Source organism: Hemitrygon akajei, chromosome 2, assembly GCF_048418815.1.
Source record: "Hemitrygon akajei chromosome 2, sHemAka1.3, whole genome shotgun sequence".
In the NCBI taxonomy this organism is placed as follows: Eukaryota; Metazoa; Chordata; class Chondrichthyes; order Myliobatiformes; family Dasyatidae; genus Hemitrygon; species Hemitrygon akajei.
Genome location: NC_133125.1, coordinates 195,882,461 through 196,003,249, shown reverse-complemented (window position 1 = coordinate 196,003,249; position 120,789 = coordinate 195,882,461). Strand labels below are relative to the sequence as shown.

Below are 120,789 nucleotides of genomic sequence, written 5' to 3'. Positions count from 1 at the left end.
TGATCATGAAATAACAACATAAAGAATTTGTAAAATGAGACAATTGGCTGTGGGAACACCGGAAGCAGAATGAGTGTATTTATCCCCTTTTGTGAAAGAAACTGATGGTTGAGGGGTAGGAGCTGTTTTGAATGTGGTGGAGTGGCCAGTCGTGACACTTGTACCTTCTGCCTGATGGCAACAGCGAGAAAAGGGTTAAATGTGATGACATAGAAACACTATAAACTACAAAGGTAAATACAGTGTAATAAAAAGGAATAAAGAAGAAAATACAGAGGTCCGATGGGTTAGATTGTCCGGAGTCAGAGGTCTATTGTCTGCGAGTCTGAGCCAGGATGTGAGTTTGTAGTCAAGGACTGAAGGCCTAGAGGCGGCCTGTCCTGTGGCAGGCCCAGAGGCAGCCTGTCCAACACCAAGGACCAAAGGCCTAGAGGGAGCCTGACAGAGCCAAGGACTGAAGGCCTAGAGGCAGCCTGTCCAACGCCAAGGACCGAAGGCCCAGAGGAAGCCTGTCCAACACCAAGGACCAAAGGCCTAGAGAGAGCCTGACAGAGCCAAGGACTGAAGGCCTAGAGGTGCCCTGTCCTGTGGTTGGAAGTGTGTGTGTGAGAGAGAGGGTGGGAAAGAGGTTTGTTCTGTTGTTGTGGTCTTGTTTTTGTTGTGTTGTTGTTCTGACCGTTCTGGGCACCCTATGGCGGAATGTGTGGTGATACTTTCGAGCTGTCTCAACAAATCCTCGGTTGTGTTGGTCTTTAAACAAAGGACACACATCTCTGTAAGTTTTGATGTAGGTGTGATAAAAAGAATCGGAATCTGAATCGTTCATGGGCTCACGGACATTGTGTTCATATAGGACCGTTCAAAGATCTGATGGAGGAGGGGAAGAAGCTGTTTCTGAATCATTGAGTGTGGATCCTCAGGGTTCTGATAGATAGATAGATAGATAGATAGATAGATAGATAGATAGATAGATAGATAGATAGATAGATAGATAGATAGATAGATAGATAGATAGATAGATAGATAGATAGATAGATAGATACTTTATTCATCCCCATGGGGAAATTCAACTTTTTTCCAATGTCCCATGCACTTGTTGTAGCAAAACTAATTACATACAATACTTAACTCAGTAAAAAAATATGATATACATCTAAATCACTATCTCAAAAAGCATTAATAATAGCTTTTAAAAAAGTTCTTAAGTCCTGGCGGTAGAATTGTAAAGCCTAATGGCATTGGGGAGTATTGACCTCTTCATCCTGTCTGAGGAGCATTGCATCGATAGTAACCTGTCGCTGAAACTGCTTCTCTGTCTCTGGATGGTGCTATGTAGAGGATGTTCAGAGTTATCCATAATTGACCGTAGCCTACTCAGCGCCCTTCGCTCAGCTACCGATGTTAAACTCTCCAGTACTTTGCCCACGACAGAGCCCGCCTTCCTTACCAGCTTATTAAGACGTGAGACGTCCCTCTTCTTAATGCTTCCTCCCCAACACGCCACCACAAAGAAGAGGGCACTCTCCACAACTGACCTATAGAACATCTTCAGCATCTCACTACAGACATTGAATGACGCCAACCTTCTTAGGAAGTACAGTCGACTCTGTGCCTTCCTGCACAAGGCATCTGTGTTGGCAGTCCAGTCTAGCTTCTCGTCTAACTGTACTCCCAGATACTTGTAGGTCTTAACCTGCTCCACACATTCTCCATTAATGATCACTGGCTCCATATGAGGCCTAGATCTCCTAAAGTCCACCACCATCTCCTTGTTCTTGGTGATATTGAGACGCAGGTAGTTTGAGTTGCACCATATCACAAAGTCCTGTATCAGTTTCCTATACTCCTCCTCCTGTCCATTCCTGACACACCCCACTATGGCCGTGTCATCAGCGAACTTCTGCACATGGCAGGACTCCGAGCCTCTTCTCCAAGAGGTCTTGGGCAATCAGTGACACAAGAGATTCTGGAGACACTGGGAATTCAGAACAACTCACACACAAAATACTACAACAGAAATTTTATTGTTTTCTTTATTTTTCTGTAAATGCCGGCATTAAATTGAATTTCAAGGTGGTATACGGTAACATACAGGTACTTTGACAATGAATGTTACTGAACTTTGAGTGCTGGTACTGAGAGCAACACAGAGCCAACCCCAACACCCTGGCCAATGTTAATCACACAAACAACACCAAACTAAAGAGCCATTCTGGATGTTTTCAGCTTGTTATGCATGAACACACAAGTTTCTGCAGATACTGGAAATCCAGAGTAACACTCACAAAATGGAGTGTTCTGTGTGATGAGAAAACCAGATGGAGATAGGGTCCAGAGCTGACCCCCTCCCCTATGAACTATGCTGTTAAAGAGAGAGAGAGATGAAGAACAGAGGGAGAGGCATCTGATACAGATAAGAGAGAGAGAGAGAGAGAGAGAGAGACATGATTTAGTATTATGGCTTCTTCACTGATTATTTACCTTTTGCTGCAAGGACACTGCTTTGCTCGTTAACATCCCTGCGGAGACAGCAGGGACTGGCCAGTTGGATGGTCATGGATGGCTGGTACCCCGTCAGGGGAGATAAAAGACGGGTCTGCTGAGACACCGGCAGACACGCCACGAGACACTGCAAGAGTGTTGTGCACCCACAGGAAGGTGGGGGCTTGGAGGACCGAATCGGGAGATCAGTCACAAAGCTCACAGTGTGACGGCAGGACCGGTGGGGACTTGTGTGTGTGTCCACTCATGCCAGAGTGACGAGTCCACCACAGAAGAACGGTCTGACCGAGAACGGAGGGGTCATAACCAAATGACCACAACGATACAACGGAACAAGAAGACAACAGAAGGTTTGTCTGCTGCATCTGCTCACATCTCTCTCTCTCTCTCTATCTCTTTCTCTCTCGCTCTCTCTCTCTCTCTCTATCTCTCTCTCTCTCTATCTCTCTCTCGCTCTCTCTATATCTCTCTCTCTATCTCTCTCTTTCTCTCTCGCTCTCTCTCTCTCCCTCTCTCTCTATCTCTCTCTCTCGCTCTCTCTATCTCTCTCTCTCCCTCTCTCTTTCTCGCTCTCTCTCTCTCTCCCTCTCTCTCTATCTCTCTTTCTCGCTCGCTCTATCTCTCTCTCTCGCTCTATCTCTCTCTCTCTCTCTCTCTCTCTCTCTCTCTCTCTCTCTCTCTCTCTCTCTCTCTCTCTCTCTCTCTCTCACGTCACAACAGCAACTACCTCAACCCAAACTGAACTGAAATGAACTCTGCATTAGTTTAAGACTATTCATTTACCCCTAGACTACGATAGAGCTTGGTTTTGATTCTTATTCCTACACTTCTGTTTTTATTATTGCTAACCTGTTTTATATGTATATTTGCATTTTTGATACTGTATTACTTAGTTTACTAATAAACACCTTTAGTTACAGTACCACCAGACTCCAACATACCATTCCATTTCTGCAGGTTTGTTAGCCCAGTGACGGGGTACGTAACAGGAGGAACTCAGCAGGTCGGGCAGCATCTTTGGAGTCAAATTAAGACTCGGCTTTTCAGGTCGAGACCATTCATCAGTGTGCGATGATTTGAGATACTGATGAAGGGTCTCGGCCCAAAATATCGACTATTTATTTCTCTCCATAAATACAGCACAGTACAGGTGCTTCACCTAATGATGGAGTGCTGACATTTTAGCCTGCTCTACCATAAACATAACCCTTCCTTCCACATAGCTCTCCACTTTTCCTTCATCCTCGTGCTTGTCTGAGCATCTTAAATGCCCCGAATGTATCTGCCTCCCCCACCACCCTTGCAGAGCGTTCCACGCACCCACCACTCTCTGTGTAAAAATCTACCGCTGACAACCCCCCCAGACCTTCCTCCATTCTTCTTAAAATGATGCCCCCTCGTATTAGCCATTGCTGACCTGGGAAATACGTCCTATGGTTTATGCTGACTGCCCTCCAGGTGAAAACACTGTCCCTCAGATTCCTGTTAACTCTTACCCATCTCACAAGAGTTCGAACCTTATCACTATTGACTAAGGATGTAATATCAACTAAATCTTGCCTTAAGTAAACACTAGCATCGGCGACAGTGACATTTTTACAGGATTGTTGTAAAAATCCACCCAATTCGGGTGTCACGGTAGCCCAGTCGTTAACGTAACACTATTTCAGAGCCTGTGCCCGGGGTCAATTCCTGCTGCTGTCTGTAAGGAGTTTGTAGATTCTTCCTGTGACCGTGTGTGTTTCCTCCGGATGCTCCGGTTTCCTCCCTCATTCCAACGATGTATAGGTTGGGGTCGGTAAGTTGTGGACGTGCTGTGTTGAGGCCAGAAGAGTGGTGACTCTCGCCGGGAGCACAGCCTCAGAATGTGTTGGTGACCGACACAAACGACCCATTTCACTGTATGTTTCAGTGTGACAGGCAAAGCCAATTTAAATTCACAAATGCTGTTCAGGGAGGACAGCTGCCTTCCTTACCCCCTCTGGACTGGACGAGACTTCAGATTCTTGGCAATATCACCGTCCCAGAGTTTCCCCCGCTACGCTGATCGTCAAGCCACCCGACCCAGGAGTGAAGGATGAGGGACAAAATGGGCCAGGGAAGGGAACCGATCGTCCCTGGAGTACAACAGTAAGACACTTTGAAAAGCAGCTGACTGGAAACTGGCTGTCAAAGAGTGAAGAGCAAATTTAGGTCAACAGGTTTTGAAGGAAGTCAAGTTTCAGAATGAGAAGGCAACGGGATAGAATGACAGTCGTGTGTTACCAGACTTAACCCACACAAGGCGCTGTAATGATTAACAAATGGAATGCCAGGTTATTGGGTGAGACAGGGGACAAGAGAAAAATATATCAGCACTATGCGTGGGGGTGGGGGAGACTGGTGAATCATATCTCTTCCGAAAGAGATGACAGGTGAGCAAGGCAGGAAAGCTGAGAGCAAAAGCTGTGAACAGAAACTCTGGCAGGGAAATGACAAACAATGGGAACGTCTCCGCAGCTGAGCGATAGAGACTTGGTTCCAATTCTGCTCACTGCACTTTAGGAAGACAGGATTTCCCAGTGTGGGTCAAGAACTAGAATCAGAATCAGGTTTATTATCGCTGACATATGTTGTGAAATTTATTGGTCTGCAGCAGCAGGAGAGCGCAGTAAATAATTTAACTGTACGTTACAATAAGAAATAAATCCGTGGTGCAGAGTAGTGAGACTGCTGATGGTCCATTCAGAAATGTGATGGTGGAAAGAACAAAGTGTCCCGAAAACATCAAATGTGTCTTCAGGCTCCTGTACCTTCCCCTGATGGCATCGGAGAACTTGTCCTGGATGGCGAGGATTTTAATGATGGACTCCACACTCTGGAGGCAGCCTCATTTGAAGATCTCCATAATGGTGGGGAGGCTAGTGCCACGATGGAGCCGGCTGAGTTTTCAAACCTCTGTGATGGTTTCCGATCCCGTGCAATGGTACCTCACACTGTGGGTATGTGACTGGAATGAATGCTCCCTACAGGACATGTGTGGAGTGAGGGATTTTGATTGTGCGAAAAGACTGGGGAGGAGGGAAGAGGGCTGTCCTCCAAGCAAAGAGAGATCAGGTGAAGTCCTGCCGAATTTATTGTGGTGTGTACAAGGCATCGTTACAGTCTGGAGGCACGACAGGCTGCAGATGCTGGAATCCAGAGCAACACACAAAATGCTGGAGGAATGTCAGTGGGCCAGGCGGTATCTGTGGAGGGAAACAGGCAGTCCAGTTCTGTTCAGAGGAAGGGTTTTGAGGGGAAATAATGACTGTCCATCTCCCTTCATAGATGCTGCCTGACCCCTAACCCTGCTGAGGAATCAGACACCCCACCATCTCCAGCAGCTCATGTGTTGCAATGAAACACTTTCAGCAGCAATACAGGCACAGACAATGGCAGAAAACTTAAATTCTGCATCAGGTTTACAAAGCAGTGAAGGAAGTGTGCTAGAAAGGACGAGGGGAGAGTGAACGGAGGAGTTTCACACCATGAACGGTTTAACAGAGGATAGTTAACAGAAGACCAGGCAGTAAACAGTTTAATGGGGGTGGGGGGAATGGTGGAAGTGAAGGAAATGAATTCTGTGCTAAACACGAAACAGCAGAACCTCACTTCGGGAAGTCTGATCACCTGTCTGTACTTCTACTCCCTGAGTACAGGCCGAGACTGAAGACTGCAGCACCAGCAGTGAGGACCAAGAAGGTTTGGACAAGGGAAGCACAGGTGCGTCTACAGGACTGCTTTGAATTGGTGGACTGGACTGTATTCAGGGATCCATCTTCGAATCCAGATGAGTCTGCCGCAGTTGTTTAATGCCGGCTTCATTAAAACCTGTGTGGATGAGTGTGTGCCTATTAAAATTTGCCGTACATTTCCAAACCAAAAGCCGTGGACGAACCAGGAGGTATGTCGTCTGCTGAGGGCTAGATCTGTGGAATGAGTCTTGGCAACCCAGGTCTGAACCAGAAAGCCAGTCTGACTTGTGGAGGGCTGTTTCAAGAGTGACGAAACAATTCCGAGCAAAGTTGTAGGCAACATCGGATGCATGGCAACTCTGGCAGGGTTCGCAGGACATTACTTCCTACAAAGTGAAACCCCATTGTATGACTGGCATCGATGCTTCACTACCAGATGAGCTCAACGCCTTCTATGCCCGCTTTGAAAGGTGCACCTGGTGACTCTGTGATCTCTGTCTCGGAGGCCGATGTCAGGCTGGCTTTCCGGAGGGAGAACCCTCGCCAGGCAGCAGGCCCTGTTGGACTACCTGGTCATGCTCTGAAAACTTGTGCCAACCAACTGGCAGGTACATTTTCAACCTCTCATTGCTATGGTGCGAAGTTTCCACCTGCTTCAAAAGGGCAACAATTATACCAGTGCCCAAGAAGAGTAGTGTGAGCTGCCTTAATGACTATCGTCCAGTAGCACTCACATCGACAGTGACTGAGTGGTTGGCCGTGGCTAGATTCAACTCCTGCCACAGCAAGGACCTGGACCTGCTGTAATTTGCCTATCGCCACAATAGGTCTACAGCACCCACAATCTCAATGGCTCTCCACATGGCCTTGGATCACCCGGACAATACAAATACCTCCGTCAGGATGCTGTTCATTCACTGTAGCTCAGCGTTTAACACCATCATTCCTACAGTCCTGATCAATAAGCTACGGAACCTGAGTCTCTGTATCTCCCTCTGCATCTGGATCATTGACTTCCAAACTGGAAGACAACAATATGTGCGGATTGGTAATAATATCTCCACCTCGCTGACGATCAACGCTGGCACACAACAGGGACGTGTGCTCACCCACAGCTCTACTTTCTCTGTGTGGCTGGGTAAAGCTCAAATGCCATCTATGAATTTGCTGATGATAGAACCATTGTTGGTAGGATCTCAGGTGGTGACGAGAAGGAGTACAGGAGTGAGATATTCCAGCTAGTTGAGTGGAGTTATAGCAACAACCTTGCACTCAACGTCAGTAAGACCAAAGAACTGATTGTGGACTTCAGAAAGGGTAGGACGAGGGAACATGAACCAATCCTCATAGAGGGATCAGAAGCGGAGAGAGTGAGCAATTGGCTCCTGGGTGTCAGCTCTCTGAAGATCTAATCTGGTCTAACCAGAACAGGAGCTATTTTTCATTGGGATTTTGAGGAGATTTGGTTTGTCACCTAAACCAGTTGAAAACTTCTATAGATGTACCATGGAGAGCATTTTGACGGGCTGCATCACTGTCTGGATTGGGGACGGTGTGACTGCATGGGATCAAAAGCAGCTACATAAAGTTGTAGAATTAGTCAGCTCCATCTTGGCTACTAGCCTCCATGGTATTCAAAACATTTTCAAGGAGCGGTGCCTCAGAAAGGCAGCGTCCATCATTATGGACCCCCATCACCCAGGACATGTCCTCTTCTCCTCGTTACCATCAGGAGGGAGGTACGGAAGCATGAGGGCACACACTCAGTGATTCAGGAACAGTTTCTGCCCCTCTCCCATTCGATTCCTAAATGGACACTGACCCTGTGAACACTACCTCAACTTTTTAATAGAATTGCTTTTGCACAATTTTTAATCTAGTCAATATTATCTGGATAGACAGGGTCTGATTAGGAATAGTCAGCATGGATTTGTGTGTGGAAGGTCATGTTTGACTAATCTTATTGAATTTTTTGAAGAGGTTACGAAGAAAGTTGACGAGGGTAAAGTAATGGATGTTGTCTATATGGACTTCAGTAAAGCCTTTGACAAGGTTATTTAGGAAGTTTCAATCGTTAGGTATTAATATTGAAGTAGTAAAATGGATTCAACAGTGGCTGGATGGGAGATGCCACAGAGTAGTGGTGGATAACTGTTTGTCAGGTTGGAGGCTGGTGACTAGTGGTGTGCCTCAGGGATCTGTACTGGGTCCAATGTTGTTTGTCATATACATTAATGATCTGGATGATGGGGTGGTAAATTGGATTAGTAAGTATGCAGATGATACTAAGGTAGGTGGTGTTGTGGATAATGAAGCAGGTTTTCAAAGCTTGCAGAGAGATTTAGGCCTTTTGAAGAGTGGGCTGAACGATGGCAAATGGAGTTTAATGCTGATAAGTGTGAGGTCCTACATTTTGGTAGGAATAATCCAAATAGGACATACATTGTAAATGGTAGGGCATTGAAGAATGCAGTAGAACAGAGTGATCTAGGAATAATGGTGCATAGTTCCCTGAAGGTGGAATCTCATGTGGATAGGGTGGTGACGAAAGCTTTTGGTATGCTGGCCTTTATGAATCAGTGCATTGAGTATAGGAGTTGGGATGTAATGTTAAAATTGTACAAGGCAGTGGTAAGGCCGAATTTGGAGTGTTGTGTACAGTTCTGGTCACCAAATTATAGGAAAGATATCAACACAATAGAGAGAGTACAGAGAAGATTTACTAGAATGTTACCTGGGTTTCAGCACCTAAGTTACAGGGAAAGGCTGAACAAGTTAGTTCTTTATTCTTTGGAGTGTAGAAGGTTGAGGGGGGACTTGATAGAGGAATTTAAAATTATGAGGGGGTTAGATAGAGTTGATGTGGTTAGGCATTTTCCACTGAGAGTAGGGGAGATTGAAACAAGAGGACATGATCTGAGAATTAGGGGGCAAAAGTTTAAGGGTAACACGAGAGGGAATTTCTTTACTCAGAGAGTGGTAGCTGTGTGGAGTACTGAGCTTCCAGTAGAAATGGTAGAGGCAGGTTCGGTATTGTCATTTAAAGTAAAATTGGATAGGAATATGGACAGGAAAGGAATGGAGGGTTATGGGATGAGTGAGGTCGGTGGGATTAGGTGAAAGTAAGCGTTCAGCGTGGACTAGAAGGGCCGAGATGACCTGTTCCCGTGCTATAATTGTTATACGGTTTTTTGGTTATACGTATACTGTAATTGATTTACTTATTTATTTACTTATTAGCTTTTGTTCTTCTGTATGATCTATTGCATTGAACTGCTGCTGCTAAGTTAACAATTTCACAACACATGCCGATGATAATAAACCTGATTTGATTCTGATTCCTTCCTCGGTTTAGCGATCTGTCTGTGTATGAGTGGGCCACAAGTACCTCATTTCGACTTTCTTCTGGGCAGTCGGTGGGCAGTTAATGTTGGCCCAGCTACCAATGCCCACATTCCAGCCGAGTTACAGCATTGTGTTCTGCTCTTCCTGCAGTACCGGTTCCCAGCAGCAGGTGGGGGTCCTGCACCGTGAAACGAGAAACAAGGGAAAATCCGCAGTGCTGGAAATTGTTAACCTCTCTCTCTCCCAGTGTGGAGCACCTTCCTGCTTCAAATTATCCTCCATCGTCCCTGTACCAAACAAGACCAAGGTAACAAGCCCGAACGACTAACGTCCTGTTGCACTCACCTCAATGATAAGCAAATGCTTTGAGAGTTTGCTCAAGGACTACATCTACAGCTTGCTACCACCCACCGGACCCCCTACAATTCACAACCGATCAACAGATGATGCAATAGCCACTGCTCGACATACCGTCCTTACGTATCTGGAGAAGAATGATGCTTATGTGAGAATGCTGTTCTTGGACTACAGCATTCAACACAATTCCCTCCAGGCTCGACAGGCAGCTCAGAAACCTCTGCCTTGTGCATCTGGATCCTGGACTTCCTGTCAGATCGCCAGCAGCTCCCTCACCTCCACCCCTCCGACTCTCAACACACGAGCTCCTCAGGGCTGTGTCGACACCCACAGCTCCAATCTGCTGATTAAATTTGCTGACGACACGACATTGATTGGCCTAATCTCAAACAATAGCGAGGTGACCTACAGGGTAGGAGTCATCTCTCTGATACAGTGGTGTCAAGAAAACAACCTCTCCCTTAATGTCACAAAAACAAAGGAGCTGGTTGTGGATTACAGGAGGGATGGAGACGGGCTAACCCCTATTGAATCACTGGATCTGGGGTTGAGAGGGTAAACAGCTTCAAGTTCTTCAGCATCCACGTCACCGAGGAACTCACGTGGTCTGTACACAACAGCACCTCTTTCACCTCAGACGGTTGAGGAAGTTCGGTAGGGGTCCCCAAATCCTAAGAACTTTCTGCAGGGGCACAATTGAGAGAATCCTGACTGGTATATGGGAACTGTACCTCTCTTAATCGCAGGATTCGGCAGAGAGAGGTGCCGACAGCCCAGCACATCCGTACGTGTGAACTTCCCATGATTCAGGACATTTACAAGGACAGGTGTGTAAAAAGGGCCCGTAGGATCACTGGGGACACAAGTCACCCTGATCACAATCTAATCCAGCTGCCACCATCCGGGAAACGGTACCACAGCATAAACCCCAGGACCAACAGGCTCCAGTGCAGCTTCTCCCATCGGGCCATCAAACATCACACTGACTGTTCTGTTCATTATAAATTACTATGATTGCACATTGAGACGGAGATTTTTACTCCACATGTATGTGAAGGATGTCAGAAATAAAGTCATTTCAATTCAATCCGAGCAACACACACAAAATGCTGGAGAAACTCAGCAGGGCAGGCAGCATCTACGAAAAAAAGTACAGTCGACATTTCGGGCCGAGACTCTTCAGCAGGACTGGAGAAAAAAACATGAGGAATCAGTCAAAAGGTGGTGGGGGGTCGGGGGGAGAGAAACACGAGGTGATGGGTGAAACTATGTTCCCAATCTATGTCGGGTCTCACCGATGTACAGGCCACACCAGAGGCACCAAACACAGTGTATGACCCCACCTGACACACAGGTGAAGTGTCGCCCCACCTGGAAGTGCCAGGAGGGAGTTCAGTGGGAAGGGACGAATGGATGTGAGTCGTGTAGGGAGTGATCCCTGCTGAAAGCAGAAAGTGGGGGAGAGGGAAAGATGTGCTTGGTGGTGGGATCCTGTTGGAGACGGTGGAAATTACAGAAATTATTAAGAGTGAGGACAAGTTCCGCTAGACGGAGGAGAGTGGTGGTGGAAGGGAACTGGTTGGGACGGGTGTCCAGAAAGAAAGAGAGAGCTCTGAGACCTTCCTGCTGGTGGATGAAGGTGTACAAGGACTGGACATCCACAGTGAAAATAAGATGCTCGGGGCCAGGGAACGTGAAATCATTGAAAGATCCAGAGTCTGCGAAGTCACTGAGGGTTCACTCCATCCTGTGACAGTGACCCCTGACCCTCAACTCCTCCGACAGGGGAAACATCCTCCCTGCATCCTGTCTGTTGAGCCCTGAACGATTTTGCGCTTCCCCGAGATCTCCTCTCATTCTTCTAAACAGGAGAATGTTATGTTCTCTGAGAACATACAACAGTACAGCACAGGAACAGGCACAGAAACTGAAATTTCTGATGTGGACTGTGAAGTTTGTCTAAAGTTACAACAGGACCTCAATCAACTGGGAATATGGGCAAAGGAATGGCAGAAAGAATTCAAAATAGAAATGGGCAAAGTGACAACAGTACATTACAGCACAGGAACAGGCACAGAAACTGAAATTTTCGGAATATACACAGTGAATGTCAGGGCCCTGGGGAGTGTTGTAGAATAGAAACACCCAGGGGAACAAGTACATAGTTCCTGAGAGTAGAGACACAGGTAGATGGTGTAGTGAAGAAGGGGTCTGGTACACTGGCCTTCATCGATCGGGGATTAAGTACATGAGATGGTTTGTCGTGTTACAGCTGTACAAGACATTGGGGAGACCACACTCAGAGTACTGGGTGCAGTTCTGGTCACCGAGCTGTAGAAAGGATGACATTCAGCTGGAATGTGTGCAGACAAGATTCACAGGAATGTTACCGGGGCTCAAGGGCTTCAGGAGAATCTGGATCGACTTGGACTGTTTTCCTGAAGCAAAGGAGACTGAGGGTGGACATTATTGCGATTGATGAAATTCTGCAGGACTGTGATGAGGTCGATGGTCACAGTCTTTCCTCAGGAGAGGGGAGTTTAAAACTAGAGGATATAGAGTTAAGCTCAGAGGGTAAAGATTAGCAGGGGACCTGAGTGGCAAATTTTCCACACAGACGGTGGTCGGTAAATGGGATGAGCTGCCGGAGGAAATGGTAGAGGCCGATAGAATTGAAACATTTTTAGGACATTTGGATTGAAAACGTTTAGAGGAATGCTGGCCAAATGCTGTCAAATGGGACGTGCTGAGGAAGCCACCTTGGTTGTCAGGGACATGTTACGTCAAAGGGCCGGTGTGTGTGCTGTCACCTCCATTAGTCTCATTAGGAAGAGTGGGACCTCACATCAGAGCAGGGCTGTACAGGGGGGAAGTCAGGAAGTTTTCCTGCATCCGTGTTTGAGTAATCCCAGTGTATCCAACACCTCACAATCTTCTGCTGCATCAAGATCCCCCATTTCAGTGTCGAAGATATTTGCCTGACAATTTAAATAATCGATATTTAATCACCTTTCCACCCTCCTGCTTTACACCTCTATTTATTCCCCGGACCCTTCTATCCTCCCTCTGGTCAGTCTGTACACTGCTCTGAAGAACATCAGAAACAGAAGCAAGGAGGCCATTCAGCCCCTCACACCTGCTCTCCCATTAGACATGATCAATACCACTTCCCTGTGCTCATGCTGTTTCTACTGATTCACGTTGTATCCAAAACTCTATCCACGTCTCTCCTCAACATAGTTAATGTGTAAATGTGCAGAGCCCTGTTAGATTGTGAGCTGTGTAAATACATTTATTCACCTCTGAATGGTCGTCCCCTCACTGTGTCTCCTCCTCCTGACACCGCCGTTACCAGAAACATCATCCCTGCATCAACCTGGGGAGCCTGGAGTAAATCTCAGACTCTCTCTCGGTCTCCACCATACACAAATACACACAGGGGCTTCACCATTTACATTTCTCCATTGCGTCAATGACCAACACAGTCTGCCCGAGGATTGTGCTGGGATCAGCCTGCATGTGTTGCCACACTTCCGGCTCCAAAATATCATGTCCACGTCTCTCTCACCTTCACCGTATCTCTCCGGGTAGTTCCAACCTGAGCATCGATGTCTCTAATGGTCCACTCCCCTCTCCTATCACATTCCTCCTTCTTTATCCCCCTTCCAGATGAAATTACACTGCACTCCCATTTTTTCTTCAATCAGATGCTGGAAGAACTAAAACAAAACAGAAATTACTTGAAACCCACAACAGAGCAGGCAGTGTTTGAATCAATTCCGGGAGAGGTCACCGACGTGGAACGTGAAACCTGTTCCTCTCTCCACAGATCCTGACCAACCTGCCGTGTTTTTCCAGCATTTCCTGCATATAAACTGGGTCCAAAACTGAATATCTGAATCAAAGTAGAGATCCAGACTCTATTTGCCTCGTAAATTAGAGGAACAGCTCCCCATTTTCCGTCAGGGTGATTGGCAACCTGGCAGCATCAACATCGAACTTTCAAACTTCTGGAAGTCGTTCCCTGTCACTTTTCCTGTTTAATTGTCTCTCTCCTCCTGCTCCACCAGCCCCATCACCCTCTCTCTTTCCCCTCCTTCCCCACCCTCTCCATCTGTCCATCACCCACATACTCCCCCCCACCCTCTCCATCTGCCCATCACCCACACACTCCTCCCCACCCTCTCCATCTGCCCATCACCCACACACTCCTCCCCACCTCTCCATCTACCCATCACCCACACACTCCTCCCCCACCCTCTCCATCTACCCATCCCCCACACTCCTCCCCACCCTCTCCATCTGCTCATCACCCTCACACTCCTCCCCACCTCTCCATCTGCCCATCACCCACACATTCCTCCCCACCCTCTCCATCTGCCAATCACCCACACCCTCCTCCCCACCCTCTCCATCTGCTCATCACCCTCACACTCCTCCCCACCTCTCCATCTACCCATCCCCCACACTCCTCCCCACCCTCTCCATCTGCCGATCACCCACTCTCCTCCTGACCCTCTCCATCTGCCCATCACCCTCACACTCATCCCCACCCTCTACATCTGCCGATCACCCACTCTCCTCCTGACCCTCTCCATCTGCCCATCTCCCACACACTCCTCCCCACCTCCCTCCCTTTACTCCGGGGTCACTTTCCCCTCCTGTCAGATTCCAAAATCTTCAGCCCTTTGTCACTGACAGCTCTCACCTCCCAATTTCTGACACATTTCCACCCGTCCCTCATCTATCACCCCTCCCTCAGGTATTACCCCTCACCTGGATCCACCCCTCACCTGCCCATTTCCCTCCATAGATGTTGCCTGACACGGTGGGAGACCCAGGCGCTTTGTGTGTTACCACCACAACATGTCCCGTGTTACCAAGATTAACCCTGACCTCCCTCTCCCAGTCAGCACCACCACCACTTGCCCCAGTTACCCTGTCAGTCCCGGTAGACTTTAGCACCCGGGGGAGCCGGGGAGCTCAGGACCCGCCGCCCGCGGCTGCTGCTGAACCCGCAGTGTTTCTGTTCCGTTGATGGATGCGGTGAGCGTGTTAAAATTAATGGATCGATAATTCTCACATCGTGTTTATTTCACTCTCCGCACATTTATATTTACACTGACTTACTCCTGACGCCGGTCCCGGACCCGACCCGTTTACAGACCCGGAGCGGAACCGGAGCAGACTCTCAGCCACTCGTTTTTATATCCAGTCCAGAAGAAAGGATAAAGTTTCTCCGTGAATTTATTCCCAGTGAAGGTGTGGAGATGGGACTTGGTCTCCGCGTTGTAAAATGAAACTGTCCCGGACTCATAACTGAGATAAACTCCCACCCTCCCGGGGAAGGGACCGGCGGGGAGACGGGATTCAGGGGAGGTGTAAACCCGCATCACGTCATCAACCCGCGCGATGATCCAGAATCCGGTCTCCGGACTCAGTGTGACCCATCGCTTCCTCTCCACAGACTCTGCGGCGACTCCCAGACCCCAGCCCCGATTCCCCGTCACCTCCACCTCCCAGTAATGTCCCCCCGATGTGAATCCCTCCGATCCCAGCACACAAAGCCAGTATGTGAACCTCTTCCCGGTGTCAGGGAGATCCCTCCAGGTCTCGGTCCGTCTCACACTCTTCCGATCCTCAGACACCTCGAGCACCGGATGCGCCGTTTCCACATCCAGGGTGACAGAGACTGGGGGGAGAAGCAGAGAATTAGAGAGTCCCGGGGATCGGGGGGAGACTCGGGCAGCGCGGCCCCGGGGATCGGGGGGAGACTCGGGCAGCGCGGCTCCGGGACCGGGGGGAGACTCGGGCAGCGCGGCCCCGGGGACCGGGGGGGAGACTCGGGCAGCGCGGCCCCGGGACCGTGGGGAGAGGCCGCTGGGCCTCAGGCGCAGTTGGATGGGCGACAGGACCCATTCCCGGGGTTTTACCCAAATACAGCGGATGGACAACCGGCATCGTCCCGAGGTTTTTCCTCGACATGGAGAGCGGATTTTCCTCGATCAACAAACACAAAATTCTGGAGAATCTCAGCGGGTCAAGCAGCGTGTGATAAGGGAGATGTACAGTCGCTGTTTCAAGCCGAGACCTTTCCTCGATTGGAAAGAAAGACGGGAGATAGCAGTGGAACCGGGAATGAGAGAGACCCAGAATATTCAGCCTCTCCTTATAACCCAAACTCTCCAGTCCCAGTAACATCCTTGTAAATCTGTTTTATACCCTCTCAGTTTAATGACATCCTTCCTGTAGAAAGATAACCAGAACTGTACAGGGTGATCAAAATCATAAAGACAAGAAAGTCTGTAGATGCTGGAAATCCAAAGCAACACACACAAAACCTTGGCCCAAATCATCAACTGTTTATTCATATCCATAGATGCTGCCTGACCTGCTGAGTTCCTCCAGCAGTTTGTATGTTACTCTGCTCCAAATGTGGCCTTCCCAATGTCTTGTACACTCATAACGTGACGTCCCAGTTCCTGTACTCAGTATTCTGTCTGATGAAGGCAATCACCTCCTGGTCTCTCTGTTCCACAACACTCTCCAGGGCCCCCGATTGATGTGTAAATCCTGTCCTGGTTTACCTTCCAAAATGCAACACCCTCATCTCTCTGAATTAAAATCAAATTCCATCCAATGGCCCAGAGACCCAATTAATCAAGATCTCGTTGTAATCTTGGATAAACCATGAGCAAGAGGGTTATGTAGTGGATAACACAATACTGTTGCACCTTGGGGCATTCCAGAGTTCAGAGTTCAATTCCAACACCATCTGTAAGGAGTTTGTACTTTCTCCCCGGGACCTCGTGCATTTCCTCCGGGTGCTCCCGATTCATCCCTCAGATTGGGGAGGAGTGGACAGCGAGGAAGACCATCATTACTTGCAGTGGGATCTGGAGCAGCTGGGAAAATGGGCTGAAAAGTGTCAGCTGGAATTTAATGCAGACAAGTGTGAGCTGTTGCTCTTCGGTAGGACCCCAGTGTCGGTCTTTCACAGTGAATGGTCGGGCACTGAGGACTCTGTTCTACAGCAGATCTGGGAACACAGGTCCAGAATACATCGAAAGTGATGTTACAGGTAGGTGGATGTTACGTTGAAGTTGTCTGAGACCTGGGGCTGCCTAATTTGGGATATTGTGTACAGTTTTGGTCACCTACCTACAGGAAGGATGTAAATAAGTTTGCAAGAGTACAGAGAAAATTTCCAGGGATGTAGCTGGGACTGGAGGACCTGAGTCATGAGGAAAGATTGAATAGTTTAGGACTTTATTCCTGTAACATAGAAGACTGAGGGGAGATTTGATAGAGGTATACAAAATAATGAGGGGGTATAGATAGGGTAAATGCAAGCAGGCTTTTTCCACAGAGGGTGTGTGGGATTACAACCAGAGGTCATCGGTTAAAGGTGAAAGATGAAAAGTTTAAGGGGAACATGAGGGGAAACTGCTTCATTCAGAGGGTTGTGAGAGTGTGGAACGAGCTGCCAGTGCAAGTGGTACAAGCAAGCTCGATTTAAACATTTAAGTGAAGTTTGGACGGTACATGGATGGTCGGAGTTGGAGGACCATGGTCTCGGTGCAGGTCGATGGGAGTAGGTAGTTTAAATGCTTCAGTATAGACCAGATGGGCTGAAGGGCCTGTGTTGTTAGTTTCTATCACTCTGTAACGCTTGTACAAAGACATAACGGTTTGTAGGTTAAATGGTCATTGTACATTGCCCCGTGATTAGGCTGGTTTTAAATAGTTGGGGTGCTGGGTGGAGCGGGTCGTTGGTCTGGGACGGCCTGTTTCACACTGTCTCTAAATAAATAAATAATCTCTTCACTGTCCATGAAACCACCAAATTTAGAGTCCTTCACAAACCTACTAAACACTTCACCTACATTCTCTCCAAATCATTCATATGAATGATGAAAAACAGTGGACCCAGCACCGATCCCTGCAGAACAACCACTGGTCACAGGACTCCACCCAGACAACTCTGTATCCTATTCCAGATCGTACCGTATCCCATGTGATCTAACTCTCTGCTACCTTGTCCAATCCCTCGCTAAACTCCATGGAGACGATGTCTACTGCACTTTCATCAGCTGTAATTTATTTATTGAGATACAGTACGGAATAGGGCCTTCCGACCCTTTGACCCCCACCACCCAGCAACCCAATTTAATCCGAGCCTGACCATGGAACAAGTTACAATGACATCCATCACCACCCAACAATCCCTGATTTAATCCGAGCCTGACCATGGGACAAGTTACAATGACCCCCACCACCCAGCAACCCCTGATTTAATCCGAGCCTGACCATGGGACAAGTTACAATGACCCCCACCACCCAGCAACCCCTGATTTAATCCGAGCCTGACCATGGGACAAGTTACAATGACCCCCACCACCCAGCAACCCCTGATTTAATCCGAGCCTGACCATGGGACAAGTTACAATGACCCCCACCACCCAGCAACCCCTGATTTAATCTGAGCCTGACCATGGGACAAGTTACAATGACCCCCACCACCCAGCAACCCCTGATTTAATCCCAGCCTGACCATGGGACAAGTTACAATGACCAATTAACCTGCCAACCAGTACAGGTTTGGACTGTGCAACTAGAGCACCTGGAAGAAACCCACGTGGTCATGGGAGAACGTACAAACTCCTGACAGGCAGTAACGGGACATGAACCCGGGTCGCTGACAACATAAGGACGTACCTGAATGAGAGAGAGGCTGATACCCTGTCAGAGTCTGCTAAGTTAGCAGACGAGTCTGCTTTAACCCACAAGGTAAAGTTTTTCCCGAGCAAGAGCTACCAAAGGAGTAGCAGGGATAACAAAGATAACCCACCGGCTAAACCAGAGAGTAAACCGGGGACTAGTGATAAAAGTCAGGAGGAAGGGAAGCAGTCAAAAGAAAAATTTCCCAGTTTCAAGTGTTACTTTTGTGGGAAGCCTGGTCATGCGGCATCCAATTGTTTTGCTATGAAAAGGGAAAACGGGACAGAGAGAGAGAGAACCCCAAATGCCTGCATTCAGACGGTTGAAACACCGCTGAAGAAGGAGGGGTCTGACCGAGTTCAAGAGGGATTTGAGAGATTTATTTCAAATGGGTTTGTGTCTGTGAAGGAGGGATCAACTCCGGTTCCAGTGAGAATCTGGAGCGATACTGGAGCTTTTCAGTCACTGATATGAAAGAGTGTTTTGGAGTTCGGTGCTGAGATGGAGATTTGAGAGTCGGGGGCGTTGAGAGTAAGTGTTCAGCACGGACTAGAAGGGCCGAGAAGGCCTGTTTCCGTGCTGTAATTGTTATATGGTGGTGAATATTATCAAAGGTATTGGAAAGGGGACTGAAACCATGCCTTTGCATAAGATAATTCTGAAATGCGACTTGATATCTGGACCAGTCACAATAGGGGTGCGATCTGAACTACCGATAGACAATGTTGATCTCTTACTCGGAAATGACCTTGCAGGTGGGCATGTTTACCCAGAAAGTGGTGAAATGCCATCGGTCATTGGAAAAGCGTTAGGCTGCAGTCGGTCAACGATCGGAACAATTTTAAAGGATAAAGTGAGAAAGGCTCTGCCCCGATGAAAGCTACAATGATTACTAAGCAACGCAGTGGTTTAATTATTGGGTTTTGGGTTTTTGATCCTCCACATCAAACCGGCACGGTGAAGAGCACACTTGGGAGTGGTCTGTCACTGTATCGAACCCGGCGCTGAAACATTGGTTCTTAAGTGTTTTATATGCTGTTGTGACGGAAAATAACTGGTTCTTTGAGTCTCAACAGTAGAGGCCTGGACACACACAGTTTTAATACTAAGGAATTTATTTACAAGGGCAAGTCGGGTCAACACAAGCAACTACAATACACAGGAAGCGGTGTGGGGACAGGGTACGGTTACACAAACAAAGAACAAGGGAAAGGCACTACAACAGCTATCCCCCTTGACCTTGGATAGTTGTGGCTCCCTTATCAGGACAAACGATAGACCTTACCAAGCATAAATCAATGCACTTACCTCCAATGTGGTTGCCTGTAAGAGAGGGCGAGCTAAGGGCAAGTCTCACCTTTTAAAGCATGGGGCTGGGCGAGATAATCCAATTAAGGTGACCAATAATTTAGGTGTGCATTGATTAGTTGGGAGGGACCAATGTCTAACCATGTCAGCAACTTCCCTATAATACCACGGGCTCTTAACTTGGGAAGCAGCCTCATGTGTGGCACCTTATCAAAGGCCTTCTGAATCTCCAAATATACAACATCCACTACATCCCCTTTATCTATCCTACTTGTAATCTGCTCAAAGAATTCCAACAGGTTTGTCAGGCAGGATTTTCCCTGAAGGAAACCATGCTGATTTTATACCATCTTGTCCTGTATCACGACGTCCTATGTCACCATGTGCTCCATCACCTCATCCTTAACAACTGACTCAAACTTCTTCTCAACCACTGAGGTCAGGCTAACTGGTCTATAATTTCCTTTCTGCTGCCTTCCTCCTTTCTTAAAGAATTTTCCACTCCTCTGACACCATGCCAGACTCCAATCATTTTTGAAAGGTCATTTCTAATGCCACCATAATATTTAATGCTACATCTTTCAGAACCCTAGGGTGCAGTTCCTGTGGTCCAGGTGACTTATGTACCTTTAGGTCTTTCAGCTTTTTGAGCACCTTCTCTCTTGTAATAGTAACTGCACCCACTTCTCTTCCTTCACACACTACATCAGGCATACTGTTAATGTCTTCCACAGTGAAGACTGATGCAAAATAGTCATTTAGTTCATCCGCCATCTCCTTATCCCCTGTTATTAATTTTCCTGCCTCATTTTCTGGCGGTCCCATATCCACTCTCATTTCTCTTTTATTTTTAACATACGTGAAAAAACTTTTACCATCCACTTTGATATTATTTGCTAGCTTGCTTTCACATTTCATCTTTTCCTTTCCAATGATTGTTTTAGTTGCTCTGTTTAGGTTTTTAAAAACTTCCCAATCCACTATCATCCCACTAATTTTTGCTTTGTTGTATGTCCTTTCTTTTGCTTTTACAATAGTTTTGACATCCCTTGTCAGTCATGGTTGTACTATTTTACAATTTGTGTAGTTCTTCGTTTTTGGAAGAAATGAAAACATACTCACGTCCTGCAGCTTCCTCATTTCCCCAGAAACACACACCATTGCTGCTCTGCTGACATCCCTGCCAGCAGCTCTTTCCAATCTACTTTGGCCAACTCCTCTCTCATACCACTGTAATTTGCCTTACTCCACTGAAATACTGCTACATCAGCCTTTACTTTAGTGGTCACCAACCTTTTTAAGCCCAAGATACCCTACCTCGGCCACAGTCGAAGAAGACATCGACCCCCAGATTGATTAGTTACACACATGCGCACTGGGGCAGGAAAGACCGGAAGTAAAACCCCGCAACCCGGAAGTAGAAATAATGTATAAACACCAGGGGTACACACCCTTTTTTGCACCGCGGACCGGTTTAATATTGACAATATTCTTGCCGACCGGCCGCCGGCGGGGGGTGGGGGGGGGGGATTAAACACGACCAGAATACAGCAATACTCGAAGCAGGTTCCTTATGTCCAGTCTATTGCACAATTTAGTTTTTGCGGCTCTCGGCACTTAGCTTTTGTCCCACTTGCTCACGTTTTCTCCGCTCAAAAAACTCAGCGGGTTTGTCTTTAAGTGCGGGGTGCTTGGACTCAAGGTACCGAAGCAGTTTTGAGGATTTCACTGCCTCATTAGACAGCCTCCAGGCCCAAACTGCAGCCTCCGCCCGCCTGCCCGCCGCCAGACACCCTGGCCGGGTGCGGATGGTCGTGGGTGGGGTGAGAGGTCAAGGTCAGGGCCGGAGGTCCCCGTGCCGGTTCCAGTCCGGAGAATGCGACAGAGCGGGGAGAGTGACAGGGCGCCTGCCCACCTTGTAGGATCTATCGGCCGACAAAAGTTTGTATCAACAGATCACAGCGAGGTAGCTGCTCTGCTACTTACGGAATCCTGAGCCCGAATTAGATCGTCTGCGAATATTTTAGCACCGGGTTCCCCACGAACATTCGGTGTGGTGAACAGGTTTAGAGGTGGCGCCCACCTCTCCGCGCTCCAGGCCAGTACCAACGGCACTTCTCGCCGGCCGCGTGAGGCGAACCAGTGATTCCTGGCACGAGGGTATCACTGCATTTAGGCGACTGATGACCTCGCATGGGTTCAAGTTGAACAGTGGGCAAGACAGGGAGTGAGGAAAGGTGCAGCTGACTCATATCGTTTCCTCACGGCCCGGTGGTTGGGGACCACTGAATTACACTGTGTAAACACAAAGTACACTGCAGATACTGTGGTCACATCAACACGTACAAACAAGCTGGATGAACTCAGCAGTCAGCAGTTTGACTGCTCATTTCAACGGATGCTGCCCGACCTGCTGAGTTCATCCAGTGTGTTTGTACGTGTTGAATTACACTGTGTAATGCGGGGGAGCTACACACACGCACACTGGGCAGAAAGAACGGAACAAAACCCCGCAACCCGGAATCAATCTTTCAACAGTATTTGTGTATTTATTTTTGAATTTTTTTCGGGATCTACTGGGAAAGTCTCAAAGATCGACTGCTACTTTACTTTCTCCCTATCAAATTTCAAGTTAAACTCAATCATACTGTGATCACTGGTTCCTCAGGGTTTTTTACCTTCAGCTCCCTAATCGCCTCTGGTTCATTACGTAACAGCCAATCCAGTATAGCTGATCCCCTAGTAGGCTCAATGACAAACTGCTTTAAATGCCATCTCTTAGGGATTCAACAGACTCACTCTTGAGATCCATTATCAACCTGATTTTCCCAATCAACCTGCATGTTAAAATCTCCCATGACTACCAGAACATTGCCCTTTTGACACAGCTTTTCTATCTCCTGTTGTAATCTGTGGTCCACTGCCCAGCTCTGTTGGAGGCCTGTGTATAACTGCCATCAAGGTCTTTTTAACCTTGCCGTTTCTGAACTCAACCCACAAGTATTCAACATCTTCCGATCCTATGTCACATCCTTCTACTGATTTGATGCCATTATCTACCAGTAGAGCCACACCACCCCCTCTGCCTATCTTCCTATCACTCCGATATAATGTGTAACCCTGGACATTCAGCTCCCAACTACAACCATCCTTCAGCCACAATTCAGTGATGGCCACAACATCATACCTGGCAATCGGTAATCGTGCAACAAGATCATCCACTTTATTTCTTATACTACGTGCATTTAGATACAACAGCTTGAGTACCGTATTTGCTGTCCTTTCTGATTCTGCATCCCTAAAGTTTTGATACTCAGCCTGTTGGCTGCAACTGAGTTCCATCACCTGCCTGCCCTTCCTGACAGTCTGACTGCAGGCTATCATTACCATTTTTACCATCCGTCCTATCCTGAGTCCCTTCACTCCAGTTCCCACCCTCCTACAAAATTAGTTTAAACCCTCCCCAATAGCTCTAACAAACCTGCCCGCAAGAATATTGGTCCCCCTTGGGTTCAGGTGCAACCCATCACTTCTGATCAGGTCATACCTCCCCCAGGGGGATCCCAATGATCCAAGAACCTGAAGCCTGCCGCCCTGCACCAGCTCCTCAGCCACACATTTACCTGCCAGATCATCGTGTTTCTACCCTCACTGGCACGTGGCACAGGCAGCAATCCAGAAATTAGTACCCAGGAGGTCCTAATTTCTGGATTAGAGAGAGGCAAGAGTGGATATCGGACTGCTGGAAAACAATGCTGGAGAGGTAGTAATGGGGGACAATGAAAGGGTGGATGAACTGAAGACGTATTTTGCATCAGTCTTCACTGTGGAAGACACTAGCAGGATGGTGGAAGTTCCAAGTGTCAGGCGACGTGCCGGGCGTGAAGTTAGCATTACTAGAGAACAGGTTCTTGGGAAACGGAAAGATCTTTAGGTAGCTGTCACCTGGACGAGATAGTGTACATGCCAGAGTTCAGAAAGAGGTGGCTGAAGAGATCATGGAGGCATTTGTAACGATCCTTCAAAAATCACTAGATTCTTCAATGGTTCTGGAAGACTGGAAATTTGAAAATGTCACTCCACTGTTCAAGAAGAGAGAGGGAATAAAGGAAACTCTAGGCCAGTTAGTCTGACCTCAGTGGCTGGGAAGATGGTGAAGTTGATTATTAAGGAGGAGTTGTCAGGGAACTTGGAGGCACATGATAAAATAGGCCATGGTTTCCTCAAGGGAAAATCTTGCCTGACAAATCAGTTGGAATTCTTTGAAGAAATAACAAGCCAGGTAAACAAAGGAGAACCAGTTGATGTTGTGTACTTGGATTTTCAGAAGGTCATTGACAAGCCATATTTGGCATCTAATTATGACTTAGTAGTGTCTCATAAACAAGCACAAGTGAATCTTATGTATTACCGTGTTTAATGCCGCCAATCACTTCTTCCGATGCTATGTCGAGCAAATAGGGGTGATCGAATTTTTCAACCAATAGGGCACCATCTGTCACTGACAATGTCTGGATATCATCACTAATCCTGTAAATATTATACATCTAGTTATAAACTGAGCATCAGCGATATTTGAACTATTTTACAAATCCATACAGAGTTTCAGTAAAGACCATGTCTTACCTCCTCTTCCGACGAGCTTCCTCCTGAAATAAATCAAACACAGATTCAATTGACTGAGATGACTGTCGGCATCCGAACAGCAGGAATCTGAGACAAGTTATTAAAAACTGCTGAAAATTCTCACTGAACTCATTCCCACTAACACGAATGGAGAAAGAGGGGCATTGAACCATGGGAGAAAGTACAAGGAATATTTATGAGAATTATACGATAACTGAGAGAAGGAACTTACAGGAGAGACTGGACAGGTTTTAAAATTCTGAATGTATTTGATCGAAAATATTTCTGCTTGTGTGGAGACAATAAGTCAAAGATAAAACATCAGTTGGTCGTTAATAAATCCCACAAGAAATGTAGTGAAGAGAATGTGGAACTCACTGCTACAGGAGTGGCTGAAGTGGAACAGCAGAGATTGAATGTAATGGGGAAGCTGGATAAACACATGAGGGACCATGGAGTTGGGGACACTGTTACTGGGTGTGGTGAGTAGGTGGGAGGAGGCTTGTGCACCAGGGAAACTGATAGGAGAGAATGGACTGAAAGTCCTGTCTCTGATGAAAATGGGATATAATCTGATGAAGAATATTTCTGAAAAACAAAAGACAGTGCAAAATTCTCCAAAACAATGAACCTGATACAAACCAGATATAGATGGTAAATCCGATGTGTAGGTCACATTCTGGAGTTCAACCTCAGTTCCCACCGATCAACAGAGAGACCCTCACACCCACTGCACCAGACACACTCACAGTCTGTGACTGTAATGGGATGTGACTCTGAGTCTCAGGGGATATTATACGTGGGAATCACAGAAGTGATCACTGGCTCAGTGCTACGATCAGAGTAAACATTCCCGAGAAGGATGCAGACTGTCCAGCGATGTACAGATGTTGTGAGAGGCCGGTTTGGAGACAACAACTCTGAACAGTCAAAACATCCGTCTGGTTTCAATCAGTTTACAACTCCAGTATCTGTAAATCCCACACTGAGTTAAAATACATCATTTTGTGACTATGTACTTTTACAGGACCAAACTGAAATCTCTCACCATGAAGAATATGATATTGTCTTGTTGATCCATCTGTTCCTGTAACTTTGAGATTTCCTTGTAGATGGCATTTAAATTCTCTTGAATCTCGCGAAGATTTTTCTCCATTGGATTTAGAATCCTCTCCTCGTCTTCCCTGAGATCTCGGAGTGCGCGCTGCTCTTTCTCGGTGATAATCCGTCGCAGTTCAGCAAACTGGGATGTGATGTGGGACTGAACGCTTTGTGACTGTTCCTGTCGAATGAAAGGAGAGGCTGGTTTATTATTTGGCCCTGATGTATATCCTTATGATATGGAAGGGTCTGTCCAGCTCATTATCATCCAAGAGGACCACAACCTTGCCGTTGGGTTTGGGGCTTGTGTGCCTCAATGACCCAAAGAACTCTGTTGGCTGGAATGTGGGTTTATGCTTTGACCCTTGGTAGGGTCACCCATGCCAAACAGGTCAAAGGGTAGAGGCCAGAGTAAGAGTGGTCCACTGGTCCTCCAGGTTCATGGGTTCAGCTGAGGGCTAACAATACTGACTGGTAAAACAAAATTGTTACGGAAACAATGAAGAGTCTTTCTACATCTGAGTGCCATGTTATTCCTGAGTCTCCACTCAGGACCTGCATGACTGACAGTAGTGAAAACCGAGAAGTAGCTACTGACATGTTGAATGAAGACATGAACACTGCCGGAGATGGAGGACCTTCATTGCTGTCCCAAACTCCAGTGGCATAACAGGCAGCAAGTGAGTGGTTCCCAGATATTCAATCACATTTCCCTGAAACCCAGTCTTCCTCACTGACCCATTAACTCCCACCTGATTCACATACAATACCCCTTCACAGGGTTAATTACAGTTGCCAATTTACTGTTCAGTCCTGAACAGTCAAAACATCCGTCTGGTTTAAATCAGTTTACAACCACAGTGTCTGTAAATACCACATTGAGTTGATTGTTGGCTAAAAGAAGGTACTGGTTACAGAGAGAACGTGCAAACTCCACACAGACAGCACCAGAGGTTAGGATCGAACCCAGGGCACTGGAGCTGCGATACTCTGCTATTCTGCATTAAAGGGAACAAAACTACACAACAAGATTGTAAATTCTGCTCAGGAAGCCTCACCCGAACTCCAGAAATCTTCTCTTTCTGTTGCTGCTCCATTTCCTGAAAGTCTGATTTCTTTTTTGTGAGAGAGTCCAAGGAAGATTTAACCCGATCCTGGGAATTAAAGAGTTAATGGATTAGACAAAACAAAAAGACAACATAAACAGACGATCGAAAGCGGGTTAGTTTTACCTGGTAAATTTTAATGGCTTCTTTAATCGGCATGAAGTTGTGAGACCTGTGTTCCAGTGCATCTCTACAGATCAGACAGATCAGTTTCCTGTCCGTCTCACAAAACAGCTTCAGTTCTTCCTCATGTTCCTTGCAGTGAAGTTTCTTTTCCTTCTCTTTCGGATTCAGGTTTAGTTTTCGAGCTTTCTCAGACAGATTTGCCAAGGCCCGATTGACCCTGAGGGTGCGGTCTGCAAACTCCTCTCTACATTCCGGGCAGGAGTTTCTCTCCTGCCTTTCCCAACACCGTGTGATACAGGAGCGGCAGAAGTTGTGACCACACTCCAGTGACACCGGATCGGTGAAGAAATCCAGGCAGATGGGACAAATTGCCTCCTCGGTCCAACTCTCGACCTGTCCTTTCGAAGCCATGTTAACTCCCGGTACTTCCGGGTTCAGGATCCCTTCACTTTCGGGGAGCTGCTGAACCCGGCAGTACCGGGAATGTCCACTAGGCGCGCTGCAGTCTCGGGAATGAACAACGTTGCTCCAAGTGTTCTCTGGGCAGGAATCGCGGCAATTTCCACGTCAGGGTGGGATCAGAAACACATTAAAGAGGTCTGAATATAAAACAACCCGGAGCGCGGAGCCTGGTTCAGTTTAAAGTACAACAGAAAGGGAGAATTCCTGAAAAGTGAGATAGACAGTTGGCCTATGTCCCTGCCTGCTCCAGCCCCACTGAACTTGTCCTCATACATTGACTCCATTCTAAACCCTTCAGGTCAATCCCTCCCAACCCACATCCGCGACACTTCTCATGCCCTCAATCTCCTCAGCAATTTTCAATTCCCAGGCACTGACCGCCTCATCTTCACCATGGATGTCCAGTTATAACTTCTATCCCCAATCAAGAAGGCCTTACAGCTCTCTGTTTCTTTCTCAATAAAAGAACAAACCAGTTCCCTCCATCTGGAAGGACTGGTGCTCACCCTCACCAATTTTCCTTCCGCTCCTCCCACCTTCTCCAGACTCGGGGGCTATCCACGGGTATCTGCATGAACCCCAGTAATGCCTGTCGAAGAACAGCCCATGTTCCAGGCCTTCCCCAGTAACGCTCCCCAAATCTTCCTCAGAAACATTAATGACTGCATTGGTGCTGCTTCATGCACCCATGCTGAGTTTATCAATTTCATCAACTTTGCCACTAACTTCCACCCTGCACTTGAATTCACTTGGTCCATTTCAAACACCTCCCTCCCCTTTGCCCTTCTCTCTGCCTCCATCTCTGGAAACAAACTGTCAACTGACATATTTTATAAAGCTACTGATTCCCACAGGTAGCTTGACCATATCTCTTCCCACCCAGTCTCCTGTAACTTTTCTAAATTCCTTCATTTCCACTGTATCTGTTCCCAGAATGCAGTTTCCCCTTCCAGAACATCAGGTATGTCCTCCTCTGTAAAGAACAGGGTTTCCTTTCCTCCGCTACTGATGTTGCCCTTACCTGCATCTCCTTCATTTCCCGAACATCTGTGCTCACCTCATCTTCCCTCTGCCTCAACAGTGATAGAGTTCCTCTTGTCCTAACCTACCAGCACGTAAGTGTCCGCATCCATCACATCATCCTCCATAAACCTCCACCATCTCAGAATCAGAATCAGGTTTATTCTCACCGGCATGTGTCATGTGTCATGTACTGTATTTTGTTAACTTAGCAGCAACAGTTCAATGCAATACATAATATAGAAGTACAATATCTATCTATATATCTGTAAATCAATTACAGTATATGTATATTGAATAGATTAAAAACTGTGCAAAAACAGAAATAATACATATTAACAACATGTGGTAGTGTTAATGGGTTCAATATGTCCATTTAGGAATCAGATGCAGAGTGGAAGAAGCTGTTCCTGAATTGCAGAGTGTGTGCCTTCAGGCTTCTGTACCTCCTCCCTGATGGTAACAGTGAGAAAAGGGCATGTCCTAGGTGCTGGGGGTCCTCAATAAAGGATGCTGACTCAGAGACATCACTCCTTGAAGACGTCTTGGATACTTTGAAGGCTGGTACCCAAGATGGAGCCGACTAAATTTATGACCCTCTGCAGCTTTTTTTGGTCCTGTGCAGTAGCACCCTCCCCCCTCCCCCCCCCCCCCACCCCCCATACCAGACAGTGATGCAACCTGTCAGAATGCTCTCCACGGTACATCTATAGATGTTTTTGAGTGTTAGGTCCTCAGAGATCTTCACACTCAGGAACTTCAAACTGCTCACTCTACGTGTTCCTTCATCTTACCCTTCCTGAAGTCCACAATCAGCTCTTTCGTCTTACTGACGTTGAGTGCCAGGTTGTTGCTGTGACACCACTCCACTAGTTGGTATATCTCACTCCTGTACGCCCTCTCGTCACCACCTGAGATTCTGCCAACAATAGTTGTATCATCAGCAGGTATATAGATGGTATTTGAGCTGTGCCTAGCCACATTGTCATGGTATCCGATCACCAAACACATCTTTACCTCCTCCCTTCTCTACTTTCCGCAGGGATCACTCCCTCCATGACTCCCTTGTCCATTCACTCTCCCCACTAGTCTCTCTCCTGATACTTAACCCTGCAAGTGGCCAAAGTATCTATTCACCTCCTCCCTCACCTCCATTCGAGGACCCAAAATGTCCTTCCAGGTGAGGCAACTTCATCTGCTGGGTCATTTATTTGCTCTGCCGCTCCCAATGCAGCCTCCTCTACATTGGTGAGACCTGTTGTAAACTGGGGTTCTGCTTCATCAAGCACCTCTGCTCCATCTGCCAAAGATGGAACAATTTACTTCCAATTCTCATTCCCATTCCGACCTGACAGTCCACGGCCTTCTCTTGTGCCACGACGGAGCTACCCTCAGGCCGAAGGAAAAACACCGTGTAGTATGTTTGGGTCGCCTCCAAACAGATGGCATGAATATTGATTTCTCCTTCCCGAAAAAAAATTCCCTCCCTCTCCCTTCTTCTTCTATCCCCCACTCTGGCCCCTTACCTTCACCTTCCTGACTATCATCTCCCCGTGCGTCCCCTCCTCCTTCCATTTCCCCTATGGGCCATTCTGCTCTCGTATCAGATTCCTTCTTCTCCAACCCTTTACCTTTCCAACCTACCTGGCTTCACCTATCCCTTTCCAGCTATCCTCCCTCCCATCCCCCACCTTTCTATTCTGGGGACTTCCCACTTCCTTTCCAGTTGTGAAGAAGGATCTCGGCCCGAAATCCCATTTCCATAGATCCTGTCTGACCGGTTCCTCCAGCATAGAACACAGAAAATCCACAGCACATTATAGGCCCTTCCTCCCACAGTGATGAGCCAGCCATGAATCCTGCTCCAGAAGCTGCCGAGAATTTCCCAACCACACAGCCCTCTATTTCCCTAAGCTCCATGTACATATCTAAGAGTCTCTAAAAAGCCTTTATTGTACCCGGCTCTGCTGGGAGACCGGAGCAGCTGATGGATCTCTGGTGCTCTCACCTCTCTCCCATGCAATCCGACAGACTGAAGGGCAAGGGAGGACAGGGACCGATGACCCTTTCTGCCGTCCTCAACCCTCCTCCTCTCCCTGGTCACCCCGCTCTGGATCTTTTCATTGCAAACTGCCGACGAGACATCAACCGTCTCCACTTCCCCACTCTTCCCTCCAATTCCAACCTCACTACTTCCAAACGCCCTGCTCTCCACTCCCTCAGCACTAATCCTCACCTCACCTCAAACCCGCGGATCAGTGGGGTGCTGTAGTAGTCTGGCGTACTGACCTCCACCGCTGAGGCCCAGCGACAATTCTCAGACACCTCCTACTTACTTACCCCTCGAACAGGACATCACAGAGGAGAACCAGGCCACTGTCTCCCTCACCATCACCGACTTTATAAGCTCTGGGGATCACCCATCCACTGCCTCCAACCTCATAGTTCCCGTACCTCCCCTTTCTACCCAAGATCCACAAACCTGCCTCTCCAGGCAGACCCATTGTTTCAGCTTGTTCCTGCCCCTGAACTCATATCGACATATCTCAACTCTGTTTTATCCCTCCTGGTCCAGTCCCTTCCTCCCTACAACAGTGGCACTTCACACACTCTGGATCTTTTTAATGATTTCACGATCCCTGGCCCCAGTCATCTGATTTTCACTCTGGATGTCCTGTGCCTATATACCTCCACCCCCAACCAGGAAGGCCTCAAAGCTCTCCATTTCCTACTGAACAGCAGGCCCAACCAGTTCCCCTCCATCACCACTCTCCTCTGTCTGGCAGAACTGGTCCTCACTCTCACTAATTTCTCCTTTGGCTCCTCCCACTTCCTTCAAACCAAAGGTGTAGCTATGGGCACTCACAAGGGTCCCAGCTTTGTCACGGGTACCTTTTTGTCAGCTTTGTGAAACAGTTTATGTTACAAGCCAACCCTAGTGTCCGTCCCCCACTTTGCCTAACCTACATCGACGACTGAATTGGTGTTGTTTCCGGCACTGATTCTGAGCTCTTCGATTTCATCAACTTTGCCTCCAACATTCACCCCGCCCTCAAATTTACCTGGTCCATTTCCGACACCTCCCTCCCCATTCTCGATCTCACTGTCTCTATCTCTGGAGACAGCTTATTTACTGATGCCTATTATAAACCCACAGACTCTCACAGCTACCTGGACTATTCCTCTTCCCACCCTGTTACTTGTAAAAACAACATCCCTTTCTCTCAATTCCTCCGTCTCTGCCACATCTACTCTCAGGAAGAGACTTTTCATTCCAGAAAGATGGAGATGTCCTCTTTCTTCAAAGAAAGGAGCTTCCCTTCCTCCACCATCAATGCCACCCTCAACCACATCTCTTCCAGTTCCCGATGTCTGCTCGCACCCCATTCTACTGCCAGCCCACCAGGGATAGGGTTCCCCTTGTCCTCACCTGCCACCCCACCAGGGATAGGGTTCCTCTGGTCCTCACCTGCCACCCCACCAGGGGTAGGGTTCCCCTTGTCCTCACCTGCCACCCCACCAGGGATAGGGTTCCTCTGGACCTCACCTGGCACCCCACCAGGGATAGGGTTCCACTGGTCCTCACCTACCACACCACCAGGGATAGGGTTCCCCTTGTCCTCACCTGCCACCCCACCAGGGATAGGGTTCCCCTTGTCCTCACCTGCCACTCCACCAGGGATAGGGTTCCCCTTGTCCTCACATACCACCCCACCAGGGATAGGGATCCCCTTGTCCTCACCTGCCAACCCACCAGGGATAGGGTTCCTCTGGTCCTCACCTGCCACCACACCAGGGGTAGGGTTCCCCTTGTCCTCACCTGCCACCCCACCAGGGATAGGGTTCCCCTTGTCCACACCTGCCACCCCACCAGGGATAGGGTTCCTCTGGTCCTCACCTGCCACCCCACCAGGGATAGGGTTCCCCTGGTCCACACCTGCCACCCCACCAGGGATAGGGTTCCTCTGGTCCTCACCTGCCACCCCACCACTGATAGGGTTCCTCTGGCCCTCACCTGCCACCCCACCAGGGATAGGGTTCCTCTGGTCCTCACCTACCACCCAGCCAGGGATAGGGTTCCTCTGGTCCTCACCTGCCACCCCACCAGGGATAGGGTTACTCTGGTCCTCACCTACCACCCCACCAGGGATAGGGTTCCCCTTGTCCTCACCTGCCACCCCACCAGGGAAAGGGTTCCTCTTGTCCTCACCTGCCACCCCACCAGGGATAGGGTTCCTCTGGTCCTCACCTGCCACCCCACCAGGGATAGGGTTCCTCTGCTCCTCACCTGCCACCCCACCAGGGATAGGGTTCCTCTGGTCCTCACCTGCCACCCCACCAGGGATAGGGTTCCTCTGCTCCTCACCTACCACCCCACCTGGGATAGGGTTCCTCTGGCCCTCACCGGCCACCCCACCAGGGATAGGGTTCCCCTTGTCCTCACCTGCCACCCAACCAGGGATAGGGTTCCTCTGGTCCTCACCTGCCACCCCACCAGGAATAGGGTTCCTCTGGTCCTCACCTACCACCCCACCAGGGATAGAGTTCCTCTGGTCCTCACCTGCCACCCCACCAGGGATAGGGTACCTCTGGTCCATACCTGCCACCCCACCAGGGATAGGGTTCCTCTGGTCCTCACCTACCACCTCACAAGGGATAAGGTTCCCCTTGTCCTAACCTGCCACCCCACCAGGGATAGGGTTCCCCTTGTCCTCACCTTCCACCCCACCAGGGATAGGGTTCCCCTGGTCCTCACCTGCCACCCCACCAGGGATAGGGTTCCCCTTGTCCTCACCTACCACCCCACCTGGGATAGGGTTCCTCTGGCCCTCACCTGCCACCCCACCAGGGATAGGGTTCCCCTTGTCCTCACCTGCCACCCCACCAGGGATAGGGTTCCCCTTGTCCTCACCTGCCACCCCACCAGGGATAGGGTTCCCCTTGTCCTCACCTGCCACCCCACCAGGGATAGGGTTCCTCTGGTCCTCACCTGCCACCCCACCAGGGATAGGGTTCCTCTGGTCCTCACCTGCCACCACACCAGGGATAGGGTTCCCCTTGTCCTCACCTTCCACCCCACCAGGGATAGGGCTCCTCTGGTCCTCACCTGCCACCACACCAGGGATAGGGTTCCCCTTGTCCTCACCTGCCACCCCACCAGGGATAGGGTTCCTCTGGTCCTCACCTGCCACCCCACCAGGGATAGGGTTCCCCTGGTCCTCACCTGCCACCCCACCAGGGATAGGGTTCCCCTGGTCCTCACCTGCCACCCCACCAGGGATAGGGTTCCCCTTGTCCTCACCTGCCACCCCACCAGGGATAGGGTTCCCCTTGTCCTCACCTGCCACCCCACCAGGGGTAGGGTTCCTCTGCTCCTCACCTGCCACCCAACCAGGGATAGGGTTCCCCTTGTCCTCACCTGCCACCCCACCAGGGGTAGGGTTCCTCTGGTCCTCACCTGCCACCCCACCAGGGATAGGGTTCCTCTGGTCCTCACCTGCCACCCCACCAGGGATAGGGTTCCTCTGGTCCTTACCTGCCACCCCACCAGGGATTGGGTTCCCCTTGTCCTCACCTGCCACCCCACCAGGGATAGGGTTCCCCTTGTCCTCACCTGCCACCCCACCAGGGATAGGGTTCCCCTTGTCCTCACCTGCCACCCCACCAGGGGTAGGGTTCCTCTGGTCCTCACCTGCCACCCCACCAGGGATAGGGTTCCTCTGGTCCTCACCTGCCACCCAACCAGGGATAGGGTTCCCCTTGTCCTCACCTGCCACCCCACCAGGGGTAGGGTTCCTCTGGTCCTCACCTGCCACCCCACCAGGGATAGGGTTCCTCTGGTCCTCACCTGCCACCCCACCAGGGATAGGGTTCCTCTGGTCCTCACCTGCCACCCCACCAGGGATTGGGTTCCCCTTGTCCTCACCTGCCACCCCACCAGGGATAGGGTTGCTCTGGTCCTCACCTGCCACCCCACCAGGGATAGGGTTCCCCTTGTCCTCACCTGCCACCCCACCAGGGATAGGGTTCCTCTTGTCCTCACCTGCCACCCCACCAGGGATAGGGTTCCCCTGGTCCTCACCTGCCACCCCACCAGGGATAGGGTTCCCCTTGTCCTCACCTGCCACCCCACCAGGGATAGGGTTCCCCTTGTCCTCACCTGCCACCCCACCAGGGGTAGGGTTCCTCTGGTCCTCACCTGCCACCCAACCAGGGATAGGGTTCCCCTTGTCCTCACCTGCCACCCCACCAGGGGTAGGGTTCCCCTTGTCCTCACCTGCCACCCCACCAGGGGTAGGGTTCCTCTGGTCCTCACCTGCCACCCCACCAGGGATAGGGTTCCTCTGGTCCTCACCTGCCACCCAACCAGGGATAGGGTTCCCCTTGTCCTCACCTGCCACCCCACCAGGGGTAGGGTTCCTCTGGTCCTCACCTGCCACCCCACCAGGGATAGGGTTCCTCTGGTCCTCACCTGCCACCCCACCAGGGATTGGGTTTCCCTTGTCCTCACCTGCCACCCCACCAGGGATAGGGTTGCTCTGGTCCTCACCTGCCACCCCACCAGGGATAGGGTTCCCCTTGTCCTCACCTGCCACCCCACCAGGGATAGGGTTCCTCTTGTCCTCACCTGCCACCCCACCAGGGATAGGGTTCCTCTGCTCCTCACCTGCCACCCCACCAGGGATAGGGTTCCCCTTGTCCTCACCTGCCACCCCTCCAGGGATAGGGTTCCCCTTGTCCTCACCTGCCACCCCACCAGGAATAGGGTTCCTCTGGTCATCACCTGCCACCCCACCAGGGATAGGGTTCCTCTGCTCCTCACCTGCCACCCCACCAGGGATAGGGTTCCCCTTGTCCTCACCTACCACCCCACCAGGGATAGGGTTCCTCTGGTCCTCACCTGCCACCCCACCAGGGATAGGGTTCCCCTTGTCCTCACCGACCAGCCCACCAGGGATAGGGTTCCTCTCGTCCTCACATGCCACCCCACCAGGGATAGGGTTCTCCTTGTCCTCACCTGCCACCCCACCAGGGATAGGGTTGCTCTGGTCCTCACCTGCCACCCCACCAGGGATAGGGTTCCCCTTGTCCTCACCTGCCACCCCACCAGGGATAGGGTTCCTCTGCTCCTCACCTGCCACCCCACCAGGGATAGGGTTCCTCTGGTCCTCACCTGCCACCCCACCAGGGATAGGGTTCCTCTGCTCCTCACCTACCACCCCACCTGGGATAGGGTTCCTCTGGCCCTCACCGGCCACCCCACCAGGGATAGGGTTCCCCTTGTCCTCACCTGCCACCCAACCAGGGATAGGGTTCCTCTGGTCCTCACCTGCCACCCCACCAGGAATAGGGTTCCTCTGGTCCTCACCTACCACCCCACCAGGGATAGAGTTCCTCTGGTCCTCACCTGCCACCCCACCAGGGATAGGGTACCTCTGGTCCATACCTGCCACCCCACCAGGGATAGGGTTCCTCTGGTCCTCACCTACCACCTCACCAGGGATAAGGTTCCCCTTGTCCTAACCTGCCACCCCACCAGGGATAGGGTTCCCCTTGTCCTCACCTTCCACCCCACCAGGGATAGGGTTCCCCTGGTCCTCACCTGCCACCCCACCAGGGATAGGGTTCCCCTTGTCCTCACCTACCACCCCACCTGGGATAGGGTTCCTCTGGCCCTCACCTGCCACCCCACCAGGGATAGGGTTCCCCTTGTCCTCACCTGCCACCCCACCAGGGATAGGGTTCCCCTTGTCCTCACCTGCCACCCCACCAGGGATAGGGTTCCCCTTGTCCTCACCTGCCACCCCACCAGGGATAGGGTTCCTCTGGTCCTCACCTGCCACCCCACCAGGGATAGGGTTCCTCTGGTCCTCACCTGCCACCACACCAGGGATAGGGTTCCCCTTGTCCTCACCTTCCACCCCACCAGGGATAGGGCTCCTCTGGTCCTCACCTGCCACCACACCAGGGATAGGGTTCCCCTTGTCCTCACCTGCCACCCCACCAGGGATAGGGTTCCTCTGGTCCTCACCTGCCACCCCACCAGGGATAGGGTTCCCCTGGTCCTCACCTGCCACCCCACCAGGGATAGGGTTCCCCTGGTCCTCACCTGCCACCCCACCAGGGATAGGGTTCCCCTTGTCCTCACCTGCCACCCCACCAGGGATAGGGTTCCCCTTGTCCTCACCTGCCACCCCACCAGGGGTAGGGTTCCTCTGCTCCTCACCTGCCACCCAACCAGGGATAGGGTTCCCCTTGTCCTCACCTGCCACCCCACCAGGGGTAGGGTTCCTCTGGTCCTCACCTGCCACCCCACCAGGGATAGGGTTCCTCTGGTCCTCACCTGCCACCCCACCAGGGATAGGGTTCCTCTGGTCCTTACCTGCCACCCCACCAGGGATTGGGTTCCCCTTGTCCTCACCTGCCACCCCACCAGGGATAGGGTTCCCCTTGTCCTCACCTGCCACCCCACCAGGGATAGGGTTCCCCTTGTCCTCACCTGCCACCCCACCAGGGGTAGGGTTCCTCTGGTCCTCACCTGCCACCCCACCAGGGATAGGGTTCCTCTGGTCCTCACCTGCCACCCAACCAGGGATAGGGTTCCCCTTGTCCTCACCTGCCACCCCACCAGGGGTAGGGTTCCTCTGGTCCTCACCTGCCACCCCACCAGGGATAGGGTTCCTCTGGTCCTCACCTGCCACCCCACCAGGGATAGGGTTCCTCTGGTCCTCACCTGCCACCCCACCAGGGATTGGGTTCCCCTTGTCCTCACCTGCCACCCCACCAGGGATAGGGTTGCTCTGGTCCTCACCTGCCACCCCACCAGGGATAGGGTTCCCCTTGTCCTCACCTGCCACCCCACCAGGGATAGGGTTCCTCTTGTCCTCACCTGCCACCCCACCAGGGATAGGGTTCCCCTGGTCCTCACCTGCCACCCCACCAGGGATAGGGTTCCCCTTGTCCTCACCTGCCACCCCACCAGGGATAGGGTTCCCCTTGTCCTCACCTGCCACCCCACCAGGGGTAGGGTTCCTCTGGTCCTCACCTGCCACCCAACCAGGGATAGGGTTCCCCTTGTCCTCACCTGCCACCCCACCAGGGGTAGGGTTCCCCTTGTCCTCACCTGCCACCCCACCAGGGGTAGGGTTCCTCTGGTCCTCACCTGCCACCCCACCAGGGATAGGGTTCCTCTGGTCCTCACCTGCCACCCAACCAGGGATAGGGTTCCCCTTGTCCTCACCTGCCACCCCACCAGGGGTAGGGTTCCTCTGGTCCTCACCTGCCACCCCACCAGGGATAGGGTTCCTCTGGTCCTCACCTGCCACCCCACCAGGGATTGGGTTTCCCTTGTCCTCACCTGCCACCCCACCAGGGATAGGGTTGCTCTGGTCCTCACCTGCCACCCCACCAGGGATAGGGTTCCCCTTGTCCTCACCTGCCACCCCACCAGGGATAGGGTTCCTCTTGTCCTCACCTGCCACCCCACCAGGGATAGGGTTCCTCTGCTCCTCACCTGCCACCCCACCAGGGATAGGGTTCCCCTTGTCCTCACCTGCCACCCCTCCAGGGATAGGGTTCCCCTTGTCCTCACCTGCCACCCCACCAGGAATAGGGTTCCTCTGGTCATCACCTGCCACCCCACCAGGGATAGGGTTCCTCTGCTCCTCACCTGCCACCCCACCAGGGATAGGGTTCCCCTTGTCCTCACCTACCACCCCACCAGGGATAGGGTTCCTCTGGTCCTCACCTGCCACCCCACCAGGGATAGGGTTCCCCTTGTCCTCACCGACCAGCCCACCAGGGATAGGGTTCCTCTCGTCCTCACATGCCACCCCACCAGGGATAGGGTTCTCCTTGTCCTCACCTGCCACCCCACCAGGGATAGGGTTCCCCTTGTCCTCACCTGCCACCCCACCAGGGATAGGGTTCCTCTGCTCCTCACCTGCCACCCCACCAGGGATAGGGTTCCTCTGGTCCGCACCTGCCACCCCACCACGGATAGGGTTCCTCTGGTCCTCACCTTCCACCCCACCAGGGATAGGGTTCCTCTGTTCCTCACCTGCCACCCCACCAGGGATAGGGTTCTCCTTGTGCTCACCTGCCACACCACCAGGAATAGGGTTCCTCTGGTCCTCACTTTCCACCCCACCAGGGATAGAGTTCCTCTGGTCCTCACCTGCCACCCCACCAGGGATAGGGTTCCTCTGGTCCTCACCTGCCACCCCACCAGGGATAGGGTTCCTCTGGTCCTCACCTATCACCTCAACAGGGATAGGGTTACTCTGCTCCTCACCTGCCACCCCACCAGGGATAGGGTTGCTCTGGTCCTCACCTGCCACCCCACCAGGGATAGGGTTCCCCTTGTCCTCACCTGCCACCCCACCAGGGATAGGGTTCCTCTTGTCCTCACCTGCCACCCCACCAGGGATAGGGTTCCTCTGGTCCTCACCTATCACCTCACCAGGGATAGGGTTCCTCTGCTCCTCACCTGCCACCCCACCAGGGATAGGGTTCCTCTGGTCATCACCTGCCACCCCACCAGGGATAGGGTTCCTCTGCTCCTCACCTGCCACCCCACCAGGGATAGGGTTCCCCTTGTCCTCACCTACCACCCCACCAGGGATAGGGTTCCTCTGGTCCTCACCTGCCACCCCACCAGGGATAGGGTTCCCCTTGTCCTCACCGATCAGCCCACCAGGGATAGGGTTCCTCTCGTCCTCACATGCCACCCCACCAGGGATAGGGTTCCCCTTGTCCTCACCTGCCACCCCACCAGGGATAGGGTTCCCCTTGTCCTCACATGCCACCCCACCAGGGATAGGGTTCCTCTGCTCCTCACCTGCCACCCCACCAGGGATAGGGTTCCTCTGGTCCGCACCTGCCACCCCACCAGGGATAGGGTTCCTCTGGTCCTCACCTTCCACCCCACCAGGGATAGGGTTCCTCTGTTCCTCACCTGCCACCCCACCAGGGATAGGGTTCCCCTTGTCCTCACCTGCCACCCCACCAGGAATAGGGTTCCTCTGGTCCTCACCTGCCACCCCACCAGGGATAGGGTTCCCCTTGTCCTCACCTGCCACCCCACCAGGGATAGGGTTCTCCTTTCCTCACCTGCCACCCCACCAGGGATAGGGTTCCCCTTGTCCTCACCTTCCACCCCACCAGGGATAGGGCTCCTCTGGTCCTCACCTGCCACCCCACCAGGGATAGGGTTCCCCTTGTCCTCACCTTCCACCCCACCAGGGATAGGGATCCTCTGGTCCTCACCTGCCACCACACCAGGGATAGGGTTCCCCTGGTCCTCACCTGCCACCCCACCAGGGATAGGGTTCCCATTTCCTCACCTGCCACCCCACCAGGGATAGGGTTCCCCTTGTCCTCACCTTCCACCCCACCAGGGATAGGGCTCCTCTGGTCCTCACCTGCCACCCCACCAGGGATAGGGTTCCCCTTGTCCTCACCTGCCACCCCACCAGGGATAGGGTTCCTCTGCTCCTCACCTGCCACCCCACCAGGGATAGGGTTCCTCTGGTCCGCACCTGCCACCCCACCAGGGATAGGGTTCCCCTTGTCCTCACCTGCCACCCCACCAGGGATAGGGTTCCTCTGGTCCTCACCTACCACCCCACCAGGGATAGGGTTCCTCTGGTCCTCACCTACCACCCCACCAGGGATAGGGTTCCTCTGGCCCTCACCTGCCACCCCACCAGGGATAGAGTTCCTCTGGTCCTTACCTACCACCCCACCAGGGATAGGGTTCCTCTTTCCCTCACCTGCCACCCCACCAGCGATAGGGTTCCTCTGGTCCTCACCTGCCACCCCACCAGGGATAGGGTTCCTCTGGTCCTCACCTGCCACCCCACCAGGAATAGGGTTCCTCTGGTCCTCACCTACCACCCCACCAGGGATAGAGTTCCTCTGGTCCTCACCTGCCACCCCACCAGGGATAGGGTTCCTCTGGTCCATACCTGCCACCCCACCAGGGATAGGGTTCCTCTGGTCCTCACCTACCACCTCACCAGGGATAGGGTTCCCCTTGTCCTAGCCTGCCACCCCACCAGGGATAGGGTTCCCCTTGTCCTCACCTACCACCCCACCAGGGATAGGGTTCCTCTAGCCCTCACCTGCCACCCCAGCAGGGATAGGGTTTTTCCTGGTCCTCACCTGCCACCCCACCAGGGATAGGGTTCCCCTTGTCCTCACCTACCACCCCACCTGGGATAGGGTTCCTCTGGCCCTCACCTGCCACCCCACCAGGGATAGGGTTCCCCTTGTCCTCACCTGCCACCCCACCAGGGATAGGGTTCCCCTTGTCCTCACCTGCCACCCCACCAGGGATAGGGTTCCTCTGGTCCTCACCTGCCACCCCACCAGGGATAGGGTTCCTCTGGTCCTCACCTGCCACCACACCAGCGATAGGGTTCCCCTTGTCCTCACCTTCCACCCCACCAGGGATAGGGTTCCTCTGGTCCTCACCTGCCACCCCACCAGGGATAGGGTTCCTCTGGTCCTCACCTGCCACCCCACCAGGGATAGGGTTCCTCTGGTCCTCACCTGCCACCCCACCAGGGATAGGGTTCCTCTGGTCCTCACCTGCCACCCCACCAGGGATAGGGTTCCTCTGGTCCTCACCTGCCACCCCACCAGGGATTGGGTTCCCCTTGTCCTCACCTGCCACCCCACCAGGGATAGGGTTCCCCTTGTCCTCACCTGCCACCCCACCAGGGATAGGGTTCCCCTTGTCCTCACCTGCCACCCCACCAGGGGTAGTGTTCCTCTGGTCCTCACCTGCCACCCCACCAGGGATAGGGTTCCTCTGGTCCTCACCTGCCACCCAACCAGGGATAGGGTTCCCCTTGTCCTCACCTGCCACCCCACCAGGGGTAGGGTTCCTCTGGTCCTCACCTGCCACCCCACCAGGGATAGGGTTCCTCTGGTCCTCACCTGCCACCCCACCAGGGATAGGGTTCCTCTGGTCCTCACCTGCCACCCCACCAGGGATTGGGTTCCCCTTGTCCTCACCTGCCACCCCACCAGGGATAGGGTTGCTCTGGTCCTCACCTGCCACCCCACCAGGGATAGGGTTCCCCTTGTCCTCACCTGCCACCCCACCAGGGATAGGGTTCCTCTTGTCCTCACCTGCCACCCCACCAGTGATAGGGTTCCTCTGCTCCTCACCTGCCACCCCACCAGGGATAGGGTTCCTCTGGTCCTCACCTGCCACCCCACCAGGGATAGGGTTCCCCTTGTCCTCACCGACCAGCCCACCAGGGATAGGGTTCCTCTCGTCCTCACATGCCACCCCACCAGGGATAGGGTTCTCCTTGTCCTCACCTGCCACCCCACCAGGGATAGGGTTCCCCTTGTCCTCACCTGCCACCCCACCAGGGATAGGGTTCCTCTGCTCCTCACCTGCCACCCCACCAGGGATAGGGTTCCTCTGGTCCGCACCTGCCACCCCACCACGGATAGGGTTCCTCTGGTCCTCACCTTCCACCCCACCAGGGATAGGGTTCCTCTGTTCCTCACCTGCCACCCCACCAGGGATAGGGTTCCCCTTGTCCTCACCTGCCACACCACCAGGAATAGGGTTCCTCTGGTCCTCACTTTCCACCCCACCAGGGATAGAGTTCCTCTGGTCCTCACCTGCCACCCCACCAGGGATAGGGTTCCTCTGGTCCTCACCTTCCACCCCACCAGGGATAGGGTTCCTCTGTTCCTCACCTGCCACCCCACCAGGGATAGGGTTCCCCTTGTCCTCACCTGCCACCCCACCAGGAATAGGGTTCCTCTGGTCCTCACTTTCCACCCCACCAGGGATAGAGTTCCTCTGGTCCTCACCTGCCACCCCACCAGGGATAGGGTTCCTCTGGTCCTCACCTGCCACCCCACCAGGGATAGGGTTCCTCTGGTCCTCACCTATCACCTCACCAGGGATAGGGTTCCCCTTGTCCTCACCTGCCACCCCACCAGGGATAGGGTTCCCCTTGTCCTCACCTACCACCCCACCAGGGATAGGGTTCCTCTAGCCCTCACCTGCCACCCCACCAGGGATAGGGTTCCCCTTGTCCTCACCTGCCACCTCCCTGTACCCTTCTCCCTCTCTCAATTTATCTCCTTGCCTGCCCATCGCCTCCCTTTGGTGCTCCTCCCCCTTTCCTTTTTCCCACGGCCCTCTGTCCTCTCCTATTGGATTTCCCCTTCTCCAGACCTGTATCTCTTTCACCAATCAACTTCCCAGCTCTTCACTTCACCCCTCCCCCTTCCCAGTTTGACCTCTCACCCTGTATTTCTCCCTCCCTCCCCCCACCGTTTAACCCTTCTGTTTATCTCTGGTTTTGATTAAGGGTCTTGGCCCGAAACGTCGACTGTACTCTTTTCCTTAGATGCTGCCTGGGCCTGCTGAATTCCTCCAGCATTTTGTGTGTGCTGCAAAGGTAATCTTACGTTTTAAGAAATTAAACTGTATTTGTAATAAAATATCTGCAAGAGATTTAAACAGTTCCAATGATATTTGACATTCTTAATGTCATATGGTCAATACATTCGGTAGTGTTAACACTGTTTAAACCATTGCCATTCAGATCGTCTCAGGGATGTTACAACATTTCTTTGTTTGTGGGGCTTCCCCACCTGACCCAAGCCCTCCATGTGAGGTAGCAGAAGGAGCCTCGACAGTGGTCCTCCCCCCAGAGACTTTGCACTGTCTGCCCCGAGATCCTCTGTGTCCCTCAGCACGTCCTCCTGCAGCCTGGACTGTACCTGTCGACAGCATTCCCTGACGGACATCTGGCTGTGCTGGGAGACCAACAGGTTTCGGGCAGAACAAAGAGCGTCTCTCACTGAGCTGATGGTCTTCCAGCAGCAGTTCCCGTGCTGAATGACTCAATGGAGAACGTGGTGGAGGGATTCTCTGCTGAGTCAGTGTGGGTGGAAGTGAGAAACAGGCAGGGAAAAGTCCTCTGTTTGGAGCGAGAGGATTGGGAAGATTTTCAAAACTAACAGAAGGCAACTAAAAGACAGGTTAGCAAAGATGAAATATGAAGATGAGCTGGTCAGTAATATAAAGGAGGATATCAAAAGTTTTATCCGATATATAAGAGTAAAGGAGGGTGAAAGTGATTATCAGACCACTAGAAAGTTACATTGGAAATGGTGGACAAAGTCATGAAGTACGTTGTGTTTCTCTTCATTGTGGAAGACACCAGCAGTGTGGCAGAATTTTGAGAGTGTCAGGGCACAGAAGTGAGTGTTGTCACTATCACTATGGAGAAGGACCGTGGAAAACAGAAAGATCTGAAAGTAGACAAGTCACCCGGAGCAGATGAGTGAGACCCAGAGGTTCTTAAAGAAGCAGCTGAAGTGATTGTGGAGACATTAGTGCTGATCATTCAGTTTTCACTGGGGGTTTTGGGGGACTGGAAAATTGTAAATGTCACTCCACTCTTTAAAAAGAAAGGGAGGCAAATGACAGGAAATTATAGGTGATTTCTTCTGACTTCACTGGTTGGCGAGAGTCTGTTATCAAGGATGGGGTTTCAGAGTAATTGAAGGACATGATAGGTGAAATCAGCAAGGTTTCCCTGTGGAGAAATCTTGCCTGACCAATCTGTTGCATTCTTTGAGGAAATAACAGGAAGGATAGACAAAGGAGAGTTAGTAGACGTTGTTTACTGGGATGTTCAAAAGACATTTGACAAGGAGCCACACATGAGGCTGCGAAACAAGATGAGAGTCCAGGGAATTACAAGAAAGATACTAGCACGGATAGAAGATTGACTGATTCTCAGGAGATAAAGAGGTTAGAAATCGGAGGAGCATAGAGACTTGGGAATCCTGGTGCAGTTTTATCCAAAGCTTAACATGCAGGCTGAGTCAGTGGTCAGGAAGGCAAATGCAATATCGGCATTAATTTTGAGGGGACAAGAATGTAAAAGAAAAGATGTAATACTGAGCCTCGATAAGGCATTGGTCAGACTCCATTTGGAGTATTGAGAGCAGTTTTGGCTCCTGGTATCAGAAAGGATGTGGTGACATTGGAGAGGGTCCAGAGGTAGTTCAGAAAAATGATCCTGGTAAAGAACGGGGTAGTGAGAAGAAGCATTTGATGGTTCTGTGCCTGCAGTTGCAGGAGTTTAGATAAATAAGGAGTTATCTCATTGTGACCAATCAAACATTGGATGGCCTACAGAGAGTGGAGTTGGAGAGGATGTCTCTAACAGTGGGAGAGTCTAGGACCAAGGGGCACAGACCCAGAATACAAATACATCCCTTTTGTATATTGGTGATGGGGAATTTCTTCAGCCAGAAGATTGTGAAACTGGAATTCATTGTCACAGAGAGATGTGGGAGCCAAGTCATTGAGTATATTTAAAGTTGAGGTTGATGGTTTCTTGATTAGTAAGGCCGTCAAATTGTTGAGAGAAGGCAGGAGAATAGGATTGAGAGGGTAAATAGGTCAGCCATGGTGGGTTGACAGCATAGACTTGATGGGCTGAATGGCTTAATTCTGCTCCTATGTTCTATGGTTTTCTGGTCAAACTCAGTTCGATCCTGTCTCTCAGAAATTTTCCCATCACAGATGTTCGGCTCAGCGGCTTGGAGTTTCCTGGATTGTCCTTCCTGCCCTCCTCAATTTCTGTCCTTCAGCCACCCTCCAGTCGTCCAGCCCCTCACCTGTGGCTAAGTACGAAGTGAATTTCTCTGACAAGACCCCTGCAATTTTGACCTGGTCCTGATGTCTTTGCATGCCCCTGATCAGCTCTGGGGATTTATCCACCTTAATTGGCTTTAAGATCATCAGCACCTCCTCTCTTGTAATGTGAGATTTTTCCAAGATGTTAATCTTGTTAATGAGAGGGGGAGTAAAGAGCTGGGAAAAAGATTTAAAGGGCTGGAGAAGGGGGGAATCTGATAGGAGAGGAGCGAAGGCCCTGGAAGAAAGGGAATGTGGAGAAGCACCAGAGGGAGGTGATGGGCAGGAAAGGAGACAAGGTGAGAGAGCAAAATGGGAATGGGGAATGGTGAGGGTGTGGCCATTACCGGAAGTTCGAGTAATTGATGTTCATGCCATCAGGTTGGAGGCTACCCAGAGGGAATAATGTTTTGACAAGATATGTGTAGATAGTTCGAACAGAGAAGGGAGTGCAGATGACCGCCTCCCAGTAAGTCAGGCTGGGACCAAGTGGTTAATGTGTCACTTTGCCCCAGTGAGCATCTTTCTGTTTGTTTTGAAATATTTATGGGAAAATTGGACCAGTGCTGAGCCTGCATCTACCTGGAAAGCAGAGAAGATGTCTCAGGCTCTCTCTCTCGCTTTCTCTGCCTCTGACAGAGAGAGAGAGTGAGACACATACACACACACACACACACACACACACACACACACACACACACACACACACACACACACACACACACACACACACACGCGCGCGCGCGCGAGCTTAGACATTTACCTTTACCCACAGGCTCGTCTTCATTCACACTTACACCCAGTTTCATCTGAACCTCCCTCAACTTTGATCCCTCTTGTCCTCTCCCTCAGGATTTCTCCTGCCCCTTACCTTCTGTGCACCCTTCCTCAGACCTCATGCCTCCAACACTTCCCCACCCCTCCCTTTGCTGCACCCTGTGCTACCTTCCTGTGACCTCTGCGTTGGGCTCTCCTTCCCACCCGGGTGGGTGACACAGTCCTTGCTTGGGTGACAAATGATCATGTGAGCGAGGCTGAGTGATGGGGCAATGGAACAGTGAGTGAAGGAGGGGCAGAAAGAAACCCACACTCAGACATCGTGTTAATGCTCTGAACTCAGGATTCCGCCAATCCAGCTGATAAACGTTTGGACGTTCAGTTCATGGCGGTACCGTTTTCAACCAGGAGATGGAGATAGTGAGCTGTCCAAGGATCAATTTGACGGTGAACACCCCCACCTGCTGCTGGGAACCGGTACTGCAGGGGGTGCCGGGAAAAAGAAAGTCAGATTCTCTTCAGCCCTTCACCACTTCCCACCCCAGACTCACCTGGTGTATCTATCACATGTCATTTGTACTCCTTACCCTCCTCCGCCTTATTCCGACTTTAACCCCCTCCTTCCCAGTCCCGATGAAGGGAAACATCGTCTGTTTATTCCTTCCATAAATGCAGCCGTTCCCGCTGAGTTGCTCGGGATTTCAAGCGTCTGCAGACTGTCGTCTGTCAGATCCATTTGTTGTTGTTTACTTGTTTGTTTATTTGAATCAGATGCTCAAATAACTCAAAATAAACTGAAAATACTTGACCTGTATTCCCAGATCTCTTGGTTCTGCTGCACTCCTCACTCAGGTAGGCCCTACCAAAGTGCAACATTTTGCAGTTGTCCACACTAAATTCCATCTGCCATTTTCCAGTCCGATTTCCAGCTGGACCAGATCCCACTGCAAGCTCTGTTAGTCCTCCTTGCTGTCCACTACACCCCCAATCTTGGTATCATCTGCAAATGTTCTAATCTTCAGCAATGAGACCATTTACACGGAGCCCTGCCACAAGAAAGCAGCAACCGTCATCAAGGACTCCAACCATCCACACCATGCTCTCTTCTCTCCGCTCCCATCGAACGGGACGTTCAGAACCCTTAGGTCCCACACTGCCAAGTTCGTGGACAGCTGTTACCCTACAACCATCAGGCTCTTGAACCGGCGTGGACAACTCACTCACCACAACTCTGAACCGATCCCACACCCTAGACTCACCTTCAACAACTCTTTACAAGTAATTTTTCTTCATTCCGACAGCAGTGCACACTGCCCACCGTCCCACTGTTTCAGTCTCCTGCAACGCTGCAGTCGGTGACATCAGCGAGGAACCGCGTGGTCCACAGGGCCGCGTCCAATGGCGCGCGTCTTCCAGGCCACACCTGGAGATACTGAAACGCGGGACCACACGATGAGAACCCACTGCCCGTGGAGAACCATAGTCTGAACTGCAACTGTAGACCACTGACAGGACCCCAGCCATCTTGAAATGAAAAGAAATTAGCCTATCTGAACATATTATAAAAGTTCCATATGTACCCACACCACCCCAGGCACCCAGCACTCTCTGTGTAAGAAAAAACTTACCCCTCACATCTCCTTTGAGAATACCCCCCTCGTCTTAACTGCATGCCCTCTGGTATTAGAGATTTCAACCCTAGACAACAGATACTGTGTGTCTAGGGCAGGGGTCGGCAACCTTTACCACTGAAAGAGCCATTTGGACCCGTTCCCCACAGAAAACACTGGGAGCCACAAAACCCGTTTGACATTTAAAATGAAATAACACTGCATACAACGTTTTTTTTTTGCCTTTATGCTATGTATAAACAAACTATAATGTGTTGCATTTATGAAATCGATGAACTCCTGCAGAGAAAACGAAATTACATTTCTGCATGCAACAAAAACATTTTGAACTCCGAAAAAAAGACGTTGGGTTGAAGGTTACTTTTAAGTAAAATACTCAATGTCTATTTGAGTCCTTCTTGTATTTATGAAAAACGCCGAACTTAAATTGTCCGCCGGCAGCAAACCAAAAATAACGTCAGCCAGCTGTCAACCTGAAAAATAAAAGGACTATTTCACTGAACAATGAAAAAATATGAATATACGTAAAATATTTATCATACTTGGTTAATGGGATTTCTGCTCCTGGACCTCAGCGCACAGCGTCTGCACATCAGGGCTGTATGACGTCACCTTCATCTTTACACAGGATCGCAAGCTGTCATCTGTGAGGCGTGCGCGATGTTTGTTTTTAATAAAGTTCATGTTGCAGAACACCTGCTCACATACATATGTGGATCCAAAGATCGACAGGACTCCAAGCGCATACTTTTTAATGTTTACATAAATGTCGGGGATAGCATTCCATGTTTCGAACACAAGTTTGTCCGGTTTGGGGAGGTTTTCAATATCGCTCCATTTGTGATTCTGAGCAAGAACGGCCTTCTGACGGGCAACATCTTCAAGGTCTGCTGTCAAGCGTCTAACCTTGGACACCCATATGTCTTTGTCGGCTATGTCGGCCAGTTCCATCTCAAGATCAGGTTGACTCACACCTGCCAATGCAGTCGTATTCAGTAGGGATGGATCGATGCTTAGGGGAGTGACCGGGAAGGATAATGTGTTTTTTTCCTCTCTGAACTCACAGAAGCGTTTCCCAAACGATGTTTGCATTGCGATGATTGCAGAATGTAAATACTCCGAATTTATCATGTCGTGAGCTTGTTTGAACTCTCTCAAATTGGGGAAGTGAGACAATGCGCCTTTCTGTAAATCTCTGGCAAGCACTGTCAACTTGCGCTCGAATGCCAAAACATCCTCCAACATGTGCAGGGCTGTGCGTCCTTTCCCCTGAAGAGCTGTGTTCAGCGTGTTCAGGTGCGCTGTCACGTCTACCATGAAGTGTAGCTTTTCCAGCCACTCTAGCTGTTCCAGCTCAGGAAAGGTGAGCCCTTTGCTGCCCAGGAAAGTTTTCACTTCTTCCAGACACGCGACAAAGCGTTTCAGCACCTCCCCTCTGGACAGCCACCGGACTTTGTTGTGCAGCAGGAGATCAGAATATGTGCTTTCCAGCTCGTCCAGTAACAAACGGAATTGACGGTGATTTAAACTTTTTGCCATTATTTTATTGACAATCTGAATGACAACATCCATTACTTCTGTGCATTCCGGAGGAAATGTTTGAGCGCACAGTGCCTCTTGGTGCAAGATGCAGTGAAAAGTCAGCAGCTTTCTGTCCAGCGACTTCTGCAGTAAAGCCACAAATCCCTTGTGCGCTCCTGTCATACTTGGTGCCCCATCAGTAGCTACTGACACCAGGTGGGTGGTCTTTATTCCTTTGGCTCTTAAACAATTCAAGACAGCCTCACAGATGTCCTCCCCCCGTGTTTGGCCTTTTAGAGGTATCAACTCAATCATTTCTTCCTGTGGCCCGGCAGAACAGCGCTATTTGTTCAATATCACCTTTGTCTTTAGACTCGTCACAGGCAATCGAGTAGGCCACAGCTGAGTTGATGTCTTTAATTTGCTGTCTTGTGATGTCTTCTGCCATTTTTATGGTTCTGTCTTTGACAGTCCTTGCAGAGAGGGGCATATCCCTGATTTTCTGCACAATTTCACTCTTGTTTTTAAAGTCCGTGAATATATGTCCTGAAATCTTAATGAAAGATTCTTTTATATATTCACCATCTGTAAACTGCTTCCCGTGCCTGACTATTTCCTGAGCGGCAACAAAACTAGCATATGTGGTTGATTTTCCAGACTTCATCCACTTCTTGAAATGATTTTTGCTCAGATCAACCTTCCGCATCAGTTCCAAAACGGCTTTTTTTTCTCTCATCTCCATCCGGATATTTTTGAGCAAAGGCTGCGTGTTTATTCTGGAAATGTCTTGCGACATTTGACTTTTTGTTGTTTGCTAGTTTCTCATTGCATATTAAGCATACCGGTAAACCAGTCTCGTCAGCAGTGAAAGCAAATGAATCTGCCCACGTATCATTAAACGTTCTGTTTTCTTCAGTCACTTTTCTTTTTCTAGAATTCTCCATAGTTAGCCTACCTTGGATCGAAAAATTAAAGAAATCGCGCACTGGCGGGTGTCAGGCATTGGCAGTGGTGACGTATATTAATAGCGACAAAAAACACGTTTTATTTAGATTGTACAAGATCACCATAATCTTCAAATTAGAATTACATTTCAAAAACTAACAAACTAACATACAATACATTTTAATTAAATACTCATCATTTATTTTCCAAAGCCACAGGGAGCCGCAGCACAGAGATGAAAGAGCCGCGGGTTGCCGACCTATGGTCTACTCTATCTGTTCCTCTCATAATCTCTATCAGATCTCCCTTCAGACTCCGTCGCTCCTGGGAAAACAACCCAGCCTCCTGTTATCGTGTTGTGTAATCCAGGCAGTTCCCTGGTAAACCTCTTCCGCATCCTCTCCAAACCCTTCCCGCGATCCCTCATGGTCTTACCTATCAGATCCTCTTCTGCTCCATGTGGAATAACCCCAGGGTCTCCAGACTATGCATGGAACGACCATCTCTCATCCCCGGACTAATTCCAGTCAAACATTTCTGCACTCTCTCTACATCCTGCACATTTTCCTTGAAGCGTGGCCCTCCTCCCCAGGACTGAATCCAATCCTCAGGGTCACAGATTCATCATCACCGCTTACATGTGTGGTTTTGCAGCAGCAAAGTTCAAAGTGAAAGTAAACTTTATGATCAGAGTACAGACACGTCTCCACACACAACCCCGAGATTCTTCTTCTGTGGGCACACTGAGCAAATCTATAGAACAGTATGTAAACAGGATCAACGGACAACAAACCGTGCCAACGCAAATATAAATAACTAGCAATAAATAATGATCATGAAATAACAACATAAAGAATTTGTAAAATGAGACAATTGGCTGTGGGAACACCGGAAGCAGAATGAGTGTATTTATCCCCTTTTGTGAAAGAAACTGATGGTTGAGGGGTAGGAGCTGTTTTGAATGTGGTGGAGTGGCCAGTCGTGACACTTGTACCTTCTGCCTGATGGAAACAGCGAGAAAAGGGTTAAGTGTGATGACATAGAAACACTATAAACTACAAAGGTAAATACAGTGTAATAAAAAGGAATAAAGAAGAAAATACAGAGGTCCGATGGGTTAGATTGTCCGGAGTCAGAGGTCTATTGTCTGCGAGTCTGAGCCAGGATGTGAGTTTGTAGTCAAGGACTGAAGGCCTAGAGGCGGCCTGTCCTGTGGCAGGCCCAGAGGCAGCCTGTCCAACGCCAAGGACCAAAGGCCTAGAGGGAGCCTGACAGAGCCAAGGACTGAAGGCCTAGAGGCAGCCTGTCCAACGCCAAGGACCGAAGGCCCAGAGGAAGCCTGTCCAACACCAAGGACCAAAGGCCTAGAGAGAGCCTGACAGAGCCAAGGACTGAAGGCCTAGAGGTGCCCTGTCCTGTGGTTGGAAGTGTGTGTGTGAGAGAGAGGGTGGGAAAGAGGTTTGTTCTGTTGTTGTGGTCTTGTTTTTGTTGTGTTGTTGTTCTGACCGTTCTGGGCACCCTATGGCGGAATGTGTGGTGATACTTTCGAGCTGTCTCAACAAATCCTCGGTTGTGTTGGTCTTTAAACAAAGGACACACATCTCTGTAAGTTTTGATGTAGGTGTGATAAAAAGAATCGGAATCTGAATCGTTCATGGGCTCACGGACATTGTGTTCATATAGGACCATTCAAAGATCTGATGGAGGAGGGGAAGAAGCTGTTTCTGAATCATTGAGTGTGGATCCTCGGGGTTCTGTACCTCTTCTCCAAGAGGTCTTGGGCAATCAGTGACAGAAGAGATTCTGGAGACACTGGGAATTCAGAACAACTCACACACAAAATACTACAACAGAAATTTTATTGTTTTCTTTATTTTTCTGTAAATGCCGGCATGAAAATGAATTTCAAGGTGGTATACGGTAACATACAGGTACTTTGACAATGAATGTTACTGAACTTTGAGTGCTGGTACTGAGGGCAACACAGAGTCAACCCCAACACCCTGGCCAGTGTTAATCACACAAACAACACCAAACTAAAGAGCCATTTCGGATGTTTTCAGCTTGTTACGTATGAACACACAAGATTCTGCAGATACTGGAAATCCAGAGTAATACTCACAAAATGGAGTGTTCTGTGTGATGAGAAAACCAGATGGAGATAGGGTCCAGAGTTGACCCCCCTGTGAACTATGCTGTTAAAGAGAGAGAGAGATGAAGAACAGAGGGAGAGGCATCTGATACAGATAAGAGAGAGAGAGACAGAGACATGATTTAGTATTATGGCTTCTTCACTGATTATTTACCTTTTGCTGCAAGGACACTGCTTTGCTCGTTAACATCCCTGCGGAGACAGCAGGGACTGGCCAGTTGGATGGTCATGGAGTTGATGAATGGCTGGTACCCCGTCAGGGGAGATAAAAGACGGGTCTGCTGAGACACCGGCAGACACGCCACGAGACACTGCAAGAGTGTTGTGCACCCACAGGAAGGTGGGGGCTTGGAGGACCGAATCAGGAGATCAGTCACAAAGCTCACAGTGTGACGGCAGGACCGGTGGGGACTTGTGTGTGTGTCCACTCATGCCAGAGTGACGAGTCCACCACAGAAGAACGGTCTGGCCGAGAATGGAGGGGTCATAACCAAATGACCACAACGGTACAACGGAATAAGAAGACAACGGAAGGTTTGTCTGCTGCATCTGCTCACATCTCTCTCTCTCTCTTTCTCTCTCGCTCTCTCACTCTCCCTCTCTCTCTATCTCTCTATCTCTCTCTCCCTCTCTCCCTCTCTCTCTATCTCTCTCTCGCTCTCTCTATCTCTCTCTCTCTCGCTCTATCTCTCTCTCTCTCTCTCTCTATCTATCTCTCTCTCTCTCTCTCTCTCTCTCTCTCTCTCTCTCTCTCTCTCTCTCTCTCTCTCTCACGTCACAACAGCAACTACCTCAACCCAAACTGAACTGAACTGAACTCTGCATTAGCTTAAGACTATTCATTTACCCCTAGACTACGATAGAGCTTGGTTTTGATTCTTATTCCTACACTTCTGTTTTTATTATTGCTAACCTGTTTTATATGTATATTTGCATTTTTGATACTGTATTACTTAGTTTACTAATAAACACCTTTAGTTACAGTACCACCAGACTCCAACATACCATTCCATTTCTGCAGGTTTGTTAGCCCAGTGACGGGGTACGTAACAGAGGAACTCAGCAGGTCAGGCAGCATCTTTGGAGTCAAATTAAGACTCGGCTTTTCAGGTCGAGACCATTCATCAGTGTGCGATGATTTGAGATACTGATGAAGGGTCTCGGCCCAAAATATCGACTATTTATTTCTCTCCATAAATACAACACAGTACAGGTGCTTCACCTAATGATGGAGTGCTGACATTTTAGCCTGCTCTACCATAAACATAACCCTTCCTTCCACATAGCTCTCCACTTTTCCTTCATCCTCGTGCTTGTCTGAGCATCTTAAATGCCCCGAATGTATCTGCCTCCACCACCACCCTTGCAGAGCGTTCCACGCACCCACCAATCTCTGTGTAAAAATCTACCTCTGACAACCCCCCCAGACCTTCCTCCATTCTTCTTAAAATGATGCCCCCTCGTATTAGCCATTGCTGACCTGGGAAATACTTCCTATGGTTTATGCTGACTGCCCTCCAGGTGAAAACACTGTCCCTCAGATTCCTGTTAACTCTTACCCATCTCACAAGAGTTCGAACCTTATCACTATTGACTAAGGTTGTAATATCAACTAAATCTTGCCTTAAGTAAACACTAGCATCGGTGACAGTGACATTTTTACAGGATTGTTGTAAAAATCCTCCCAATTCGGGTGTCACGGTAGCCCAGTCGTTAACGTAACACTATTTCAGAGCCTGTGCCCGGGGTCAATTCCCGCTGCTGTCTGTAAGGAGTTTGTAGATTCTTCCTGTGACCGTGTGTGTTTCCTCCGGATGCTCCGGTTTCCTCCCACATTCCAACGATGTATAGGTTGGGGTCAGTAAGTTGTGGACGTGCTGTGTTGGGGCCAGAAGAGTGGTGACTCTCGCCGGGAGCACAGCCTCAGAATGTGTTGGTGACCGACACAAACGACCCATTTCACTGTATGTTTCAGTGTGACAGGCAAAGCCAATTTAAATTCACAAATGCTGTTCAGGGAGGACAGCTGCCTTCCTTACCCCCTCTGGACTGGACGAGACTTCAGATTCTTGGCAATATCACCGTCCCAGAGTTTCCCCCGCTAAGCTGATCGTCAAGCCACCCGACCCAGGAGTGAAGGATGAGGGACAAAATGGGCCAGGGAAGGGAACCGATCGTCCCTGGAGTACAACAGTAAGACACTTTGAACAGCAGCTGACTTGAAACTGGCTGTCAAAGAGTGAAGAGCAAATTTAGGTCAACAGGTTTTGAAGGAAGCCAAGTTTCAGAATGAGAAGGCAACGGGATAGAATTACAGTCGTGTGTTACCAGACTTAACCCACACAAGGCGCTGTAATGATTAACAAATGGAATGCCAGGTTATTGGGTGAGACAGGGGACAAGAGAAAAATATATCAGCACTATGCGTGGGGGTGGGGGAGACTGGTGAGTCATATCTCTTCTGAAAGAGATGACAGGTGAGCAAGGCAGGAAAGCTGAGAGCAAAAGCTGTGAACAGAAACTCTGGCAGGGAAATGACAAACAATGGGAACGTCTCCGCAGCTGAGCGATAGAGACTTGGTTCCAATTCTGCTCACCGCACTTTAGGAAGACAGGATTTCCCAGTGTGGGTCAAGAACTAGAATCAGAATCAGGTTTATTATCACTGACATATGTTGTGAAATTTATTGGTCTGCGGCAGCAGGAGAGCGCAGTAAATAATTTAACTGTACGTTACAATAAGAAATAAATCCGTGGTGCAGAGTAGTGAGACTGCTGATGGTCCATTCAGAAATGTGATGGCGGAAAGAACAAAGTGTCCCGAAAACATCAAATGTGTCTTCAGGCTCCTGTACCCTCCCCTGATGGCATCGGAGAACTTGTCCTGGATGGCGAGGATTTTAATGATGGACTCCACACTCTGGAGGCAGCCTCATTTGAAGATATCCATAATGGTGGGGAGGCTAGAGCCACGATGGAGCCGGCTGAGCTTTCAAACCTCTGTGATGGTTTCCGATCCCGTGCAATGGTACCTCACACTGTCGGTATGTGACTGGAATGAATGCTCCCTACAGGACAGACATGTGTGGAGTGAGGGATTTTGATTGTGCAAAAAGACTGGGGAGGAGGGAAGAGGGCTGTCCTCCAAGCAAAGAGAGATCAGGTGAAGTCCTGCCGAATTTATTGTGGTGTGTACAAGGCATCGTTACAGTCTGGAGGCACCACAGGCTGCAGATGCTGGAATCCAGAGCAACACACAAAATGCTGGAGGAGTGTCAGTGGGCCAGGCGGTATCTGTGGAGGGAAACAGGCAGTCCAGTTCTGTTCAGAGGAAGGGTTTTGAGGGGAAATGATGACTGTCCATCTCCCTCCATAGATGCTGCCTGACCCCTAACCCCGCTGAGGAATCAGACACCCCACCATCTCCAGCAGCTCATGTTTGCAATGAAACACTTTCAGCAGCAATACAAGCACAGACAATGGCAGAAAACTTAAATTCTGCTTCAGGTTTACAAAGCAGTGAAGGAAGTGAGCTAGAAAGGACGAGGGGAGAGTGAACGGAGGAGTTTCACACCATGAACGGTTTAACAGAGGATAGTTAACAGAAGACCAGGCAGTAAACAGTTTAATGGGGGTGGGGGAAATGGTGGAAGTGAAGGAAATGAATTCTGTGCTAAACACGAAACAGCAGAACCTCACTTCGGGAAGCCTGATCACCTGTCTGTACTTCTACTCCCTGAGTACAGGCAGAGACTGAAGACTGCAGCACCAGCAGTGAGGACCAAGAAGGTTTGGACAAGGGAAGCACAGGAGCGCCTACAGGACTGCTTTGAATCGGTGGCCTGGACTGTATTCAGGGATCCATCTTCGAATCCAGATGAGTCTGCCGCAGTTATTTAATGCCGGCTTCATTAAAACCTGTGTGGATGAGTGTGTGCCTATTAAAATTTGCCGTACATTTCCAAACCAAAAGCCGTGGATGAACCAGGAGGTATGTCGTCTGCTGAGGGCTAGATCTGTGGTATGAGTCTTGGCAACCCAGGTCTGAACCAGAAAGCCAGTCAGACTTGTGGAGGGCTGTTTCAAGAGTGACGAAATAATTCTGAGCAAAGCTGTAGGCAACATCGGATGCATGGCAACTCTGGCAGGGTTCGCAGGACATTACTTCCTACAAAGCGAAACCCCATAGTATGACTGGCACCGATGCTTCACTACCAGATGAGCTCAACGCCTTCTATGCCCGCTTTGAAAGATGCACCTGGTGACTCTGTGATCTCTGTCTCGGAGGCCGATGTCAGGCTGGCTTTCCGGAGGGAGAACCCTCGCCAGGCAGCAGGCCCTGTTGGACTACCTGGTCATGCTCTGAAAACTTGTGCCAACCAACTGGCAGGTACATTTTCAACCTCTCGCAGTACCTCCGTCAGGATGCTGTTCATTCACTGTAGCTCAGCGTTTAACACTATCATTCCTACAGTCCTGATCAATAAGCTACGGAACCTGAGTCTCTGTATCTCCCTCTGCATCTGGATCATTGACTTCCAAACTGGAAGACCACAATATGTGCGGATTGGTAATAATATCTCCACCTCGCTGATGATCAACGCTGGCACACAACAGGGACGTGTGCTCACCCACAGCTCTACTTTCTCTGTGTGGCTGGGTAAAGCTCTAATGCCATCTGTGAATTTGCTGATGATAGAACCATTGTTGGTAGGATCTCAGGTGGTGACGAGAGGGAGTACAGGAGTGAGATATTCCAGCTAGTTGAGTGGAGTTATAGCAACAACCTTGCACTCAACGTCAGTAAGACCAAAGAACTGATTGTGGACTTCAGAAAGGTTAGGACGAGGGAACATGAATCAATCCTCATAGAGGGATCAGAAGCGGAGAGAGTGAGCAATTGGCTCCTGGGTGTCAGCTCTCTGAAGATCTAATCTGGTCTAACCAGAACAGGAGCTATTTTTCATTGGGATTTTGAGGAGATTTGGTATGTCACCTAAACCAGTTGAAAACTTCTATAGATGTACCATGGAGAGCATTTTGACGGGCTGCATCACTGTCTGGTTTGGGGACGGTGTGACTGCATGGGATCAAAAGCAGCAACATAAAGTTGTAGAATTAGTCAGCTCCATCTTGGCTACTAGACTCCATGGTATTCAAAACATTTTCAAGGAGCGGTGCCTCAGAAAGGCAGCGTCCATCATTATGGACACCCATCACCCAGGACATGTCCTCTTCTCCTTGTTACCATCTGGAAGGAGGTACGGAAGCATGAGGGCACACACTCAGTGATTCAGGAACAGTTTCTGCCCCTCTCCCATTCGATTCCTAAATGGACACTGACCCTGTGAACACCACCTCAACTTTTTAATATAATTGCTTTTGCACAATTTTTAATCTAGTCAATATTATCTGGATAGACAGGGTCTGATTAGGAATAGTCAGCATGGATTTGTGTGCGGAAGGTCATGTTTGGCTGATCTTATTGAATTTTTTGAAGAGGTTACGAAGAAAGTTGACGAGGATAAAGCAGTAGATGTTGTCTATATGGACTTCAGTAAAGCCTTTGACAAGGTTCCGCACAGAAGGTTATTTAGGAAGATTCAATCGTTAGGTATTGATATTGAAGTAGTAAAATGGATTCAATAGTGGCTGGATGGGAGATGCCACAGAGTAGTGGTGGATAACTGTTTGTCAGGTTGGAGGCTGGAGACTAGTGGTGTGCCTCAGGGATCTGTACTGGGTCCAATGTTGTTTGTCATATACATTAATGATCTGGATGATGGGGTGGTAAATTGGATTAGTAAGTATGCAGATGATACTAAGGTAGGTGGTGTTGTGGATAATGAAGTAGGTTTTCAAAGCTTGCAGAGAGATTTAGGCCAGTTAGAAGAGTGGGCTGAACAATGGCAGATGGAGTTTAATGCTGATAAGTGTGAGGTCCTACATTTTGGTAGGAATAATCCAAATAGGACATACATTGTAAATGGTAGGGCATTGAAGAATGCAGTAGAACAGAGTGATCTAGGAATAATGGTGCATAGTTCCCTGAAGGTGGAATCTCATGTGGATAGGGTGGTGACGAAAGCTTTTGGTATGCTGGCCTTTATAAATCAGAGCATTGAGTATAGGAGTTGGGATATAATGTTAAAATTGTACAAGGCAGTGGTAAGGCCAAATTTGGAGTGTTGTGTACAGTTCTGGACACCGAATTATAGGAAAGATATCAACAAAATAGAGAGAGTACAGAGAAGATTTACTAGAATGTTACCTGGGCTTCAGCACCTAAGTTACAGGGAAAGGCTGAACAAGTTAGTTCTTTATTCTTTGGAGTGTAGAAGGTTGAGGGGGGACTTGATAGAGGAATTTAAAATTATGAGGGGGTTAGATAGAGTTGATGTGGTTAGGCATTTTCCACTGAGAGTAGGGGAGATTGAAACAAGAGGACATGATCTGAGAATTAGGGGACAAAAGTTTAAGGGTAACACGAGGGGGAATTTCTTTACTCAGAGAGTGGTAGCTGTGTGGAACGAGCTTCCAGTAGAAATGGTAGAGGCAGGTTCGGTATTGTCATTTAAAGTAAAATTGGATAGGAATATGGACAGGAAAGGAATGGTGGGTTATGGCATGAGTGCAGGTCGATGGGATTAGATGAAAGTAAGCGTTCAGCGTGGACTAGAAGGGCCGAGATGACCTGTTCCCGTGCTATAATTGTTATACGGTTTTTTGGTTATACGTATACTGTAATTGATTTACTTATTTATTTACTTATTAGTTTTTGTTCTTCTGTATGATCTATTGCATTGAACTGCTGCTGCTAAGTTAACAATTTCACAACACATGCCGGTGATAATAAACCTGATTTGATTCTGATTCCTTCCTCGGTTTAGCGATCTGTCTGTGTATGAGTGGGCCACAAGTACCTCATTTCGACTTTCTTCTGGGCAGTCGGTGGGCAGTTAATGTTGGCCCAGCTACCAATGCCCACATTCCAGCCGAGTTACAGCATTGTGTTCTGCTCTTCCTGCAGTACCGGTTCCCGGCAGCAGGTGGGGATCCTGCACCGTGAAACGAGAAACAAGGGAAAATCCGCAGTGCTGGAAATTGTTATCCTCTCCCTCTCCCAGTGTGGAGCACCTTCCTGCTTCAAATTATCCTCCATCGTCCCTGTAACAAACAAGACCAAGGTAACAAGCCCGAACGACTAACGTCCTGTTGCACTCACCTCAATGATAAGCAAATGCTTTGAGAGTTTGCTCAAGGACTACATCTACAGCTTGCTACCACCCACCGGACCCCCTACAATTCACAACCGATCAACAGATGATGCAATAGCCACTGCTCGACATACCGTCCTTACGTATCTGGAGAAGAATGATGCTTATGTGAGAATGCTGTTCTTGGACTACAGCATTCAACACAATTCCCTCCAGGCTCGACAGGCAGCTCAGAAACCTCTGCCTTGTGCATCTGGATCCAGGACTTCCTGTCAGATCGCCAGCAGCTCCCTCACATCGACCCCTCCGACTCTCAACACACGAGCTCCTCAGGGCTGTGTCGACACCCACAGCTCCAATCTGCTGATTAAATTTGCTGACGACACTACATTGATTGGCCTAATCTCAAACAATAGCGAGGTGGCCTACAGGGTAGGAGTCATCTCTCTGACACAGTGGTGTCAAGAAAACAACCTCTCCCTCAATGTCACAAACACAAAGGAGCTGGTTGTGGATTACAGGAGGGATGGAGACGGGCTAACCCCTATTGAATCACTGGATCTGGGGTTGTGGGGGGAAACAGCTTCAAGTTCCTCAGCATCCACGTCACTGAGGAACTCACGTGGTCTGTACACAACAGCGCCTCTTTCACCTCAGACGGTTGAGGAAGTTCGAGGGGGAGAAACACGAGGTGATGGGTGAAACTATGTTCCCAATCTATGTCGGGTCTCACCGATGTACAGGCCACACCAGAGGCACCAAACACAGTGTGTTACCCCACCTGTCACACAGGTGAAGTGTCTCCTCACCTGGAAGTGCCAGGAGGGAGTTCAGTGGGAAGGGACAAATGGACGCGAGTCGTGCAGGGAGTGATCCCTGCTGAAAGCAGAAAGTGGGGGAGAGGGAAAGATGTGTTTGGTGGTGGGATCCTGTTGGAGACGGTGGAAATTACAGAAATTTTTAAGAGTGAGGACAAGTTCCGTTAGACGGAGGAGAGTGGTGGTGGAAGGGAACTGGTTGGGACGGGTGTCCAGAAAGAAAGAGAGAGCTCTGAGACCTTCCTGCTGGTGGATGAAGGTGTACAGGGACTGGACATCCACAGTGAAAATAAGATGCTCGGGGCCAGGGAACGTGAAATCATTGAAAGATCCAGAGTGTGCGAAGTCACTGAGGGTTCACTCCATCCTGTGACAGTGACTCCTGACCCTCAACTCCTCCGACAGGGGAAACATCCTCCCTGCATCCTGTCTGTTGAGCCCTGAATGATTTTGCGCTTCCCCGAGATCTCCTCTCATTCTTCTAAACAGGAGAATGTAATGTTCTCTGAGAACATACAACAGTACGACACACGAAGAGGCACAGAAACTGAAATTTCTGATGTGGACTGTGAAGTTTGTCTAAAGTTACAACAGGACCTCAATCAACTGGGAATATGGGCAAAGGAATGGCAGAAAGAATTCAAAATAGAAATGGGCAAAGTGACAACAGTACATTACAGCACAGGAACAGGCACAGAAACTGAAATTTTCGGAATATACACAGTGAATGTCAGGGCCCTGGGGAGTGTTGTAGAATAGAAACACCCAGGGGAACAAGTACATAGTTCCTGAGAGTAGAGACACAGGTAGACGGTGTAGTGAAGAAGGGGTCTGGTACGCTGGCCCTCATCGATCGGGGATTAAGTACATGAGATGGTTTGTCGTGTTACAGCTGTACAAGACATTGGGGAGACCACACTCAGAGTACTGGGTGCAGTTCTGGTCACCGAGCTGTAGAAAGGATGACATTCAGCTGGAATGTGTGCAGACAAGATTCACAGGAATGTTACCGGGGCTCAAGGGCTTCAGGAGAATCTGGATCGACCTGGACTGTTTCCCTGAAGCAAAGGAGACTGAGGGTGGACATTATTGTGATTGATGAAATCCTGCAGGGCAGTGATGAGGTCGATGGTCACGGTCTTTCCCCAGGGGAGGGGAGTCTAAAACTAGAGGATATAGAGTTAAGCTCAGAGGGTAAAGATTAGCAGGGGACCTGAGTGGCAAATTTTCCCCACAGTCGGTGGTCGGTAAATGGGATGAGCTGCCGGAGGAAATGGTAGAGGCCGATAGAATTGAAACATTTTTAGGACATTTGGATTGAAAACGTTTAGAGGAATGCTGGCCAAATGCTGTCAAATGGGACGTGCTGAGGAAGCCACCTTGGTTGTCAGGGACATGTTACGTCGAAGGGCCGGTGTGTGTGCTGTCACCTCCATTAGTCTCATTAGGAAGAGTGGGACCTCACATCAGAGCAGGGCTGTACAGGGGTGAAGTCAGGAAGTTTTCCTGCATCCGTGTTTGAGTAATCCCAGTGTATCCAACACCTCACAATCTTCTGCTGCATCAAGATCCCACATTTCAGTGTCAAAGATATTTGCCTGACAGTTTAAATAATTGATATTTAATCACCTTGTCACCCTCCTGCTTTACACCTCTATTTATTCCCCAGACCCTTCTATCCTCCCTCTGGTCAGTCTGTACACTGCTCTGAAGAACATCAGAAACAGAAGCAAGGAGGCCATTCAGCCCCTCACACCTGCTCTCCCATTAGACATGATCAATACCACTTCCCTGTGCTCATGCTGTTTCTATCCACGTCTCTCCTCAACATGTTAATGTGTAAATCTGCAGAGCCCTGTTAGATTGTGAGCTGTGTAAATACATTTATTCACCTCTGAATGGTCGTCCCCTCACTGTGTCTCCTCATCCTGACGACCCCGTTACCAGAAACATCATCCCTGCATCTACCTGGGGAGCCTGGAGTAAATCTCAGACTCTCTCTCTGTCTCCATCATACACAAATACACACAGGGGGCTTCACCATTTACATTTCTCCATTGCGTCAATGACCAACACAGTCTGCCTGAGGATTGTGCTGGGATCAGCCTGCATGTGTTGCCACACTTCCGGCTCCAAAATATCATGTCCCCGTCTCTCTCACCTTCACCGTACCTCTCCGGGTAGTTCCAACCTGAGCATCGGTTTCTCTAATGGTCCACTCCCCTCTCCTATCACATTCCTCCTTCTTTATCCCCCTTCCGGAGAAAATTACACTGCACTCCCATTTTTTCTTCAATCAGATGCTGGAAGAACTAAAACAAAACAGAAATTACTTGAAACCCACAACAGAGCAGGCAGTGTTTGAATCAATTCCGGGAGAGGTCACCAACGTGGAACGTGAAGCCTGTTCCTCTCTCCACTGATCCTGACCAACCTGCTTTCCCCCCCGCATTTCCTGCATATAAACTGGCTCCAAAACTGAATATCTGATTCAAAGTAGAAATCCCGACTCTATTTGTCTCGTAAATTAGAGGAACAGCTCCCCATTTTCCGTCAGGGTGATTGGCAACCTGGCAGCATCAACATCGAACTTTCAAACTTCTGTAAGTCGTTCCCTGTCACTTTTCCTGTTTAATTGTCTCTCTCCTCCTGCTCCACCAGCCCCATCACCCCCTCTCTTTCCCCTCCTTCCCCATCCTCTCCATCTGCCCATCACCCACACTGCTCCCCACCCTCTCCATCTGCTCATCACCCTCACACTCCTCCCCACCCTCTCCACCTGCCCATCAGCTACACACTCCTCCCCACCTCTCCATCTGCCCATCATCTACACACTCCTCCCCACCTCTCCATCTGCCCATCATCTACACACTCCTCCCCACCCTCTCCTTCTGCCCACCCCCCACACACTCCTCCCCACCTCTCCATCTGCCCATCTCCCACACACTCCTCCCCACCTCCCTCCCTTTACTCCGGGGTCACTTTCCCCTCCTGTCAGATTCCAAAATCTTCAGCCGTTTGTCACTGACACCTCTCACCTCCCAATTTATGACACATTTCCACCCGTCCCTCATCTATCACCCCTCCCTCAGCTATTACCCCTCACCTGGATCCACCCCTCAACTGCCCATTTCCCTCCATAGATGTTACTGGATACGCTGGGAGACCCAGGCGCTTTGTGTGTTACCATCACTACATGTCCCGTGTTACCAAGATTCACCCTGACCTCCCTCTCCCAGTCAGCACCACCACCACTTGCCCCAGTTACCCTGTCAGTCCCGGTGGACTTTAGCACCCGGGGGAGCCGGGGAGCTCAGGACCCGCCGCCCGCGGCTGCTGCTGAATCCGCAGTATTTCTGTTCCGTGGACGGATGTGGTGAATGAGTTAACATTAATGGATCGATAATTCTCAAATCGTGTTTATTTCACTCTCCGCACATTTATATTTACACTGACTTACTCCTGACGCCGGTCCCGGGACCCGACCCGTTTACAGACCCGGAGCGGAACCGGAGCAGATTCTCAGCCACTCGTTTTTATAGACAGACCAGAAGAAAGGATAAAGTTTCTCCGTGAATTTATTCCCAGTGAAGGTGTGGAGATGGGACTTGGTTTCCGCGTTGTAAAATGAAACTGTCCCGGACTTGTAACTGAGATAAACTCCCACCCTCCTGGGGATGGGACCGGCAAGGAGACGGGACTCAGGGGAGATGTAAACCCACATCTCGTCATTAACCCGCTTGATGGTCCAGAATCCGGTCTCCGGACTCTCTGTGAACTTTCCCTTCCTGTCCACAGACGCTGCGGCGACTCCCAGACTCCACCACCGATTCCCCGTCACCTCCACCTCCCAGTAATGTCTCCCCGATGTGAATCCCTCCGATCCCAGCACACAAGCCCAGTATGTGAACGTCTTCCCGGTGTGAGGGAGATTCCTCCAGGTCTCGGTCAATCTCACACCCTTCCGATCCTCAGACACCTCGAGCAGCGGATGCGCCGTTTCCACATCCAGGGTGACAGAGACTGGGGGGAGAAGCAGAGAATTAGAGAGTCCCCGGGGATCGGGGGGAGACTCGGGCAGCGCGGCCCCGGGGATCGGGGGGAGACTCGGGCAGCGCGGCCCCGGGGACCGCGGGGAGACTCGGGCAGCGCGGCCCCGGGGATCGGGGGGAGACTCGGGCAGTGCGGCCCCGGGGATCGGGGGGAGACTCGGGCAGCGCGGCCCCGGGATCGGGGGGGGGGGGGGGCGGGAGACTCGGGCAGCGCGGCCCTGGGGATCGGGGGGAGACTCGGGCAGTGCGGCCCCGGGGATCGGGGGGAGACTCGGGCAGCGCGGCCCCGGGATCGGGGGGGGAGACTCGGGCAGCGCGGCCCTGGGGATCGGGGGGAGACTTGGGCAGCGCGGCCCTGGGGATCGGAGGGGGGAGACTCGGGCAGCGCGGCCCCGGGGATCGGGGGGAGACTCGGGCAGCGCGGCCCTGGGGATCGGGGGGGGGGGGAGACTCGGGCAGCGCGGCCCCGGGGATCGGAGGGGGGAGACTCGGGCAGCGCGGCCCTGGGGATCGGGGGGAGACTCGGGCAGCGCGGCCCCGGGGATCGGGTGGGCGACAGGACCCTTTCCCGGGGTTTTACCCAAACGTAGCGGATGGACAACCGGCATCTTCCCGAGGTTTTTCCTCAACAAACACAAAATTCTGGAGAATCTCAGCGGGTCAAGCAGCGTGTGATAAGGGAGATGTACAGTTGATGTGTCAAGCCGAGACCTTTCCTCGATTGGAAAGAAAGACGGGAGATAGTGGAAACGGGTGTGAGGAAGGGGCGGAGCAACAACTGGATCCAGCTGGAGGCATTTAAAGAGGCAGAATTCATCCGTGCCGACCAACTCGCTTGAATGAACTAGTTCCATTTACCTGTATTTGCGCATTATTCCTTTAAACCCTTTCCCACCCACGTCCCTGTCCAGATGTCTTTTAAATCATTGTAACTGTATCCACCTCCACGGTTTCCTTTGGCAGCCTCCTGAGCTCCAGGAAAAAGACCCAGAATATTCAGCCTCTCCTTATAACCCAAACTCTCCAGTCCCAGTAACATCCTTGTAAATCTATTTTATACCCTCTCAGTTTAATGACATCCTTCCTGTAGAAAGATAACCAGAACTGTACAGGGTGATCAAAATCATAAAGACAAGAAAATCTGCAGATGCTGGAAATCCAAAGCAACACACACAAAACCTTGGCCCAAATCATTGAGTGTTTATTCATATCCAGAGCTGCTGCCTGACCTGCTGAGTTCCTCCAGCAGTTTGTGTGAGTTACTCTGCTCCAAATGTGGTCTTCCCAATGTCTTGTACACTCATAATGTGACGTCCCAGATCCTGTACTCAGTATTCTGACTGATGAAGACAATCACCTCCTGGTCTCTCTGTTCCACAACACTCTCCAGGGCCCCCGATTGATGTGTAAATCCTGTCCTGGTTTACCTTCCAAAATGCAACACCCTCATCTCTCTGAATTAAAATCAATTTCCATCCAATGGCCCAGAGACCCAATTAATCAAGATCTCGTTGTAATCTTGGATAAACCATGAGCAACAGGTTATGTAGAGGATAACACAATACTGTTGCACCTCGGGGCGTTCCGGAGTTCAGAGTTCAATTCCAACACCATCTGTAAGGAGTTTGTACTTTCTCCCCGGGACCGCGTGCATTTCCTCCGGGTGCTCCCGATTCATCCCTCAGTTTGGGGAGGAGTGGACAGCGAGGAAGACCACGAAAAGCTAGACTGGACTGCCAACACAGATGCCTTGTGCAGGAAGGCACAGAGTCGACTGTACTTCCTTAGAAGGTTGGCGTCATTCAATGTTTGTAGTGAGATGCTGAAGATGTTCTATAGGTCAGTTGTGGAGAGCGCCCTCTTCTTTGTGGTGGCGTGTTGGGGAGGCAGCATTAAGAAGAGGGACGCCTCACGTCTTAATAAGCTGGTAAGGAAGGCGGGCTCTGTCGTGGGCAAAGTACTGGAGAGTATAACATCGGTAGCAGAGCGAAGGGCGCTGAGTAGGCTACGGTCAATTATGGAAAACCCTGAACATCCTCTACATAGCACCATCCAGAGACAGAGAAGCAGTTTCAGCGACAGGTTGCTATCGATGCAATGCTCCTCAGACAGGATGAAGAGATCAATACTCCCCAATGCCATTCGGCTTTACAATTCAACCGCCAGGAGTAAGATATGTTAAAGTGCCGGGGTTAGGACTCAATGTATTTAAGTAAACTACTTAAGAACTTTTTAAAAGCTATTATTAATGCTTTTTGAGAGGGTGATTTTAGATGCATATCATATTTTTACTGAGTTAAGTATTGTATGTGATTAGTTTTGCTACAATAAGTGTATGGGACATTGGAAAAACTGTTGAATTTCCCCATGGGGATGAATAAAGTATCTATCTATCTACTTGCAGTGGGATCTGGAGCAGCTGGGAAAATGGGCTGAAAACTGTCAGCTGGAATTTAATGCAGACAAGTGTGAGCTGTTGCTCTTCGGTAGGACCCCAGTGTCGGTCTTTCACAGTGAATGGTCGGGCACTGAGGACTCTGTTCTACAGCAGATCTGGGAACACAGGTCCAGAATACATCGAAAGTGGTGTTACAGGTAGATGGATGTTATGCTGAAGTTGTATGAGATGTTGTTGAGGCCTAATTTGGGATATTGTGTACAATTTTGGTCACCTACCTACAGGAAGGATGTAAACAAGTTTGAAAAAGTACAGAGAAAATTTCCAGGGATGTAGCTGGGACTGGAGGACCTGAGTCATAAGGAAAGATTGAATAGTTTAGGACTTTATTCCTGTAACATAGAAGACTGAGGGGAAATTTGATAGAGGTATACAAAATTATGAGGGGTATAGATAGGGTAAATGCAAGCAGGCTTTTTCCATGGAGGTTGGGTGGGATTACAACCAGATGTCATGGGTTAAAGGTGAAAGATGAAAAGTTTAAGGGGAAGATGAGGGGAAACTACTTCATTTAGAGGGTTGTGAGAGTGTGGAACGAGCTGCCAGTGCAAGTGGTTCATGCAAGCTCGATTTAAACATTTAAGAGAAGTTTGGACGGTACATGGATGGTCGGAGTTGGAGGACCATGGTCGGTGGGAGCAGGTAGTTTAAATGCTTCGGTATAGACCAGATGGGCTGAAGGGCCTGTGCTGTTAGTTTCTATCACTCTGTGACGCTCTTACAAAGACATAATGGTTTGTAGGTTAAATGGTAATTGTACATTGCCCCGTGATTAGGCTGGTTTTAAATAGTTGGGGTGCTGGGTGGAGCGGGTCGTTGGTCTGGGACGGCCTGTTTCACACTGTCTCTAAATAAATAAATAACCTCTTCACTGTCCATGAAACCACCAATTCCTTCACAAACCTACTAAACACGTCACCTACACTCTCTCCAAATCATTCATATGAATGATGAAAAACAGTGGACCCAGCACCGATCCCTGCAGCACAACCACTGGTCACAGGACTCCACCCAGACAACTCTGTATCCTATTCCAGATCGTACTGTATCCCATGTGATCTAACTCTCTGCTACCTTGTCAAATCCCTCCCTAATCTCCATGGAGACGATGTCTACTGCACTTTCATCAGCTGTAATTTATTTATTGAGAAACAGCACGGAATAGGCCCTTCCGGCCCTTTGACCCCCACCACCCAGTAACCCCGATTTAATCCGAGCCTGACCAGGGGACAAGTTACAATGACCCCCACCACCCAGCAGCCCTGATTTAATCCGAGACTGACCATGGGACAAGTTACAATGACCCCCACCACCCAGCAAACCCTGATTTAATCCGAGCCTGACCATGGGACAAGTTACAATGACCCCCACTACCCAGCAACCCCTGATTTAATCCGAGCCTGACCATGGGACAAGTTACAATGACCCCCACCACCCAGCAACCCCTGATTTAATCCGAGCCTGACCATGGGACAAGTTACAATGACCCCCCACCACCCAGCAACCCCTGATTTAATCCGAGCCTAACCATGGGACAAGTTACAATGACCCCACCACCCAGCAACCCCTGATTTAATCCGAGCCTAACCATGGGACAAGTTACAATGACCCCCACCACCCAGCAACCCCTGATTTAATCCGAGCCTGACCATGGGACAAGCTACAATGACCCCACCACCCAGCAACCCCTGATTTAATCCGAGCCTGACCATGGGACAAGTTACAATGACCCCCCACCACCCAGCAACCCCTGATTTAATCCGAGCCTAACCATGGGACAAGTTACAATGACCCCCACCACCCAGCAACCCCTCATTTAATCCGAGCCTGACCATGGGACCAGTTACAATGACCCCCACCACCACCCAGCCACCCCTGATTTAATCCGAGCCTATCCATGGGACAAGTTACAATGACCCCCCACCACCCAGATACCCCGGATTTAATCCGAGCCTGACCATGGGACAAGTTACAATGACCCCCCACCACCCAGATACCCCGGATTTAATCCGAGCCTGACCATGGGACAAGTTACAATGACCCCCCACCACCCAGCAACCCCTGATTTAATCCGAGCCTGACCATGGGACAAGTTACAATGACCCCCCACCACCCAGATACCCCGGATTTAATCCGAGCCTGACCATGGGACAAGTTACAATGACCCCCACCACCCAGCAACCCCTGATTTAATCCCAGCCTGACCATGGGACAAGTTACAATGACCAATTAACCTGCCAACCAGTACAGGTTTGGACTGTGCAACTAGAGCACCTGGAAGAAACCCACGTGGTCATGGGAGAACGTACAAACTCCTGACAGGCAGTAACGGGACATGAACCCGGGTCGCTGACAACATAAGGACGTACCTGAATGAGAGAGAGGCTGAGACCCTGTCAGAGTCTGCTAAGTTAGCAGACGAGTCTGCTTTAACCCACAAGGTAAAGTTTTTCCCGAGCAAGAGCTACCAAAGGAGTAGCAGGGATAACAAAGATAACCCACCGGCTAAACCAGAGAGTAAACCGGGGACTAGTGATAAAAGTCAGGAGGAAGGGAAGCAGTCAAAAGAAAAATTTCCCAGTTTCAAATGTTACTTTTGTGGGAAGCCTGGTCATGCAGCATCCAATTGTTTTGCTATGAAAAGGGAAAACGGGACAGAGAGAGAGAGAACCCCAAATGCCTGCGTTCAGACGGTTAAAACACCACCGCTGAAGAAGGAGGGGTCTGACCGAGTTCAAGAGGGATTTGAGAGATTTATTTCAAATGGGTTTGTGTCTGTGAAGGAGGGATCAACTCCGGTTCCAGTGAGAATCTGGAGTGATACTGGAGCTTTTCAGTCACTGATATTAAAGAGTGTTTTGGAGTTCGGTGCTGAGATGGAGATTTGAGAGTCGGGGGCGTTGAGAGTAAGTGTTCAGCACGGACTAGAAGGGCCGAGATGGCCTGTTTCCGTGCTGTAATTGTTATATGGTCATATGGTGGTGAATATTATCAAAGGTATTGGAAAGGGGACTGAAACCGTGCCTTTGCATAAGATAATTCTGAAATGCGACTTGGTATCTGGACCAGTCACAATAGGGGTGCGGTCTGAACTACCGATAGACAATGTTGATCTCTTACTCGGAAATGACCTTGCAGGTGGGCATGTTTACCCAGCAGTTCAGCTAGCCAGTGAGCCTGCTGCTGCTGAGGGCCCGCCCATAGATGCTGATGTGTATCCCCCCTGCGTGGTAACTAGAAGCATGTCGGAAAAGGCTGCTGATGCTAATATTGATTTATCTAGACTTTCCTACTGTCCCTAAACCAACAGGACTTAGAGGGTAGTAAGGCTGAGGAGAGTAAGTAAGGTGAGAAAGACGTCTTTATTGAGGAGGGAATTTATAGAAGAACAAATTCAAGATCCTGAAATTGTGGCTTTAAAAGAGAGCGCTCTCTCTGAGGATGAAATTCAGAAAGAGTCAGTGGGATATTACCTTAAAGATGGGGTGTTGATGAGGAAGTGGAGATCAGCCACTGTGCCTGCAAGTGAGGATTGGGCTATTGTGCATCAGGTAGTGGTTCCAAAAGTTTACAGGGCTTAAGTTTTAAACCTGGCCCATAAGATGCCTTTAGGTGGACATTTCGGAGTAAAGAAAACAGTGCACAGGATGATGAGGGAATTTTATTGGTGTAACGTGAGGAAAGATATTGGAAATTACTGTAGAAGGTGTCATACGTGCCAGGTGGTGGGAAAACCTAATCAGGCCATCCCTAAGGCACCACTTCGGCCGATACCTGCGTTTGGTGAACCATTTTCCAGGGTCATAGTGGATTGTGTAGGTCCATTTCCAAAAACTGCAGCTGGTCATCAGTACTTGTTAACAATTACGTGTGCTGCTTCTAGGCTCCCTGAAGCCCTGCCTCCCAATGTCTAACCATGTCAGCAACTTCCCTATAATACCACGGGCTCTTAACTTGGGAAGCAGCCTCATGTGTGGCACCTTATCAAAGGCCTTCTGTATGTCCAAATATACAACATCCCCTACATCCCCTTTATCTATCCTACTTGTAATCTGCTCAAAGAATTCCAACAGGTTTGTCAGGCAGGATTTTCCCTGAAGGAAACCATGCTGATTTTATACCATCTTGTCCTGTATCACCATGTGCTCCATCACCTCATCCTTAACAACTGACTCAAACTTCTTCTCAAACACTGAGGTCAGGCTAACTGGTCTATAATTTCCTTTCTCCTTTCTTAAAGAATTTTCCACTCCTCTGACACCATGCCAGACTCCAATCATTTTTGAAAGGTCATTTCTAATGCCCCCATAATCTCTAATGCTACATCTTTCAGAACCCTAGGGTGCAGTTCCTGTGGTCCAGGTGACTTATGTACCTTTAGGTCTTTCAGCTTTTTGAGCACCTTCTCTCTTGTAATAGTAACTGCACCCACTTCTCTTCCTTCACACACTACATCAGGCATACTGCTAGTGTCTTCCACAGTGAAGACTGATGCAAAATAGTCATTTAGTTCATCCGCCATCTCCTTGTCCCCTGTTATTATTTTTCCTGCCTCATTTTCTGGCGGTCCCATATCCACTCTCATTTCTCTTTTATTTTTAACATACGTGAAAAACTTTTACCATCCACTTTGATATTATTTGCTAGCTTGCTTTCACATTTCATCTTTTCCTTTCCAATGATTTTTCTAGTTGCTCTCTGTAGGTTTTTAAAAACTTCCCAATCCACTATCATCCCACAAATTTTTGCTTTGTTGTATGTCTTTTCTTTTGCTTTTACAATAGTTTTGACATCCCTTGTCAGTCATGGTTGTACTATTTTACAATTTGAGTATTTCTTCGTTTTTGGAAGAAATTAAAACATACTCACGTCCTGCAGCTTCCTCATTTCCCCAGAAACACACACCATTGCTGCTCTGCTGACATCCCTGTCAGCAGCTCTTTCCAATCTACTTTGGCCAACTCCTGTCTCATACCACTGTCATTTCCCTTACTCCACTGAAATACTGCTACGTCAGCCTTTACTATAGTGATCACCAACCTTTTGAAGCCCAAGATCCCCTACCTTGGTCATAGTCAAAGTTGACATCCACCCCCAGATTGATTAGTTACACACATGCGCACTGGGGCAGAAAAGATCGGAAGTAAAACCCCGCAACCCGGAAGTAGAAATAATGTATAAACACCAGGGGTACACACCCTTTTTTGCACCGCGGACCGGTTTAGTATTGACAATATTCTTGCCGACCGGCCGACAGGGAGGGGGGATTAAACACGACTAGAATACAGCGATACTCGAAGCAGGTTCCTTATGTCCAGTCTATTGCACAATTTAGTTTTCGCGGCTCTCGGCACTTAGCTTTTGTCCCACTTGCTCACGTTTTCTCCGCTCAAAAAAACTCAGCGGGTTTGTCTTTAAGTGCGGGGTGCTTGGAATCAAGGTACCGAAGCAGTTTTGAGGATTTCACTGCCTCATTAGACAGCCTCCAGGCCCAAACTGCAGCCTCCGCCCGCCCGCCCGCCGCCAGACACCCTGGCCGGGTGCGGCTGGTCGTGGGTGGGGTGAGAGGACAAGGTCAGGGCCGGAGGTCCCCGTGCCGGTTCCAGTCCAGAGAAAGCGACAGAGCGGGGAGTGTGACAGGGCGCCCGCCCGCCCCCCTTGTAGGATCTATCGGCCGACAAAAGTTTGTTTCAGCAGATCGCAGCGAGGTAGCTGCTCTGATACTTACGGAACCCTAAGCCCGAATTAGATCGTCTGTGAATATTTTAGCACTGGGTTCCCCACGAGCATTCGGTGTGGTGAACAGGTTTAGAGGCGGCGCCCATCTCTCTGCGCTCCAGGCCAGTACCAACAGCACTTCTCGCCGGCCAAGTGAGGCGAACCAGTGATTCCTGGCGCGAGGGTATCACTGCATTTAGGCGACTGATGACCTCGCGTGGGTTCAAGTTGAACAGTGGGCAAGACAGGGAGTGAGGAAAGGTGCAGCTGACTGATATCGTTTCCTCGCGGCCCGGTGGTTGGGGACCACTGAATTACACTGTGTAAACACAAAGTACACTGCAGATGCTGTGGTCACATCAACACGTACAAACAAGCTGGATGAACTCAGCAGTCAGCAGGTTGACTGCTCATTTCAACGGACGCTGCCCGACCTGCTGAGTTCATCCAGTGTGTTTGTACGTGTTGAATTACACTGTGTAATGCGGGGGAGCTACACACATGCGCACTGGACAGAAAGAACGGAACAAAACCCCGCAACCCGGAATCAATCTTTCAACAGTATTTGTGTATTTATTTTTGAATTTTTTTCGGGATCTACTGGGAAAGTCTCAAAGATCAACCGCTACTTTACTTTCTCTCTATCAAATTTCAAGTTAAACTCAATCATACTGTGATCACTGGTTCCTCAGGGTTTTTTACCTTCAGCTCCCTAATCGCCTCTGGTTCATTACGTAACAGCCAATCCAGTATAGCTGATCCCCTAGTAGGCTCAATGATAAACTGCTTTAAATGCCATCTCTTAGGGATTCAACAGACTCACTCTTGAGATCCATTATCAACCCGATTTTCCCAATCAACCTGCAAGTTAAAATCTCCCATGACTACCAGAACATTGCCCTTTTGACACAGCTTTTCTATTTCCTGTTGTAATCTGTGGTCCACCGCCCAGCTCTGTTGGAGGCCTGTGTATAACTGCCATCAAGGTCTTTTTAACCTTGCTGTTTCTGAACTCAACCCACAAGGATTCAATATCTTCCGATCCTATGTCACATCCTTCTACTGATTTGATGCCATTCTTTACCAGTAGAGCCACACCACCCCCTCTGTCTACCTTCCTATCACTCCGATATAATGTGTAACCCTGGACATTCAGCTCCCAACTACAACCATCCTTCAGCCACAATTCAGTGATGGCCACAACATCATACCTGGCCATTTGTAATCGTGCAACAAGATCATCCACTTTATTTCTTACACTACGTGCATTTAGATACAACAGCTTGAGTACCGTATTTACTGTCCTTTCTGATTCTGCATCCCTAAAGTTTTGATACTCAGCCTGTTGGCTGCAACTGAGTTCCATCACCTGCCTGTCCTTCCTGACAGTCTGACTGCAGGCTATCATTACCATTTTTACCATCCATCCTATCCTGAGTCCCTTCACTCCAGTTCCCACCCCCCTACAAAATTAGTTTAAACCCTCCCCAATAGCTCTAACAAACCTGCCCGCAAGAATATTGGTCCCCCTTGGGTTCAGGTGCAACCCATCACTTCTGATCAGGTCATACCTCCCCCAGGGGGATCCCAATGATCCAAGAACCTGAAGCCTGCCCCCCTGCACCAGCTTCTCAGCCACACATTTACCTGCCAGATCATCGTGTTTCTACCCTCACTGGCACGTGGCACAGGCAGCAATCCAGAAATTAGTACCCAGGAGGTCCTAATCTCCGGATTAGAGAGAGGCAAGAGTGGATATCGGACTGCTGGAAAACAATGCTGGAGAGGTAGTAATGGGGGACAACGAAAGGGTGGATGAACTGAAGACATATTTTGCATCAGTCTTCACTGTGGAAGACACTAGCAGTATGGTGGAAGTTCCAAGTGTCAGGCGACGTGCCAGGCATGAAATTAGCATTACTAGAGAACAGGTTCTTGGGAAACGGAAAGATCTTTAGGTAGCTGTCACCTGGACTAGACAGCGTACATGCCAGAGTTCAGAAAGAGGTGGCTGAAGAGATCATGGAGGCATTTGTAACGATCCTTCAAGAATCACTAGATTCTTCAATGGTTCTGGAAGACTGGAAATTTGAAAATGTCACTCCACTGTTCAAGAAGAGAGAGAGAATAAAGGAAACTCTAGGCCAGTTAGTCTGACCTCAGTGGCTGGGAAGATGGTGAAGTTGATTATTAAGGAGGAGTTGTCAGGGAACTTGGAGGCACATGATAAAATAGGCCATGGTTTCCTCAAGGGAAAATCTTGCCTGACAGATCAGTTGGAATTCTTTGAAGAAATAACAAGCCAGGTAAACAAAGGAGAACCAGTTGATGTTGTGTACTTGGATTTTCAGAAGGTCATTGACAAGCCATATTTGGCATCTAATTATGACTTAGTAGTGTCTCATAAACAAGCACAAATGAATCTTATGTCTTACCGTGTTTAATGCCGCCAATCACTTCTTCCGATGCTATGTCGAGCAAATAGGGGTGATCGAATTTTTCAACCAATAGGGCACCATCTGTCACTGACAATGTGTGGGCATCATCACTAATCCTGTAAATATTATACAGATGGTTATAAACTGAGCATTCGGGATATTTGAACTATTTTACAAATCCATACTGAGTTTCAGTGAAGACCATGTCCTACCTCCTCTTCCGACGAGCTTCCTCCTGAAATAAATCAAACACAGATCTCAATTGACTGAGACTTACTGTCGGCATCTGAGCCAAGTTATTAAAACCTGCTGAAAATTCCCACTGAACTCATTCCCACTAACATGAACGGAGAAAGAGGGACATTGAACTGTGCGAGAAAGTACAAGGAATATTTATGAGAATTATACGATAACTGAGAGAAGGAACTTACAGGAGAGACTGGACAGGTTTTAAGATTCTGAATGTATCTGATCGAAAATATTTCTGCTTGTGTGGAGACAATAAGTCAAAGATAAAACATCAGTAGGTCGTTAATAAATCCCACAAGAAATGTAGTGAAGAGAATGTGGAACTCACTGCTACAGGAGTGGCTGAAGTGGAACAGCAGAGATTGATTGTAATGGGGAAGCTGGATAAACACATGAGAGACCATGGAGTCGGGGACACTGTTACTGGGTGTGGTGAGTAGGTGGGAGGAGGCTTGTGCACCAGGGAAACTGATAGGAGAGAATGGACTGAAAGTCCTGTCTCTGATGAAAATGGGATATAATCTGATGAAGAATATTTCTGAAAAACAAAGGACAGTGCAAAATTCTCCAAAACAATGAACCTGATACAAACCAGATATAGATGGTAAATCCGATGTGTAGGTCACATTCTGGAGTTCAACCTCAGTTCCCACCGATCAACAGAGAGACCCTCACACCCACTGCACCAGACACACTCACAGTCTGTGACTGCAATGGGATGTTACTCTGAGTCTCAGGGGATATTATACGTGGGAATCAGAGAAGTGATCACTGGCTCAGCGCTACGATCAGAGTAAACATTCCCGAGAAGGATGCAGACTGTCCAGCGATGTACAGATGTTGTGAGAGGCCGGTTTGGAGACAACAACTCTGAACAGTCAAAACATCCGTCTGGTTTCAATCAGTTTACAACTCCAGTATCTGTAAATCCCACACTGAGTTAAAATACATCATTTTGTGACTATGTACTTTTACAGGACCAAACTGAAATCTCTCACCATGAGGAATATGATATTGTCTTGTTGATCCATCTGTTCCTGTAACTTTGATATTTCCTTGTAGATGGCATTTAAATTCTCTTGAATCTCGCGAAGATTTTTCTCCATTGGATTTAGAATCCTCTCCTCTTCTTCCCTGAGATCTCGGAGTGCGCGCTGCTCTTTCTCAGTGATAATCCGGCGCAGTTCATCAAACTGGGATGTGATGTGGGACTGAACATTTTGTGACTGTTCCTGTCGAATGAAAGGAGAGGCTAGTTTATTATTTGGCCCTGATGTATTTCCTTATGATATGGAAGTGTCTGTCCAGCCCATTATCATCCAAGAGGACCACAACCTTGCCACTGGGTTTGGGGCTTGTGTGCCTCAATGACCCAAAGAACTCCGTTGGCTGGAATGTGGGCTTTATGCTTTGACCCTTGGTAGGGTCACCCATGCCAAACAGGTCAAAGGGTAGAGGCCAGAGTAAGAGTGGTCCACTGGTCCTCCAGGTTCATGGGTTCAGCTCAGGGCTAACAATACTGACTGGTGAAACAAAACTGTTACGGAAACAATGAAGAGTCTTTCTACATCTGAGTGCCATGTTATTCCTGAATCTCCACTCAGGACCTGCATGACTGACAGTAGTGAAAACCGAGAAGTAGCTACTGACATGTTGAATGAAGACATGAACACTGCCGGAGATGGAGGACCTTCATTGCTGTCCCAAACTCCAGTGGCATAACAGGCAGCAAGTGAGTGGTTCCCAGATATTCGATCACAATTCCCTCAAACCCAGTCTTCCTCACTGACCCATTAACTCCCACCTGATTCACATATAATACCCCTTCACAGGGTTAATTACAGTTGCCAATTTACTGTTCAATCCTGAACAGTCAAAACATCCGTCTGGTTTAAATCAGTTTACAACTACAGTATCTGTAAATACCACATTGAGTTGATTGTCGGCTAAAAGAAGGTACTGGTTACAGAGAGAACGTGCAAACTCCACGCAGACAGCACCAGAGGTTAGGATCGATCCCAGGGCACTGGAGCTGCGATACTCTGCTTTTCTGCATTAAAGGGAACAAAACTACACAACAAGATTGTAAATTCTGCTCAGGAAGCCTCACCCGAACTCCAGAAATCTTCTCTTTCTGTTGCTGCTCCTTTTCCTGAAAGTCTGATTTCTTTTTTACGAGAGAGTCCAAGGAAGATTTAACCCGATCCTGGGAATTAAAGAGTTAATGGATTAGACAAAACAAAAAGACAACATAAACAGACGATCGAAAGCAGCTTAGTTTTACCTGGTAAATTTTAACGGCTTCTTTAATCGGCATGAAGTTGTGAGACTTGTGTTCCCGCGCAGTCGCACAGATCAGACAGATCAGTTTCCTGTCTGTCTCACAAAACAGCTTCAGTTCTTCCTCATGTTCCTCGCAGTGAAGTTTACTTTCCTTCTCTTTAGGATTCAGGTTTAGTTTCCGAGCTTTCTCAGACAGATTTGCTAAAACCCGATTGACCCTGAGGGTGCAGTCTGCAAACTCCTCTCTACATTCCGGGCAGGAGTTTCTCTCCTCCCTTTGCCAACACCGTGTGATACAGGAGCGGCAGAAGTTGTGACTACACTCCAGTGACACCGGATCGGTGAAGAAATCCAGGCAGATGGGACAAATTACCTCCTCGATTAAACTCTCGACCTGTCCTTTCGAAGCCATGTTAACTCCCGGTACTTCCGGGTTCAGGATCCTTTCACTTTCGGGAGCTGCTGAACGCCTGCGGTACCGGGGATGTCCACTAGGGGCGCTGCAGTCTCGGGAATGAACAACGTTGCTCCAAGTGTTCTCTGGGCAGGAATCGCGGCAATTTCCACGTCAGGGTGGGATCAGAAACACATTAAAGAGGTCTGAATCTAAATGAACCCGGAGCGCGGAGCCTGGTTCAGTGTAAAGTACAAGTGAAAGGGACAATTCCTGAAAAGCGAGATAGACAGTTGGCCTATGTCCCTGCCTGCTCCAGCCCCACTGAACTTGTCCTCATACATTGACTCCATTCTAAACCCTTCAGGTCAATCCCTCCCAACCCACATCCGCGACACTTCTCATGCCCTCAATCTCCTCAGCAATTTTCAATTCCCAGGCACTGACCGCCTCATCTTCACCATGGATGTCCAGTTATAACTTCTATCCCCCATCAAGAAGGCCTTACAGCTCTCTGTTTCTTTCTCAATAAAAGAACAAACCAGTTCCTCTCCATCTGGAAGGGCTGGTGCTCACCCTCACCAATTTTCCTTCCGCTCCTCCCACCTTCTCCAAACTCGAGGGCTATCCACGGGTATCCGCATGAGCCCCAGTAATGCCTGTCGAAGAACAGCCCATGTTCCAGGCCTTCCCCAGTAACGCTCCCCAAATCTTCCTCAGAAACATTAATGACTGCATTGGTGCTGCTTCATGCACCCATGCTGAGTTTATCAATTTCATCAACTTTGCCACTAACTTCCACCCTGCACTTGAATTCACTTGGTCCAGTTTAAACACCTCCCTCCCTGCGACACCACTCCACTAGTTGGTATATCTCACTCCTGGACACCCTCTCGTCACCACCTGAGATTCTGCCAACAATAGTTATATCATCAGCAGGTATATGGATGGTATTTGAGCTGTGCCTAGCCACATAGTCATGGTATCCGATCACCAAATTCATCTTTACCTCCTCCCTTCTCTACTTTCCTTAGTGATCACTCCCTCCATGACTCCCTTGTCCATTCACTCTCCCCACTAGTCTCACTCCTGATACTTAACCCTGCAAGTGGCCAAAGTACCCATTCACCTCCTCCCTCACCTCCATTCGAGGACCCAAAATGTCCTTCCAGGTGAGGCAACACGTCATCTGCTGGGTCATTTATTTGGTCTGCCGCTCCCAATGCAGCCTCCTCTACACTGGTGAGACCTGTTGTAAACTGGGGTTCTGCTTCATCAAGCACCTCTGCTCCATCTGCCAAAGATGGAACATTTTACTTCCAATTCTCATTCCCATTCCGACCTGACAGTCCACGGCCTTCTCTTGTGCCACGACGGAGCTACCCTCAGGCCGAAGGAAAAACACCGTGTAGTATGTTTGGGTCGCCTCCAAACAGATGGCATGAATATTGATTTCTCCTTCCCGAAAAAAAATTCCCTCCCTCTCCCTTCTTCTTCTATCCCCCACTCTGGCCCCTTACCTTCACCTTCCTGACTATCATCTCCCCATGCGTCCCCTCCTCCTTCCATTTCCCCTATGGGCCATTCTGCTCTCGTATCAGATTCCTTCTTCTCCAACCCTTTACCTTTCCAACCTACCTGGCTTCACCTATCCCTTTCCAGCTATCCTCCCTCCCGTCCCCCACCTTTCTATTCTGGGGACTTCCCACTTCCTTTCCAGTTGTGAAGAAGGATCTCGGCCCGAAATCCCATTTCCATAGATGCTGTCTGACCGGTTCCCCCAGCATAGAACACAGAAAATCCACAGCACATTATAGGCCCTTCCGCCCACAATGATGAGCCAGCCATGAATCCTGCTCCAGAAGCTGCCGAGAATTTCCCAACCACACAGCCCTCTATTTCCCTAAGCTCCATGTACATATCTAAGAGTCTCTAAAAAGCCTTTATTGTACCCGGCTCTACCACCTTCACTTTGCATTCAATGCACCCACCACTCTTTGAAAAATTTACCCCTGACCTCCCCTTGTACCTCCTTCCAAGCACCTTAAAACTATGCCCCCTCATGTTAGCCATTTCAGCCCTGGGAAAAAGCCTCTGGCCATCCACACGATCAATGCCTCACATCATCTTATACACCTCTATCACGTCTCCCCTCATCCTCCGTCACTTCAAGGCCAAGTTTATTCAACTTGTCTCATAAGGTACGCCCTCCAATCCAGGCAACATCTTTGTAAATCTCCTCTGCACTCTCTCTATAGTATCCACAATCTTCCTGTAGTGAGGTGACCAGAACTGAACACAGTACTCCAAGTGGGGTCTGACCAAGGTCTTATATACCTGTAACATTACCTCACGGCTCTTGAACTCAATCCCACAGTTGATGAAGGCCAACACAACATACGCCTTCTTAACCATACTGTCAACCTGCGCAGCAGATATGAGTGTCCCCTGGGCAAGGTCTCGCTGATCCTCCACATTGCCAATATTCTTACCATTAATATTACATTCTGTCTTCAAATTTGACCTACCAAAATGAACCACCTCACACTTACCTCAGTTGAAGTCCATCTGCCACTTCTCAGCCCAGTTCTGCATCCTATTGATGTCTGCTGTAACCTCTGACAGCCCTTCAGACTATCCACAACACCCCAACCTTTGTGTCCTCAGCAAATTTACCAACCCATCCTTCTGCTTCCTCATCCAGGTCAATAATTAAAACCACAAAGAGGAGGGATCCCAGAACAGATCCCTGCGGAAAACCACTGGTCACCATCTTCCATACAGAGATGAAGCATCTATGAACTCTTTGCCCTCTGTGGTCAAGCCAAAAAGCAAGGTCTCCTTGGATCCCTCGAACTTCTGGTAACGCTCCCAATCCCTCTCCTTCACCATACCCCATCCCCCTTTTCCCTCTCCCACCTTATCTCCTTGCCGCCCATCTCCTCCCTACGGTGCTCCTCCCCTCTTTTTTCCTTCCATGGCTTTCTGTCCTCTTCTGTCAGACTCCCCCTTCTCCAGCCTTATACCTCTTTCACCAATCAACTTCCCAGCTCTATACTTCACCTCTCCCCCTTCAGGTTTCACCTCTCACCGAGTGTTTCTCTCTCCCCTCCCCACCTTTTAAATCTCCTCAGCCTTTTTCCCACCAGACCTGCCGAAGCGTTTCGGTCCGAAGTGTCAATTGTACTTTTTTCCACAGAGGCTGCCTGGCCCGCTGAGTTCCTCCAGCATTTTGTGTGTGTTCACCGTGTACATCGAGTCCTTCCTGGTGACTTGTGGTCAGTGGTGTTAGTCTGGAGGAATTGTGCCCAAGTTCATTAACGCAAAGTTCACATGCACAGGCGATAAACAAAGTTACTGGCAGGAGCTTCCTGTGAATCTGAGAACAAACTCAGCACTTCCATCAGACTGAAATCTTCCATGGCTTTCTGTCCTGAGGGTGCCCGGCCTTTCCCCGCCGGGGATCGGGGCCTGTTGTCCGCAGCTGCCTGAGGGTGGCCGGCCTTTCCTCGCCGGGGATCGGGGCCTGTTGTCTGCAGCTGCCTGAGGGTGGCCGGCCTTTCCTCGCCGGGGATCGGGGCCTGTTGTCTGCAGCTGCCTGAGGGTGCCCGGCCTTTCCCCGCCGGGGATCGGGGCCTGTTGTCCGCAGCTGCCTGAGGGTGGCCGGCCTTTCCTCGCCGGGGATCGGGGCCTGTTGTCTGCAGCTGCCTGAGGGTGGCCGGCCTTTCCTCGCCGGGGATCGGGGCCTGTTGTCTGCAGCTGCCTGAGGGTGGCCGGCCTTTCCTCGCCGGGGATCGGGGCCTGTTGTCCGCAGCTGCCTGAGGGTGACCGGCCTTTGCCCGCCGGGGATTGGGGCCTGTTGTCCGCAGCTGCCTCAGGGTGACCGGCCTTTCCCCGCCGGGGATCGGGGCCTGTTGTCCGCAGCTGCCTGAGGGTGGCCGGCCTTTCCTCGCCGGGGATCGGGGCCTGTTGTCTGCAGCTGCCTGAGGGTGGCCGGCCTTTCCTCGCCGGGGATCGGGGCCTGTTGTCTGCAGCTGCCTGAGGGTGCCCGGCCTTTCCCCGCCGGGGATCGGGGCCTGTTGTCCGCAGCTGCCTGAGGGTGGCCGGCCTTTCCTCGCCGGGGATCGGGGCCTGTTGTCTGCAGCTGCCTGAGGGTGGCCGGCCTTTCCTCGCCGGGGATCGGGGCCTGTTGTCTGCAGCTGCCTGAGGGTGGCCGGCCTTTCCTCGCCGGGGATCGGGGCCTGTTGTCCGCAGCTGCCTGAGGGTGACCGGCCTTTGCCCGCCGGGGATTGGGGCCTGTTGTCCGCAGCTGCCTCAGGGTGACCGGCCTTTCCCCGCCGGGGATCGGGGCCTGTTGTCCGCAGCTGCCTGAGGGTGACCGGCCTTTCCCCGCCGGGGATCGGGGCCTGTTGTCCGCAGCTGCCTGAGGGTGACCGGCCTTTCCCCGCCGGGGATCGGGGCCTGTTGTCCGCAGCTGCCTGAGGGTGACCGGCCTTTCCCCGCCGGGGATCGGGGCCTGTTGTCCGCAGCTGCCTGAGGGTGACCGGCCTTTCCCCGCCGGGGATCGGGGCCTGTTGTCCGCAGCTGCCTGAGGGTGACCGGCCTTTCCCCGCCGGGGATCGGGGCCTGTTGTCCGCAGCTGCCTGAGGGTGACCGGCCTTTCCTCGCCGAGGATCGGGGCCTGTTGTCCGCAGCTGCCTGAGGGTGACCGGCCTTTCCTCGCCGAGGATCGGGGCCTGTTGTCCGCAGCTGCCTCCGAAACCCGCCTCCTGCTGCTGGGAGACCGGAGCAGCTGATGGATCTCTGGTGCTCTCACCTCTCTCCCGTGCAATCCGACAGACTGAAGGGCGAGGGAGGATGGGGACCGATGACCCTTTCTGCCGTCCTCAACCCTCCTCCTCTCCCTGGTCACCCCGATCTGGATCTTTTCATTGCAAACTGCCGACGAGACATCAACCATCTCCACTTCCCCACTCCTCCCTCCAATTCCAACCTCACTACTTCCAAACGCCCTGCTCTCCACTCCCTCAGCACTAATCCTCACCTCACCTCAAACCCGCGGATCAGTGGGGTGCTGTAGTAGTCTGGCGTACTGACCTCCACCGCTGAGGCCCAGCGACAATTCTCAGACATCTCCTACTTACTTACCCCTCGAACAGGACCTCACAGAGGACAACCAGGCCACTGTCTCCCTCACCATCACCGACTTTATAAGCTCTGGGGATCTCCCATCCACTGCCTCCAACCTCATAGTTCCCGTACCTCCCCTTTCTACCCAAGATCCACAAACCTGCCTCTCCAGGCAGACCCATTGTTTCAGCTCGACAGTGCTCCTCCCCCCAGAGACTTTGCATTGTCTGCCCCGAGATCCTCTGTGTCCCTCAGCACGTCCTCCTGCAGCCTGGACTGTGCCTGTCGACAGCTTTCCCTGACGGACATCTGGCTGTGCTGGGAGACCAGCAGGTTTCGGGCAGAACAAAGAGCGTCTCTCACTGAGCTGATGGTCTTCCAGCAGCAGTTCCCGTGCTGAATGACTCAATGGAGAACGTGGTGGAGGGATTGTCTACTGAGTCAGTGTGGGTGGAAGTGAGAAACAGGAAGGGAAAAGTCCTCTGTTTGGAGTGAGGGGATTGGGAAGATTTTCAAAACGAATAAAGGCAACTAAAAGACAGGTTAGCAAAGATGAAATATGAAGATGAGCTGGTCAATAATATAAAGGAGGATATCAAAAGTTTAATCAGATAAATAAGAGGAAAGGAGGGGTGAGAGTGAATATCGGACCACTAGAAAGTTACATTGGAAATGGTGGACAAAGTCATGAAGTACATTGTGTCAGTCTTCATTGTGGAAGACACCAGCAGTGTGCCAGAATTTTGAGAGTGTCAGGGCACAGAAGTGAGTGTTGTCACTATCACTATGGAGAAGGACCGTGGAAAACAGAAAGATCTGAAAGTAGACAAGTCACCCGGAGCAGATGAGTGAGACCCAGAGGTTCTTAAAGAAGCAGCTGAAGTGATTGTGGAGACATTAGTGCTGATCATTCAGTTTTCACTGGGGGTTTTGGGGGAACTGGAAAATTGTAAATGTCACTCCACTCTTTAAAAAGAAAGGGAGGCAAATGACAGGAAATTATAGGTGATTTCTTCTGACTTCACTTGTTGGCAAGAGTCTGTTATTAAGGATGAGGTTTCAGAGTAATTGAAGGACATGATGGGTGAAATCAGCAAGGTTTCCCTGTGGAGAAATCTTGCCTGACCAATCTGTTGCATTCTTTGAGGAAATAACAGGAAGGATAGACAAAGGAGAGTTAGTAGATGTTGTTTACTGGGATGTTCAAAAGACATTTGACAAGGAGCCACACATGAGGCTGCGAAACAAGATGAGAGTCCATGGAATTACAGGAAAGATACTAGCACGGATAGAAGATAGACTGATTCTCAGGAGGCAAAGACGGGGAATAAAGAGGTCCCTTACTGGTGTTGGTGACGAGTGGTGTCCGCAGGGGCTGGTGTTGGGACCACTTCTTTTCATTTGATCAGTCAGTGATACGGGTGGCAGAATTGCTGGTTTTGTGGATAATACAAAGATAGCTGGAGGGGTAGGGAGTGTTGAGGAAACAGGGAGTCTGCAGTAGGCCTTAGATTGCAGAATGGCAAAGAATTGGCAGCTGGAATATAGTGTAGGGAAGTCCATGGTCGAGTACGTTGGTAGAGGGAATAAGGGATTTATCCACCTTAATTGGCTTTAAGATCGTCAGCACCTACTCTCTTGTAATGTCAGATTTTCCAAGATGTTCATTTTCCTTCATTCCGTGGATTCCATGATGTTTTCCCTGGGAAACAGAGATGGGAAATATTGATTTCAGACCACTCCTCTCCCGAGCTGATGAGAGGTCAGAGTGAGAAGGTGAGGGGAGGGAAAGAAGAAATATAAGTTTGTAGGTGACCGGTGAAACCGGGAGAGCGGGAGTGGTGAAGTAAAGAGCTGGGAAAGAGATTGGTGAAATCGATAAAGGTCTGGAGAAGGGGGAGTCTGATAGAGGACAGAAGGCCTTGGAAGAAAGGGAAGGTGGAGGAGCACCAGAGGGAGGTGATGGGCAGGAAAGGAGACAAGGTGAGAGAGCAAAATGGGAATGGGGAATGGTGAGGGTGTGGCCATTACCGGAAGTTCGAGTAATTGATGTTCATGCCATCAGGTTGGAGGCTACCCAGAGGGAATAATGTTTTGACAAGATATGTGTAGATAGTTCGAACAGAGAAGGGATTACAGATGACCGCCTCCCAGCAAGTCAGGCTGGGACCAAGTGGTTAATGTGTCACTTTGCCCCAGTGAGCATCTTTCTGTTTGTTTTGAAATATTTATGGGAAAATTGGACCAGTGCTGAGCCTGCATCTACCTGAGAAGATGTCTCAGGCTCTCTCTCTCGCTTTCTCTGCCTCTGACAGAGAGAGAGAGTGAGACACACACACACACACACACACACACACACACACACACACACACACACACACACGCGCGCGAGCTCAGACATTTACCTTTACCCACAGGCTCGTCTTCATTCACACTTACACCCAGTTTCATCTGAACCTCCCTCAACTTTGATCCCTCTTGTCCTCTCCCTCAGGATTTCTCCTGCCCCTTACCTTCTGTGCACCCTTCCTCAGACCTCATGCCTCCAACACTTCCCCACCCCTCCCTTTGCTGCACCCTGTGCTACCTTCCTGTGACCTCTGCCTTGGGCTCTCCTTCCCACCCGGGTGGGTGACACAGTCCATGTGAGCGAGGCTGAGTGATGGATGGGCCGAAAGGGGCAATGGAACAGTGAGTGAAGGAGGGGCAGAAAGAAACCCACACTCAGACATCGTGTTAATGCTCTGAACTCAGGATTCCGCCAATCCAGCCGATAAACGTTTGGACGTTCAGTTCATGGCGGTACCGCTTTCAACCAGGTGATGGGGATAGTGAGCTGTCCAAGGATCAGTTTGACGGTGAACATCCCCACCTGCTGCTGGAATCCGGTACTGCAGGGAAAGCCGAGAAAAAGAAAGTCAGATTCTCTTCAGCCATTCTTCACCTTTTCCACCTGTCACCTCGCAGCTTCTTCCTTCATGTCCCCTCTCCCACCCCCGACTCACCTGGTGTAACTATCACATGTCATTTGTACTCCTTACCCTCCTCTGCCTTATTCCGACTTTAACCCCCTCCTTCCCAGTCCCGATGAAGGGAAACATCGTCTTGTTTATTCCTTCCATAAATGCAGCCATTCCCGCTGAGTTCCTCCAGCATTTTGTGTTGCTCGGGATTTCCAGCGTCTGTAGACTCCCGTCTGTCAGATCCATTTGTTGTTGTTTGCTTGTTTGTTTATTTGAATCAGACGCTCAAATAACTCAAAATAAACTGAAAATACTTGACCTGTATTCCCAGATCTCTTGGTTCTGCTGCACTCCTCACTCAGGTAGGCCCTACCAAAGTGCAACATTTTGCAGTTGTCCACACTAAATTCCATCTGCCATTTTCCAGTCCGATTTCCAGCTGGACCAGATCCCACTGCAAGCTCTGTTAGTCCTCCTTGCTGTCCACTACACCCCCAATCTTGGTATCATCTGCAAATGTTCTAATCTTCAGCAATGAGACCACTTACACGGAGCCCTGCCACAAGAAAGCAGCAACCGTCATCAAGGACTCCAACCATCCACACCATGCTCTCTTCTCTCCGCTCCCATCGAACGGGACGTTCAGAACCCCTAGGTCCCACACTGCCAAGTTCGTGGACAGCTGTTACCCTACAACCATCAGGCTCTTGAACCGGCGTGGACAACTCACTCACCACAACTCTGAACCGATCCCACACCCTAGACTCACCTTCAACAACTCTTTACAAGTAATTTTTCTTCATTCCGACAGCAGTGCACACTGCCCACCGTCCCACTGTTTCAGTCTCCTGCAACGCTGCAGTCGGTGACATCAGCGAGGAACCGCGTGGTCCACAGGGCCGCGTCCAATGGCGCGCGTCTTCCAGGCCACACCTGGAGATACTGAAACGCGGGACCACACGATGAGAACCCACTGCCCGTGGAGAACCATAGTCTGAACTGCAACTGTAGACCACTGACAGGACCCCGGCCATCTTGAAATGAAATGAAATTAGCCTATCTGAACATATTATAAAAGCTCCATATGTACCCACACCACCCCAGGCACCCAGCACTCTCTGTGTAAGAAAAAACTTGCCCCTCACATCTCCTTTGAAAATACCCCCCTCATCTTAACTGCATGCCCTCTGGTATTAGAGATTTCAACCCTAGACAACAGATACTGTCTGTCTACTCTATCTGTTCCTCTCATAATCTCTATCAGATCTCCCTTCAGACTCCGTCGCTCCTGGGAAAACAACCCAGCCTCCTGTTATCGTGTTGTGTAATCCAGGCAGTTCCCTGGTAAACCTCTTCCGCATCCTCTCCGAACCCTTCCCGCGATCCCTCATGGTCTTACCTATCAGATCCTCTTCTGCTCCATGTGGAATAACCCCAGGGTCTCCAGACTATGCATGGAACGACCATCTCTCATCCCCGGACTAATTCCAGTCAAACATTTCTGCACTCTCTCTACATCCTGCACGTTTTCCCTGAAGCCTGGCCCTCCTCCCCAGGACTGAATCCAATCCTCAGGGTCACAGATTCATCATCACCGCTTACATGTGTGGTTTTGCAGGAGCAAAGTTCAAAGTGAAAGTAAACTTTATGATCAGAGTACAGACACGTCTCCACACACAACCCCGAGATTCTTCTTCTGTGGGCAAACTGAGCAAATCTATAGAACAGTATGTAAACAGGATCAATGGACAACAAACCGTGCCAACGCAAATATAAATAACTAGCAATAAATAATGATCATGGAATAACAACATAAAGAATTTGTAAAGTGAGACAATTGGCTGTGGGAACACCAGAAGCAGAATGAGTGTATTTATCCCCTTTTGTGAAAGAAACTGATGGTTGAGGGGTAGCAGCTGTTTTGAATGTGGTGGAGTGGCCAGTCGTGACACTTGTACCTTCTGCCTGATGGCAACAGCGAGAAAAGGGTTAAATGTGATGACATAGAAACACTATAAACTACAAAAGTAAATACAGTGTAATAAAAAGGAATAAAGAAGAAAATATAGAGGTCCGATGGGTTAGATTGTTTGGGGTCAGAGGTCAGTTGTCTGCGAGTCTGAGCCAGGATGTGGGGTTGTAAAGTGTTGTAGTCAAGGACTGAAGGCCTAGAGGCGGCCTGTCCTGTGTTTGGCCCAGAGGCAGCCTGTCCACCGTCAAGGACTGAAGGCCTAGAGGCGGCCTGTCCTGTGTTTGGCCCAGAGGCAGCCTGTCCAACGCCAAGGACCAAAGGCCTAGAGGTGCCCTGTCCTGTGGTTGGAAGTGTGTGTGAGAGAGGTTTGTTCTGCTGTTGTGGTCTTGTTTTTGTTGTGTTGTTGTTCTGACCGTTCTGGGCACCCTCGGGGTTCTGTACCTCTTCTCCACGAGGTCTTGGGCAATCAGTGACACAAGAGATTCTGGAGACACTGGGAATTCAGAACAACTCACACACAATATACTGCAACAGAAATTTTATTGTTTTCTTTATTTTTCAAAATATTGACTATTTATTTCTCTCCATAAATACAACACAGTACAGGTGCTTCACCTAATGATGGAGTGCTGACATTTTAGCCTGCTCTACCATAAACATAACCCTTCCTTCCACATAGCTCTCCACTTTTCCTTCATCCTCGTGCTTGTCTGAGCATCTTAAATGCCCCGAATGTATCTGCCTCCCCCACCACCCTTGCAGAGCGTTCCACGCACCCACCACTCTCTGTGTAAAAATCTACCGCTGACAACCCCCCCAGACCTTCCTCCATTCTTCTTAAAATGATGCCCCCTAGTATTAGCCGTTGCTGACCTGGGAAATACTGCCCTCCAGGTGAAAACACTGTCCCTCAGATTCCTGTTAACTCTTACCCATCTCACAAGAGTTCGAACCTTATCACTATTGACTAAGGATGTAATATCAACTAAATCTTGCCTTTAGTAAACACTAGCATCGGTGACAGTGACATTTTTACAGGATTGTTGTAAAAATCCACCCAATTCGGGTGTCACAGTAGCCCAGTTGTTAACGTAACACTATTTCAGAGCCTGTGCCCGGGGTCAATTCCCGCTGCTGTCTGTCAGGCATTTGTAGATTCTTCCTGTGACCGTGTGTGTTTCCTCCAGATGCTCTGGTTTCCTCCCTCATTCCAACGATGTATAGGTTGGGGTCAGTAAGTTGTGGACGTGCTGTGTTGGGGCCAGAAGAGTGGTGACTCTCGCCCGGAGCACAGTCTCAGAATGTGTTGGTGACCGAAACAAACGACCCATTTCACTGTATGTTTCAGTGTGACAGGGAAAGCCAATTTAAATTCACAAATGCTGTTCAGGGAGGACAGCTGCCTTCCTTACCCCCTCTGGACTGGATGAGACTTCAGATTCTTGGCAATATCACCGTCCCAGAGTTTCCCCCGCTACGCTGATCGTCAAGCCACCCGACCCAGGAGTGAAGGATGAGGGACAAAATGGGCCAGGGAAGGGAACCGATCGTCCCTGGAGTACAACAGTAAGACACTTTGAAAAGCAGCTGACTGGAAACTGGCTGTCAAAGAGTGAAGAGCAAATTTAGGTCAACAGGTTTTGAAGGAAGTCAAGTTTCAGAATGAGAAGGCAACGGGATAGAATTACAGTCGTGTGTTACCAGACTTAACCCACACAAGGCGCTGTAATGATTAACAAATGGAATGCCAGGTTATTGGGTGAGACAGGGGACAAGAGAAAAATATATCAGCACTATGCGTGGGGGTGGGGGAGACTGGTGAGTCATATCTCTTCTGAAAGAGATGACAGGTGAGCAAGGCAGGAAAGCTGAGAGCAAAAGCTGTGAACAGAAACTCTGGCAGGGAAATGACAAACAATGGGAACGTCTCCGCAGCTGAGCGATAGAGACTTGGTTCCAATTCTGCTCACCGCACTTTAGGAAGACAGGATTTCCCAGTGTGCGTCAAGAACTAGAATCAGAATCAGGTTTATTATCGCTGACATATGTTGTGAAATTTATTGGTCCGCGGCAGCAGGAGAGCGCAGTAAATAATTTTACTGTACGTTACAATAAGAAATAAATCCGTGGTGCAGAGTAGTGAGACTGCTGATGGTCCATTCAGAAATGTGATGGCGGAAAGAACAAAGTGTCCCGAAAACATCAAATGTGTCTTCAGGCTCCTGTACTTTCCCCTGATGGCATCGGAGAACTTGTCCTGGATGGCGAGGATTTTAATGATGGACTCCACACTCTGGAGGCAGCCTCATTTGAAGATATCCATAATGGTGGGGAGGCTAGTGCCACGATGGAGCCGGCTGAGTTTTCAAACCTCTGTGATGGTTTCCGATCCCGTGCAATGGTACCTCACACTGTCGGTATGTGACTGGAATGAATGCTCCCTACAGGACATGTGTGGAGTGAGGGATTTTGATTGTGCAAAAAGACTGGGGAGGAGGGAAGAGGGCTGTCCTCCAAGCAAAGAGAGATCAGGTGAAGTCCTGCCGAATTTATTGTGGTGTGTACAAGGCATCGTTACAGTCTGGAGGCACCACAGGCTGCAGATGCTGGAATCCAGAGCAACACACAAAATGCTGGAGGAGTGTCAGTGGGCCAGGCGGTATCTGTGGAGGGAAACAGGCAGTCCAGTTCTGTTCAGAGGAAGGGTTTTGAGGGGAAATGATGACTGTCCATCTCCCTCCATAGTTGCTGCCTGACCCCTAACCCTGCTGAGGAATCAGACACCCCACCATCTCCAGCAGCTCATGTGTTGCAATGAAACACTTTCAGCAGCAATACAGGCACAGACAATGGCAGAAAACCTAAATTCTGCATCAGGTTTACAAAGCAGTGAAGGAAGTGAGCTAGAAAGGACGAGGGGAGAGTGAACGGAGGAGTTTCACACCATGAACGGTTTAACAGAGGATAGTTAACAGAAGACCAGGCAGTAAACAGTTTAATGGGGGGTGGGGGGAATGGTGGAAGTGAAGGAAATGAATTCTGTGCTAAACACGAAACAGCAGAACCTCACTTCGGGAAGTCTGATCACCTGTCTGTACTTCTACTCCCCGAGTACAGGCAGAGACTGAAGACTGCAGCACCAGCAGTGAGGACCAAGAAGGTTTGGACAAGGGAAGCACAGGAGCACCTACAGGACTGCTTTGAATCGGTGGACTGGACTGTATTCAGGGATTCATCTTCGAATCCAGATGAGTCTGCCGCAGTTGTTTAATGCCGGCTTCATTAAAACCTGTGTGGATGAGTGTGTGCCTATTAAAATTTGCCGTACATTTCCAAACCAAAAGCCGTGGATGAACCAGGAGGTATGTCGTCTGCTGAGGGCTAGATCTGTGGTATGAGTCTTGGCAACCCAGGTCTGAACCAGAAAGCCAGTCAGACTTGTGGAGGGCTGTTTCAAGAGTGACGAAATAATTCCGAGCAAAGTTGTAGGCAACATCGGATGCATGGCAACTCTGGCAGGGTTCGCAGGACATTACTTCCTACAAAGCGAAACCCCATAGTATGACTGGCACCGATGCTTCACTACCAGATGAGCTCAACGCCTTCTATGCCCGCTTTGAAAGATGCACCTGGTGACTCTGTGATCTCTGTCTCGGAGGATGATGTCAGGCTGGCTTTCCGGAGCGAGGACCCTCGCCAGGCAGCAGGCCCTGTTGGACTACCTGGTCATGCTCTGAAAACTTGTGCCAACCAACTGGCAGGTACATTTTCAACCTCTCGTTGCTATGGTGCGAAGTTTCCACCTGCTTCAAAAGGGCAACAATTATACCAGTGCCCAAGAAGAGTAGTGTGAGCTGCCTTAATGACGATCGTCCAGTAGCAATCACATTGACAGTGACTGAGTGGTTGGTCGTGGCTAGATTCAACTCCTGCCTCAGCAAGGACCTGGACCTGCTGTAATTTGCCTGTCGCCACAATAGGTCTACAGCACCCACAATCTCAATGGCTCTCCACACGGCCTTGGATCACCCGGACAACACAGATACCTCCGTCAGGATGCTGTTCATTCACTGTAGCTCAGCGTTTAACACTATCATTACTACGGTCCTGATCAATAAGCTACGGAACCTGAGGGTGTGGACATTTGAAGGAAAGAACTGTTTGCAACCTCTATTTAAAGGACCATTTCAGGTTTTGCTGGTCACTAACACAGCCATCAAGGTCAGAGACAAACCGTCATGGATTCACACCTCTCACTGTAAGACGGTGTCTAACCATGGCGGTTGGATGAGATCGTGTCCTTTCTCTGCCACCAACACTCAAGCTGCTGGGTGTGTATGGCTGTCCCGGCACATGTAGAAATGGATGTGTCCTTCACCGAAACAGAGATGGACTGTGACTTTAATTGGTCCAAGCCCTCAGCCCCGGGTATTTCTGGTACTGTGATGATGGGACTCAGAAACATCGACCCCCTTCATCCCTTTATCGGATGGCCAGAATGTCACTGGGGATGGGGATGTAAATTTGGAAACAACCGGTGTTTCAGAGGATGGTATATTCTTCTGTAAGTCCATTTTCCCATCCCCCACACACTCCTCCCCACCTCCCTCCCTTTAGTCCAGTCTCCACTTTCCTCTCCAACCAGATTCCATCATTTTTCACTCCACCCACCTCTCCCCTCCCCGGTTCTGACACATTTCCACACTCCACCCCTCCCTCATCCGGATCAGCTGTCAGCTTTTACTCCCCCTTCCTTCCACCTTTCTGTATCAATTCTTTGGCGCTTTGTGTGTTACAACCACATATCTCATGTTACCAAGATTCACCCTGACCTCCCTCTCCCAGTCAGCACCGCCACCACTTGCCCCAGTTACCCTGTCAGTCCCGGTGGACTTTAGCACCCGGGGGAGCCGGGGAGCTCAGGACCCGCCGCCCGCGGCTGCTGCTGAATCCGCAGTGTTTCTGTTCCGTTGACGGATGCGGTGAACGAGTTAAAATTAATGGATCGATAATTCTCAAATCGTGTTTATTTCACTCTCCGCACATTTATATTTACACTGACTTACTCCTGACGCCGGTTCCGGATCCGACCCGTTTACAGACCCGGAGCGGAACCGGAGCAGATTCTCAGCCACTCGTTTTCATTCCAAGGCCAGAACAAAGGATAAAGTTTCCCCGTGAATTTATTCCCAGTGAAGGTGTGGAGATGGGACTTGGTCTCCACGTTGTAAAATGAAACTGTCCCGGACTCGTAACTGAGATAAACTCCCACCCTCCCGGGGATGGGACCGGCAGGGAGACGGGACTCAGGGGAGGTGTAAACCCACATCACGTCATCAATCCGCGCGATTGTCCAGAATCCGGTCTCCGGACTCGGTGTGACCCCTCCCTTCCTCTCCACAGACTCTGCGGCGACTCCCAGACCCCAGCGCCGATTCCCCGTCACCTCCACCTCCCAGTAATGTCTCCCCGATGTGAATCCCTCCGATCCCAGCACACAAGCCCCGACTGTGAACCTCTTCCCGGTGTCAGGGAGATCCCTCCAGGTCTCGGTCCATCTCACACTCTTCCGATCCTCAGACACCTCGAGCCCCGGATGCGCCGTTTCCACATCCAGGGTGACAGAGACTGGGGGGAGAAGCAGAGAATTAGAGAGTCCCCGGGATCGGGGGGAGACTCGGGCAGCGCGGCCCCGGGATCGGGGGGAGACTCGGGCAGCGCGGCCCCGGGGATCGGGGGGAGACTCGGGCAGCGCGGCTCCGGGGATCGGGGGAGACTCGGGCAGCGTGGCCCCAGGGATCGGGGGGAGACTCGGGCAGCGCGGCCCCGGGATCGGGGGGAGACTCGGGCAGCGCGGCCCCGGGGATCGGGGGGAGACTCGGGCAGCGCGGCTCCGGGGATCGGGGGAGACTCGGGCAGCGTGGCCCCAGGGATCGGGGGGAGACTCGGGCAGCGCGGCCCCGGGGATCGGGGGGAGACTCGGGCAGCGCGTCCCCGGGACCGGGGGGAGACTCGGGCAGCGCGGCCTCGGGATCGCGGGGAGACTCGGGCAGCGCGGCCCCGGGGATCGGGGGGAGACTCGGGCACCGCGTCCCCGGGATCGGGGGGAGACTCGGGCAGCGCGGCCCCGGGGATCGGGGGGGAAGACTCGGGCAGCGCGGCCCCGGGACCGGGGGGAGACTCGGGCAGCGCGGCCCCGGGGATCGGGGGGAGACTCGGGCAGCGCGGCCCCGGAATCGGGGGGAGACTCGGGCAGCGCGGCCCCGGGGATCGGGGGGAGACTCGGGCAGCGCGGCCCCGGGACTGGAAGGGGAGAGGCCGCTGGGCCTCAGGCGCAGTTGGATGGGCGACAGGACCCTTTCCCGGGGTTTTACCCAAATACAGCGGATGGACAACCGGCATCGTCCCGAGGTTTTTCCTCGACATGGAGAGCGGATTTTCCTCGATCAACAAACACAAAATTCTGGAGAATCTCAGCGGGTCAAGCAGCGTGTGATAAGGGAGATGTACAGTCGCTGTTTCAAGCGGAGACCTTTCCTCGATTGGAAAGAAAGACGGGAGATAGCAGTGGAACCGGGTATGAGAGAGACCCAGAATATTCAGCCTCTCCTTATAACCCAAACTCTCCAGTCCCAGTAACATCCTTGTAAATCTGTTTTATACCCTCTCAGTTTAATGACATCCTTCCTGTAGAAAGATAACCAGAACTGTACAGGGTGATCAAAATCATAAAGACAAGAAAGTCTGTAGATGCTGGAAATCCAAAGCAACACACACAAAACCTTGGCCCAAATCATCAACTGTTTATTCATATCCATAGATGCTGCCTGACCTGCTGAGTTCCTCCAGCAGTTTGTATGTTACTCTGCTCCAAATGTGGCCTTCCCAATGTCTTGTACACTCATAACGTGACGTCCCAGTTCCTGTACTCAGTATTCTGTCTGATGAAGGCAATCACCTCCTGGTCTCTCTGTTCCACAACACTCTCCAGGGCCCCCGATTGATGTGTAAATCCTGTCCTGGTTTACCTTCCAAAATGCAACACCCTCATCTCTCTGAATTAAAATCAAATTCCATCCAATGGCCCAGAGACCCAACTAATCAAGATCTCGTTGTAATCTTGGATAAACCATGAGCAAGAGGGTTATGTAGTGGATAACACAATACTGTTGCACCTTGGGGCATTCCAGAGTTCAGAGTTCAATTCCAACACCATCTGTAAGGAGTTTGTACTTTCTCCCCGGGACCTCGTGCATTTCCTCCGGGTGCTCCCGATTCATCCCTCAGATTGGGGAGGAGTGGACAGCGAGGAAGACCATCATTACTTGCAGTGGGATCTGGAGCAGCTGGGAAAATGGGCTGAAAAGTGTCAGCTGGAATTTAATGCAGACAAGTGTGAGCTGTTGCTCTTCGGTAGGACCCCAGTGTCGGTCTTTCACAGTGAATGGTCGGGCACTGAGGACTCTGTTCTACAGCAGATCTGGGAACACAGGTCCAGAATACATCGAAAGTGATGTTACAGGTAGATGGATGTTACGTTGAAGTTGTCTGAGACCTGGGGCCGCCTAATTTGGGATATTGTGTACAGTTTTGGTCACCTACCTACAGGAAGGATGTAAATAAGTTTGCAAGAGTACAGAGAAAATTTCCAGGGATGTAGCTGGGACTGGAGGACCTGAGTCATGAGGAAAGATTGAATAGTTTAGGACTTTATTCCTGTAACATAGAAGACTGAGGGGAGATTTGATAGAGGTATACAAAATAATGAGGGGGTATAGATAGGGTAAATGCAAGCAGGCTTTTTCCACAGAGGGTGTGTGGGATTACAACCAGAGGTCATGGGTTAAAGGTGAAAGATGAAAAGTTTAAGGGGAAGATGAGGGGAAACTGCTTCATTCAGAGGGTTGTGAGAGTGTGGAACGAGCTGCCAGCCCAAGTGGTGCAAGCAAGCTCGATTTAAACATTTAAGTGAAGTTTGGACGGTACATGGATGGTCGGAGTTGGAGGACCATGGTCTCGGTGCAGGTAGTTTAAATGCTTCAGTATAGACCAGATGGGCTGAAGGGCCTGTGTTGTTAGTTTCTATCACTCTGTAACGCTTGTACAAAGACATAACGGTTTGAAGGTTAAATGGTCATTGTACATTGCCCCGTGATTAGGCTGGTTTTAAATAGTTGGGGTGCTGGGTGGAGCGGGTCGTTGATCTGGGACGGCCTGTTTCACGCTGTCTCTAAATAAATAAATAACCTCTTCACTGTCCATGAAACCACCAAATTTAGAGTCCTTCACAAACCTACGAAACACTTCACCTACATTCTCTCCAAATCATTCATATGAATGATGAAAAACAGTGGACCCAGCACCGATCCCTGCAGAACAACCACTGGTCACAGGACTCCACCCAGACAACTCTGAATCCTATTCCAGATCGTACTGTATCCCATGTGATCTAACTCTCTGCTACCTTGTCCAATCCCTCGCTAAACTCCATGGAGACGATGTCTACTGCACTTTCATCAGCTGTAATTTATTTATTGAGATACAGTACGGAATAGGCCCTTCCGACCCTTTGACCCCCACCACCCAGCAACCCAATTTAATCCGAGCCTGACCATGGAACAAGTTACAATGACATCCATCACCACCCAACAATCCCTGATTTAATCCGAGCCTGACCATGGGACAAGTTACAATGACCCCCACCACCCAGCAACCCCTGATTTAATCCGAGCCTGACCATGGGACAAGTTACAATGACCCCCACCACCCAGCAACCCCTGATTTAATCCGAGCCTGACCATGGGACAAGTTACAATGACCCCCACCACCCAGCAACCCCTGATTTAATCCCAGCCTGACCATGGGACAAGTTACAATGACCAATTAACCTGCCAACCAGTACAGGTTTGGACTGTGCAACTAGAGCACCTGGAAGAAACCCACGTGGTCATGGGAGAACGTACAAACTCCTGACAGGCAGTAACGGGACATGAACCCGGGTCGCTGACAACATAAGGACGTACCTGAATGAGAGAGAGGCTGATACCCTGTCAGAGTCTGCTAAGTTAGCAGACGAGTCTGCTTTAACCCACAAGGTAAAGTTTTTCCCGAGCAAGAGCTACCAAAGGAGTAGCAGGGATAACAAAGATAACCCACCGGCTAAACCAGAGAGTAAACCGGGGACTAGTGATAAAAGTCAGGAGGAAGGGAAGCAGTCCAAAGAAAAATTTCCCAGTTTCAAGTGTTACTTTTGTGGGAAGCCTGGTCATGCGGCGTCCAATTGTTTTGCTATGAAAAGGGAAAACAGGACACAGAGAGAGAGAACCCCAAATGCCTGCGTTCAGACGGTTGAAACACCGCTGAAGAAGGAGGGGTCTGACCGAGTTCAAGAGGGATTTGAGAGATTTATTTCAAATGGGTTTGTGTCTGTGAAGGAGGGATCAACTCCGGTTCCAGTGAGAATCTGGAGCGATACTGGAGCTTTTCAGTCACTGATATGAAAGAGTGTTTTGGAGTTCGGTGCTGAGATGGAGATTTGAAAGTCGGGGGCGTTGAGAGTAAGTGTTCAGCACGGACTAGAAGGGCCGAGAAGGCCTGTTTCCGTGCTGTAATTGTTATATGGTGATATGGTGGTGAATATTATCAAAGGTATTGGAAAGGGGACTGAGACCGTGCCTTTGCATAAGATAATTCTGAAATGCGACTTGGTATCTGGACCAGTCACAATAGGGGTACGATCTGAACTACCGATAGACAATGTTGATCTCTTACTCGGAAATGACCTTGCAGGTGGGCATGTTTACCCAGAAAGTGGTGAAATGCCATCGGTCATTGGAAAAGCGTTAGGCTGCAGTCGGTCAACGATCGGAACAATTTTAAAGGATAAAGTGAGAAAGGCTCTGCCCCGATGAAAGCTACAATGATTACTAAGCAACGCAGTGGTTTAATTATTGGGTTTTGGGTTTTTGATCCTCCACATCAAACCGGCACGGTGAAGAGCACACTTGGGAGTGGTCTGTCACTGTATCGAACCCGGCGCTGAAACATTGGTTCTTAAGTGTTTTATATGCTGTTGTGACGGAAAATAACTGGTTCTTTGAGTCTCAACAGTAGAGGCCTGGACACACACAGTTTTAATACTAAGGAATTTATTTACAAGGGCAAGTCGGGTCAACACAAGCAACTACAATACACAGGAAGCGGTGTGGGGACAGGGTACGGTTACACAAACAAAGAACAAGGGAAAGGCACTACAACAGCTATCCCCCTTGACCTTGGATAGTTGTGGCTCCCTTATCAGACAAACGATAGACCTTACCAAGCATAAATCAATGCACTTACTTCCAATGTGGTTGCCTGTAAGAGAGGGCGAGCTAAGGGCAAGTCTCACCTTTTAAAGCATGGGGGCTGGGCGAGATAATCCAACTAAGGTGACCAATAATTTAGGTGTGCATTGATTAGTTGGGAGGGACCAATGTCTAACCATGTCAGCAACTTCCCTATAATACCACGGGCTCTTAACTTGGGAAGCAGCCTCATGTGTGGCACCTTATCAAAGGCCTTCTGAATCTCCAAATATACAACATCCACTACATCCCCTTTATCTATCCTACTTGTAATCTGCTCAAAGAATTCCAACAGGTTTGTCAGGCAGGATTTTCCCTGAAGGAAACCATGCTGATTTTATACCATCTTGTCCTGTATCACGACGTCCTGTGTCACCATGTGCTCCATCACCTCATCCTTAACAACTGACTCAAACTTCTTCTCAACCACTGAGGTCAGGCTAACTGGTCTATAATTTCCTTCCTCCTTTCTTAAAGAATTTTCCACTCCTCTGACACCATGCCAGACTCCAATCATTTTTGAAAGGTCATTTCTAATGCCACCATAATCTTTAATGCTACATCTTTCAGAACCCTAGGGTGCAGTTCCTGTGGTCCAGGTGACTTATGTACCTTTAGGTCTTTCAGCTTTTTGAGCACCTTCTCTCTTGTAATAGTAACTGCACCCACTTCTCTTCCTTCACACACTACATCAGGCATACTGTTAGTGTCTTCCACAGTGAAGACTGATGCAAAATAGTTATTTAGTTCATCCGCCATCTCCTTGTCCCCTGTTATTATTTTTCCTGCCTCATTTTCTGGCGGTCTCATTTCTGGCACTCTCATTTCTCTTTTATTTTTAACATACGTGAAAAAAACTTTTACCATCCACTTTGATATTATTTGCTCGCTTGCTTTCACATTTCATCTTTTCCTTTCCAATGATTGTTTTAGTTGCTCTGTTTAGGTTTTTAAAAACTTCCCAATCCACTATCATCCCACAAATTTTTGCTTTGTTGTATGTCCTTTCTTTTGCTTTTACAATAGTTTTGACATCCCTTGTCAGTCATGGGTGTACTATTTTACAATTTGAGTATTTCTTCACTTTTGGAAGAAATGAAAACATACTCACGTCCTGCAGCTTCCTCATTTCCCCAGAAACACACACCATTGCTGCTCTGCTGACATCCCTGCCAGCAGCTCTTTCCAATCTACTTTGGCCAACTCCTCTCTCATACCACTGTAATTTGCCTTACTCCACTGAAATACTGCTACATCAGCCTTTACTTTAGTGGTCACCAACCTTTTTTAAGCCCAAGATACCCTACCTCGGCCACAGTCAAAGACGACATCGACCCCCAGATTGATTAGTTACACACATGCGCACTGGGGCAGGAAAGACCGGAAGTAAAACCCTGCAACCCGGAAGTAGAAATAATGTATAAACTCCAGGGGTGCACACCCTTTTTTGCACCGCGGACCGGTTTAATATTGACAATATTCTTGCCGACCGGCCGCCAGCGGGGGGGGGGAGGGGGGGGATTAAACACGACCAGAATACAGCGATACTCGAAGCAGGTTCCTTATGTCCAGTCTATTGCACAATTTAGCTGTTGCGGCTCTCGGCACTTAGCTTTTGTCCCACTTGCTCACGTTTTCTCCGCTCAAAAAACTCAGCGGGTTTGTCTTTAAGTGCGGGGTGCTTGGAATCAAGGTACCGAAGCAGTTTTGAGGATTTCACTGCCTCATTAGACAGCCTCCAGGCCCAAACTGCAGCCTCCGCCCTCCGCCAGACACCCTGGCCGGGTGCGGCTGGTCGTGGGTGGGGTGAGAGGACAAGGTCAGGGGCCGGAGGTCCCCGTGCCGGTTCCAGTCCGGAGAAAGCGACAGAGCGGGGAGAGTGGACAGGGTGCCCACCCACCTTGTAGGATCTATCGGCCGACAAAAGTTTGTATCAACAGATCACAGCGAGGTAGCTGCTCTGCTACTTACGGAACCCTGAGCCCGAATTAGATCGTCTGCGAATATTTTAGCACCGGGTTCCCCACGAACATTCGGTGTGGTGAACAGGTTTAGAGGCGGCGCCCACCTCTCCGCGCTCCAGGCCAGTACCAACGGCACTTCTCGCCGGCCGCGTGAGGCGAACCAGTGATTCCTGGCGTGAGGGTATCACTGCATTTAGGCGACTGATGACCTCGCAGTGGGTTCAAGTTCAACAGTGGGCAAGACAGGGAGTGAGGAAAGGTGCAGCTGACTCATATCGTTTCCCTCGCGGCCCGGTGGTTGGGGACCACTGAATTACCACTGTGTAAACACAAAGTATACTGCAGATGCTGTGGTCACATCAACACGTACAAACAAGCTGGATGAACTCAGCAGTCAGCAGGTTGACTGCTCATTTCAACGGACGCTGCCCGACCTGCTGAGTTCATCCAGTGTGTTTGTACGTGTTGAATTACACTGTGTAATGCGGGGGAGCTACACACACGCACACTGGGCAGAAAGAACGGAACAAAACCCCCGCAACCCGGAAACAATCTTTCAACAGTATTTGTGTATTTATTTTGAATTTTTTTCGGGATCTACTGGGAAAGTCTCAAAGATCGACCAGTCGATCGTGATTAAACGGGTTGGCGACTGCTACTTTACTTTCTCTCTTATCAAATTTCAAGTTAAACTCAATCATACTGTGATCACTGGTTCCTCAGGGTTTTTTACCTTCAGCTCCCTAATCGCCTCTGGTTCATTACGTAACAGCCAATCCAATATAGCTGATCCCCTAGTAGGCTCAATGACAAACTGCTTTAAATGCCATCTCTTAGGGATTCAACAGACTCACTCTTGAGATCCATTATCAACCTGATTTTCCCAATCAACCTGCATGTTAAAATCTCCCATGACTACCAGAACATTGCCCTTTTGACACAGCTTTTCTATTTCCTGTTGTAATCTGTGGTCCACCGCCCAGCTCTGTTGGAGGGCCTGTGTATAACTGCCATCAAGGTCTTTTTAACCTTGCTGTTTCTGAACTCAACCCACAAGTATTCAATATCTTCCGATCCTATGTCACATCCTTCTACTGATCTGATGCCATTCTTTACCAGTAGAGCCACACCACCCCCCTCTGCCTATCTTCCTATCACTCCGATATAATGTGTAACATTGGACATTCAACTCCCAACTACAACCATCCTTCAGCCACAATTCAGTGACGGGCCACAACATCATACCTGGCAATCTGTAATCGTGCAGCAAGATCATCCACTTTATTTCTTACACTACGTGCATTTAGATACAACAGCTTGAATACCGTATTTGCTGTCCTTTCTGATTCTGCATCCCTAAAGTTTTGATACTCAGCCTGATGGCTGCAACTGAGTCCCATCACCTGCCTGTCCTTCCTGACAGTCTGACTGCAGGCTATCATTACCATTTTTTTACCATCCGTCCTATCCTGAGTCCCTTCACTCCAGTTCCCACCCCCCTACCAAATTAGTTTAAACCCTCCCCAATAGCTCCAACAAACCTGCCCGCAAGAATATTGGTCCCCCTCGGGTTCAGGTGCAACCCATCACTTCTGAACAGGTCATACCTCCCCCAGGGGGATCCCAATGATCCAAGAACCTGAAGCCTGCCCCCTGCACCAGCTTCTCAGCCACACATTTACCTGCCAGATCACCGTGTTTCTACCCTCACTGGCACGTGGCACAGGCAGCAATCCAGAAATTAGTACCCAGGTGGTCCTAATCTCTGGATTAGAGAGAGGCAGGAGTGGATATCGGACTGCTGGAAAACAATGCTGGAGAGGTAGTAATGGGGGACAATGAAAGGGTGGATGAACTGAAGACGTATTTTGCATCAGTCTTCACTGTGGAAGACACTAGCAGTATGGTGGAAGTTCCAAGTTTCAGGCGACGTGCCGGGCGTGAAGTTAGCATTACTAGAGAACAGGTTCTTGGGAAAAGGAAAGATCTTTAGGTAGCTGTCTCCTGGACTAGACAGTGTACATGCCAGAGTTCAGAAAGAGGTGGCTGAAGAGATCATGGAGGCATTTGTAACGATCCTTCAAGAATCACTAGATTCTTCAATGGTTCTGGAAGACTGGAAATTTGAAAATGTCACTCCACTGTTCAAGAAGAGACAGAGAATAAAGGAAACTCTAGGCCAGTTAGTCTGACCTCAGTGGCTGGGAAGATGGTGAAGTTGATTATTAAGGAGGAGTTGTCAGGGAACTTGGAGGCACATGATAAAATAGGCCATGGTTTCCTCAAGGGAAAATCTTGCCCGACAAATCAGTTCGAATTCTTTGAAGAAATAACAAGCCAGATAAACAAAGGAGAACCAGTTGATGTCGTGTACTTGGATTTTCAGAAGGTCATTGACAAGCCATATTTGGCATCTAATTATGACTTAGTAGTGTCTCATAAACAAGCACAAATGAATCTTATGTTTTACCGTGTTTAATGCCGCCAATCACTTCTTCCGATGCTATGTCGAGCAAATAGGGGTGATCAAATTTTTCAACCAATAGGGCACCATCTGTCACTGACAATATCTGGGTATCATCACTTATCCTGTAAATATTATACAGATGGTTATAAACTGAGCATCAGTTTGTGATATTTGAACTATTTTACAAATCCATACAGAGTTTCAGTAAAGACCATGTCCTACCTCCTCTTCCGACGAGCTTCCTCCTGAAATAAATCATACACAGATCTCAATTGACTGAGATGACTGTCGGCATCCGAACAGCAGGAATCTGAGACAAGTTATTAAAAACTGCTGAAAATTCCCACTGAACTCATTCCCACTAACACGAATGGAGAAAGAGGGACATTGAACCATGGGAGAAAGTACAAGGAATATTTATGAGAATTATACGATAACTGAGAGAAGGAACTTACAGGAGAGACTGGACAGGTTTTAAAATTCTGAATGTATCTGATCGAAAATATTTCTGCTTGTGTAGAGTCAATAAGTCAAAGATAAAACATCAGTTGGTTGTTAATAAATCCCACAAGAAATGTAGTGAAGAGAATGTGGAACTCACTGCTACAGGAGTGGCTGAAGTGGAACAGCAGAGATTGAATGTAATGGGGAAGCTGGATAAACACATGAGGGACCATGGAGTTGGGGACACTGTTACTGGGTGTGGTGAGGAGGTGGGAGGAGGCTTGTGCACCAGGGAAACTGATAGGAGAGAATGGACTGAAAGTCCTGTCTCTGATGAAATTGGGATATAATCTGATGAAGAATATTTCTGAAAAACAAAAGACAGTGCAAAATTCACCAAAACAATGAACCTGATACAAACCAGATATAGATGGTAAATCCGATGTGTAGGTCACATTCTGGAATTCAACCTCAGTTCCCACCGATCAACAGAGAGACCCTCACACCCACTGCACCAGACACACTCACAGTCTGTGACTGTAATGAGATGTTACTCTGAGTCTCAGGGGATATTATATGTGGGAATCACAGAAGTGATCACTGGCTCAGTGCTACGATCAGAGTAAACATTCCTGAGAAGGATGCAGACTGTCCAGCGATGTACAGATGTTGTGAGAGGCCGGTTTGGAGACAACAACCCTGAACAGTCAAAACATCCGTCTGGTTTCAATCAGTTTACAACTCCAGTATCTGTAAATCCCACACTGAGTTAAAATACATCATTTTGTGCCTATGTACTTTTACAGGACCAAACTGAAATCTCTCACCATGAGGAATATGATATTGTCTTGTTGATCCATCTGTTCCTGTAACTTTGAGATTTCCTTGTAGATGGCATTTAAATTCTCTTGAATCTCCTGGAGATTTTTCTCCATTGGATTTAGAATCCTCTCCTCTTCTTCCCTGAGATCTCGGAGTGCACGTTGCTCTTTCTCGGTGATAATCCGGCGCAGTTCATCAAACTGGGATGTGATGTGGGACTGAACGCTTTGTGACTGTTCCTGTCGAATGAAAGGAGAGGCTGGTTTATTATTTGGCCCTGATGTATTTCCTTATGATATGGAAGGGTCTGTCCAGCCCATTATCATCCAAGAGGACCACAACCTTGCCGTTGGGTTTGGAGGCTTGTGTGCCTCAATGACCCAAAGAACTCTGTTGGCTGGAATGTGGGCTTTATGCTTTGACCCTTGGTAGGGTCACCCATGCCAAACAGGTCAAAGGGTAGAGGCCAGAGTAAGAGTGGTCCACTGGTCCTCCAGGTTCATGGGTTCAGCTCAGGGCTAACAATACTGACTGGTCAAACAAAACTGTTACGGAAACAATGAAAAGTCTTTCTACATCTGAGTGCCATGTTATTCCTGAGTCTCCACTCAGGACCTGCATGACTGACAGTAGTGAAAACCGAGAAGTAGCTACTGACATGTTGAATGAAGACATGAACACTGCCGGAGATGGAGGACCTTCATTGCTGTCCCAAACTCCAGTGGCATAACAGGCAGCAAGTGAGTGGTTCCCAGATATTCAATCACATTTCCCTCAAACCCAGTCTTCCTCACTGACCCATTAACTCCCACCTGATTCACATACAATACCCCTTCACAGGGTTAATTACAGTTGCCAATCTGGTTTAAATCAGTTTACAACTACAGTGTCTGTAAATACCACATTGAGTTGATTGTCGGCTAAAAGAAAGTACTGGTTACAGAGAGAACGTGCAAACTCCACACAGACAGCACCAGAGGTTAGGATCGATCCCAGGTTACTGGAGCTGCGATACTCTGCTATTCTGCATTAAAGGGAACAAAACTACACAATTTGTAAACTCTGCACAGGAAGCCTCACCCGAACTCCAGAAATCTTCTCTTTCTGTTGCTGCTCCATTTCCTGAAAGTCTGATTTCCTTTTTACGAGAGAGTCCAAGGAAGATTTAACCCGATCCTGGGAATTAAAGAGTTAATGGATTAGACAAAACAAAAAGACAACATAAACAGACGATCGAAAGCGGGTTAGTTTTACCTGGTAAATTTTAACGGCTTCGTTAACCGGCATGAAGTTGTGAGACTTGTGTTCCAGTGCATCTCTACAGATCAGACAGATCAGTTTCCTGTCCCGTCTCACAAAACAGCTTCAGTTCTTCCTCATGTTTCTCGCAGTGAAGTTTACTTTCCTTCTCTTTAGGATTCAGGTTTAGTTTCCGAGCTTTCTCAGACAGATTTGCTAAAACCCGATTGACCTTGAGGGTGCGGTCTGCAAACTCCTCTCTACATTCCGGGCAGGAGTTTCTCTCCTCCCTTTCCCAACACTGTGTGATACAGGAGCGGCAGAAGTAGTGACCACACTCCAGTGACACCGGATCGGTGAAGAAATCCAGGCAGATGGGACAAATTACCTCCTCGGTCCAACTCTCGACCTGTCCTTTCGAAGCCATGTTAACTCCCGGTACTTCCGGGTTCAGGATCCTTTCACTTTCGGGAGCTGCTGAACCCTGCAGTACCGGGACTGTCCACTAGGGGCGCTGCGGTCTCGGGAATGAACAACGTTGCTCCAAGTGTTCTCTGGGCAGGAATCGCGGCAATTTCCACGTCAGGGTGGGATCAGAAACACATTAAAGAGGTCTGAATATAAATGAACCCGGAGCGCGGAGCCTGGTTCAGTGTAAAGTACAAGTGAAAGGGACAATTCCTGAAAAGCGAGACAGACAGTTGGCCTATGTCCCTGCCTGCTCCAGCCCCACTGAACTTGTCCTCATACATTGACTTCATTCTAAACCCTTCAGGTCAATCCCTCCCAACCCACATCCGCGACACTTCTCATGCCCTCAATCTCCTCAGCAATTTTCAATTCCCAGGCACTGACCGCCTCATCTTCACCATGGATGTCCAGTTATAACTTCTATCCCCCATCAAGAAGGCCTTACAGCTCTCTGTTTCTTTCTCAATAAAAGACAAACCAGTTCCCCTATAGCTGGAAGGGCTGGTGCTCATACTCACCAATTTTCCTTCTGCTCCTCCCACCTTCTCCAGACTCGAGGGCTATCCACGGGTATCCACATGAGCCCCAGTAATGCCTGTCGAAGAACAGCCCATGTTCCAGGCCTTCCCCAGTAACGCTCCCCAAATCTTCCCCAGAAACATTAATGACTGCATTGGTGCTGCTTCATGCACCCATGCTGAGTTTATCAATTTCATCAACTTTGCCACTAACTTCCACCCTCCACTTGAATTCACTTGGTCCAGTTCAAACACCTCCCTCCCCTTTGCCCTTCTCTCTGCCTCCATCTCTGGAAACAAACTGTCAACTGACATATTTTATAAAGCTACTGATTCCCACAGGTATCTTGACTATACCTCTTCCCACCCAGTCTCCTGTAACTTTTCTAAACTCCTTCATTTCCACTGAATCTGTTCCCAGAATGCAGTTTCCCCTTCCAGAACATCAGGTATGTCCTCCTCTGTAAAGAACAGGGTTTCCTTTCCTCCGCTACTGATGTTGCCCTTACCTGCATCTCCTTCATTTCCCGAACATCTGTGCTCACCTCATCTTCCCTCTGCCTCAACAGTGATAGAGTTCCTCTTGTCCTAACCTACCAGCACGTAAGTGTCTGCATCCATCACCTCATCTTCCATAAACCTCCACCATCTCAGAATCAGAATCAGGTTTATTCTCACCAGCATGTGTCATGTGTCATGTACTGTATTTTGTTAACTTAGCAGCAACAGTTCAATGCAATACATAATATAGAAGTACAATATCTATCTATATATATATATGTAAATCAATTACAGTATATGTATATTGAATAGATTAAAAACTGTGCAAAAACAGAAATAATATGTATTAACAACGTGCGGTAGTGTTAATGGGTTCAATATGTCCATTTAGGAATCGGATGCAGAGGGGAAGAAGCTGTTCCTGAATTGCAGAGTGTGTGCCTTCAGGCTTCTGTACCTCCTCCCTGATGGTAACAGTGAGAAAAGGGCATGTCCTAGGTGCTGGGGGTCCTCAATAAAGGACGCTGACTCAGAGACATCGCTCCTTGAAGACGTCTTGGATACTTTGAAGGCTGGTACCCAAGATGGAGCCGACTAAATTTATGACCCTCTGCAGCTTTTTTCGGTCCTGTGCAGTAGCACCCTCCCCCCCCCCCCCCCCCCATACCAGACAGTGATGCAGCCTGTCAGAATGCTCTCCACGGTACATCTATAGATGTTTTTGAGTGTTTTTGTTGACATGAAGTATAATCGCTGTCTTGCCTTCTTTATAACTGCATCAATATGTTGAGACCAGGTTAGGTCCTCAGAGATCTTCACACTCAGGAACTTCAAACTACTCACTCTACGTGTTCCTTCATCTTACCCTTCCTGAAGTCCACAATCAGCTCTTTCGTCTTACTGACGTTGAGTGCCAGGTTGTTGCTGCGACAGCACTCCACTAGTTGGTATATCTCACTCCTGTACGCCCTCTCGTCACCACCTGAGATTCTGCCAACAATAGTTGTATCATCAGCAGGTATATGGATGGTATTTGAGCTGTTCCTAGCCACACAGTCATGGTATCCGATCACCAAATTCATCTTTACCTCTTCCCTTCTCTACTTGCCTCAGGGATCACTCCCTCCATGACTCCCTTGTCCATTCTCTCTCCCCACTAGTCTCACTCCTGATACTTAACCCTACAAGTGGCCAAAGTACCTATTCACCTCCTCCCTCACCTCCATTCGAGGACCCAAAATGTCCTTCCAGGTGAGGCAACACTTCATCTGCTGGGTCATTTATTTGGTCTGCCGCTCCCAATGCAGCCTCCTCTACACTGGTGAGACCTGTTGTAAACTGGGGTTCTGCTTCATCAAGCACCTCTGCTCCATCTGCCAAAGATGGAACATTTTACTTCCAATTCTCATTCCCATTCCGACCTGACAGTCCACGGCCTTCTCTTGTGCCACGACGGAGCTACCCTCAGGCCGAAGGAAAAACACCGTGTAGTATGTTTGGGTCGCCTCCAAACAGATGGCATGAATATTGATTTCTCCTTCCCGAAAAAAAATTCCCTCCCTCTCCCTTCTCCTTCTATCCCCCACTCTGGCCCCTTACCTTCACCTTCCTGACTATCATCTCCCCGTGCGTCCCCTCCTCCTTCCATTTCCCCTATGGGCCATTCTGCTCTCGTATCAGATTCATTCTTCTCCAACCCTTTACCTTTCCAACCTACCTGGCTTCACCTATCCCTTTCCAGCTATCCTCCCTCCCATCCCCCACCTTTCTATTCTGGAGACTTCCCACTTCCTTTCCAGTTGTGAAGAAGGATCTCGGCCCGAAATCCCATTTCCATAGATGCTGTCTGACCGGTTCCTCCAGCATAGAACACAGAAAATCCACAGCACATTATAGGCCCTTCTGCCCACAATGATGAGCCAGCCATGAATCCTGCTCCAGAAGCTGCCGAGAATTTCCCAACCACACAGCCCTCTATTTCCCTAAGCTCCATGTACATATCCAAGAGTCTCTAAAAAGCCTTTATCGTATCCGGCTCTACCACCTTCACTTGGCATTCAATGCACCCACCACTCCTTGTGTGAAAAATTCACCTCTGACATCCCCTTGTACCTCCTTCCAAGCACCTTAAAACTATGCCCCCTCATGTTAGCCATTTCAGCCCTGGGAAAAAGCCACTGGCCATCCACACGATCAATGCCTCACATAATCTTATACACCTCTATCACGTCTCCTCTCATCCTCCGTCACTTCAAGGCCAAGTTTATTCAACTTGTCTCATAAGGTACGCCCTCCAATCCAGGCAACATCTTTGTAAATCTCCTCTGCACTCTCTCTATAGTATCCACAATCTTCCTGTAGTGAGGTGACCAGAACTGAACACAGTACTCCAAGTGGGGTCTGACCAAGGTCTTATATACCCGTAACATTACCTCACGGCTCTTGAACTCAATCCCACAGTTGATGAAGGCCAACACAACATACGCCTTCTTAACCATACTGTCAACCTGCGCAGCAGATATGAGTGTCCCCTGGACAAGGTCTTGCTGATCCTCCACACTGCCAATATTCTTACCATTAATATTACATTCTGTCTTCAAATTTGACCTACCAAAATGAACCACCTCACACTTACCTCAGCTGAAGTCCATCTGCCACTTCTCAGCCCAGTTCTGCATCCTATTGATGTCTGCTGTAACCTCTGACAGCCCTTCAGACTATCCCCAACACCCCAACCTTTGTGTCCTCAGCAAATTTACCAACTCATCCTTCTGCTTCCTCATCCAGGTCAATAATTAAAACCACAAAGAGGAGGGATCCCAGAACAGATCCCTGCGGAAAGCCACTGGTCACCATCTTCCATACAGATAGGAACCATCTACAACCACTCTTTATCCTCTGTGGTCAAGCCAAAAAGCAAGGTCTCCTTGGATCCCTCGAACTTCTGGTAATGCCCCCAATCCCTCTCCTTCACCATTCCCCATCCCCCTTTTCCCTCTCCCACCTTATCTCCTTGCCGCCCATCGCCTCCCTAAGGTGCTCCTCCCCTCTTTTTTCCTTCCATGGCTTTCTGTCCTCTTCTGTCAGACTCCCCCTTCTCCAGCCTTATACCTCTTTCACCAACTTCCCAGCTCTTTACTTCACCTCTCCCCCTTCAGGTTTCACCTCTCACTGAGTGTTTCTCTCTCCCTCCCCACCTTTTAAATCTCCTCAGCCTTTTTCCCACCAGACCTGCCAAAGCGTTTCGATCCGAAGTGTCAATTGTACTTTTTTCCATAGAGGCTGCCTGGCCCGTTGAGTTCCTCCAGCATTTTGTGTGTGTTCACCGTGTACATCGAGTCCTTCCTGGTGACTTGTGGTCAGTGGTGTTAGTCTGGAGGAATTGTGCCCAAGTTCATTAACGCAAAGTTCACATGCACAGGCGATAAACAAAGTTACTGGCAGGAGCATCCTGTGAATCTGAGAACAAACTCGGCGCTTCCATCAGGCTGAAATCTTCCATGGCTTTCTGTCTGAGGGTGACCGGCCTTTCCCCGTTGGGGATCGGGGCCTGTTGTCCGCAGCCGCCTGAGGGTGACAGGCCTTTCCTCGCCGGGGATCGGGGCCTGTTGTCCGCAGCTGCCTGAGGGTGCCCGGCCTTTCCCCGCCGGGGATCGGGGCCTGTTGTCCGCAGCTGCCTGAGGGTGCCCGGCCTTTCCCCGCCGGGGATCGGGGCCTGTTGTCCGCAGCCGTCTGAGGGTGACCGGCCTTTCCCCGCCGGCGATCGGGGCCTGTTGTCCGCAGCTGTCTGAGGGTGACCGGCCTTTCCTCGCCGGGGATCGGGGCCTGTTGTCCGCAGCTGTCTGAGGGTGACCGGCCTTTCCCCGCCGGGGATCGGGGCCTGTTGTCCGCAGCTGTCTGAGGGTGACCGGCCTTTCCCCGCCGGGGATCGGGGCCTGTTGTCCGCAGCTGTCTGAGGGTGACCGGCCTTTCCCCGCCGGGGATCGGGGCCTGTTGTCCGCAGCTGTCTGAGGGTGACCGGCCTTTCCCCGCCGGGGATCGGGGCCTGTTGTCCGCAGCTGTCTGAGGGTGACCGGCCTTTCCCCGCCGGGGATCGGGGCCTGTTGTCCGCAGCTGTCTGAGGGTGACCGGCCTTTCCTCGCCGGGGATCGGGGCCTGTTGTCCGCAGCTGCCTGAGGGTGCCCGGCCTTTCCCCGCCGGGGATCGGGGCCTGTTGTCTGCAGCTGCCTGAGGGTGCCCGGCCTTTCCCCGCCGGCGATCGGGGCCTGTTGTCCGCAGCCGTCTGAGGGTGACCGGCCTTTCCCCGCCGGCGATCGGGGCCTGTTGTCCGCAGCTGTCTGAGGGTGACCGGCCTTTCCTCGCCGGGGATCGGGGCCTGTTGTCCGCAGCTACCTGAGGGTGACCGGCCTTTCCCCGCCGGGGATCGGGGCCTGTTGTCCGCAGCTGTCTGAGGGTGACCGGCCTTTCCCCGCCGGGGATCGGGGCCTGTTGTCCGCAGCTGTCTGAGGGTGACCGGCCTTTCCCCGCCGGGGATCGGGGCCTGTTGTCCGCAGCTGCCTGAGGGTGACCGGCCTTTCCTCGCCGGGGATCGGGGCCTGTTGTCCGCAGCTACCTGAGGGTGACCGGCCTTTCCCCGCCGGGATCGGGGCCTGTTGTCCGCAGCTGTCTGAGGGTGACCGGCCTTTCCCCGCCGGGATCGGGGCCTGTTGTCCGCAGCTGTCTGAGGGTGACCGGCCTTTCCCCGCCGGGGATCGGGGCCTGTTGTCCGCAGCTGTCTGAGGGTGACCGGCCTTTCCCCGCCGGGGATCGGGGCCTGTTGTCCGCAGCTGTCTGAGGGTGACCGGCCTTTCCCCGCCGGGGATCGGGGCCTGTTGTCCGCAGCTGTCTGAGGGTGACCGGCCTTTCCCCGCCGGGGATCGGGGCCTGTTGTCCGCAGCTGTCTGAGGGTGACCGGCCTTTCCCCGCCGGGGATCGGGGCCTGTTGTCCGCAGCCGCCTGAGGGTGACCGGCCTTTCCCCGCCGGGGATCGGGGCCTGTTGTCCGCAGCCGCCTGAGGGTGACCGGCCTTTCCCCGCCGGGGATCGGGGCCTGTTGTCCGCAGCTGCCTGAGGGTGACCGGCCTTTCCCCGCCGGGGATCGGGGCCTGTTGTCTGCAGCTGTCTGAGGGTGACCGGCCTTTCCCCGCCGGGGATCGGGGCCTGTTGTTCGCAGCTGCCTGAGGGTGACCGGCCTTTCCTCACCCGGGATCGGGGCCTGTTGTCCGCAGCTGCCTGAGGGTGACCGGCCTTTCCTCGCCCGGGATCGGGGCCTGTTGTCCGCAGCTGCCTGAGGGTGCCTGGCCTTTCCTCGCCGGGGATCGGGGCCTGTTGTCCGCAGCTGCCTCCGAAACCCGCCTCCTGCTGCTGGGAGACCGGAGCTGCTGATGGATCTCTGGTGCTCTCACCTCTCTCCCGTGCAATCCGACAGACTGAAGGGCGAGGGAGGACGGGGACCGATGACCCTTTCTGCCGTCCTCAACCCTCCTCCACTCCCTGGTCACCCCGCTCTGGATCTTTTCATTGCAAACTGCCGACGAGACATCAACCGTCTCCACTTCCCCACTCCTCCCTCCAATTCTAACCTCACTACTTCCAAACGCCCTGCTCTCCACTCCCTCAGCACTATTCCTCACCTCACCTCAAACCCGCGGATCAGTGGGGTGCTGTAGTAGTCTGGCGTACTGACCTCCACCGCTGAGGCCCAGCGACAATTCTCAGACACCTCCTACTTACTTACCCCTCGAACAGGACCTCACAGAGGAGAACCAGGCCACTGTCTCCCTCACCATCACCGACTTTATAAGCTCTGGGGATCTCCCATCCACTGCCTCCAACCTCATAGTTCCCGTACCTCCCCTTTCTACCCAAGATCCACAAACCTGCCTCTCCAGGCAGACCCATTGTTTCAGCTTGTTCCTGCCCCTGAACTCATATCGACATATCTCGACTCTGTTTTATCCCTCCTGGTCCAGTCCCTTCCTACCTACAACAGTGGCACTTCACACTCTCTGGATCTTTTCAATGATTTCACAATCCCTGGCCCCAATCATCTGATTTTCACTCTGGATGTCCTGTGCCGATACACTTCCACCCCCAACCAGGAAGGCCTCAAAGCTCTCCATTTCCTACTGAACAGCAGGCCCAACCAGTTCCCCTCCATCACCACTCTCCTCTGTCTGGCAGAACTGGTCCTCACTCTCACTCATTTCTCCTTTGGATCCTCCCACTTCCTTCAAACCAAAGGTGTAGCTATGGGCACTCACAAGGGTCCCAGCTTTGTCACGGGTACCTTTTTGTCAGCTTTGTGAAACAGTTTATGTTACAAGCCAACCCTAGTGTCCGTCCCCCACTTTGCCTACACTACATCGACGACTGAATTGGTGTTGTTTCCTGCACTGATTCTGAGCTCTTCGATTTCATCAACTTTGCCTCCAACATTCACCCCGCCCTCAAATTTACCTGGTCCATTTCTGACACCTCCCTCCCCATTCTCGATCTCACTGTCTCTATCTCTGGAGACAGCTTATTTACTGATGCCTATTATAAACCCACAGACTCTCACAGCTACCTGGATTATACCTCTTCCCACCCTGTTACTTCTAAAAACAACATCCCCTTCTCTCAATTCCTCCCTCTCTGCCACATCTACTCTCAGGAAGAGGCTTTTCATTCCAGAAAGATGGAAACTCTTCAAAGAAAGGAGCTTCCCTTCCTCCACCATCAATGCTGCCCTCAACCACATCTCATCCAGTTCCCGATGTCTGCTCCCACCCCATTCTCCCGCCAGCCCACCAGGGATAGGGTTCCTCTGGTCCTCACCCGCCACCCCACCAGGGATAGGGTTCCTCTGGTCCTCACCCGCCACCCCACCAGGGATAGGGTTCCCCTGGTCCTCACCTGCCACCCCACCAGGGATAGGGTTCCTCTGGTCCTCACCTGCCACCCCACCAGGGATAGGGTTCCTCTGGTCCTCACCTGCCACCCCACCAGGGATAGGGTTCCTCTGGTCCTCACCCACCACCCCACCAGGGATAGGGTTCCCCTGGTCCTCACCCACCACCCCACCAGGGATAGGGTTCCTCTGGTCCTCACCCACCACCCCACCAGGGATAGGGTTCCTCTGGTCCTCACCCACCACCCCACCAGGGATAGGGTTCCTCTGGTCCTCACCCACCACCCCACCAGGGATAGGGTTCCTCTGGTCCTCACCTACCACCCCACCACGGATAGGGTTCCTCTGGTCCTCTCCCGCCACCCCACCAGGGATAGGGTTCCTCTTGTCCTCACCTGCCACCCCACCAAGGATAGGGTTGCCATTGTACTCACCTGCCACCCCACCAGGGATAGGGTTCCCCTTGTCCTCACCTGCCACCCCACCAGGGATAGGGTTCCCCTTGTCCTCACCTACCACCCCACCACGGATAGGGTTCCTCTGGTCCTCTCCCGCCACCCCACCAGGGATAGGGTTCCTCTTGTCCTCACCTGCCACCCCACCAGGGATAGGGTTCCTCTTGTCCTCACCTGCCACCCCACCAGGGATAGGGTTCCTCTTGTCCTCACCTGCCACCCCACCAGGGATAGGGTTCCTCTGGTCCTCACCTGCCACCCCACCAGGGATAGGGTTCCCCTTGTCCTCACCTGCCACCCCACCAGGGATAGGGTTCCTCTTGTCCTCACCTGCCACCCCACCAGGGATAGGGTTGCCATTGTACTCACCGGCCACCCCACCAGGGATAGGGTTCCCCTTGTCCTCACCTGCCACCCCACCAGGGATAGGGTTCCTCTGGTCCTCACCTGCCACCCCACCAGGGATAGGGTTCCGCTTGTCCACACCTGCCACCCCACCAGGGATAGGGTTCCTCTTGTCCTCACCTGCCACCCCACCAGGGATAGGGTTCCTCTGGTCCTCACCTGCCACCCCACCAGGGATAGGGTTCCTCTGGTCCTCTCCCGCCACCCCACCAGGGATAGGGTTCCTCTTGTCCTCACCTGCCACCCCACCAAGGATAGGGTTGCCATTGTACTCACCTGCCACCCCACCAGGGATAGGGTTCCCCTTGTCCTCACCTGCCACCCCACCAGGGATAGGGTTCCTCTTGTCCTCACCTGCCACCCCACCAGGGATAGGGTTGCCATTGTACTCACCGGCCACCCCACCAGGGATAGGGTTCCCCTTGTCCTCACCTGCCACCCCACCAGGGATAGGGTTCCTCTGGTCCTCACCTGCCACCCCACCAGGGATAGGGTTCCGCTTGTCCACACCTGCCACCCCACCAGGGATAGGGTTCCTCTTGTCCTCACCTGCCATTCCACCAGGGATAGGGTTCCTCTGGTCCTCACCTGCCACCCCACCAGGGATAGGGTTCCTCTGGTCCTCTCCCGCCACCCCACCAGGGATAGGGTTCCTCTTGTCCTCACCTGCCACCCCACCAAGGATAGGGTTGCCATTGTACTCACCTGCCACCCCACCAGGGATAGGGTTCCCCTTGTCCTCACCTGCCACCCCACCAGGGATAGGGTTCCCCTTGTCCTCACCTACCACCCCACCACGGATAGGGTTCCTCTGGTCCTCTCCCGCCACCCCACCAGGGATAGGGTTCCTCTTGTCCTCACCTGCCACCCCACCAGGGATAGGGTTCCTCTTGTCCTCACCTGCCACCCCACCAGGGATAGGGTTCCTCTTGTCCTCACCTGCCACCCCACCAGGGATAGGGTTCCTCTGGTCCTCACCTGCCACCCCACCAGGGATAGGGTTCCCCTTGTCCTCACCTGCCACCCCACCAGGGATAGGGTTCCTCTTGTCCTCACCTGCCACCCCACCAGGGATAGGGTTGCCATTGTACTCACCGGCCACCCCACCAGGGATAGGGTTCCCCTTGTCCTCACCTGCCACCCCACCAGGGATAGGGTTCCTCTGGTCCTCACCTGCCACCCCACCAGGGATAGGGTTCCGCTTGTCCACACCTGCCACCCCACCAGGGATAGGGTTCCTCTTGTCCTCACCTGCCACCCCACCAGGGATAGGGTTCCTCTTGTCCTCACCTGCCACCCCACCAGGGATAGGGTTCCCCTTGTCCTCACCTGCCAACCCACCAGGGATAGGGTTCCCCTTGTCCTCACCTGCCACCCCACCAGGGATAGGGTTCCTCTGGTCCTCACCTGCCACCCCACCAGGGATAGGGTTCCCCTTGTCCTCACCTGCCACCCCACCAGGGATAGGGTTCCCCTTGTCCTCACCTGCCACCCCACCAGGGATAGGGTTCCTCTGGTCCTCACCTGCCACCCCACCAGGGATAGGGTTCCCCTTGTCCTCACCTGCCACCCCACCAGGGATAGGGTTCCTCTGGTCCTCACCTGCCACCCCACCAGGGATAGGGTTCCCCTTGTCCTCACCTGCCACCCCACCAGGGATAGGGTTCCTCTGGTCCTCACCTACCACCCCACAAGAGATAGGGTTCCTCTGGTCCTCACCTGCCACCCCACCAGGGATAGGGTTCCTCTGCTCCTCACCTGCCACCCCACCAGGGATAGGGTTCCTCTTGTCCTCACCTGCCACCCCACCAGGGATAGGGTTCCTCTGGTCCTCACCTGCCACCCCACCAGGGATAGGGTTCCCCTTGTCCTCACCTGCCACCCCACCAGGGATAGGGTTCCTCTTGTCCTCACCTGCCACCCCACCAGGGATAGGGTTCCCCTTGTCCTCACCTGCCAACCCACCAGGGATAGGGTTCCCCTTGTCCTCACCTGCCACCCCACCAGGGATAGGGTTCCTCTGGTCCTCACCTGCCACCCCACCAGGGATAGGGTTCCCCTTGTCCTCACCTGCCACCCCACCAGGGATAGGGTTCCCCTTGTCCTCACCTGCCACCCCACCAGGGATAGGGTTCCTCTGGTCCTCACCTGCCACCCCACCAGGGATAGGGTTCCCCTTGTCCTCACCTGCCACCCCACCAGGGATAGGGTTTCTCTGGTCCTCACCTGCCACCCCACCAGGGATAGGGTTCCCCTTGTCCTCACCTGCCACCCCACCAGGGATAGGGTTCCCCTTGTCCTCACCTGCCACCCCACCAGGGATAGGGTTCCCCTTGTCCTCACCTGCCAACCCACCAGGGATAGGGTTCCTCTGGTCCTCACCTACCACCCCACCAGAGATAGGGTTCCTCTGGTCCTCACCTGCCACCCCACCAGGGATAGGGTTCCTCTTGTCCTCACCTGCCACCCCACCAGGGATAGGGTTCCTCTTGTCCTCACCTGCCACCCCACCAGGGATAGGGTTCCTCTGGTCCTCACCTGCCACCCCACCAGGGATAGGGTTCACCTTGTCCTCACCTGCCACCCCACCAGGGATAGGGTTCCTCTTGTCCTCACCTGCCACCCCACCAGGGATAGGGTTCCCCTTGTCCTCACCTGCCAACCCACCAGGGATAGGGTTCCCCTTGTCCTCACCTGCCACCCCACCAGGGATAGGGTTCCTCTGGTCCTCACCTGCCACCCCACCAGGGATAGGGTTCCCCTTGTCCTCACCTGCCACCCCACCAGGGATAGGGTTCCCCTTGTCCTCACCTGCCACCCCACCAGGGATAGGGTTCCTCTGGTCCTCACCTGCCACCCCACCAGGGATAGGGTTCCCCTTGTCCTCACCTGCCACCCCACCAGGGATAGGGTTCCTCTGGTCCTCACCTGCCACCCCACCAGGGATAGGGTTCCCCTTGTCCTCACCTGCCACCCCACCAGGGATAGGGTTCCTCTGGTCCTCACCTACCACCCCACAAGAGATAGGGTTCCTCTGGTCCTCACCTGCCACCCCACCAGGGATAGGGTTCCTCTTGTCCTCACCTGCCACCCCACCAGGGATAGGGTTCCTCTTGTCCTCACCTGCCACCCCACCAGGGATAGGGTTCCTCTGGTCCTCACCTGCCACCCCACCAGGGATAGGGTTCCCCTTGTCCTCACCTGCCACCCCACCAGGGATAGGGTTCCTCTTGTCCTCACCTGCCACCCCACCAGGGATAGGGTTCCCCTTGTCCTCACTTGCCAACCCACCAGGGATAGGGTTCCCCTTGTCCTCACCTGCCACCCCACCAGGGATAGGGTTCCTCTGGTCCTCACCTGCCACCCCACCAGGGATAGGGTTCCCCTTGTCCTCACCTGCCACCCCACCAGGGATAGGGTTCCCCTTGTCCTCACCTGCCACCCCACCAGGGATAGGGTTCCTCTGGTCCTCACCTGCCACCCCACCAGGGATAGGGTTCCCCTTGTCCTCACCTGCCACCCCACCAGGGATAGGGTTCCTCTGGTCCTCACCTGCCACCCCACCAGGGATAGGGTTCCCCTTGTCCTCACCTGCCACCCCACCAGGGATAGGGTTCCCCTTGTCCTCACCTGCCACCCCACCAGGGATAGGGTTCCCCTTGTCCTCACCTGCCAACCCAACAGGGATAGGGTTCCCCTTGTCCTCACCTGCCACCCCACCAGGGATAGGGTTCCTCTGGTCCTCACCTGCCACCCCACCAGGGATAGGGTTCCCCTTGTCCTCACCTGCCACCCCACCAGGGATAGGGTTCCTCTGGTCCTCACCCGCCACCCCACGAGGGATAGGGTTCCCCTTGTCCTCACCTGCCACCCCACCAGGGATAGGGTTCCTCTGGTCCTCACCCGCCACCCCACCAGGGATAGGGTTCCCCTTGTCCTCACCTGCCACCCCACCAGGGATAGGGTTCCCCTTGTCCTCACCTGCCACCCCACCAGGGATAGGGTTCCTCTGGTCCTCACCTGCCACCCCACCAGGGATAGGGTTCCACTTGTCCACACCTGCCACCACACCAGGGATAGGGTTCCTCTGGTCCTCACCTGCCACCCCACCAGGGATAGGGTTCCTCTGGTCCTCACCTGCCACCCCACCAGGGATAGGGTTCCCCTTGTCCTCACCTGCCACCTCACCAGGGATAGGGTTCCTCTTGTCCTCACCTACCACCCCACCAGGGATAGGGTTCCTCTGGTCCTCACCTGCCACCCCACCAGGGATAGGGTTCCCCTTGTCCTCACCTGCCACCCCACCAGGGATAGGGTTCCTCTTGTCCTCACCCACCACCCCACCAGGGATAGGGTTCCCCTTGTCCTCACCTGCCACCTCACCAGGGATAGGGTTCCTCTTGTCCTCACCTACCACCCCACCAGGGATAGGGTTCCTCTTGTCCTCACCCACCACCCCACCAGGGATAGGGTTCCTCTGGTCCTCACCTGCCACCCCACCAGGGATAGGGTTCCTCTTGTCCTCACCTGGCACCCCACCAGGGATAGGGTTCCCCTTGTCCTCACCTGCCACCCCACCAGGGATAGGGTTCCTCTGATCCTCACCTACCACCCCACCAGGGATAGGGTTCCTCTTGTCCTCACCTGCCACCCCACCAGGGATAGGGTTCCTCTGGTCCTCACCTGCCACCCCACCAGCCTGTGTCCAGCACATAATTCTCTGTAACTTCTACTAACTTCCACTATCTCCAACACAATCCCACCACCAAGCACATCTTTCCCTCCCCCTCACTTTCTGCTATCTGCAGGGTTCTCCCCCTACACGACTCCCTTGTCTATTCGCCACCCTCACTGACCAACCTCCTGGCAAACAGAACATCTGGTACACATCCTCCCTCACGACCATTCAGGGCCCCAAACAGGTGAGGCGACACTTCACCTGTGAGTCTGTCGGGGTCGTATACTGTGTCCGGTGCTCCCGGTGTGGCCTCCTGTACATCAGTGAGACCTGACATAGATTGGCAGACTGCTTCGCCAAGCACCTATGCTCCATTTGCCAGAGAAAGCAGGATCACCTAGTGGCCACCCATTTTAATTCCACTTCCCATTCCCATTCCGACACGTCAATCCATGGCTTCCTCTACTGTCGCAATGAGGCCACGCTCAGTTTGGAGGAGCAACACCTTATATTCTACTTGGGAATCGTCTGACCTGATAGCATGAACATCAATTTCTCACCCCCTCCTTCACCATTCCCTGTCCCCTTCTCCCTCTCTCAATTTATCTCCTTGCCTGCCCATCGCCTCCCTCTCGTGCTCCTCCCCCTTTCCTTTTTCCCACGGCCCTCTGTCCTCTCCTATTGGATTTCCCCTTCTCCAGCCCTGTACGTCTTTCACTAATCAACTTCCCAACTCTTCACTTCACCCCTCCCCCTTCCCGGTTTGACCTCTCACTCTGTGTTTCTCCCTCCCTCCCCCCACCGTTTAACCTTCCCAACCGGGTGGGTGACACAATCCTTGCTTGGGTGACAAATGATCATGTGAGCGAGGCTGAGTGATGGATGGGCCGAAAGGGGCAATGGAACAGTGAGTGAAGGAGGGGCAGAAAGAAACCCACACTCAGACATCGTGTTAATGCTCTGAACTCAGGATTCCGCCAATCCAGCTGATAAACGTTTGGACGTTCAGTTCATGGCGGTACCGCTTTCAACCAGGAGATGGGGATAGTGAGCTGTCCAAGGAGCAGTTTGACGGTGAACATCCCCACCTGCTGCTGGTAACCGGTACTGCAAGGGGTGCAGGGAAAAAGAAAGTCAGATTCTCTTCAGCCCTTCACCTCTTCCCACCCCAGACTCACCTGGTGTATCTATCAGATGTCATTTGTACTCCTTACCCTCCTCCGCTTTATTCCGACTTTAACCCCCTCCTTCCCAGTCCCGATGAAGGGAAACATCGTCTGTTTATTCCTTCCATAAATGCAGCCGTTCCCGCTGAGTTCCTCCAGCATTTTGTGTTGCTCGGGATTTCCAGCATCTGCAGACTCTCGTCTGTCAGATCCATTTGTTGTTGTTTGCTTGTTTGTTTATTTGAATCAGATGCTCAAATAACTCAAAATAAACTGAAAATACTTGACCTGTATTCCCAGATCTCTTGGTTCTGCTGCATTCCTCACTCAGGTAGGCCCTACCAAAGTGCAACATTTTGCAGTTGTCCACACTAAATTCCATCTGCCATTTTCCAGTCCGATTTCCAGCTGGACCAGATCCCACTGCAAGCTCTGTTAGTCCTCCTTGCTGTCCACTACACCCCCAATCTTGGTATCATCTGCAAATGTTCTAATCTTCAGCAATGAGACCATTTACACGGAGCCCTGCCACAAGAAAGCAGCAACCGTCATCAAGGACTCCAACCATCCACATCATGC

At 50.6% G+C, this 120,789-nt stretch overlaps 2 protein-coding genes across 2 annotated transcripts; both read right to left on the bottom strand.

Moving 5' to 3' along the window:
• Nucleotides 1-14,996: 14,996 nt before the first annotated feature.
• LOC140721937 (E3 ubiquitin-protein ligase TRIM39-like) lies at nt 14,997-47,387 on the bottom strand. Its single transcript, XM_073036762.1, has 8 exons — nt 47,190-47,387; nt 45,068-45,236; nt 26,909-27,447; nt 26,735-26,830; nt 25,624-25,857; nt 24,576-24,598; nt 24,361-24,479; nt 14,997-15,612 (listed from the first exon to the last, which is right to left on the bottom strand). Exons 1-8 carry the CDS (start codon nt 47,385-47,387, stop codon nt 15,080-15,082), a joined length of 1,911 nt encoding a protein of 636 aa, XP_072892863.1. The 3' UTR covers nt 14,997-15,079.
• Nucleotides 47,388-63,550: 16,163 nt separating this feature from the next.
• LOC140721928 (E3 ubiquitin-protein ligase TRIM39-like) lies at nt 63,551-105,513 on the bottom strand. The gene is given in 10 exon segments (XM_073036751.1): nt 63,551-64,170; nt 74,811-74,929; nt 75,026-75,048; nt 76,061-76,294; nt 77,173-77,268; nt 77,347-77,885; nt 85,742-85,760; nt 104,928-105,023; nt 105,102-105,194; nt 105,196-105,513. Coding segments are annotated over 10 exon segments (2,070 nt in total). The 3' UTR covers nt 63,551-63,637.
• Between the last annotated feature and the right edge of the window lie 15,276 nt (nt 105,514-120,789).

What these genes read in the sequence shown, in the direction of transcription:
- LOC140721937 (XM_073036762.1), bottom strand. Translation starts at nt 47,387, where the DNA reads ATGGCTGGGGTCCTGTCAGTGGTCTACAGTTGCAGTTCAGACTATGGT. An exon ending in CGTTGCAGGAGACTGAAACA is followed by an intron (nt 45,237 to 47,189) that starts GTGGGACGGTGG and finishes CTCATTAACAAG; the next exon opens with ATTAACATCTTGGAAAAATC. An exon ending in CACTTCGTACTTAGCCACAG is followed by an intron (nt 27,448 to 45,067) that starts GTGAGGGGCTGG and finishes ATTCCTGCCCAG; the next exon opens with AGAACACTTGGAGCAACGTT.